We start from the raw sequence: 106,693 nt of genomic DNA, 5'->3' as shown, positions 1-106,693 counted from the left end.
TGTATTCCATATGGATAAGTAGGTCCCTGCATCCGTTACCTCAATGAACGTTTGTACACCGTCTTATGGATACAGTTTAGACAATTTCTCTATAGGCAATACCTATTAATAATTTATAAAAGTACCTATGTAATTTTTAGTACATCAGTGTTGTACCAAATCAGGTATAAAAATCGTTATAATATTACATGTGTGCATGTTTTAGTGCATTTTGTGATTTAGATAGTATAATTTATCGTCGATCTTGTGATTTAGATATATAATTAAAATAATAAATGGAATGAAGAAACATGTATAACTTGCATTATTTATATACAAGACAATGTAGTATCGAGGCCAACAAACAACTACACTGTTTTGTTTATCTTCTTCCCATACTAATGTAAACAAGTGTGTCGTAATTGTTGACAAAACAAAATCAGAAATTTCTGCAGAACTGAAAAATATCAACAGCCTACCTACTATTTTATAACCTATTACATGCAACTGTTGTGATTATAAATGTTATATTTAATAACGAGCTAAATAATAAAAGATTAGAAAGTATAAAACAATAATGGAATAAGGCCGCCCAAATTGTACTGTATTCATGTGTTATGTCTGATTGTTGAAATTTTAGTTCTGTGCAATAAAGTATATTTGATTTGATTTAAACCCCCTCCGGTTGATTGAGGGGAGGCCTGTGCCCAGCAGTGGGACGTATATAGGCAGTTTATGTTATGTTATGTATGATTTGATTTAATGGCAATTAACCTTATATTGATACCATTACCTGCAACATTTAATTAAAGTTAAAGAAAAAATAATTATTATAATAATACTATAAAACAAAATACCTACATCTATTTAATTTTACATAACAGGAAATTATTATTTTTATTAGTGCCTTGATGAACCTTGTGTGGACAAATCACACCAATTATGAAATAGAAACATTTCATTCATAAGGTGCGAAATTATTCATTGTAATAATGACTCAGATTGAGTTATATTATGATTCGTAATCATCAACATCACTATTATAATAAAATCAATATAACTTTTGATTTTGGAAACCTTCCTTTTAGCGCCATCTAGTAGCAAGTAGCTACATTTATTAATACTCCCCAAATTATTGTTTAACGTTGTCATAAATAATAGTATTAAAAAATATATATTTTCCGCAATATACTTATTTTAATATTAATAGACAACTATTGCACAAAACAAAATACATGCACTAAATCTTGTTGTTAATATTGTAATTCAAACAAAAGATCTATGCCATCTTTTATCTAGTAGTAGTACTACATATGGAAAAGTAACAAAATGAAATGTCATTGTTGTGATTATTTCAATACATTTCTACGTTATTGAAAAGATGAACACATATACAATCAAGCAATTTCCATTAGATAGAGTGAGATGGAAGAAAATTCATATTGCTGTTAGCACATTATTATACCAACGCACTGCATCTTATACAACGAATACAGTTTTATTTATTTATTACAATTTATTGTGTGTTATTGGCTTCCTACAGTATATTACATGTTAAACATTAAATTTTTTAGGAGTATAACAAACGTAGTGAGTTCGAAGTGTTTGTTTGGGAATAGAAAGCTAAATATACTGAAGAGAAGTGTTGGTAACTTGCAACGTAAATTATCAAATAATTTTCTTTTATCGCGGAGTGGAATTGATATATATCGGTTGTTGACAAGGCGGCGTATCAGTTGTCTATCTCCAGTAAATATGGCGACTGCTATAACGTGCTGGTCGATGGGCCCTGGTACTTATGAAGTACCATTAAGTTTGTTTGCAAAGAATCGTCAGCGCCTGGCCAGCCAGCTCAAAAGTGGCCAAATAGTGGTGCTACAAGGTGGAGAGGATATCAGTTTATACGATACCGATGTGCAATATGTGTTCAGACAGGTGAGCTTAACTTAAAAATGTATTCTTAATATTAAGCACCTACCTATTTGTTTTATATCGAAAATCTCTACAGTGCCACCTATATTTTCTTTGGGGAATTTGGCCTGGAAAGTCCCAGATGTGGCCTTTTTAACGCCCCTGCTAATTTTATAGATATGAGTCACAGCACATTTTACTATGACAACAATACATATTAGTAGTGCAATAAATACATAGTTTTACTATCTATTATATACATTGATGTATAATAAATAATATGTTACTATAATTGTCTTCCATGAGTTTATGATAACTAAAACTAGTTACTGAATGTGTATGTAATATAATTGCTGTCGCACACAGATGTTATTTTGCTCTGCCTGGTGTGTATAAGATGGATGAATACAGCGATTTTGAGTTGACCACGTTGTTTTATTAAATAATTAGGCACACACAATTTGCGTTATTACACAGTTCGGTGATCGTAGAAGAAGAAGGAAAAAGTATTGCTATTTTATGGCTTAAAAAAGTAAAAAATCTAAATTTGTTGGATGTTGCCAACAATTGCAAATGAATCAATTTTAAACACATAAGACAAGTGTATTCCCAATTTGGAGTAGCCCTAGTACCTACCCACGCTTCATCAATTCAGATTTTCCAATCAATTTATAAAATCTGTTCCTCTGTTGTTTCTTATCACAAAATACCGAAGAGAAAAGCAAAATTATTTAATTTTATAATTTTTCTTTTTAATAAAAGTAATTTTATACCTAACATTACTGATTATAGCAAACATTCGTTGTAAGGTTATTGAAGGATTTCCAAGTCTATGAGATGTCTTTAATAATCAAATAATCACTTTGCGTTGTGAAGTTATTTTTATACTACAGATAATAGAAACAAGGGAGACCACAAACACTAAGGCCGGGTTTCCACTGGCGCGGAGATGGGCGGAGAAAAGCGGAGATGTGCGGATTTGACCAATCACAGCGTTCGAGAGAGCGAAAAACGAAGACGCTTTGTCACTCTCTCCCTCACGGTAATTGGTCGAGTCCTGCACATCTCCGCGCCTCTCCGCATAGCTTCGCGTCAATGGAAACGCAGCCTAAGTGCATAAAACATGAGTTCACATTTCGCCTGTTAACTCACGTCGGCGTGTGAAGCCGCCGCACCAAGACATGTCTGGCTAGACCGCTACATCGACTCACCCGCCGTTCATTGCGTAGTAATACAGGCGCTAGCTGTGCTTGCGCGATATTAAAGAAGCAACGAATGACGTACAAAGTTTTATATACAATCATTGCCTCAATAAAACATTTCGTTTTGTGCATATTTCGGTCCCATCGGCATTTCTTTATAATAAGAACTCTGTAGTTCACCTATAGTTCACACTATATTGGAAATATTATAATGCCGTGTGCACGGAGACTAATACGGCACCGTGTTTGTTTTTAAAATAGGACAATTGGTGGATGGCAAGGCTGACATTTTAGACGAAAAATTTATATTAGTAGTTGTTAATGGCATTAACTACTTGGCCGGACAAACGGGAAGCATTGAGAGAAGACATCAGTGGGTGCCCAGTGGCGGCCTTAGGGCGGTGCGAGCGGTGCAACCGCACCGGGCGCCAAAATAGGGGGGGCAACAAAAACCAAAAAGACTGATCCACCCTGGCCAGCAGCCCCGTATCTAGAGGGGAGCAACTGGGTTTTGTATTTTGAGGGGCTGAGGGGTGCCACTTTCAGAGGTCTCGCACCACCTAAATATTTTGCTGGGGTAGACTGTGGACATTGGTAGACTGAGGACATCGGTAGACTGAGGACATTGGTAGACTGAGGACATTGGCAGACTGAGGACATTGGTAGACTGTGGACATTGGTAGACTGAGGACATTGGTAGACTGAGGACATTGGTAGACTGAGGACATTGGTAGACTGAGGACATTGGTAGACTGAGGACATTGGTAGACTGAGGACATTGGTAGACTGAGGACATTGGTAGACTGAGGACATTGGTAGACTGAGGACATTGGTAGACTGAGGATATTGGTAGACTGAGGACATTGGTAGACTGAGGACATTGGTAGACTGAAGACATTGGTAGACTGAGGACATTGCTAGACTGAGGACATTGGGAGACTGAGGTGCCCAGTTGGGCGCGAACCTCGGCTCAGGGCGTCGCCTGAGAGGATTATATTTGAAATATGGCAAAACAGACTGCAACTTAAGTAACACTTTAAAATTTGTATACATTTGCAAATAACAATATATTGACTTGATTATATCCCGCCAGGAATCCTACTTCACATGGGCGTGCGGCGTTCGCGAGCCCGGGTGCTACTTCGCCCTGGACGTGTCCACGGGTAAGGCCCATCTCTTCGTGCCCCTCCTGCCTGCGGAGTATGAGGTCTGGATGGGCAAGTTGCTCACCTTAGACGACTTCAAGAACATCTATGGCGTCGATGAAGTTCATTATGTTACTCAGGTAAGTTAAGGTTAATCTTGGCAAGTTCTTATTAATCACTCCTGAATCCCCAAAGGGGTAAGCAGAGGTGTATAGCCATGCGTAAGTCCCTTTAGTTTTAGTGCGAGCTTATTGCTATTAACCGGGCGCGAATCATAAACATGTTTTTTTTTTATTCAGAGTAGAAATTGTACAAAAAGTTCATCATCATCATCAGCCCATTAACGTCCCCACTGCTGGGGCACGGGCCTTCCCTATGGATGGATCGGGAGAACGGGCCTTAAACCATCACGCGGGCCCAGTGCGGATTGATGGTTAACTACTGCTAATGCAGCCGGGACCAACGGCTTCCAACGTGCCTTCCGAAGCACGGAGGAGCTCGAGATGAAAACTTTTTTTTGTGGTCACCCATCCTATGACTGGCCTTTGCGAAAGTTGCTTAACTTCAACAACCGCACACCGAGCGAGTTTACCGCTGCGCCACCGAGCTCCTCGTACAAAAAGTTACTTAAAGCTAAATATGTCGCCAAACTGCAGTGCAGTTTGTTGGCGACGTATGCACTCAATTGTGACATTACGCAATGCGTATGTCAAATAGCAATACTTATTGTTTTTTTTTTTTTGATGAATTGCTTTGATGTGGCCTTTTTAACCCCTCAATACTTTAAAAGTCCTCCACTCAATCTGCTCGATAGGATTCAAGGTCTTTTTACGAGCTCTGTGACAACCTGGGGTTCTATTGCATGGACCCCGAGTGCCCGGCTCCCTCAGAGCTGCACAGCAGGTGTACTGTCACTAACAAGGTCGTAACAACAATCTGTTTCTGTTTTCAGATCCGAGATGTACTGAAAAAGTTAAATCCAGAAAGTTTACTGACATTGGTAAGTAGAATTGAATCCCTCGCCTTCTTTTGATTCTTCTACTCGTATAAGTGTTAGAGCTGTTTAGAAACTTAATTAAATATACAGTGGCGGTCCTAGCAAAATATTTTGTTATATTTAGTTATGTACGCCGTAATTAACAAACACACACAACATAACACACAACAACACACATAACATAACACAACAAAATAACAACAACATAATCATACATTATACATTATCTTTTATTTGTTTATACATTGTTTTAAGTTTACGCGGTTATTATCATAATTAAAACACATAATAACGGGTTCTTACCGCGTTTATTTGGGGATATGAGACTCCCGATATTTCGACACTGTTGCAAGTCATCCCGTGATCATGGCACTTGCAACAGTGTCGAAATATCGGGAGTCTCATATCCCCATTTAAACGCGGTAAGAACCCGTTATTATGTGTTTTTATTTGTTTGATAACATTTATGAAACAAATAAAAGAGAAGGTGCAGGTCGTGTCGTATCGGGAGGTGAAGGTTTTGGCGGGAAGAAGAGAGGAATGGCGGTTACTCCACCGACAAGAGCTCAGCTCTTAAATAGAGAGAGAGAGAGACGCCGTAATTGTCATATATTAGTCACAATACCGTAACCTTCTAAATGTAAAAATGTTTTAATATATGTGATGTGGATATACTTTATAAATAAATAAATATTTAAGTGGTGCTAGACCTCAAAGTGGCACCCCTCAGCCCCTTAAAATAAAAAATGTTGTTTACGGGCACCAGGTGTGAGTAATATAAACCGATGAAGTTAGCTTGCAGCCAGGGTGTGAGAGAGAGGGAGAGAGAAAATGTTTATTCAACAAAACCAGTCTTGGTTGATATTGCCCCCCCCCCCCCCCCTTTTTTTTCGGCGCCTGGTAGGGTCGCCACTGATTAGATACATTACTGGCGGACCCCGCACTAGGAAACCATTTCGTTATTAGATCCTAAACATTCTTTAACAGACAAGAGTCGTAATTTCATTTCAGTTAATTGAATTTATTGAGTAATCTTGAGTTGGTTATATCGACCTCCTAGTGGTCCACTAGTTCATGTTTGTGGTGACGGCTGAGTGATCCCACCCGCGGTGGTTGGTCCCGCAAGCACACCCTGGACACTTCACACAAACCCCGTTGTACACGGACACTACATTGACGTTCTTGTACACGCGCATCTGTGTGTGTGACGTCTGACGCACTACGATTGAAGACTAAAGTAAGACCGAGGGGGGGGGACCTAGCTTTCTATGCCCGAACCACTGGTTCCTGCTCCTGGTACTCCGCAGGGGGCTGCTTACCCTCCTACGTAGAGAGCTGATCGTCTTCCGAATGCCCAGGCCAGTTTCACGCCTCAGTCCTAGCCTGCTCTTGACCTTTCCTTCTATCGAACTTACCATGCACTTCCTTCTTCAGAGCGGGCCCAATACTGACAGCGGTTTGACTGCCAAAGAAGCGGTCTTCGAAGGAATAGACGAGTAAGTATAAGATAATATAAATGGGCATTGACCTCCCCTTAATCAACCGGAGGGGGTATGGAACATACTCCACGCTGCTCCAGTGCGGGTTGGTGAACAACCAGTTATTATTACGAGCTCTTAAACAGTGATCTGCCGTTTCCGGGAATTTTCCTAAAGTGGGAATATTTCTTTGCTGTTAGCAAGGACACTAACTGCTTCTCTTTTTCAAATTGTTCTTTCTTGTACTCTGGTCTTATCTAAAGGTTAGGTAATAAAGCACTTTTTCATAAGTTTCGCGCCATTTTACTGCCGGGAACGTTCTCCAAGTGGAACTCACTGCTCGTAAATCGAGCTCGGCACCGATAGAAATTGGTGCGGGACGTAGTGTCCGTTCTGATACGTTGTATTATGCTTTAATCTATGGTCGTGTCTCATAATAATGGAGTCAAGGGCTTTGGATGGAGAAAAATACAAAATGCTACCTGAGTGCTGCACCGACAAGGGCGCGGCTCTTAAATAGGGTATTTGACTGGGTCAAACATAAATTATAAAATGTTAACCCAGAAATAGAAGCCATTTTTACTTTTCGACTTATTTTCGAATTTTATGAATTAAGTAACAATGAGTACGACGTTTGACCGCTTTTATTGATGACGTCCCAGGACAGTATTTCCATACAAAGTCGAAGGAAAACTTTCGTTTCGTAAAAAGTTTTTTTTACTTAAAACTAGGTTGTCAAGTAGTCTATTAAAAATAAATTTAAAAAACGACTAATTATTATTTATTTTTTTTCAGATTCAAAGTGGATAATGAGACGTTATTCCCCATCATAGCCGAATTGTAAGTAAATTAAATTAAATTTAAATGATTTAATATACAATTTAGGTCAAAAATCATCGTATCAACCTTAAGACTTCAATGCCATGTTTACCGAATTTTTCACACCATGCTCAAATGTTACGAACACAAAAGTTAGCGAAACGCAAGAAGAGAAAGTAGTGTGTCAGGATCGTAGTAAGGCGAACTACCGAATTTCCTGGTCTCTGCCTACAGTGACCATACAACTCTTCTTCTTATAACGTGTGGGATGTGAGTCGGAATACCAACGTCATCAACCCAGGGTTATTATTCTGCCGACAAACGACTTTGTACTTACATCAGTAAGTAGTAACCGGGACCAACGGCTTAACATGCCTTCCGAAGCACGGATCATCTTACTTTCGGACAATCAGGTGATCTAGCCTAGGGCTCACAAAGTCATTTTTGTGTTATGTCTCCACTAGGATTCGAACCGGGACCTCCGGATCGTGAACCCAACGCTCAACCACTGGGCCATGGAGGTCGTACATAGGTCGTAACTAGGACCAGATAAACTGTAATATTATATTATAAATTGTTTACCTATCGCTTAAATACCTACTTAGTGCACGCTAATCTGGCAAACGATAGGTCGTTCAAGATAGGATAGGTTGTGATAAACTATAAACTGATATCGAATTTACTACTTATCACTTCTTATTCTTACTTAATCTAAATCGTTCGAATATTATTACGAAATAATACGATGCGCGGCGCTGTAGGTATAATGGAGTTATTGTTTAACTTTCGATAGGATGCTGGTAAAATAAGACACAGCCTGAAGTATTAGGAAACGCGTGTATTCGCCGTAATTTTATTTTATTTTGTTTGGGGAGCTTACAGCTTAATTCACACAATATTACACTTAGTAGTAAGTAAAGGCCAATTACAAGCTACCACAAATAAAAGAAAAAGAGTTATACAACAAGACAAGAGAGCGGAGATATAGAAAAAATATAAGAAAAAAAAAATTGAAATTGAATGATGGCGCAATTTAGCAAAAATACACATTAAAACACTAACAATAATTAACAACTATTACCAATTACCTCTAATAAGCTGAGTCTTCAGCGAATTAATACTACTGCAAAACAAATCACATTGAGAGGCATTAACCTCGTTAAATTGTTTAAGGGAACGAGGTAAATAACTATTGCTTCTATATTTGGTGCGGCAACGAGGAACATGAAGCAAACGATTGTGACGTAATAGAATCGTAACGTAATAGAAAAAGTTATCTTGCAGTATTGCCATAGTTTAATATTTTTTTCCAAAATATTAGGGTTGCCAACAGTTATGTCTTTTTAAATCATAATTAATGATGATTTAGTATGTAAGAAGATGAAATAAGGTGATCTGTGCTTCGGAGCACACGATAGGACTAAAAGAGCAAATAAAAAATAAAACGCATTCAGCTGCTGACCCTCCCGGACTAATCGTAAAAACTGACAGAGCAGTTTGCCTACCTACTAACCTGCAAAGTACCCTAGGTTTTCTAATTTAAAAAACTTCGAAGTTCCATACAAACTTTCGTCCCTTTTTTAAACCCTTTAAGGGGTGACTTTCTAAAAATGCCTCTTTTTTTAACCCTTTAGGCGGACAAGATTTCAAGAACCAAAAAATGAAATCAAATATATACTTTATTGCACACAAACAAAAAATTTAGCAACAGTACAAATGGCCGCCCTTATTACTCTGAAGCAATCAGAATCGTTGATGGTAGGGCTGGCAGAGGAAGACCGAGAAGGACTTACTTTGACCAAATTGGAGATGTCCTTAGAAAAGGTTTAATACGATCTACTCTGAACCGGCGTGCGTGTATGAAGCGATTGATGAATGTGGAGGAAGCAAGAGAAGTGTGTCAGGATCGAAGCAAATGAAATTCTATAGTCTCTGCTTACCCCGGTGGGAAATAAGCGTGAGTTTATGTATGTATGCATGTAATCAGAATCATCAATATGAAATGTTGATGTTTGTTGTCACGTGTTTCCAGGCGAGTCATTAAGACACCAGAGGAGATTGGAGTTATGCGCTACGTATGCAAGGTGTCTTCAGACGCACACAAACAGGTAAATAGTTGCACGTCCTTCATCTACCTAGCATTATCCCATTTTTCACAGGGTCCACTTACTTAACCTGAAGATATGACAAGTCCGGTTTTTTACACAAGCGACTGCCTGTCAGACCTTCCAACCCGCGAAGGGAAAACCAGCCCAATACAGGTTAGGTCGCGTACCTCCGAAAATGCATTACTCGGGAATGTGGGTTTCCTCACGATGTTTTCCTTCACCGCTGAACGTGCGTTGAACGTCCTTATGAGTAATAAATACTATTCACTCTTTCGCACTGTCACTCAATAACTTTATTGGCATCGACGGCCCTTGGTGCACGCGTCGACTTGCTGGCAGTTCATATAAAAATACGTGCGCGATGTCGACAAATAAAAAGTTTTTTTTAGAAGAATTGCTTCAATGTGGCGTTTAAAATCCCTTGAGCTATGTATGAGCTACATTTCTTACCGTTACCTATTACCCTACGAAGGTCGCTAGGTTTTCAAGTCCAACGGTTGCCCACCAGGTGATGCTAGTGGCCCGCCCTGGCCTGATGGAGTACCAGTGCGAGTCCGTGTTCCTGGACCACTGCTACCGCGTGGGCGGGTGCCGGCACGTGTCGTACACCTGCATCTGCGGCTCGGGGCACAACGCCGCCACGCTGCACTACGGCCACGCAGCCGCGCCCAACTGCAAGATGATCCACGACGGGGACATGTGGTCAGTTGATAGATAAACATAAACAGCCTAATTAAAACACATAATAACGGGTTCTTACCGCGTTTAAATCAGGGATATGAGACTCCCAACCCGTTATTATGTATTTTAATTATGATAATAACCGCGTAAACTTAAAATAATGTATAAACAGCCTATACATGTTGTGATGTTAGTGACATCTTAAAAAATCATTAAAAATGTAAATAAATCTTTTACTAAAAGTTTTTGCCTTGCAAGTAAATTAAAAACTTTAGTCGTGGGTAATTTTTTTTTTTAAATGGCAACGCTGAGTGCGATGACGACAGCGCGGCTAACCTTGAAATGTTATCTGTCACATTTGAGCGTACCTGGTTTTGTTGTACCATGTTTTAAAAAACAATAAAGCTCCTCGGTGGTTCTGTGCAACTTAGTCAAATGAGATACTTTTTGTGACACGTTGAAAAGAATACATTTCTATTCTGAATTATCATTTTTATAATTTATCTTCCTATTTAATATATCTTTGGAATATGAATGAACCACATGAATTGACGGATTTTATTTGCAATTTTGTTTTTATAATATTGTAATTCTACTAAGATGTTTTTTATACACTATTATTTGCATGTTATAGTTTGTTTTAGCTAACAAAGTAGACCTAATATTAATCAAAAATAATGATACTTCCTACTTAGAGTGGTTTACTGGCTTGCTTGGCTCGTTAACACACGTTTACCTAGTAATAGCATATTCTCATTTTGTATGTATGTGTGTATGTTCTGTATGTTGTTAAAAGAGAGAAGAGAGGAAGGGGAAGACCGAGAAGACATGGAACAGATTAAAGGAAAGGTTAACGTCGTGTCTTATAGGGAAGTCAAGGAATTGGCCTTTGATAGACTGGAATGGAAAATGCTACACCGACAAGAGCGTGGCTCTTAAATTGATGATGATGATGTATGTATGTTTGTGTAATTGCAGCCTGTTCGACATGGGCGGCAACTACGCGGGCTACGCGGCGGACATCACCTGCACGTTTCCGGCTAACGGCAAGTTCACGCCGGACCAGAAACTAATATACGAAGCCGTGTTGGCTGCCAGAGATGCTGTTTTGAGGTAATTTCACACGCGAGTGAACAGGCACGCACGCACGATTCGCGCTCGCATGCATGCATTCACGCACGCACGCACGCATTCACGCGTACACACACGCTAGTAAATGAGCGAATAAGCCTGAAGTAAACACGTACGTGGATTTTCTAGTGTGTTGAACAAATTATTTCAACAAATCTTTTTAATTAACAAATTACTTATTGTTATATTCTCTTTTGCAATTTCGTTTTTATTTTTAATTTTATTTCTCTGATCTATATAATCGATCTCTTTAAAAAAATGTATCATTATGTTTCTATTTTTTTTTTTTATTTAATGTGCATACCTGAGTCTCCACCGGACTTCGTATTTTTAATCTTTATGAAAAAAAAAATGTTTTATCATAGGGCTACTGATACAGTAGCCCAGGTTACCGATACAGGGGAAACCCTAGTGTAGGGCCCGCTATTCACTTGTGTTAATTTAACTTTATTTGGTAAGTAAATAAATATTTTTTACTTTTTTTTTAATTTAAATTTTGTATGGAAAATATCAAAAGAAGCCTTTTCTACAAATGGACGCTATTTGACTATTAAGAATCTGGCCCTAAACGTGTACAAGTAATATTACTGAACCTATTTTGAAAACTCTTTCACCAGAAGAAAATTTCATTATTCATGTGTCCTGCAGTCCACGCGGAAAGCTAACTTGTAAAAATGTATTAGAAATATTTAACATGGCCAATTGCAATATTTGCAGAGAAGCCAAGCCGGGCGTCATGTGGCCAGACATGCACCTGCTGGCCAACCGCGTCATGTTGGCGCATCTCAAGCAGGGCGGGCTGCTCAAAGGAGAGGTCGACGATATGATCAAGGTAATTACATCCAATAAACGTAACTTGATAAAAATGACGTATCTTTTGTCACTTTCGTACTAAGCTGTATACTATTCGTGCGAAAGGGACGTATCTCTCGTCTCTTGGCTACTATATCTCTACCTTGCTGTCATTCTAATCATGTTACTTTTCCTAATTTCAGTTTGATTTTAACTAATGCCATCATTCACTTACAAATGTTTTGGATTTTGTTATCACTCACTACTAATTTCACCTTGTGAGACTATCACTGACTATCACTTTGGGAGACTATCACTGACTATCACTTTGTGACACTATCACTCACTATCACTTTGTGAGACTATCACTCACTATCACTTTGTGAGACTATCAATCACTATCACTTTGTGAGACTATCACTGACTATCACTTTGTGAGACTATCACTGACTATCACTTTGTGACACTATCACTCACTATCACTTTGTGAGACTATCACTGACTATCACTTTGTGACACTATCACTCACTATCACTTTGTGACACCATCACTGACTTTCACTTTGTGAGACTATCACTCACTATCACTTTGTAAGAGTATCACTCATTATTACTTTGTGAAACTATCACTCGAGACTCACTCAATATATCACTTTGTGAGACTGTTAGTCACTATCAGTGATGATGTGTCGCTGTGGCCTTAGGCGGGCGTGCACGGCGTGCTGCAGCCGCACGGGCTGGGCCACCTGCTGGGGCTGGACGTGCACGACGCGGGCGGCTACGGCGCCTGCGCGCCGCCGCGGCCCGCGCCGCCGCTGCACCGCCTGCGCACGGCGCGCGCGCTGCGCCCGGGGATGGCGCTCACCGTCGAGCCCGGATGCTACTTCATACCGCCGGTGAGGGTACACTTTTACACATTCGTAGTTAATTATTCATAAATTACCAATAATTGGGTATGTAAGATATTTTTGACGGTATTTTTAAATATTTTTAAATTAAACGTTATGCTATTATAAAAAACTAATTTTAATATTTTTGCTTTTGATGCAGTTTACTTTTTTTACAATTTTTTAAATAATATCTTCTAAAGTAGCCTGAATGACGTTTATACCTTTGCCTTTGCTTACTTTGTATTAAAATTTTAATATTTACACTTTGTTAGGGTAATATGCCCAAACTGCGGGCGATCCTTACGAGTACTCTGCCGTAATAAGATAGATATAAATAAATGACAATTTGTTAATTTTATTTCCTTTAATTAAGTTTCTGTAGATTTTGCTTCTAAAAAACATGATAGGTGTTAATGATCCTCATTATTATTGAAATTATTTAATTAACTAATTTAAGACTTGTATTTTATAACTTTACAATATGTGTACTGTTGGTATACCTATCTAAATAAATAAATAAATAAATTAAGCTTGTTAACCACACATGCATGCGTGAGCGTAGCACATGCGCAGGCGTGAGTGCGTGCACATGCGTGAGCGTGCGTGTGGTATTGTTTTTAAAATAACTAATAATAAATTACTTATTTCCCAGTTGCTATCAGCCGCACAGAACAACCCCGAGCAGTCGGTATTTTTCAACTGGGACATGATGCAGCGCTTCCGCGGGTTCGGCGGCGTCAGGATCGAAGACGACGTGCTAGTCACCGAAACCGGCATGGAGAACCTTACCTTCGTTCCCAGGACGTGAGTTTCCCATACTAATCTTCTTCGTTGTTCACTGTTGAGGATCGGGACCACAAGTTATGGTTTTCCACGCAGTACGGCTATAAGCTACATGGACCGCTGCGCTCTCTGCATGCTGCCGCCCAGTCTTCTTCAAGGTGTCAGACCACCACACACTAATATCCACACTAATATTATAATCCTGTCAAGTAGTGAATGCCATATGCGGTAAATCTACACTAAATCACGTCAAATGGGGCTACTTGACACCATAGTCCAATGAGATACTTTTTACGAAACGTCAAAACGGAAGTTTTCTTGGGGAGTTTGTATGGAAATACTGTCCTGTGACGTCATTAATAAAATGGTGGGGGGAGGTGAGGTAAACCTAGCTCAGACGCTGGTGCGGAGCGGAGAGTTGCCGGTCTATATGTAGTATTATTCCTTACTCTATGCCATAAGGTTTATTATATCCATCTTAAGACGTCATATCAACAGTGGCTGCAAATTGTCTTTGATATACAGTGATATCGTAACAAATATTGAGGGGGATGATTCAGACCTGAGATTCTGAGTTGATATCTAGTGGAATTTCCTGTCGGAAAATTCATGAAAATTTTACTGATTTTTTTAAAATTATTTTCAGTTCCATACTTTTACGACGGAAAAATCCAACCTTTTTCTACTTTTTCTTTCTTCGGCATATCAACTCAGAATCATGGTCTGAATCATCCCTCAAAGTTTTCGTTACGACGTCACTAACACCCTGTATTGGATTACGGGCATACGTATGTATGTATGTTTAATTAGTTGAGTTTATAATTAAAAAGAAGACAAAAACAACAATTACTGAAATATGTTTATTGTATCCATTGAAGATACTTTTGTTTTTACAGTGTGAAGGAGATAGAAGAACACATGGCGAATGGTGCTAATTACAAAAAATAATAAGCAACATTAATTTATTTTTAATTGCGACCAGCATTGTAAAGTATATTGATATTTTTAACTTCATTTATAAGACAGAACCTTGTATTTTTTATTAATGTTATTTTGTTTGTTATCTTATACATATTTGAGCAAAATATCCTAGTTATTTGTAGAAGCCTTAATGTAGACTTTATATTTTTAAGGCTTCTTCAGTAAACAAAAAAAAAACAATATATACACATGTAAATATGTTGTTGATTTACTGATTTTATTATAAATATAAAATCATTTATAACAAAACTTTGTTTTTAATTTCAAAAACTTAAAACGAAATCAGTCAACAATAAACAGAACAGCAATATACATAATACAACTAAGAAAATAATTCGGTGTTTGATGGCATATCACAAGAAATTTCAAATATACAGGGTGTTAGTGACATCGTAACGAATACTGAGGGGGATGATTCCGCTCATGATTCTGAGTTAATATCAAGTGGAATTTTCGAAGTTTTCGTTACGATGTCACTAACACCTGTATTGTTTTTTATTATAATAAGCTCAGCGCGATTAATTATACTATAAGTTTAAAGTGCCAATGCACATAGTCGAAAGTGAAACGTTACTTTGGAGCAAATATTTTATCTGTACAAATTTTTGACAAATGTGCGTGATTTTTTCATCCAAAAAAGCAATATTGCAATTTGATATTTGCCCATGTAAAAGTAAGTGCGCAATATTACTTTCTTAGATGAATTGCTTCGAAGTGGCGTTTTTTGATGATGACATTTAAAGACACCATAGTTGACGAACAATACAGAACGCCACCAAATAAACATTTACATATATCGTAGATAATTTCGTACAGTAGGCGGAATTGGGAGTGTATTAATGGCACGCAGATATTCTTTTGTAGTTTTCCTCGGGCCTGTGTTCCGGAGAGCCTTCCGGACTACACATCTGGCCAAATGTTTCAACGGTAGCACGGAATATTTAATTTTGTCGGCTGTGATGCCTGCTTTAATGTAGCTGGCATCTATTAATAGTAGGATGTGATGTTGTATCTGAAAACGTTAAACATAGTGGTTATAAAAGGTAATGATTCTGTAGTGGAGTGGGAGGGAATTGACAATTGAATGCATTCAGCTGCTAGTCTACGCAGCAACGGCAACTCTCCGCTCCCCACCAGCAGCTGAGCCAGGTTTACGTCGCCCCCTCGGTCTTATTTTAGTCTTCAATCGTACGGGCGGCAAACGTCACACACTGATGTGCGTTTACAATGTGTAGTGTCTGCGTAAAACCGAGGTTTTTTGTATGAAGTGTCCGGGGTGTGCCATAGAGTAACAAGGGCATCCAGCGATTTGACACACACAAGACATTCATCGCAAGATGAACTAGAGGTTTCTGTTACACCAACACAGCAGTTTCACTAACACAGTTGGCTTGATCATTATAGACGGCGATATAGCTCAGCACCTATCACGTTGGTCCAACAGAAAGCTTGGTGAGGTGTGAGCGGTTTGATATAATGTGTTTAAAACAGAGGGATTCTGTTGGACTATAATATGGGCGAGACAAGTGGACCCTGTCGAAAATAAAGAGACGTAACAAAAGTCGCAGATGTGACGAAAACAATAAGGAGACTCAAATGGCGTTAGACAGGACACATTATGAGGTCTAGAATAAAAAAGTGGACTAAAGACATCACAGAATGGTACCACAGAGATGGTAAAAGGCGAAAAGGGAGACCAAACAAAAGGTGGGAAGACGATCTACCACAAGGTAGGAGAAGGTCAACAGGCGACAGACAGGTGTGGCGCAATAAGGAGGAGGCCTGTCTTAGGACGGCCCACAAATAAATAAACATATAGATAAATAAGTAATAAAGTAAAACTATGTAATAAAGGCCACGAAAAAGATGGCGCGACAAGTTGGACCGCTTTTCGAAACGGTGGCACGAACAAGCTGGGGACAGGGAGGAGTGGAAGAAGGGAAGACAGGCCTTTGCCCTGCAGTTGGACATTGCGGGCTATTAATAATAAAAAATGTAATAATGTCGGTGATTAAAGGCTATTTTTATTTTATATAATTGGCGATGCAATACGTTGATCTACTGTCACCGATTTATCAATATTATTACTCATTCATTCTTCGTACTTACTTGTGGGGATATCCTGCATAGAACACCATGTTCATATGCAAAATGAAGCAAATACACCGGTTCTAGGTACAAACTGTACGGTAACATGACTAAAGTGGTTACAGGGTTGGATGTGAGCGATGCGAGAAACGCGTCCGGAATGCATCTCTCCTGTTCACATATCTCTGACGTGCAATGGTCAACGTTGCAGTCAAATTCGCAGAGTATTTCAAAGACCTGGAAAATTATGTTATGTAAATTAAAAGATATGGTAGCAAATGCCTGACCGAAAAAGAACTATGTACCTACTACTATAATAATAAAGCCTCTATTCAGATGGCTTAGTTTTTAGTAATGAAATGTTTGTATTTTACTACCTTTCTGTGTGTGCGTGCGTGTGTGTGTGCGTGCGTGTGTGTGTGCGTGCGTGTGTGTGTGCGTGCGTGTGTGTGTGCGTGGGTTTGTGCGTGTGTGTGTGTGCGTCTGTGTGGGAGCGTGCGTTTATGCGTGCGCGTGTTTCAACCTTTTACATTCTGTCCTATTACCTTCCTACTTGACCTAAGAAGCTATAAAAAAATATCTTAAATATTATACAGGGTGTTAGTGACGTCGTAAACTTTGAGGAACAATTCACACCATGATTCTGAGTTGACATCAAGTGGAATTTTCTGTCGCAAAAGTATGGAACTGAAAATAATTAAAAAACACTTCATCTAACTCAGAATCATGGTCTACTCTAATCACACCCTCTGTATTTATTACGACGTCATAATCAATACTGAGGGGGATGATTCGGTTTATTATAGAGTTAATATCAAGTGGATTTAAAAAAAAATCACCCTGTATATTATTATCAAATATTGAAAAGTCATCACATAGAAATCTACCATTTTTCTTCTTTGTTTTGAAATATATTTAAGAATTTAAAATAATAGTAGAAGTTCATCACAAATCATAATTAGTCAGTACAAAACAGACTCAAACATAAAAAAAAAATTGTGCCTGCCAAAACCTTTGCAATTACTTACTTCAACAAAACATGCATTATGGGCACAATAATGCATGTAAACAAGTGGTGGACATTCATTTACGTCCAACGCATCTACGGCCACGCCTCGCATCAGGAATAAATAGAATATATCCCTGAACTTCTCTCTACGGTTCTTATAAATGTATTCACATATGTTCAAGTATGAATTCAGAGGAGCATTTGTTAGGTAAGCAGGCTTAAAAGGTCCAACCTCTTCCAAAGTTATGTGAAATACCTCATGGAAGTCAAAGAACTCTGGTCCTATGTCATGCTTCAATAACGCTTCCAAAATATCAAGTTTAAAGTAATGTGGTTTACATGCAAACAGAATGATTTCTCTACTCATTTTATCTATATCTGTTACTTCAAGTAATATATTGAATATTGATTCGTAGCCCATACATAAGGCCATATTCATGGCTAGTTCACCAAACACATTCTTTATATGTGGATCTGCACCATTTTTTAGTAAAAACCGTACTACATCGTCATTGTACCCTTGGACAGCTAATATCAATGGAGTATCTCCGTTCGTCGACTGCTGATTAATATCTGTTACGAAAGGATACAGCACCTTTATAGTATCGTAACAGCCTTTGTAACAAGCTAAATGGAATGGTATGTAATGAGGTTCATTTTTGATGTCTGGATCTCCTCCGGCGTGTAATAGAACATCAACGGCTTCATGTTTCATTTGCAATGTGGCATCATGCATTGGAGTGTCACCGTCGAAGTCTTGTACATTCACAATAGCGCCGTGGTCGATCAATAATTGTATTAAATCTACTCTTCCTTGAGAGCTAGCTATGTGCAGTGGGGTCACACTCTCAGTGCTGCCATAGTTGGCTATGTCTTCAGCGCTTTCTAGCAAAGCTTTGATAGTTTTCAAGGAGGCGGTCTCTCTACAGGCTAGGTAGAGCGCGGTGTGACCCTCGTGAGTCTCTGCTAACGGACGACAGTCTGGGTGCTGCAAAATAAGCATCAGAGATTCATAGCTGTCGCTCGCCGCCGCTTCGTGCAAGCACGTCCATCCCCTATTGTCTATACAACTCGGATTCAGCTTCCTAAGCAACCTCTCCACTGTTGCGAAATCATTTCTCCTCGCTGCGAAATTCAATGCATTCGAAGTAACAGGGTTTAACGAACTGAAATCCATATCTGAAAGGCTTGAATTGACTATACAAGGGACATTTTCGTATTAAGTCACTGTAAGAGGGCAAAATTAAGTAATGAGTAATATATGTAATAATAAATATACTTTTACGAGATTGATATGATAGTGTCGCAATCGCAATATTCGCAATTTACTTACATTGTGATGACAGTAAATGTCAAACTCAGCTGCTTCATTTTCTTTCGCCCATTTTAGGGTTAGGCTAAGATCGTAATGAACATGCTGCCTATCAAAATCAGCTGTGTGAAACTTGATGATAAAGTTATAACGATATCTGTTAAAATTTTGCGATTATAGATCATAACAGGAATGTAAGGTGTGTGTGTGTGGGTACCACTAGGGTTACCACGTTCGACCGATGTTCTCACGTATTTAGAGGTATAAAGCGAGGGTATTTCAAAATAGTTGAACAAGCTTTTATTGTGAATAAAACTGTCAACAACAAGAGTGTTCAACGATCTTACGTATTATTTTACTTCGAAAGTCTAAACAAAAGAGGTTTTATATTCACTAGTACACTAAAAACCTCTGAAACCAGATAAAATGTCATCAAAAGAAGAAAAAGAAACTGACAATGTCGTTGACAACCTTGATACGTCTGTGGACACTGAGGATATTTTTGTGAACTCCGTTGAAGCTGTGAGGAGATGTTCTAGACAGAACGCGTTTGATACATCCTGGGAGCAGAGTTATTATGCCTCGTTCCCTAAAACAAAAGAGGACACGACACCTCCTTTTGCGAGTGCGATGGTAATGGACGTCAGCCCTGGGAGGGTCAGCAGCTCCACACAAACGGATGACAGCTCCATGCTTAAGAACGCCGAGCCGACAATAGACGTGAGCCTGTCGTTTAGCAAAGACTTCAACTTGCAAGAATCCACGTCGAATGAGAATTCGGAACACTCTTTAGGTAATAAACGTTATAGACGCGCATCTACTGATGACAACAGGGAAGTTCGACCCTGGAAGAAGACGAAAAGTGAGTCGTGTACGTCGAGCTCGTCAGACGTGAACAACAAGCTGTCTGTAGGCCCGTCCACCTCCGGGCACCTGTCCAGCACGTCGGATACGTCCTTTAAGTCCATTAGCAGCAACCGCTCGTACAAAGTGCGCAAGAGACGGCTCAAATCTGACTCTAATCTGTTCAGAGACGCACTCCAAAGGTCGAGGAAGAATATCAACTTAACACACAATTACTCTGAAAATAACACACCATCAGGTAAAACATTTTATTTACACAAAAAAAACTACAAACACAGGGTCGCTCTCAGGAGATACTAATTTCGTGTAATATTTATTTAAAGTGAAAGTAGTGTGTCAGGCGGGATCATAGTAAGTGGAATTCCATGGCCTCTGTCTACCCCAATAGGGAATAGGCGTGAACTTGTGTATTATAGGTATATGTTCATAATATTTTTTAGTTTGGTTAAGACTTTGTATTGTTAATATTAAATTCGTCAGACTTTTCTATACCCGGGACAGCACGCACGGTATGACCCAAATTTTTAAACGTAGATTTTTGTTACAATCTAAACTTGTTTTTTACTCACCCATGACTGTGTCCCACCCCCCACTGCCACTGTTGGGAAAATAGGCTAGCTTCCAACTAGTCAAAACAGTTACTTTTTTCTAAACGTCAAAACGGAAAATTACTGTAGAATTTGTATGAAAAAGCACACTGTGACATCATAGAAAAACGTGATAAAATGTCGGACTTCTTATTACTTTTTTCTTGATTAAAATTCATAAATAAGTTTAATATAAAAAAGTAGTCGTTACATGAGCCATATCAGGGGCCTTTGGCGGCTCAATAGTAACCCTGACGCCAGGCTTGATGAGGCTGGTATTCCACCTCACAACCCACACGATAAGAAGAAGAAGATATAAAAAACAAAATGATTTTGTTAGTTTTAGATCTGTCTTTATTTAGAAATCAGAATTTCATAATTTATATCTTGATCTTAGTACACGACCCATTGCGCCTTGCTACGCCTCGGCGGCAACCGCGCAAATACAAACTTTTCAAATTAATAAAAACTAACAGTAAAAGTATTTTGCATTTGACAAAATGCGTTTGTCAATAGTAACTGACAGAATTCCGGTTGCTATTAACAAGTTTTTACTTTATATTTATAACAATTTTAAGTTATTTTATGATTAAATTCCTTTAGTTTTAATACTGATTAAAACTCACGTAAACACAATCAAAAATACTTTAATATGGGATTATTAGTCTTCAAGATGTTTTACTGCTCATTTCCATCGATTTAGTTAAGTATTTATTAGTGGATAAAATAATAACAATGAGAATAGGTACCTATTTTACTTTCATAACCTTGTTATAATCGATCTTAGCAAGGTGAAAGGTCATCTCAATACGTCAAGATACATTCGTTATTGTGCGTAAAATATTGATAAGTTTTTATTTACTTAAATTTATTTGTAAAACATCCCGGCTCTGTCACCGTCTAATATAGGAGTGACATCATCACGATACCAAAGCTTCGCCATTCAAGTTTGTAATCAAACTGTAACGGTTAAAGCCTTTGACTGTACACAATGTATACAGAGAATTAGAAATGAAATTATTTAAAAATAAATTGGTGCTCGATACTTTTTTTTTAAAACTAACTTTTTAATTTTAAATGATGAGTGCATCGAACGCGAACAGTTTAAATCCTTTAAATGTAGAAAATACAGTGAAATTAGAAGTGGAAATAGAATGTGGGCTGGATACGGCGATGCTGAGTGAACTAGAGTGGTTCGTGTTGTCAGGTGGGACGCCGCGTAAAGAGAGGAGCCACCGGCGGGCCACCAGGACCCCGTCGTGGCGGCTCGTGGACCTCTGCACATGGATCGGACGAAAGGTACCTGATGCATACTGTTACAATTGCAAGCTTTAAGTAGTACCTATTGCATTATCGACTCGGGGTGGCCTCCGTGATCCCATTAAGCTCACGATCCGGAGCTCCGGGGTTCAAATCCCGGTGGGGAAATATGACAAAACACTTTGTAGTCCCTAGTTTGGTTACAAAATTGCAGGCTGATCACCCGACCGTCGGAAAATATGATAATCCGTGCTTTGGAAGGCACGTTAAGCCGATGGTCCTGGTTACTACTTACTGATGTAAGTAGGTACGTAGTCGTTACATGAGCCATGTCAGGTTGTCAGGGTTGCTGAGATAATCCACTTCACATCTCATACGATGTAAGAAGATCAATCCGGCCATGTCGTAAGATGTGGCAGGCAGGATTATGTCCTTCTAAACATGATCCTCATCCTCTCCCACTTCAGGTAGTTGGCCGAAATTGAACACGTAAAATAAATAGGGGCGCGTATTTGGTCGTGTTGTCAATGGCCGTAATGCAGTACCTTGAATTGGCCACCTCACATTTGATTTGCTTGAAATTTCCAGAGTTACCAATCCATCACTGGCCTCTATTCAGACCTTCTCCGGGAGCCCGGGGCTCGGAAGCAGTTCGACAGTCCTCTGGTGGGTGAGCTCAAAGAAATGAAGAAGTTTCTAGAAGAAGTGGACAAGAAACAGCAGCGGCTCGAACGGGAGAATCAGACGCTCAAAGAAGATATGTCCATGATGAAAGAGAAGATTGGCGAACTTGAAGGGAAGATAAGGTAGGGTTTCTGTGAGGGTGGTTTGCTATAGTATTGAGAAGTACTTGAATAGTGGGGTGGACAGAGCCACAAGTAATCAGAAGACATCTGGTAGCCATTTTTGATACGAAGTCCTGAAGTGGAAAGGGAGCTATTACGGGGTGGGTCAGGTGATGCTTTTTAAAAAACAATTTTATTACGCTAAAAGGATTTATTAAAAGAAAATGTATTAAAATTATACAGGACGTAGTAACTATCCGAATTCCAAACCCGAACTAACGATTTCCCATTGAAATGAAACTTGATGGTTCCGGAGTCCTATTGCATTGACGTCAATGCAATAGGAATTGAGTATGCAGTTTTTATTTTATATGATTACCCTGTAATTTAATATATAACAACCCCCCGAATAAGATCGAACATCACCCTTAAAATGATGTGAGATTAAAATCAGATCGAACTTGGATTTCGGTTACATTATATTAAAAATTATTATATTAATAATAAGTTCTTATCGACGAAAATAATAAGTATGAATTTGAAGTTAAGGTGAGTGGTTTTGAGATGCAAGGATTATATTCCTTTTGACTGTGACTGGTGTCCTTATCTCATCTTCCGTGTCTGAGAAAGATTCCTGCACATTCGACATCACTACGGTCTGTGCTACTGGTTTGTTAGAACTCTTTTTATTGTGACATTGGTTAAATATCTGGACTAAGCATGTGGAAGGATTATTTCGACACAGACGTTTTCTACATCTATAAAGTAAATATAACAAAAATATTATTCCTAGGACATAGCTTAACGATATATAATGAATGCCATACTTTTGCATATGAGTTGGACTTTCGATACTATTTAATTCCTTTTCCAGGTAATCTAAATGCACACTAGCATGTAACAGTGTTCATAATATTCATCATCGTGTTGGCATTCCTTTCATACAAACAGTGCAGGAAGAGATTTTACAAAAAGGTACTACGTCACGTGGACAACCGGAGGGCGCAGGAAACCGCCCCAGCACCAACAATGAAGAAATGTTGCAGCAACCATGGCCATCAAACCGTATGAAGAAATTAACCTAAAAAGTGAACAGTAACATAGAAAATCCAGGAACAATTTTATAAAAAATGTTTTAGAAATAAGAATTACGTATTTTAAAGTGTTTTATACCTATCGATTGTTAGTTAAGTTGAATTTCGTATTATGATTTTTCTTTCTCAAAAGGGGGAACTAATGTGGGCTCATGTCAATGAACTTTATTGAGATCACAATCAATGTTAATATATTTACAATAAATTACTTCAGTCTTTCCTGTTCACTCATCGCAATCAGTTGTTTTATTCCAAACTCCACAGCTAGCAATTATCGATACACTTCACACATACATTCGTAGTTACTTATACTTAGTAGGTATACTTACCTATAAATCTAAGTTATCAATATTTGTAAGCTTATTATAAGGTAATTTTGACAATGTTTTGTTCAGTTTAGTCCTTTCACAACAATCATCGAGTATTATGTTAAAGTCAGAAATTGAGTTTGTTACATTGGAAATGTAGTTTTCGGTAATAGGATCAAATTGTAAAGTTTTGTAAAAAGCTTTACAGTTTTTGGCAATTTTAAAATACCAATAGAAAACAAAATTTCATCATAACTGATAGGGTTGTTCTTACAAGTGATATGGCATTTGCCTGGTTCGGATTGGGCAAAGAGCCACCTATTATTACTTATCTTATGAAAAATATCTACATGTCCATGTAACAATTTAACTTCACAAGAATCGGGTAAATTTTGTACTACTTCGGTGATTAAGGTTGTTTCACACGTAGGATTCGCAATTGTCGAATATACGTTCGTTAACACGCACACGTAACACTTGCCACTGATCACTTTACACTTCTCAATATCTTTTATCGGTGAATAAAACATATGATCAGCTGTAATTGCTACATAAGAACTTGTAGGTGCAATAAGTACAAAAGTATCTGGTTTTGAAACGTCGTAAGGAACGGGTAAAGGGATTATATTAAATAGATTATAGGTTTGAGGTAAGACGAGCGGTATCTTGATTAACATAATTATTCTATTAAGGTGATAATAACAAACGAGTTTAGAAATGTCTAATAGCTGATGAATGTTTTGCAGAGTTAGTGATACTGCCAATTCATGGTTTTTAGGAAGAGCATTCCTATGCTTATCTAACTCGTTATACAATTGATAAGGGCTAAGCACAGTAGGATGTAATATATTTAGCTTTGCAAAAAGGATAGCATTATTTACATCATCTATATCGAAAGATAATGTTAAAATTATAGCTTCTAAAGAATTGAATAAAGAACTTAATTGAGATTTTATTTCTAGCTTATCGTTAGAGTTACTAATCTTATTTAACATATTATTCACGGTGTCCATATTCTTAAGTAGGTTTTGTTCGTTTTCATTGACCTTAGACATAGAATTATTAAAATTTGAAATAGTTGACTTAATTACATGTATATTGTCTTTCATTAGGTAAGACAACTGTTTTTCGTCTGTCTGTACCTGTTCAATTGCGTCAGTGAATTTAATCGCATCTTCATTGTCTAAAGTGCCGAAAAAGGTTTTCAGGATGGAGCCCCCAAAATCAATGAGACCTCGTTTTTGACGTCGGGGTTGTTCATCGACAAGTAAGTATGATATAGAAGAAAATTTATTGACATTAGTTATATGTTGATTATGTAAAGCAGACAGAGAGTTAGTACAGTCTGTTTTTAGCTTTGACGATGAAAACGAATTGCAAAATAAATTTACTCTTTCGAATAAGAACTCCGCTTTATCTAAATTAGGTTTAATATGACTTATATCTAAATACGTAACGACATTCCATTCGCCGTTAGTGAATTTGACATCTAGAAGTTTGTCGAAGAAAAGTCCAGGACTATCTCGGATTTGTGAAACGAATTCACAAATAACCGGTGGTGCGGCCCTGGAATAGATAGAGACGCGCGTTATGTTACGGTGATAACGTTTGATCAGCTGCGAGTTTTATTTCGTCATAGTGATGACGTACATGTTTTCTATTTATAAGTAATGTAACGGTGTGGTGTCCATTTAGCTTAATGATTTGAAAAGGACCTTTCCACACCGGTGATAAGGCTTTATTTTGTTTGTGATGGCATTTAACGTATACCATATCGCCAATTTTATAAGTTGTAGGTTTAGTACGTGAATCATAATAGTTTTTTGAGCGTTCTTTTGAAGATATAATGTTTTGTTTAGCTTTTTGTCGGCTGTAACATAAGCGATAATTAAGGGCTCTGACGTAGTCGGTGTATGTATTATTATCCAGAGAGTCAATACTACTCGGGATATAAGGTTTAAAACCCAGCAAAAGTTCCATAGGCGAGAATCCTGTGGTGCTATGGACGTTTGTGTTATACGCAATCATAGCGGTAGGTAAATACAGATTCCACGTATGCTGGTTTTCTCCAATGTAAGATCTTAAATACTCTTTAAGAGTCGAGTGGCTCCTCTCTAGAGCACCACATGTTTGAGGGTGATAAGGAGATGCATATATATGCTTTATACCGAACAACTTTTCTAATTGCTTAAATACATCAGAGCAAAAGTTAGTTCCCTGATCTGTGACTATCATTTTGGGAATACCTATGTGAGATATATACCGAACGAATAATCTGGCCGTTTCCTCGGCCGAACATGTTTGCAATGGATAAGCCTGTGAATATTTAGTCAGGTCGTCTTGCAGTGTAAGAATAAATTTGAACTTATGTTCGTGAGTTTCAGGGAGAGGACCGACTAAATCTAGGAAGACCTTTTCGTTAGGCCTTGTGGCAGTCGATGTTATTATCATCGGCGCACGATTCACTTGGCGCAAAGGCTTATTTATTTGACACGAGCGACAATTTTTTACATAATCATCAATATCTTGGCGCATGTTTTTCCACCAGTATTGAGATTTGATTCGATCAAACATGCGAGATACGCCGGGGTGTCCGGCTGAGACAGAATCGTGATTTTCTTTTAAAATGTTTTTGACTTCACTAGGAGTAGGATATAGTATTGAATTTCGATAGATATTTACTTTGATTCCGGTATCATGGAATAGGAAAGATAGAATGTTGTAAATTTTAGTGTAAACTATTTTGTTAAAAGGATCGGAAAAATCTGAGATTGCGAATTCCTTTTCCTCCAAATACCAGTATTTGATCATATCTCTGTATTCGCGTAAGACATTGAATATATCCTTATAAGACATTTCGTCATAGTGATTGAGACGAATAAATAGATGAGTAAAGACATGCTTATCATTACTTGTGGAATAATAAGTGTTAAGTTCACGATCGATGTCTCGGATATTTGGTTCGCTTGTGGAGGAATTGATGATTTCTGTACAGTATGGGACAGATTCATCTAAGTCAATTGACGTTGGATAAGCTATCAGTTTACACTTAGCTTTAAGTAGAGATTGATTGTGTTCTTCAATGATTGTATTATAAGATACGTCTGGCTGACGGTTTATTTGTAAGAATTGTTCATAAGTTTCGGAAATAGAAGGACTCGGGTCATCGGACACGCGAGGTGATGAATTAGTAGAATTAGAATTAGAAGGATTACAAGTTGAATCGGGATCTCCAAAATCATTTAGAGTGTTGACAGGGCAACGAGATAAAGCGTCTGCATTACAATTAAGTTTCCCTTGTTTATAAATGATTTCGTAGTCGTACTCCTCCAATTTTAGGCGCCACCTTATTAATCTAGAACCAGGGTCCTTGACATTAAAAAGCCATACAAGTGGCCTATGATCGGTGACGATTTTAAATTTTCGACCATATAAGTAAGGTCGGAAAGTCTTCACGCCGAAAAGGATAGCTAGAAGCTCCCTTTCTATTGTGGAGTAATTACCTTCGGCCTTGTTGAGTGTTCGAGACGCATAGGCAATGGGTTTATCCTTACCTGTGTTGCCTTGCGATAACACGGCTCCGACAGCGTAGTTGGAAGCGTCGGTGGTGAGAATAAATGGTTCGTTAAAATTCGGATATTGGAGGAGGGGCGCAGATGTTAGTTTATTTTTTAAAATATCGAAAGATTGTTTTTGGTCGTATGACCATTTAAATTCTGCGTCCTTTTTAAGAAGGGAAGTTAAGGGTTTGGTGATTTTGGAGAAGTTCTCGATAAATCGTCGGTAATAACCAACGAGGCCAAGAAAGGATTTAATGTCTTTGGCATTCCTTGGAATAGGGAAGTCTGTGACTGCCTTGATTTTATCGGGATTAGGTGACACACCTTTATCCGTGATTATATGGCCTAGATAAGCGACCTCGCGACGTAAGAATTCGCATTTATCTGGCTGTAGTTTTAGATTAAATTGACGAAGTCGGTCGAACACGAGTTTTAGTTTTTGAATGTGTGAATCGAGATCATGAGAATAGATTATGCAGTCATCGAGATAAATATAACAATGTAAACCCTGGAGCCCTGTTAGAACAGTGTTCATCAATCTTTGAAATGTTGAAGGGGCATTTTTCAGCCCGAAGGGCATACGGGTGAATTCATAATGTCCTGAAGTGCCATTTGTGATGACGGTGAAGCCGGTTTTCTCAGCGTCTTCCTTTTTAAGTTTTATTTGATGGAAGCCGCTGACGAGATCAAGTGTCGTAAAATACTTGGAGTGACCTAATTGATCGAGGATGTCCGTTATTAACGGAAGTGGATAGATCTCGGTAACGGTTGCGTCATTAAGCTTACGATAGTCAATGACTATCCTCCACTTTTGTTTCCCTGACGCGTCCTTCTTTTTAGGGACTACCCAAACTGGAGCACTCCAAGGTGACATTGAAGGACGAATGATATTTTGTTCTAACATTGTTTTGATTTGGCCTTCAACTTCATCCTTATGGCATTCGGGAAAACGATAGGATTTTACATGGACAGGAGCAGAGTCCTTTGTATTGATTGAATGTTCCAGTGCACTAGTGAAAGATAATGGTTCTCCCTCCAGATGAAAGATATCTGTGTACTGAGAACAACATTCAAGTAGACATTTGGATTCCTCGTTATTAAGATGATTTGCTCGTATAAGATCGAGGACTTGTTGATTCCTATCGGAATGTAAAACGTGGACATTGTAAATGTCTTTAAAATCATCTTGAGATGATATTTGTGTTGAAGACTGCTTATCATATGGAGTGAGATTCACGCGGTAATCTCGAATGATGATCTCTGATTCAGTAGTATTTAGAACAGATAAGTTAACTCGACCATTGGGTTTGAGAAGAACGATACAATTTGCAATATATACGCCGTCCGAAATAAAATGGTCAAGGACTAAACTTTCTTTAAGATTTTCGTACTCCTTTAGATCATTAGAAATTGAGCATTCGATTATGGCTTCTGATCGCGGAGGAATGGCATATGTGGGCCGATTGAAGCGGATTGGTAGAGAATGACCTCGCATATACAAACAGTTGCGAGAATATCTAATATCGACATCTAAAGTTTTAAGAAAGTCGTTGCCTAATATGCCATCGTAATTTAATTGAACATTGTCACTAATAGCATGAAACTTGAAATCGAAAGTTATAGTGGAAGGATTTTCGGATGACGTAATGCAATTGAAATTGATTTGGAATGACCCTAAGGTTTCACAATATGAGTCATCATCGCTAAGTCCCTTTAATTTAATTTTTTCGTTGGATAGTGAAGGTTTATTCGTAAAGTTTGCTAGTTTAGCTATGCTGACGGTTGAACCGGTGTCGATTAAGAAACATAAAGGATGTTCCGCATAATTTGTTTTTAATAATATATGCGGTAATGAAATTTTATGTGAAATTGTGTTTACTTTATATATAGTATTGTTTTCCGACGAAGTAGAGATAGAACTTACAGGACCTTCACTATTTTGAGGGTTTTCAGGATTTAGCAATGGATGACTATTTTGACTCAACGAAACAGTGTCTCTCGTAATATGAGAGGGTTGAGATTTAAGGGATGCAATATTTTTATTGCGACTCAACGAAACAGTGTCTCTCGTAATATGAGAGGGTTGAGATTTAAGGGATGCAACATTTTTATTGCGACTCAACGAAACAGTGTCTCTCGTAATATGAGAGGGTTGAGATTTAAGGGATGCAATATTTTTATTGCGACTCAACGAAACAGTGTCTCTCGTAATATGAGAGGGTTGAGATTTAAGGGATGCAACATTTTTATTGCGACTCAACGAAACAGTGTCTCTCGTAATATGAGAGGGTTGAGATTTAAGGGATGCAATATTTTTATTGCGACTCAACGATACAGAGTCTCTCGTATGAGAGGGTTGAGGTTTAAGGGATGCAATATTTTTATTGCGACTCAACGATACAGAGTCTCTCGTATGAGAGGGTTGAGGTTTAAGGGGTGCAATATTTTTATTGCGACTCAACGATACAGAGTCTCTCGTATGAGAGGGTTGAGATAGAGATTTTGAATTAGATTGGCTCTTGGATACAGTGACTCTCTTTGGAGAGTTTTGAGCACAGGCATTAGCATAACTTAAGGAAGCAGTGACACGAGAGGATTTAGAATTTACTTTTGTGTCTAAACGAGCAGAATTACGTCGACACGTGTCCGTAATTCTGTTTACTAGTTTAAATTATCGTTATCACATAGTTCGCACGGGCCATCCGAGTTGTTATACGACTCCGGCTCCGATTGCGCTTCGTCCGCAACATGATTTATAGGAGCCGTGGGATTGTTGTTTTGATAATTAGAATTTCGTTTGGAATTATTATGTTTTCGTTTAAAACATTCCGAAATATCATGGCCCGGTTTTTTACAATATCTACAATTTTTTTGTGATATCGGATTTTGTTGCGATGATATAGAATTTTGAAAGTTGCGTTTTGGTTTGGAGATACCTTCCGAATGAGAATGAGCTTGCTTGTTACGATTAACCTTGTACACGAGGTTTTCAAGCTTCTCTTCTTCGAGAGCTATGTTAATGGCATCGTTCAATGACCTCGGTTCCCGGCATCGAACGATTGTGCTCAATCGTGGTGATAATCCTAAATTGAACGTAAACAAGGCAAGGTCTTCGGTCATAGCGAGTCGACCGACGAGCTCCTTTTTTAGGGAAGCTGAATTGTGTATCTCCGATTGCAAGGATGTTAAGCAGCTTTCGATACGCAAAGCGAATTGTGCAACAGTTTCGTTAAATTGTTGTTTACATGATTGAAGATCTAACAACAGATGATTATAATGCTTCCTTTCTCCAAAGTTTTGATTTAAGAATAACTTTAATTCGTCAAATGTTTCAAACACTTTGTTAGAACATGCTACCTGTGCTTTGCCTTCTAATTTAGCTATAATATATTTTAATAATATTATTTTCTGGCAAGGTGAAGCCAGATCAAGAGCATTTTGACAATTTGTCAGAAATGCGGTTAGGGTTTCTCGATCACCCTTATATGGATTAATGAAATTACAGAGAACCTGAAGAGGACAAGGTTCAGATATGAAAATTTCAGGAACCTTCTTCGAAGCTGAAGGAGTTGATGGAGGTTTGCTTTCCGCCATTATAAGAGGTAAGTAAGTACGTAAGTATGTAAATAGGATTTAGGTAAGTATTAGGGTTAGATTATTATTTTAGATTTTGGATTATTAAGACAGGTAATATAATAGGAGATATTTAGGAATATTTAGGAGATATTTAAGACAGGTAATATAATAGGAGATATTTAGGAAACGACTAAGTGATACAAAATTTAGAATGTTAAGATTAATTAAAAGAGAGTGGCGAAGCAATTACAGTGAATCAAATATTTTACTCACATTAACACCAGCGCGAACACCACGTTGTAAATCTTCATTTCCAGCGAAATCAGGATACGTGCAGGAAAGCGGCAGCGAGGTGACGGCGGCGGCAGCGCAGCGGCAGGAAAAATATATGACGGCGATCGACTGGCAGGCTTACTCTGACAGTTTTGTTGTTGACCCCAGGATGCAGTCTCGGTGGTCCACCAGCAGGCTTCTCGAAGTAAGGCTTACTGTCGTGGTTAGACCTCCAGATAGACGGCGAGTATCGGCGAGCTGATGCGGGGAAGGTAGACTGTCGCCGTTTAACCGTACTTATTAATTCGACGGTGAGTTAGAAGATTTTGAGGAGTTTGACGAAGTGACGAAAATAACTTGAGAACTTGGAAGTCACTCCGGAGTCGGGTTGGCGATGACGAGCGGACAGGAATAGCGTATTAGTTTATAAGTTTGTAATTTCACAGACGCATCACCAATGTTCCACACAATTTTATGAGATTCGTTTACGCGAACGCGTTATGGAATACCAGGAATCGACGAAGAAACGGCAAAAATTCACTGGTATCCCACTTCTGACACCACTATTACGGGGTGGGTCAGGTGATGCTTTTTAAAAAACAATTTTATTACGCTAAAAGGATTTATTAAAAGAAAATGTATTAAAATTATACAGGACGTAGTAACTATCCGAATTCCAAACCCGAACTAACGATTTCCCATTGAAATGAAACTTGATGGTTCCGGAGTCCTATTGCATTGACGTCAATGCAATAGGAATTGAGTATGCAGTTTTTATTTTATATGATTACCCTGTAATTTAATATATAACAGAGCAGAACGCTGCGTTTTGATTGGCTCTCTCAAGGTCCGAAAGATGTCGAACGTTCGCGATTGGCCCGTTGTCCGGCAGCTATTGTCATTTGTTTTGAGAAACGTACTTCTGGTATCAATTAAATTATTGAGAAGAATTAGATTCTTCTTCATCATTTTTAACGGGATTTTCTTTCTAGATTGGTAGTTTCTAATTTGTCATTGACTCAGTCGTCTACCCTTACAGGAAGCAGGAAAGCCAGCTGAGCCTCCCTCGTTCGCCCCCGAGTGCGCCTCCGCCTCCGCCGCCGCCGCCACCCCCTCCCCCGCCGCCGCCACCGCCCCCATCCCGCTTGCCCGTGCGCTCGCATACTATCCCCAGGTAGGATTAACTTTATTTTTGAGGAGAAAGTAGTGTTTTTGTGTACTATTTTGTTTTGCTATAATAGCAACCCTATCCCCAGATGTGGCTCCGCTCCCCCAAGGATCGTTGGCCCCCGCCTCACCATCACCCCACAAGACATTGCCAATGTTAAGCTTAGGAAAGCGAAGGTAAGAATAGTTTCCAATCTAGTCTAATAAGTTAGTTTCTTTTTTATTTTATTTATTCAAATGAAAAACTTAAACGGTAGATTTACAAATCATCCAAACTTATGAAGTGACTTATTAAGTTTTATTAAACGTTAATTAAAATACGAAATTAAAACACGCAATGTCATAGCGTACGGTTTCATGGAAATTCAGAAACGCAACAAACGAGTTGTTGATTAAAATTCGTATAAAACAGAAGTTTTTTATATTTTACTAAAGTGGGACATGCGCGGATCAGAGATAAAATTATAAAATGGTAACCTAGTAATACAATCCAGTACTTAGTGATAAAAAAACATTTATGTATTATTAAATATCTCTAATAATTTAACTACGAATTTTAATTAAAAGTACGACGTTCGTCCGGTATATTTTTGATGTTTCGTAAAATGTATCTCATTTGACAAGGTCATTACCTAGCCTACTCTTGTTTCCAGGACAACCCTCACCGCTCGAAGCCTCTACACGCAGAGCAGCAGCCGCTGGTCACGCAGCAGATGCTGCAGACGACGCGAGCCAAGCTTGGCAGAGCGCGCCCCGTCGCCGCCTCCACGCCTAAACAACAGCTCTCCGAACTCGAGAAGTATGCACCTACTTACTAACTCCTTTCTATGCATACTAAACAACCAGCGATAGTCCAATGGGTCAGCGTTGGGCTCAAAATCTTGAGGTCCCGTAGACGTTTCATAAGTCAGGCCTTTGGCGGCTCAATAACCCTGATACCAGGGTTGATAAGGTCGGTCCACCTCACAGGTCACAACCCACACACGTCAGAAGTTACAAGCCACACCTCACAAGTCACAACCCACACCTCACAAGTGACAAGCCACACTTCATAAGTCACACCTTGCAAGTCACAAGCCACACCTCACAAGTCACAAGCCACACTTCACAAGTCACAACCCACACCTCACAAGTCACAAACCACATGACAGAAGAAAGGCAGCAAGGGTAACAAAGGGAGGATCAGCGGCGCGATAAATACCGCGGATTTCGACTTCGACCAATAACCGCAACGAATGCTACCGTGTAAGTCGGCTGCAGAGGCTTATGAACTTATAAATGTATATTTAGCCTAAGAAATTTTGTAATGCACTGTACCTATTTTTTTGTGGAAAATAAACGTTATTATTATTATTAAGTATCTAGATAAAGATCGCACCGGTGGTACGACTACTTATTGATAAAGCTCATGTGAAGCTTACGTTATGTAAAAAGCTTATTATAAGATTAATGATAATCTAAATGATAAAAATGCCTGATATTAAATGTGTTTCTCTAGTTATCAAATAACTTGTAATATATGCCTACATTGATTTAAACGTTGTTGCTGTGTTGCAGTTTCTTGGCATTTCTTCTCTTCAGCCATAACACCTTGCCAAATGACATAGATTGAAAAATGTTTAATTGAATTTCAATAAGTTTATCTATGATAATTACGTTGACTTTTGATTCTGCGGTAGGTAAACGTCCAGACTACAGTAAAATATAATATTCAAATCCTTATATTAATCGTTATTTACAGATGTCTACTACAAGAATCGTCAGTAATATCCCTTTACCGACGTCGAGTGGCGAGGAACACTTTCCGAAGCGCGGAAGAGCTACGAGTGAAGCCCTACCCCACATCCCGGGGGCCCCGTTCACCAAGGTCCCCGCGGTCAAACTCACTGCCTAGGAGAACGCCAATATCACCGTTAAAATTACCAAATGGTACCTCAAAAACGTAACCAATGTACGTAAACATGCGAAGGTGTCAGATAAATTACCTACGTACTTATTTTATTTAGATTATGCGAAGTGGTTTTAAATATCGAACGGATTATAGAAATTCATTTCGATGTTAGCCTCAGGTGCCTGGCGAGCTAATGTTACGGCCCTGCCCTGGATGGATACGGCCCTACGGTATGCCCGAGTTTAAAAAAAAATATTTTGCTTTAATACGATTAGATTTCAAAGTTAATTTCTTTAGTAAGAAAATAATAAATGCACAAAATAGAAATAATGTGCCAGTATAAAACTTGAGTTTCCTGTTGAATTTAATTTTATCCCATCGTTAATTACTACGAACTTATCTTATTTTTTGAAAACTTTATTTACCTATTAATGATGTTAGCGTTGTTGGCTAATAATAACGTTATATTACGGTGGTTTTAGCAACTGGAACTGTGAATTTTTGACGATTTTATTGTATTAATTAGTGATAATTCAATGTGAAATGATTATATTATTAAAATGTGATTTAAATAAATATGAATGATTATCTTATATTTATTTGTAATTCTAGATTAATTTCCCAGGTTCTTGACAGCATGTAAAAGTAGAACATAACGTAAGCTGAATGTAGGTGCATCTTTGCCTCAGAGTTGAATACGAAAATGTTATGTCAATGTCAAAATCAGCTGTTTCGGTTGGTCGGGCAGTACCTACGTGGAACGTGGAAGTTTTTCTAAAATCGATACAAAACAAACAAATATACAACGATTCATTGAGCTTTTCAGTACAAAATATAGAATTATAGTGTTCAGATTTCTTTGCAGCTGGTTCAAACATGCGTATGTCCTACAAAAAGAAGGTTTTCTACATCGGCTTATTTATTATTATATTGATAATATTCATGCATCCGGATATGCAAGGAGTGCGGTCATACGAGTTTATAGCAAAGGAAAAAATTATAAGCAGCCTTCACGAAGAGTTGGCGACCAATTTTACTAGTTCGGCTATTTCTAATTGTGAATATTACGCAAACGTATACGATGAGACAGTTCTTTCGCCGACCTTAGTGGACGGAGATCTGGTGGAGAGCCACAAGATTAAAGAAGGAGGGGAATACGCTCCCGTGGAGTGCAAACCTAAGTACAGTACGGCTATTATTGTGCCATACAGGTAAGTTTTTTTGTTTATAGTATATTTCCCAAACTTTTTCACTTAATTCCCCAGAACAAAGTACAATGTTGCAATGTGTGTAATATTAAGAGTATACTCCTGTTTGTATTACTAATTACCCAAGCATAGAAAACAATATATATTTTGACCTATAATAGCTTGTAACAATACAATTGTACTGTCTAATTGATTAAAATTGATCATTTTAATTAAATCAAATATGTATACTTTATTGCACACAACATACAAAACAAAATCTACCTACTTAAAATGAATAGGCATTTGCTAGGTAACCGTGATTCACCCTAGACCACATTGTCACTTACCATCAGAAATTATGGTCAAACACGAGCCTATATTATTTTAATAAAATATTTTATTTTGCAGGGATAGAGCAGAACAATTAAGAGGTTTTCTTGTCTACATGCACACGTTTCTGCATTACCAGCGTATTCACTACCGTATCTATGTGGTTGAGCAAATTGATACGAAACCGTTCAACCGGGCTAAACTCCTAAATATTGGGGCTAAGGCAGCAATAAAAGCCGGATTCCCATGTCTTATTCTACATGACGTAGACTTGTTGCCGTTAAGACCGGCAAACTTATATATGTGCACAAAACAACCGAGACATATGTCGTCAAGTATTAATAAATTTAGGTGAATAATCTTGCAATCACTATAGTTAAAGCTAGCCCAGAAAAATAAAAAACCTTTACTACTAAAAATGGTTCAAGTAACCAATGCTTTTAAAAAAAGAAAGTTAAATTTTTCTTAGCTATATCGGAAAGGTTTTTGTATTTCTGTGCAGGCTTTTTATTTTAACTGCATTTTTCTTATTATTTATGTTTTAATAGATTGTTAACACAGTACCGTTTAGAATACCATTTTCCTAACACAATTTTGTTTTATTTTTTGTAGATAAAGAAAAAATTTTGCATGAAATTATATAGTGCTGGCAGTTTTGTTTATCTGCACATGTTTCGTTACTAAGTTACGTGATTATGATGAGGAAGTCTAGAGCATCAAAGGTGGGTCATTTTATTATTTAGTAGTTAGTTTTAGAGTAGAAAATTTTAGTTTCATGACTAATAATGGTGCTGATACCAATACACGCCATTAATTTTATCTTCCGCCGAAAAAAAGACATGCATAAAATTTATGGAACACACGTCAATTTTAGGCAGAAAAAGCCATCTCAAAATTTTAAATTGCCCAATAACTTGACAGAATTAAATCAACTTTAGTTAACTTAAAATACAATTAGGTGGTGTGTCTCCGTGTCTGCAGGAATAGGAGCCATTATCATCTTTGTGAAGAAGTAACTTAGAAAAATATAGTTCCCATTATAATGTTCACTTTTCTCACATAATATGAAGGTATTTCTCATCTTAATCTGCACAATATATTTACAGATTCGTCTTACCGTACGTGAACTTATTTGGAGGCGTAGTGGCGATACTATCAAAGCAATTTCAAACTATAAATGGTATGAGCAATGAGTACTTTGGGTGGGGAGGAGAGGATGATGACCTGTTCATGAGGTTGGAGGACCACGACCTCAAGCTGTGTAGGTTTGACCCGGAGATCAGCAAGTACCACATGTCTATTCACAGCTCGCAACAGAAAGGGTGTGTATTCTTCAGTATCAAAGTACTATCGTAAGAACCAATATTTCTTATAGTAATTTTTTTATACTTGTATTATTTGAATTCTTTTATATAAAAAGAATTTAAAAATTGCTGAATGAATGAATGAAAACTAACATTAACTTTCATAATTCAAAGATTCGCAACTCTATGGCATGTCAATGGCAACACTGACCTTAGGGCACAATAATATGATAATTATTATTGTTATTTACAATAAGAAAAGTATGGAAATATATATCATAGGCCTCATGCTTTCAAGGATCAATGAGCCAATAGATTTATAAATAAATTGTCTTTATTTTTATTTTTTTGCATTTTCTTTTTGCAAAAAAAATAATGTTTGGAATAATTTGCACAATCAATCAATCTTTGAAACTATCAAAGGCACATGAACAATAAGTAATTAAAATATTTATATATATAATATTTAATTTAAAAAAAACAGAACAGTCTGTAGAAAGTTGTCATCTTAAGTTAGATAAGGTCAGATTATAAGCTTCATATAGACAGGTCAATAATAGCGATTCCTTTTTTTTCAGTGAAGAGATCAAAAAGCTCCTCAGCAGTGCAAAAGAAAGGATGTCCACAGACGGACTAAATTCACTAAAATATGCAGAAGTTGCCACAGTTATGCACCCCCTATTCACACATATCATGGTCGACTTGGAACAAAAATGATAAATTAAGTCGTATAATGGCCCCGATTCCCGCATAAACCTAATTTTATTTTAAATTATACCTGTCATTTTCTTATCCGCCGAAAAGGAAAGGGACGGATGATTGACAACTGTTAATTTTAAAACAAATGCACCACCCGGGCGAATAAAATATGCTCTCGCTTATATGCAACCCGTTTCACGTGTGCTGTCAACTTAATTCTGTCGGGTTATTGGCCATTATAAATTTTGGAAGGATCTTTTAAATTTTTGCCTAAAATTTACGTGTGTTCCATAATTTTTATGCCTGTCGATTACCCGTTCCTTTCTTTTTCAGCGAATAAGAAAATGACAGGTATAACTTAAAATTAGATGGTGTGTACAGGAATCAGCACCAATAGTTAATCACTAAATATAACGCACTTTTCTGCCTGTTCGCGAATAGTCACAGCAATAATCGAACGTAATTATCGACGAACCAGTCAATAGGGCCGATTCCTGCAGACTGCATAGCAGACACCTAATACATCCACCTCCTTTCCATTTCGGCGGATAAGAAAATGACAGATATACCTTAAAATAAAATTGGGACGTGTCCTCCTATCTCTTTCTTTTTCCTCTTCAGTTTGGTCACCTGTTAATTATGAATTTCTGGAGTTACAGAGTTGACAAGGGTCGTTCAATGAAGCGTTTCCTCAGATTCCAGTTTTTATTGTAATAAAATACAATGATACAATTTCAAAATTAACGTATGCAATTTAGAATATGTAAGTAAGATGTAGTGTTCTTTGGAAATCCAAAAAAAGGTTTTGTAGGTGTCTATTTATTTTATACGGTTGTCTACAGCGCCATCTACCAGTTTATATAGTAACTATGTTACCTTCTGACATAATCGACTTTAGGTGGCGCTGCTAGTCCTTGTTCGTTGTGCGTAATGTATGCATTAATTGCCATTGAAAAGTAACACAATTTGTCTTCTAACAACTTTGATACTGGTAGCAGCACATTGTATGGACACTACGTACCATACCTTCACTCTTTTAACAGTCAAATAATACTACAAACCGCCAAAAGATGGCACTTATTTCTATACCTAGAAAAATAGAGCGCCTCCGTTGGCGAAAACTGATACTAAATCTCTAATTATAAGAAAAGGAAAACGTACGACTAACTTGAGAACCACTGTACTAGTGTAGTAAAAATAATTAAATTGTATTTCTATGGTTTTTTTACACATACAAAATTAATTTATAACATTATCAATTATCATTATCATAGTAATTTAGCAGAGAATCATCATTTCCAGCGTTATCCCATTTTCACGAGGTCTAGATTTGATATGTCTAGTTTTTAATTTAGTGAAGAATATTGCTTATTTTTTTAAATAGCTGTTAAATTAATTGTATTAGTCTGCTCAAATTAAGTATTTTTAAGATTATTAATTTGTTTTATGTTTACCGAATTATCAATAACCAAACAGGGAATTTAATTGTGATGTTTGCTTTAATGCGTTAAATAGAAAAATAAGCATTATAGTGAGTGACACCCTTTTGGACCGTCCCCTCAGGGCGACCAGAGGCACCCTGCCCTGTCGTTTTCGCCAGTAGTTATTTCCGCCGCGCATATCCTTTATTTTATAATTATGTCACGTCAGTGTGTGTAAACTCTTAGATAACATTTGCTCTACTTTATGGTTTGTTTCACCAGAACCTTAACAATTATCTTTTGTCTATGCGCTGTGCGCGGCCATATATTTTGTCTGTGCTCTATCTCTCTCTCTGTGGTATTGTTTTTATATATCGGATGCGTGTGCGCGAATTTTATTAATTAATAAATAGTGTCTCACAGATTGGACTTTAACTACTGAACCCAAATAGACTAAAGCATATAATTTTGTTTTATTCTAAACTGGCAGCCCTGAGAGATGTCCTACCCGAGTGCAGCGCCATCTACCGGGTCCAATTGTGAATCTAAAGCGATACCTTCCAGAGACATACTCAAATTCACACACAATTTCATAAAAAAATCTATGAAATCTTTTGAATTCGTTAGTTACATTGCGGAATTTTCATATTTGCATGAATGCATAATAAATCCATAAACTCATTTTTGTGCAAGTTTCCATGTAACCTACCTACTATATTATCTTAAGAATCAACAAAAACAATTTGAATTAAATGTCTTAATTTAATTGAGTAGTACATCGATAATTACATTTTGTATACAACACAACAAAAAAATATCACACCAATTATAAAATAGCACCTTAACCGAAAAAAAAAAACAATTTGTACCTTCATTCCCAATACGTTGAATCACAAAATTAATAACATTTTTTTATATAATAGTTTGCTCTAGGTCTGATAGAGATTGTATTTAGATCCATTTTTTTATTGTTCATGACAAGAATTTTAGAGCTGTCGAAATTATTTTAATTTCATGAAATTTTAAAAACAAAATGAAGGCCGTCGTTAAAAATAAAAAGAAACTTTACATCATCGTAAGCCATGTAGTCATAACATCACCCTGTTACATTTTTATTAATTACAAATCTAAGAGAGCGACTTATTTACAAAACATATAATAATATACAATCAGTATAGTAACTAGGGAATTTACATTAAAACTATCTGAGGTTTTGGGGCCTATGAACACCGACTAGCAAGATGCATCGTTTAATTATTTAATTGCAGATATTTCGCAGTACGAAAAATATTTTAGTTAAAAGCGACCTGACCAGTGCCCTGAAGATATGAATATTACTATTTATACAGAATAAAGCTACAATTTATTTAATGAATTTGAAAATTGATTACTATTCTAGTCGGGATTTTCCTACTTAATTACAACTTAATTGTAAATAGAATCGAATGCGTAAATTACCTCTTTAAATGTATATACAAGCAGTACGGTAACTATGGAATATGAAGTTTCGTCCTCCATCCTTCACATTATAGATTATACCCTTGTTACAGGGTAGACGTATCATCATTATAATAACTAAAAAAATCTTATTCGCACACACATTTGAGTGCACAAGTTATTTATTATTTTATTATTCCCGGCACGAATCCCGGAAACCACGTGACATAAATTCAAAGTGAAAGTTCACGTTTATTTAGCGGGAACAGCTAAATAGATTAATAACTAGTAGATAGGTGCTGTGCTGTAAATTTAAACAATTTTTCGGGGCGCGATGAGTTATTTACTGTGCTATAAAACTATTCAACTATTACGTGTATTTGTATGTTACCATACCAACTGCAGGTTTACATACCTACCTACATTGTTACAAAGGTACAAAGTATAATATGAAGTTCATCAACCTACCTACAGCGAATTTGTTATTTACATGCGTCACTGTTTTAATTTACCTACATTGTGTCAATGTCTTATCCAATACATAACATAACATAAACTGCCTATATACGTCCCACTGCCGGGCACAGGCCTCCCCTCAATCAACCGGAGGGGGTATGGAGCATACTCCAATCCAATGTCACATTAAAATGTTTGTTCTTGTTTCTTATTAATGAGTTTTGAATTGAAATATAATAATATAATTCTGGTGAGTTTTTCGCCCAAAACAGGTACCCATTTAGCTACTTATAGTAATATAGGTAGGAAATACTATGTCAATTTTTTTTCCATCTTTTACTATCAACAATAATTATAATTATTAATTATATACAGGGAGTTAGTGACGACCTAACGAATACTGAGGGGGATGGTTCAGATCATGATTCTGAGTTGATATCAAGTGGAATTTCCTGTTAGAAAATTCATGAAAATGTTATTTTTTTTTTAATTATTTTCAGTTTACTTTTTCCACGGAAAATTCTCAATCATGGTCTGAATCATCCCTCAAAATTTTCGTTTGAGTCAAAAGACGAAATTGCTGACATTTGCGAAGGGTTATTTTTCTTGTGGGTAGTTTAAAATTTTATGAGAACATTCTTTAGATGTCAAAAATAAATCTTATTTCAACTGCCAGTATCTTCAACAAACTAAAGACACCTCTGTACACAATCAGCCTAGATTCTACACACCTCTAAGGCCTTAGTACCAGCATGCTGACCAGTCCGAGTACGAAGGAGAACACAAGTTTGAGGTTGGAGCCGATGTGCAGCCAGTCCGGCCACTGTGACGAGGTGACCGGTTCTGGCTGCGTGGGCAACAGTAAAGCTGCTATACAGCATATACTCACTGCCACTGCGACTACGTTCACCGGCTGCTGCTCTCTGGAATAAAAAATAACAAACAGTTAAAAATAACCGTAAGGAGTTTCTTACGCTTCCACTTCTTTTCCTCATTTCATTATAATACAAACTAAATAAAAATTTCAAAAATTTGGATATAAGTATAAAAGCATGCCTAATTGTTTTCATCTTTAATCATTTTTTTTTTTTTTTTAAGTTCTTCTGTCAATTAGTGTAAGGTACAATTACGAACATTGTTATGGAAGAACGGAGTCACCTAATACAAGCATATATGTGCTTAAAAGGTGGCTCCAAACCCAGTATACACTATGTACCAAAATATACTGCAATAAACTTTTTTTTTTTTTCCTCAGCCATAACACGTTCCGAAATGGCGGTAGATTAGTTACAGTAAAAAAAGAGCTAAAATACTAAAATATAATTTCTACTATGAATAAACAGTTATCGAAAGTCAAAATTCTATTCTGCTACATTGATTCTTAAGTGTAGTTTTTTCACTAACACAGTGGGCTCGATGTTTATAGACGGTGATACGGCTCACCACCGTAGGCGTGGATACTTAGTTCATCTTGCGATGGATGTACCTGTCATTGTCCCTATAATAATATGTATTCAAATTCAAAAATATCTTTATTTAGTAGGTAACATAGTTACACTTTGAATCGTCAATTTTACATAACGAACGTCTCATCCGCCTAAAACTACTGCAGCTTCTCACAACCTGTATAGCTGGGGAAAAGAAGCTGCAAGAAAAACCTCGGCACAGGGCCCTAGACGTTCTTTAAACATACATACATAAACTCACGCCCGTAATCCCAAATGGGGTGGGCAGAGCCACAAGTAATCAAAGACAACTTGCAGCCACTGTTGATACGAAGTCCTAAGATGGATAAACATGAACATGATGGATGGACGTTCTTTAAAAAAATAAAAATAAACATAAAATATTGGTATACAATTGAGTAATTTAGCTGCCTAATATCAGTTCTCAGACAGTTAATCCCAGTATATAGGCGTGAGCTTATGCTATTCTTATGTTGATACATTGAACATAACTTTTTATACTTGATTATAACAAAGAGAGAATGAAATGATTGTGCTAATGTGAATGAACTAAAACAATGTCTTGTTGAAACAGGCAGTGTTTGTAGTGATGGATAATACCACCGCGAAGGAGTGACGAAAGGTATGGATTAACATGATAAATGCGTCATTATTTCATAACACGAAGCATATTATGTTTTGCTTAAATAGATATCGACTATTATTGTCTGTCGCCACAAGATTTAATCAAGTAACCATTTAGGATGGTCCAACTCAGCTGGCCTGAAACATTCGAGGCAGCTGATTAGACCCTTTTCTAAGAAATTCTCATCAGAAATCCTTACTCTCACTAGGGGGCAGGTTAGGATTTTAATAAGAGCCCTCACGGGGCATTGCAGGCTCAATAAGCACCTACACAGAATGGAGCTGACCGAGTCTCCTTTATTTAGATTCTGCTTAGGGGAAGATGAGACGCCACTACATCTGCTGTGCAGCTGTGAGGCTCTCATACATAGTAGAAGCCGTACACTTGGGGGCCACATAATGGACCCCCAGGTAGTCATGGAACTTTCTCCCAAAAAGATGTTGGATCTCTTCGAACGGATCGGTCTAGAGGAGGATTTTTAAATGTAGGGATTTAGGTCACAAAAGATCTGTCAGGGTCGCAGTGATCTTTCGGGCTGTTTTTAGTCCGACCCTCATTACACACACAACACAACACACACAATTTTCAAATAATAATAACCATTTAGGATGGGACAATGGTTCCATGCCTTGCAAGCCTGATAGTACGGAGATTCAAAAATATTGCTGAATGTCCTTGATGATAGATTGCATTAAAAAGAGTAAAAAAAAAATATTGTCTGGAAACGGCTGCTTTTTTGGATTTTAGTAAGTTTTTTGGCACGCTATACTGTGAGCAAACCAAATGCCAAAAGAACGCACCGTGCTCCAGATGTGGTACAACCCTAATTAACCGCAAATAACTAAATCGTAACAGCCTCCGTGGTCTAGTGGTTAGAGCGTTAGGCTCACGATCTGGAGGTCCGGGTTCGATTCCCGATGGGGACATTGTCGAAATCACTTTGTGAGACTGTCCTTTGTTTGGTAAGGAACTTTTCAGGCTTGAATCACCTGATTGTCCGAAAAAGTAAGATGATTCCGTGCTTCAGAGGGCACGTTAAGCCATTGGTCTCGGCTATTAGTCGTAAACACCTCCACCAACCCGCAGTGGAACAGCGTGGTGGAGTATGCTCCATACCCCCTCCGGTTGATTGAGGGTAGGCTTGTGCCCAGCAGTGGGACGTATATAGGCAGCTTATGTTATAAATAAATCGTAAGACAGGCTGTAACTACCAATCGTACACGCAAGTAACCAGATCGTACGTATACGGGACCCTATAGCCTCCACTTTCTGTGATTGCTGGTTCCCACCTGTGATATGGTGTGTGGGTACAAGTGACCCTGTGGTCCTTATGTTCTTCCACAGCCCTGATGGGTGTAGATCTGGTGGACAACGGGTGGAAACTGTCACTCAAACTCTCCAGGTTAGCACTTATTGGCTCGCCTTCCAGCAGTTTTGTTGGTACGTCTCTCTTACCCAGAGCCTGGAATAAATGGTAGATTATAATAAATAAATAAATAGTTAATAGAACAAGAAGTTAGTGAGTATTATTATTATCGAAACCTATTTATCTGTTTTAGTAAATTACGTAATTTTTGTAGCTATCTTTATTGCTAAATGAACAGTAAAAATAATAAAAAACTAGGAATCAAACTCCTGATCGAAACCTGTTTTGGTAGCCTATGTGTGTCGCCAATAAAAACATACAAGGCAAAAGTACTGGTTTTTTCTAAGCATGAAATACTACACTAGATCCCAAAAAAAGATTTGATTTTTAAATAAACTTATGGTTTTTTCTTATGTGCCCTACAAATGCATGTTGAACTAAACACAATAATTATACACACGCACGGTGGGCTGGAAAAGATTTAAAGACTTCACTTTTTCATTGCTTTTACTTGTTAACACAGATTAATCAAAAGGATTTAGGCGCATTAGGGCTAATTCTCATTATGGCAACCGACTCGCAAATGGACTACTTCTCATTATGGCAACTTCTCATTTTGGCTACTTCTCATTAGTAATAAAATTTTGACATAAGTCATCCTACCTGCTGGGTATTTCTATCATACATGGTGATCCGGAACTTCTCTGTAGAGTTGCAGTGTGCCGCAGACGGCTGTGTATACCGTACAACAATGTCTATGCAACTCTGAGCTGCTATTACTCCCTCTGGGTCTATTACAGTAAACTTGTTCGGTGATGTGCATAGTACTGAAAATTAATTTTCCAAAAATATTTTTATAACATTTAATTATGTATAATTTACAGTAAAATGTTACATAGAATTTACAATAGTCTCTCTTCTTATATCGCCTACTTGATCCCACTGCTGGTCAAAGGTCAATGGAGGGAGGGGAGACCCCCTACACAACACAGTACAACAATATATTAAAAAAAAAATATAATAGTAATATAATATTTAAGCTTTGTTGCTGATAATGTTTGTTCTTTGACAAAGCTTGTGTGGATTTCATTGGCTGTTTATAATTGCATTTTTGACAAAGACCTGTGGTGGACACATAGCTTTTTTTTTTTAATATGTCTTAATTTTATAATGAAATTATAATCTAATTTCAAAATAATAACAAAACAATGAGATAAAAGAAATAAAATAACTATTGAGGATGGACAAGGAGGGAATAGTTATTTTGTAGAGACATTATTAATTTAAGACATTATTGTAGGTTAAATTAATATTTAACTATGAAAGGAAATGTACAATTAATAAAATTGATCTAGTGGTCCCTGGTTAAAGTTTGGGAACCACTGGTATAATTAAAAAAAAAAATACCATGCTCTCTTAAAAACTTCAATAATCAGCCATGGTAGACAGAGCAGTACATATTTGAGTAGTACTGAAATTATACATTGTGATTTTAAAAGTATGAAGATTGCTAAAAATACCATAACATTAAAAACATCATTTTAAATACCATGTGCCTTCATTTTCACGTATTTTATAGCGATTTCTTTACAATAATGACATATAAGCCGCGCCATTAAAGAAACGAATCGAAAATGGCGTCACTCATCGTTCTCTCTCACTCGCACGCTATTGCTGTCTTTACTCACACACGGGCGTACCGTATACAAAAAAAAAATGAATCAGTCTGGTCTGGTTTTGCTCTTCCGCTGCTACGACGCTCACGACGCTGTTTGTTTCCAAATTCCTAACCCAACTTTTTAAGTGCCGTGTTGATACGTGGTCATTATGACGACTTCTGGAAAACGAGGCAAGGTTCTTCGAAGTGATGCACGTGATATTGTTTATAACGTCATCAAATACTTCCAAGAAGAAAAAAATTTGGAACGGTATCATCCGTTTCAATACGCAAACGCTCGCGCCGCCATGGCCACGGGTTTATCTGTTAGCACTATTGTGAAAATAAAAAAAGAAGGTATGTAATATATTTTTCGTATTTAACAAGGGTATGTCATTAGTAACCCGCGGCATGATTTTGTACACAAGTATAGACATTAAATAGTTTTTGTGAAGAAATCTATAATTTACGAGAAATAATAAAATAACCTCAATATTACACGATTGATGTTATTTTTTTTTTTAAATTCGTCCAGTTAGTGTGGAGCAGGCTAAGATCATACCTAATTCATAAAATAAGACCATGTTGCCTAGATTGAAACGAAAGAAGTCCCGCGGCATATTGTGGAACTAAATTTGACTTTTCTTATTTCTTTGCAATAGAGTTCTTTTTCGTGTCTCAAGATGGCCGCCTTTGACGTGCAACGACCTCATCCACGGGACTTCTTTTGTGGCGCGGAGTTCTAGTTTATCGCTAGTTCTTTGTTTTTCTTTTTAAGTTATTTTCGCCCAGCTGTTAGCATGCAAAAGCTCATAGCCCATATAGGCTATCTTCTGTAAAAAACAACTAATGGGAAATATTTTCATTCCATTTTTGAACTAAATTTTTCTTTTGGAAACGAAAATTAAGTTTTAATCTTATAATAAGATTTATAAGTATGTATAATACAAATTGTTTCTTTTATAAAAATAAGGAATAAAATATGCTTATAAATAGGTACTTCTTAGATATTCTCGATATGTTACGGCTAATATCCGATGATAACTGCAATGTTCAATGTTTTTATTAATGCTGAGAATTATTTTTGTTTTTTAAGGTCAACTTGCTGAGGAGAAGAAGACAAGAATTCGGACACCCAGCAAAGGGAGACGTGGTCTACATAATACTAGAGTCCCCATTGACAATTTTGATATCTGTGCCATCGGAAATATTGTTAATTCTATTTACGATGTGCGTAAAGAAGTACCCACGTTAAATAAAATATTGGCATCCGCAAAAAAAGACTTAAATTTCAAAGGATCTAAAACAACTTTGAGGCGGATTTTAAAAAATAAACTTGGCTATCGGTTCAAAAAATGCCGTCAAAACAGATCGATTCTTATAGAAAAAGACAATATTAAAGCTTGGCGAGCCCGCTATTTGCGACGCATTAGAGAAAATGATGCATTAGGACCCGATAAAAAACCTGTGATATATATGGATGAAACATGGATTCACGCCCACTATACAGTAAGCAAATGCTGGCAAAGTTCGAGGGATAAGGGTATTCGAAAAAATGACAGCCCTGGCCAAAGATGGGTAATAGTTCACGCAGGAAGTGAAAATGGTTTCGTGAGTGGTGCTGGCCTGGTTTTTAAAGCGAAATGTAAAACAGGTGACTACCACGACGAAATGGATGGCCAAAATTTTCTAAAATATTTGAATGAAAAATTAATTCCAAATCTGCCTCCATCATGTATTCTAGTACTAGACAATGCTTCGTATCATTCGATGCAATTGGACAAAGCACCAACAACGGCTACTCGAAAAGATGATGTAAAAAAATTTATGAAGGAACATAATATAACCTACAGAGAGGAATGGACAAAAGCAGAGCTCCTAACAGAGTTAAAGAAACAAATGCCAGAGAAAAAGTATGTAGTGGATGAATTATTAAAATCACACGGACACGAAGTCCTAAGATTGCCCCCATATAACTGTGATTTGAACCCGATTGAGCATATCTGGAATTTGTTAAAACAAAGGGTTGCTGACAAAAATGTGGAACAGCATGAAAACAAAATTGAACAACTAACAAAAGATGCCATCTCATCAATAACAGCTGAAGACTGGAAAAAACAAATCAACCATATTAAAAGAGTAGAAGAAATGTACTGGACACGTGACGTTACGAATGAAACGGAAATAGATGATTTCATTATACGAGTGGGTATGGATAGCAGCGACGATTCATCAAGTGAAACTGATACTTCGGCGGAAGAAAGGGACAGTGAGATGTCTGGGATTGAAGAGATTGATTACGATGACCCCGGTGAAGGGACATCAACGTCTACTAAAACCGGTGAAAAGCCATCAACGTCTCAAAATTAATTTGTCTATTTTGATAAATAAATAATAATGTTTCGCTCAAAGCATTGTTTTATATTTACACCTATGTATTCTACATACTTATGTATCTCTTAACAAGCTTGAAACTAATGGGTTTTCGATCCCGGAATATTAATCTTGCTTAAAAAATATTTTTAATAAAATTGAAAAATATCTATTTTTTCGAAATTTCCCGGGAACTAAACCCTAGTATTGCTGACCCTACCATCTGTCTTTGCAAGTACTTAGACGCCATTTTCGATTCGTTTCTTTATTGGCGCGGCTTATACAATCAATCATTTAGGTCATTCATTATGTTACTTAAGGAAACTGATAGATGAATAATAGATTAAAATTCGACCACCAGCTGTTTCCATTTTTAGACAACAAACATGGTATTAACTTTCATAATACTTCTATTGAAATTTAACTGAACTTCTAGTAATCTATTATGGCATTAAGGAATTTAGAAAAAAATACCACGAGCTAAACGAGCACAGAACAAAAAATAACACGGTTCATACCTTTAAAATTCACAGGGAAATCGTAAGGATTGTACACAGTCAGGAGCTGTTTGTGGGTGTGTCTTGCGTTTAAGTAGAACTCAAGGGACACAGGGAACACAAAAACTGGAAAATTCTTCATCTTCACTTTGATTTTAGCAATATTCCACGAGCACAAAGCAAAGAAAACAACAACAGAGTTCAAAACACGCAAAAACTGACACTTGCTTGAAGGAATGACGGACACGGATGTCAGTGATTATTAGAGGTGTGACGTGATCAGGAAGTGAGTTATCGATATCGACAATATGTGGTCTAAGTTCTAAAAACACTCAAACATATTTAACTCCATATTAAGAAAAACTAATTCAAAATATACACAATGAGGATGGACTGTGCAAGTGTATTTTTATTTGAATGAGGGACTTTCTAATCGGCGTTCCCCAAAAACACGATAGATGGCGTTCTTGAGTTTTTTCTTCGTTTAACACATACATACATAAACTCACGCCTATTTCCCACCGGGGTAAGCAGAGACTATAGAATTCCATTTGCATTTGCATTTCTTCGTTTAAAATTCATGGATAACAAACATTATGCATCTTTTATCTGGAAGGCCCTCATTAAGTCGAAAGTAACTCACTGAGATGTTAAGAGAAACGAATAATTTTAGACATAATAACAAATTGTACTGGGAAAGATATCTTTGTTTATTATTATAGTGTAGAATGGTACAATTCAGGCTTGTGATTTCTCGTAGTCGCCAGAGCCACAAGTCATCCTGCAGCCACTATTATAATTACTGATATTTGTTCTGAGATTTTATGCATAATGTGACTATCGATTATCTAATTATGTCGATATTTTTTATTTTAGTAGGAACACTAGTGTGCCTGACAGTACCGTTCCTTTTTATGCAGCAGATGAGCTAGACTAAAATGTAGAAAATAAATACGTATTTATTTATGAATGACATAAAACTTGAAAGAAAAGCAGAAGTGGAAGGTTGAAGACGAATCTCTCTATTAAATAGGACACAGACACATGAAAGCCCAAACGCGGTTAGTTATTATGATACTGGCCCCGATTCCTGCAGACACCGCCTAATTTTATTTTAAGTTATATCCGTCATTTTCATATCCGTCGAAAAGGAAAGGGACGGATGATTCACAGCTCTTAATTTTAGGAAGAATGAGCAAATTAATGTGTCGGGTTATTGACTGACGTAAAATTTTTAGACGGTTGGTTTAGATTTGTGCTTAAAATTGACGTGTGTTCCATAAATTTTATGCTTGTCGATTACCCGTCCCTTTCCTTTTCGGCGGATAAGAAAATGACAGATATAACTTAAAATAAAATTAGATGGTATTTACAGGAATTAGCACCACTATTTTTATCGTAACATGATTAAAGTGACGTATCTCTTGTCTCTTTGACGCTAGGCGAAGTACTATAATCTCTAGCAGGCTATAATTATGATCATGTTACGTTAAAAGGTGTAAAAGGTATAAAAAATAAATCAAAAACTTGCATCGTTGACTGTTTTTTATTTGTAAGTAAATACAAAAAATAAATATGCCTTTATAGTAGGCAAATATATACCTATAAGACTTGACTTTCATACCACCAAGCTGATTAGAAAAAGATTTTCGCCAAAAAAATACACAAATAAATTAGGAATTTTAACATATTATTCTTTAGTTTCGTCTTTTTGTCACAAGGGAAGCTAAAATTTTGTTTTAGTACATTCCCTGTAACATATAGGTACACATAACATATTATATTAAGCATACCAGATGATAGACACACAAAGCCTATTATTAAAAACCTATTATGATAAAAACATAAATTAACTTACGCCTAAAGCTACCCTTGCCAAGTCTTTTGATTTACGGCATTTCTTTTCAAATTATATTTGAATTATTTAATCTAGACAAGAACTTTGATTGGATACTCAACTTAATTTTTAATTTAGTTTGGTAGTTCTAGAACTAGCTCTATCTCTCTTGCACTCGTCGTAAGTGTAGGACGGCACTATTGTTAGTGCTGTCAAACTAAATTAAAATTTAATTTAATTTCGGTGTGTATTCGGACGCACACAAACCTAATTTTAGTTTGACAGTTCTTAAATTATTGCCATCCTTCACTTACAATATGGGCAAGAAAGAGAAAGAGCTAGTTTTAGTCCTGCCAAATGAAATTTAAGTTGGTGGCTGCACAAATCGGCACCATGATCGATCGTCTAATAATAATTTAATGCATCACGAAAGTAAGAAACACCATTTTCCTTTTAATACAATTTACAAGCTCGAGTAACCAATTTTATTATTATTTATTATAAATTATACAACACGAATATAAGAATTTCACATTCTAATTTTATTATTAGATTTCTTAGGTTTTTTTAACATTAAAATCTAACGTTAATCATTATTTGCGTAATAGTTCGGAACGTATTCTATAAATGAGAAACTTTGCAATCGGCGTTCCCCAAAAACACGATAGATGGCGTTGTTAACTTTTTTCTTCGTAAACTTCTAATTTCATGGATAACACAGACATATGCATCTTTTATCTTTTTGGGTATAAATGACGACTCTTTTAATTACACCAAGTTACAATTGCATTATATTTTTGAATCGTTATGTACCCCAGCAATGAGAAAATAGGTAATTATGACGTTAAAAGTGAACAACGCCATCTAGCGTATCGTTTTTGGGAAACGTGGATTGGAAAGTCCTTCATTGGGATAGTCGTGAGCTTATGTCAAATATCGCGTGGCGGGCGACATGAGGGTACACAGTGTACATTTATTGGTAAACATGTAACGTCGATGGCAGTTTATTGGTACGGGTACAGCATGGCGACGGCGGGGTCCTCCGTCTCGAAGGTGATGAGGACATCCTTGAACTTGTCCAGCAGTTGCATCAACTGGGATCTTGATACGTTCTCCATAAACATTATCTCCTCTAAGTGCTGCTCACCCCGTAAGTAACCTGAGGAGAAAGATATTATGAAACGTAAATGGCCTATATATTCCAACCAACCGGATGGCGTATGGAGCATATTCCATTGTTGGATTTTTTGTCCCATTTTAATGTATTATGTATCACCAAAAATCATTTTTATTGGATCTATGTTTACTGTGTGTGCGTTTGTGTACGAATGAGTGAGGGGAGTGCATGCGTGGAGGGTTTGTGCGTGTGCGTAAGGGTGGGTGTGTGTGTGTGCGTGCGAGCGTGCGTGTGTGTGTGTGTGTGTGTGTCAGGGTAAGTGAGTCAAATCAAATCATATCAAAGTAAGTGTGTAAAGGTGATGGTGTGCGAGGGTGAGTGCTTGTGTGAGGGTGAGTGCTTGTGTGAGGGTGAGTGCTTGTGCGAGGGTGAGTGTGTGAAAATATAGAAGAGACGTAGAGCAATGCGTGTACCTTTCTTGTGCAGCTGCGCCAGCAGCAGCAGGTCGTCGTGGTCGGCGGCGGCGGGCAGCGCGGCGAGCGCGGCGCGGTCCTCGGCCGTGAAGCAGTCCAGCGCGCCCGCGCCCGCGCCCGCCGCCGCCGCCGCCGCCTCGCAGCTGGCCGCCGCCGGCACGCTCCACACCGTGGGCGGCTGGAAGCTGCACGCACGCACACTTCAATACATTACATACATACAATATACCAATTGGGAGAGGTGCGTACATCCATCGCAAGATGAACTAAGTACCCACACACACCTTTTTTGTTAGACTAATGTAATAATAGGTGGTGTCATGTCACATCGTCGCGGTATATATATATGTTACTTTTTGTTTATTATTTTGACGTATCAGGTCATCCTCCCACCTTTTGTTCGCCTTTCGCCATCTCTAGGGTACCAACTGCACCCCAAATATACTAAGTTTTATTTTATTTTTTCAAAAATTTACTACTATATGGAGCTCTGAAAGTGCTTCATGCGTTGCATCTTCGTGCGTTGAACCCCAGCACACCCTGTACAAAAATCGCATTCTTACCGTGTGCCCCCTAACACGTAGATTCGAGCGAGACACAGACCGCGCGCTCTTCTCCTTAATCTTTACCGGCTCATGGCCATTTGACTAAAGCAAGACCCAAAAAGAGTGAGGACGACGCCTCATAGTAAAGTGCGAGACAGAGATATTTTTTGTGTGCCTCTGAGCATAATAAGCTTTAGTTTCACTTACCTCATTTCACTTTGCAGTCTTAAATTCAATGAGACACCATTCCTCTTCTCATTCCCATTGACCATGCCATTGCTATTCCTCAAATGAGGTGCAACCTCATCACTTTCAAACTTATCTTCATCACCACTGGAGTTCAATCCGTTATCACCACCTTTCAAGGACAAGTCTGACAACCGTGACGGTAATGTTTTAACCTTTTCACTTTCCTTATCAACCTCACTGTGTTCTGTACCCGTTATACCGTTGACACTCTCTCCATTACTGATATGAGTAGTGCCATTGATGTTATTTGAAATACCACTATCTACACTGTTACCGTGCAACTTTTTCTGTCCGTTGTCACTTTTAAAATCACAACCGTTATCACTGTTCACTTTGACGATTCCATCGACGACATCCATTCCGTCGTCGAAGGAATGGTGTGCGGAATCGACGTCATATTTGTCGTAGTTTTTCTCTGCTTCTATGACTATAGGTTTTGTATGGCTGAAGTCCTTTTTGCTTATGGTGTTCTCCGGATAGTCCTCGTCGGAGTCCGGAAACATTTTGGTGTCGTTGACCGGCTCCGGCACGTGGTTGAGCGACGAGAAGGATATGCTGCACGACTGGTTGTAGATGTCATGCTTCTCGCAGAAGTACTCTTTACCGTCTGGAAATAGAGAAAAAATAGTAACGACGGTTGAGTCTCTGCATAAATATATAGTTGAAGTTTCTTTTAAATTATTCAAATATTTACTGATTGTATTTTTTAGTTATGTATCGTGTGCGTGAGTGTGAACGTGTGCGTGTGTGCAAACATGTGCGTGAGTGCAAACGTGTGCATGAGTGCGTGCGTGTGCATGCGTACGAACGTGTGTGTGAGTGCGTGCGTGAGCGTGAGTACGTGTGTGTGCATGAGTGTTTGAGTGTGCGTGCGCGTGGGTGTGATAGAAGTGAGCGCGTCACCGTCGAGGCGGCCCCAGTGCGAGTTGAACTGCACGTAGGTGTGCAGCTGCAGCAGCAGCCGGCGCCGCAGCAGCCAGGCCACGGCGCGCGCCAGGCGCGGCCCGCGCCCGCCGCCGCCGCCGCGGGACACGTACCACAGCGGCGCCGGCAGGGAGAACTCGCCCAGCATCTGTGACACATACCGGTACTCGTGACATAACATACCACCACGCATCGGAGGTGGAATAGCATACATTACATATACATGTAAAATAAACGGGATAACGCAAGGGAGATAACTATTTCTATGTCCTTAATAATCTTGATTGCCTTTTGTATGTTTTTTATGACATTTCTTTATATAATACTATATCTGCAATCAGTTTCGTTTTTTACTATGAGCTGAGATTTGTTACGTATGAAATAAGATACAATAAATAATGTTGTTGTGACCTGCAGCAGGCACATCCCAGGGAACTCCTTGGCGAAGTCGGCGACGAGCGGCGAGTGCACGTGCACACTCGCGCCCGGCGCCACCACGTACACGTTGCCCTCGCACAGCGGGTAGATCACCGTGGCCTTCGCCCAGTACACCAGGTGCCCGGTCAGCTGGAACACCTGTACATATACGACAATTAATGAAAAAGACATAAGAAAAAAAAAATCTGACTTCCTAATACTTCCTATAAGCAAATAGACTCACATTCGCTAAGAAGTTTTTCTAAAAAATATATTTATATATTTTATTATATATTTTTTTATAAATACGCATACATTAAGTAGTACGTATACATTAAGTAGTACTTATACGTTAAGTAGTACGTATACATTAAGTAGTACGTATACATTAAGTAATACGTATACATTAAGTAGTACTTATACGTTAAGTAGTACGTATACGTTAAGTAGTACGTATACATTAAGTAGTACTTATACATTAAGTAATAGTACTTATACATTAAGTAGTACGTATACATTAAGTAGTACGTATTATACAAGTCTCTATATAGAACCAGAAAAGTACTTTAACTCCGTTTCTCGTTTCAACAAAAATAATCAAACATTTTTTTATATGATCACAATGTTTATTTGCCCCAAGATGTTTCTGATTTTAATTGATAATAAAAAACTACCCTTACAAAAGAAAAAATATCAAAATCAGACCTGTCCCTGGCAAACAAGAAGTTAGTTAGGAAGTTCCGGCTTTATTGTATGTACTAACTGGAGGGTTAAAAATGTCACATCGAAACAATTCATGTAAAAAAGCAATATTGCTATTTGACATTTGTATGCATTGCGCACTTATTTATACATGCGCACTTACGTAATCGTTACACGAGTCATGTCAGGGGCCTTTGGAGACTCAATAATAATCCTGACTTCTCTCATCTCCATTCTTGTGGCATGTCATCAAATAAATACTCACTTACAAATATATAACATTCATACATCAGTTCACGCCTATCTCCCGTTGGGGTAGGCAGAGAAATAAATAAATAAAAAATCAAAGACTTCATGCATGCTCGAGGTCAAGAGTGCTACCTGTGTGAGCGTGAGGTCAGCCTCGATGGCCAGGGTCTGCAGGCTCTTGAGAGGGCTGTACAGCTTGATGAGCCGCAGCAGGGCCGCGCTGCCGTCCAGCGGGATGGACGCCAGCAGCGAGTTAGGGTTCACCTGCGACAACCAACACTCATATCATAAATGCTAAAGTAACTCTATTACCTTTTCACGCTTAAACCGCTGTACCGATTTAGATAAAATTTGGTGTAGAGTTAATTTGAAAACTAGGGACGATCATAGGATAGTTTTTATCCCGGGAATCCCGCTATGGGGGTGAAGAGGATATAGAAAAAACTGGTTAAAGGGAAAGAAGTTTTATAGCTGAAGTTTTTAAGTTTATAAATAGGTTTTTCTTTTCTTTTTTTACATAGATAAGTATTTTTGTAATTATTTGTCAGTACCTTATGTTATTATTATTGTATGTCACAACATGACTAAATGTGCTGAGCGCTATAAGCATCGCTTCCATCTATATACCTACCACATTTATGACAATAAATTTTCATTTCATTTCAAGATTTGACGTTTAGTAAAAAGTAACTGATTTGACTAGTTGGAAACTAACCTATTCCCAAATAATAAATAAAAAAATAAGGGGACGCGCGGACTGTGTCTCGCACACATTTACACATCAGGCGGTACACAGTAAGAGTAAGATTTTTAATGAAGTGTCTGAGGTGTGACTTAGGTAAGGGGACCTTGTGAAACCCGTATACTGGTAGGTCATTGTAGCGGACCCAACTAGTTGGCCACCTAGTTCCGCTCACATGCAACAGATGGCGCCACATTCAATAATGCAGTCTTCAAGCGGTCGTGAAACGCGATATCGAAGTTTACACAGCAAAACGCATACAACTTCCAACACAACACTGTAGGATCGTCGATCCCTAGTCACACTACCAACTTGTGGCTAGCGGGGTACTATGCTCAGTTCGGTACCCCGAAAACATCCTTTGGCGGCAGCACACCCTCGCCGCCAAATCATGAAACGTTATTTCACTAACCATTAGCAAAATTCCATGGTAAGGCCTGAGTTTCTGCAGACACTTGTCTATCGTCTCTGGCTCTATGATGGCACCGCGGTTGTGGATCTGATGTGCCTTGTGGGGTAGGCAGAACGACAGGAGAACCCACTTGTTTATACGGACTTGGACTATGCCTGAAACAGAAAAAAAAAACAGTTAAACACAGATGTTTTGTCATTGTGTCTTATATCCGTCTCGTGATTATAAAAAAAATAAATGTTGGGTAATGTACATCCTACACAGAGCAAATTGGGAATATCCTTAGAAAAGGTTCAGTACAATCTACTCTGAACCTGCGTGCTTGTATGGAACAATTGATGAATGTGGAGGAAGCATGAGAAGTGTGGAATTCAGCCTTGTCTCTGCTTACCCCGGTGACAACAGGCGTAAGTTTATATGTAAATATATATAAAACATTTTTGTCATGATGTACCAACCAGTGCTACTAAGCTCCTCGAAGACCTTCTTCATAGCGCGCGCGAGGGTGCTCCGCTGCAGTATGAGGTGGAAGGCTGACTTGGGCGCGTCGTCGGCCGGGCAGGTGGTGGAGCTCACGGACAGCCGCAGGTTGTCATCATCATCATCGTTATCGCCCGAGTTCACCTCGCTGTCCATCGACGACACCTCGTCGTGGGCGGCCAACTGCATAAGTTTTTTAACATGGCTGATCTTCCGATTGTCCGAAGGTAAGATGATCCGTGCTTCAGAAGGGACGTCAAGCCGTTGGTCCCGGTTACTACTTACAGATAAGTACGTAGTCGTTACACGAGTTATGTCAGAGGCCTTTGGTGGCTCTACAGTAACCCGAATACAAGGGTTGGGTTGGTAATCCACTTCAAAACCCACATGATAGAAGGAGAGACTGATTACGATTGAAAGAATTGCGTAAGATATGAGGAAATATAAATAATAACATTATGTTGGTATTTAGTTATAAACACGTCCGACCCGCACGGCCGGCGAGCTAATACTGAACAGATCAACAGACGGCGCTGCCCCCACCACTTACTACGCAAACACTCATTGGTCAACACGATTCTATACGCTTACGCTACAATAGCGATAATTATTCCGAGTTATTTGTGGAGACGTATTCTTCACATGTAATCTACTAACATAACATCTATACTATATACCGTTAATTAACGATAATAAAATTTACTTAACAATGACTCTGGGCTAAGGCTCTTACTGAATGGTGGCCAAGGGATGGTATGCGATATCGAGGCAGACCACCAGCCCGGTGCCGGTCGGGTGACATTGTGAGGTATGCGGGAAAGCAATGGGGACTTGCACAGGACCGGAAAGGATGGCGTGAAAGAGAGGAGGCCTATACCCAGCAGTGGGTCGATACAGGCTGACTCTGGGACTTTGCAAAAGACTCATATGAGAGACCGGTATTTGTAGACTAAAAACAAAGTGACCCAGGATGTCTTTAAAGGAATGTCCATTAGAACAAAAGAGCCGGAAGAAGTTGGACTGTTTAGGTGAACGTGCACGTTCACGCGCCGCAGGAGCCGCACGCGCCAATGCGATCGCATTTTATAAATCTTTGTATGAAATCGTATGCAACGCCGAGCACCTCTACGCGCCGTATGACCCGCATTTTGGCGCAAAACGTGATGACGTCGGCGTCTAATTAGTACTTGTCGTATTGTATCACCTGAATATGAATTTAAACATCATTAACAAATACTCACCATAATTTTCATCTCCTCAGTGAGATAGGAACATCTTTTCTCTTCATGCCTCAACGCCTTCCCCAGTCTTTTGCTCAGATCATAGTAACATTTTACTGAAAAATTATTAAAATAGAAAATTAATATAGTATTGTAATAGTGTCAATTATCTCAGACCAAACAAAATTTTATTTTAGTATATTAGTCTAAAAAAAGTATGGTCCTTCACTTGCGATAAGTACAAGAAAGAGATGTAGCTAGTTAGAAATGTCAAATTAAACAAAAATTAAGATGGGAGTTGCCATATTCATTGATAAACTAAACAAAGATTTTGCAAGTATTGCCCACTTATTGAACTAGACATACTTTCTTGCATATTCAGGAATTATTTCGTTTAGGAAATATAGGTAATAATTTGACACCAACTGTATATAAAAGAAAACTAAATATTTAAATGAAGGAAAAAATTATAAATAAATATATTATATGTGTGTGTGTACCTATAGAGTGACTAGCAGACGCCTGCAATGCAAACACAATATTAATCAGGATCATAGCAGTGTTGTCGTCTTTGTTGGTGCGGTACGGCAGCAGTGTGGGGTGTCCGACAAACCGTACATCATTCACTTTCAATTCAAACTTCTGGTTGCAAAGCTCTGCCTTGACAGCAAACAGGGTCGACAGCATTTCATCTGTGAAACCACTCAATTGACCTGTAAAATAAAGAGGAATTATTTATTTATTTATTTATTTTCGGAAAACCAACAGCTACTTTAAACAATATATACATATAAAAATACATACGATGCAGGGGAGCCAATTATAGGTTTCCACAAATAGATTATATTGGATATATACATTAGAGATGGGTCAAATAGTGATTTAACAAAATATTGGATATTTCAATTACATTTTTTTTTTCAGAAAACCAATAGTTACTTTAATCATTGTAGAAGTAAGTGTATAGGATACAAAAGAACTAATTACAGATTTCCACTAATAGACCAAAACCTATTTATAATTATCTTAAGTGCAATTCACTAATAACAGATGGTGATACAATTCACTACCTATCACATTGTTCTGAAAGCTTGGTGAAGGGTTGGGTAACTACTCAGTTTATCTCAACTTATTCTTCCTCCTACCTTCGATGAACCCAAAAACCAAAGAACAGGCACAATACAAATGAGTCATTGTAACATAGCTTAAAATACTAACAAAAGACTTGATATTGTTTCAAGTAAACAAAATTACTCCATTAGTCAAGTCAACATAATTATTATTGTTCTAGAGTTGAACCACTAACAATAAACATTCATTATCACTGTTATCTATTCTCATTGCGTATTATGTTCTCTCGCAGCAGGAGGCAGGAAAAACAAACACTGGGGTAAGGACCTTTCCTACCCAGTTACGACCTTTTGAGGAAGTTTATATTTTTCGAATGGGTTTTAAACCGCTCACCTTTGCATATGTTCGATGTCTGCGATTGTGGATTCTGCAATAAATCCTCCGTTTGACTCGAGTTAATGGCGTAAGGGTTCTGGCGCCCACACTTCTTCTGCTTACTTTCATCCTTATTTTCTGTCGTATAAGGGTACCTAAACAATAACCTGTCCCCTTTGCTGTCCGATTTCACGAAAAATATGTTCAAAGGATTCACTTCCATGATTGAAAGATAGGTACAACCAGTAAATAACTCAGAATCAGTTACTGTATCATCCACTATGTAAGAGGCAAAGAATACCCGTAACTAACACATGAAACAATATACATATTTTTAAGGATTATTAAGATAGAAGTGAACACAATTTAGCAGCAAAAAGTGATCAATAGAGCCTTAGCTTTCAAAATTACACAAAAAAGTACACCAAAATACGACTGCAGATCATGTTGCACAAATGAATGAAGACAATGAAATTGACAGTTGACAGATAACTGAACTTGAACTGAACGATAGACGAACGAACGGATTGACTTGAGACCATTCTGCAGTTCTGCACGGTTACAGCCATCCATGTCACGTCGCGGCCAATTACGGTTCCTGAATAGACCGCTTTAACCTGTTTGCTTATCAGTATTGCCACTTTTTATCGATTAACTAAGGACTTATCTAACGACATTCATAAATATGCTTCAACACGTCAGTGTCATTTGTCATACGAAAATCGCGAAAAATCCATTTTTCAATTAAATATCAGTAAAAAATATAAAAATGGGTAGCAAAATTGAAACGAATTGCAAAGTGGATCCAGTAAAAGTTCCTTTGGAAACCGACCAAGGTATTATTGAGAGTGAAGAGAGAAAATGGGGGATACCGCTTAAAGACGTGTATAAGTATGGACTTGCGTTTTATAAAGGTAATTTTTTGAAAATAATGTTTTCTGCGCTCGGTGTTTCGATAAATGTTGTTCATAAATTATCCCTCTCTATGTTACTTTAATAGTTGGACAAGTTGTGTTGATGCTTTCTTGGTAGTTAAGTCTTATGTTCTGCTAATGCACTCGCGGGGATGGTCGATGTTTCGCTTGTTTTCCATACATGTTTAGAAATGCAATATCTTACAGTATTCCCATTATTGTGCACATTTGTAAATTTCAATGAATCAGGGATCATGTAATCTGTATTGCTTGTGTGCTGAAAATAAAAAAAAAAACACATTAATCAGGGCACTAAAACCCGACAGTACGAAAGCAGGGTTGCTATCAAATTTATATAATACGAGAACATGAAACCATTTATAAAGTTATATCGAAAAGAAGAAACATAAATGATTTATTTCTGTTTAGGACACCACAATACAAACAACAAAAATACACAAACAATTATTCAACAATATACAAACACTTAACATTAATGCGTATGTGAGCCCCCACTACTATGCTATGCCACTGCAATAAAGGCCCCGCTGCTATGGGAGCAATAAATAAGTACTGTTATGAACATTATGTTCAATGTTCATTCTTCAATGTTCTGTTACATATGATTCAATTATTTTCAAAATTGGGATATTTTTGGAAAGGTAATATACAAACAGTGTTCTTAATTACTCCGACTATTTACATTTATAATGGTTGTAAGAATGTATAGGTATATATTTTGTATTGTATACATAAGGTAGGTACTTAAGTATTAACAACTGTAACAATTTTGGTTGAATTCTCACTTTGACTTAAGATTTACACTTTGATTAAGTGAATTTGTAATTCTTTTGAGAAATAAATCTTTAACCTGACTTCCGATAACTTTTTTTTTATACTGGATTTGACTTTGATTTATCTTTGATTGAGCGGTACACAGCCTTAGGCATAGTTGTGAAGTAAAATAAAATAATTGTTAAGAAAGGGATAGCGACAAAATGATTATTTCTGAAGTAAGGTAGAAAATCTAGAAAAAGGTACAAAATGGGTCATATCTCCTAAACCGTAAATAATTGCTGAACATACATGGGGGTGTTTCTGGTAGCTAATGAGCCCCTCTATCTAATTTTTCATTTTGAACCTGAACTTCTGGGCCACCCTGTATATGTATATACTCTTCCTCTATCAGTTTATATATTTGAATTTTAAAATTGGACACTTTTAGTCAGTCAGATTTGAATCTTTGGTTACTTATTTCCGTATTTACTTATTTCCTAATTTCCTTACATAATTATATAAGGAAATAATTATGTCCTTATTTCCTTTTGTTCTTATTTACTTATTTATTTACTTCTAGATAAGGAGGGTAAAGCCCTGCACCTCAGCTATGAAGATAGGCTGAAACTGGTAGCGTACACGCAGCAGACAGCACACGGGCCTCTGGACCCACACTCGGCGTCTCCGCTCGGGGTGCTCGACGTGATCGGGCGGGACAGACGGGCGGCCTGGCAAGCTCTCGGACAAATGACACAGATACAAGCTATGGCTGGATTTGTTCATACTCTCGACAGGTAACATTAAATACACCTGTATTAAATAGGGCCCTCGCCTATGGCGACTTTTTGCAGCGATGCTGTGGCGCGTTTGTATCGATACAGTCGCGATGCGATCGCTAGCAGCGGTGTGCCCTCCCTGTAATAAACACGATTCGCTATAAATAAACAAACTCGGTTCTCCCTCACGCGCCACTCATTCTTCTCGGTATCGTCAACACGGTCGCGTGTTTGCATCGGTACAATCGCGATGCTATAGCGCGTTGTAATACGACTAAAGACTGTACACAAGTCGGCCGAGACAAACAAAACCGGTCCAGGTGGGGTTTCACAGATGAGACGGGCCTTCAGTGTGGAGCAGCTCCGCAGACCATATCCCACCGAATCGCATGTCCATTGTGCCCTGAAACCTGCATGCGGGAGGACTTAATGAGAGCTCCCGCCCTTGCTATTCCCGTGGCAGCATTTTGGGCTGATAAATATAAGAAAATTATATCGTCACCTTATAGTGAAGACCAGTAAGTACTTTTTCGAAAAATCACATTCTGATGTGATTTACATTCGGTATAAATTGAGACCACTTTTTACTTGGAACGAAAGTAGCGTGTTATTGCGAGGTTTTGTTCAAAAAGGTGCTTAACTGGTCTTCAATGTAACTCGACGAATATTTGTATTTCAACAGGTCTAGGTAAAACAAATATCCACTCATATCACTAATAAATAACTAATAACGAAATATTATCGCTTTGCAGGTTGTGTCCTCTGTTTAAGCCATACTTGGAAGCAATTCAAAAGGATTTAGAAAACAAAAAACAGCAAGAGTAAGTTTGCCAAACACTTTTGTTCCGATAAACATGTACCGCGCTTTCATACACGATCTGTGTGTCTCTCTCTCATACTCACACTTTGTCTCTCTGTTTCATACTCACACTCTGTGTCTATCTCCCTCTCTCTCTCACACACACACACACGCACGCACGCACGCACGCACACACGCACGCACGCACGCACACACGCACGCACGCACGCACGCACGCACGCACACACCCACGCACACCGCCAAATTTATTCTTTTATTGCGCTGGTGTCGTTGCAGGGTGAGGAAGGAACAAGAGGAACGTTCCCGCGCGGAGCTGCAGGAGCGAGTGTTGCTGGAGAAGCAGAAGCAGATGAACAACAAGCACTCCGAGGAGGCACAAGTGTTAGTATAGTACTTAATTAATCTCCTTCAATTCAGTGAGGGACTTTCGAGGCCAAATTTCCCAAAAAAATTGATGGAGATTTAACATGATAATTAATTACCTATTTTCCCATTGCTAGTATAGAATTATGTAGCTACCTATATTGCTTCTCTTTATTTCGATCAGAATAATAACGGGTGGAAGACGTAATTGTGCCTGGGTGTAATAAAAACTTAAAAAGGGTCTTCATTTAAACTCAAAAACAAAGATGAAAGAAGCATATGTCTGTTATCCATGAAATTAGAAGGTTAAACGAAGAAAAAACTGTACATAGAGCCATCTATATCGATTTTTAGTAACATAATTCTATTTAATACATACATACATACATAAACTCACGCCCGTAATCCCTAATGGGGTGGGCAGAGCCACAAGTAATCAAAGACAACTTGCAGCCACTGTTGATACGAAGTCCAAAGATGGATATGATGAACCTTATGGTGATAATAATCACTGATTATATTTCAATATATATTATATAACATTTTACAATAGCTGCAATGCGCGGTAAGAACTAATTCTTACCGCGCATTGCAGCTATTTTTATTTATATTATATTATATATAGCTACAAACCCACTGACTGACTGACTGACTGACATAGTTGTTCTCCCAGAAGGAGCGTCGGGGGGTCAAAATGATGTATGGGGGGTATGATCGGGACCTCCCGGTGAGTATGGGAAAACTTCCAGATCTTGGAAAACTGCTCCGCATCAGGGACACACCCTACAGTCTGGCGAAACTATCACACCTGGGACGATTCTTTTTTCGCAAAACCTATTTAATTCCTGGTCAAATTCAATTGTGGGTCAAAAAAAATCAAAATGGCGGAAAAACAAGATGGCCGCCATACTAAATTTTGTTTTTCCAGAAAATGTCTCGGGAGCAAAAACAATGTATGGTAGCGTAATCGAAAGGTCATTTTGAGTATGTAAATACTTCTTGATCTTCAGGAACTGCTCCGCATCAGGGAGGCACCCTACGGCCTGGCGAAACTATCACATCTGGATCAATTTTTTTTTCGCAGGATGTATTTAAATCTTGGTCAAATCTATTCGCCGACGAAAAAAAGTCAAAATGGCGGAAAAACAAGATGGCCGCCATACAAAATTTTGGTTTTTCCCGAAAATGCCTCGGGGTTAAAAATGATGTATGAGGAATGTGATCGAAACGTCATGTTGAGTACGAGTATACTTCAAGGTTTTCGAAAACTGCTCCGCATCAGGGAGACACCCTACGGCCTGGCGAAACTATCGCACCTAGAACATTTTTGTTTTCACGATACCTATTTAAATCTTTGTCAAATTTTATCGCCGGTCAAAAAAAAACAAAATGGCCGAAAATCAAGATGGCCGCCATACAAATTTTTCGTTTTTCCTGAAAATGCGTCAGGGATAAAAAATATGTATAAAGGTTTTGATCGGAACGTCATGTAGAGTACGAGTATACTTCAAGGTTTTCGAAAACTGCTCCGCATCAGGCAGACACCCTACGGCCTGGCGAAACTATCGCACCTAGAACATTTCTGTTTTCACGAAACCTATTTAAATCTTGGTCAAATTTTATCGCCGGTGAAAAAAAAAACAAAATGGCCGAAAACAAGATGGCCGCCATATAAATTTTTGTTTTTTCAGAAAATGTCTCGGGTGTAAAAAATATGTATAGGGGTGTGATCGGAACGTCATCTCGGAAAACTGCTCCGCATCAGGGAGACACCCTTCGGCCTGGCAAAACTATAGCAGCTAGAACTTTTTGATTTCACGAGACCTATTTTAGTCTTGGTCAAATTCTATCGCGGTAAAAAAATGGCGGGAAAACAAGACACGCGAGCAGCTTGCTGCGAGCGAACCACGCGACATCTAGTTATACTATATATAGCTACAAACCCATGTACCTATTGACTGACTGACTCACTGACATAATTGTTCTCCCAGAAGGAGCGTCGGGGGGTAAAAATGATGTATGGGGGGTGTGATCGGGACCTCCCGGTGAGTATGGGAAAACTTCCAGATCTTGGAAAACTGCTCCGCATCAGGGAGAGACCCTACGGCCTGGCGCAACTATTATAGCTGGATCAATTTTTTTTTCGCAAAACCTATTTAAATCTTGGTCAAATTCTATTGCGGGTGAAAAAAAATCAAAATGGCGGAAAAACAAGATGGCTGCCATACAAAAAATTGTTTTTCCAGAAAATGTCTCGGAAGTAAAAATGATGTATGGGAATGTAATCGGAGTGTCTTGTCGAGTACGGAAAATGTTCTCAATCTTCGAAAACTGCTCCGCATCAGGGAGACACCCTATGGCCTGGCTAAACTATCAAACATAGAACATTTTTTTTTCCACTAAACCTACTTAATTCCTGGTCAAATTCAATCGCTGGTGATAAAAAATCAAAATGGCGGAAAAACAAGATGGCCGCCATACAAATTTTTCAATATTCCTGAAAATGCCTCGGGGGTAAAAATGATGTATAGGAGGTGTGATCAAAACCTCAAGTTGAGTATGGAAATACTTCTCGATCTTTGAAAACTGCTCCGCATCAGGGAGACACCTTACGGCCTGGCGAAACTATCGCACCTGGAACTTTTTGGTTTTCACGAAACCTATTTAATTCTTGGTCAAATTTTATCCCTGGTGAAAAAAAAACAAAATGGCCGAAAAACAAGATGGCCGCCATACAAATTTTTGCTTTTCCAGAAAATGTCTCGGGGAAAATAACTGTGTATAGGGTTGTAATCGGAATGTCTTGTAAAGTATGGAAATATTTCTCGATCTTTGAAAGCTGCTCCGCATCAGGGTGGCACCCTACGGCTTGGCGAAACTATCGCATCTGGACCTTTTTTGTTTTCACAATACCTATTTAAATCTTGGTCAAATTTTATCGCCGGTGAAAAAAAAACAAAATGGCGGAAAAACAAGATGGCCGCCATATAAATTTTTGTTTTTCCAGAAAATGTCTCGGGTGTAAAAATGATGTATAGGGGAGTGATCGGAACATCATCTTGGAAAACTGCTCCGCATCAGGGAGACACCCTACGGCCTGGCAAAACTATCGCACCTGGAACATTTTTGATTTCACGAAACCTATTTAAATCTTGGTCAAATTTTATCGCCGGTGAAAAAAAAAACAAAATGGCCGAAAAACAAGACAGCCGCCATATAAATTTTTGTTTTTCCAGAAAATGTCTCGGGTGTAAAAATGATGTATAGGGGTGTGATCGGAACGTCATCTTGGAAAACTGCTCCGCATCAGGGAGACACCCTACGGCCTGGCAAAACTATAGCACCTAGAACTTTTTAGATTTCACGAGACATATTCGAGTCTTGGTCAAATTCAATCGTCGGCAAAAAACAAGATGGCCGCCATACAAAGTTTCGAACTAATACAGGACACGCGAGCAGCTTGCTGCGAGCGAACCACGCGACATCTAGTATATTATATAAAGCTACAAGCCCACTGACTGACTGACTGACTCACTGACTCACTGACAGGGTTGTTCTCCCAGAAGGAGTGTCGGGGGGTCAAAATGATGTATGGGGGGTGTGATTGGGACCTCCCTGTGAGTATGGGAAAACTTCCAGATCTTGGAAAACTGCTCCGCATCAGGGAGACGCCCTACAGTCTGGCGAAACTATCACACCTGGATCGATTCTTTTTTCACGAAACCTATTTAATTCTTGGTCAAATTCAATCACCGTTGAAAAAAAATCAAAATGGCGGAAAAACAAGATGGCCGCCATACAAAATTTCTTTTTTCTAGAAAATGTCTCGGAGGTAAAAATGATGTATGGGAGGTGTGATCGAAACGTCAAGCTGAGTATGGAGACACTTCTCTATCTTCAAATCTGCTCCGCATCAGGGAGACACCCTACGGCCTGGCCAAACTATCGCACCTAGAACATCATTTTTTCCACCAAGCCTTTTAAAATCTTGGTCAAATTTTATCGCCTGTGAAAAAAAAAACAAAATGGCGGAAATTCAAGATGGCCGCCATACAAATTTTTCGTTTTTCCTGAAAATGCCTCGGGGGTAAAAATTATGTATAGGAATGTGATCGGATCGTCATGTTGAGAATTTAAATACTGCTCAACCTTCAAAAACTGCTCCTCATCAGGGAGACACCCCACGGCCTGGCAAAACTATCGCACCTAAAACGATTCTTTTTTCACAAAACCTATTTAATTCTTGGTCAGATTTTACCGAAGTTGAAAAAAAAATCAAAATGGCGGAAAAACAAGATGGCCGCCATACAAAATTTTGTTTTTCCATAAAAATGTCTTAGAGGTAATAACAATGTATGGGGATGTAATCGGAATGTCATGTTGGGTATAGAAATACTTCTCGATCTTTGAAATCTGCTCCGCATCAGGGAGACACCCTACGGCCTGGCGCAACTATCGCACCTGGAACGATTCTTTTTCCGCAAAACCTATTTTAATCTTGGTCAAATTTTATTGTGGGTGAAAAAAAAACAAAATGGCGGAAAAACAAAATGGCCGCCATATAAATTTTTGTTTTTCCAGAAAATGTCTCGGGTGTAAAAATGATGTATAGGGGTGTGATCGGAACGTCATCTTGGAAAACTGCTCCGCATCAGAGTGACACCCTACGGCCTGGCAAAACTATAGCACCTAGAACTTTTTTGATTTCACGAAAACAAGATGGCCGCCATACAAAGCTTCGAACTAATACCGGACACGCGAGCAGCTTGCTGCGAGCGAACCACGCGACATCTAGTCTTTATAATACAGATCTAAATCTGTATTTAATTTATTTATTTATTTATAGGCCGGTCGATTCTTTTCTATCTAATATTAGGGATGCTTTGTTACAGGCAAAGAATAAAAGAAGCGTTGAACGCGCAGACGTACGAACAGTTCCTTGCGTACGCGCAGCAGCAGTTTCCGGGCAACTTCGACCAGCAGGCCGTGCTCATACGCCAGCTGCAGGACCAACACTACCAACAGGTACTTGACAAAGGTCTAAGCTCGTAGGGTAGTTGTCAATAATGAAAATAATTCATCATCCCCCTAGCATTATCCCGTTTTTCACAGGGTCTGCTTAGCTAACCTGAAGATTTGACAGGTCTGTGTTTTACAAAAGCGACTGCCTGTCTGACCTTCCAATTCAATAAAATTTTTGAAGTATGGCTTCTGTCATCTTTGACAATTTCCTCACGACAATAATAAAAATATTTTTTTGGCCATCTATAATTTTTTGGGGAATGTATCCGGGAAAGCCCCTTATTGAGCGGTCATATTTTAGTATTTACAATAGGCTGGTTTCCAACTAGTCAAATCAGTTACTTTTTACTAAACGTCAAAACACGAAATTACCATGGGATTTGTATATAAAAGTAACCTGCGACGTCAAAGAAAAACGTGACAAAACGTCGCACTTATTATTACATTTTTCTTTCTTAAAATTCTCATAAATAAGTTAAATTGAAAAATAAAACGTTTTTGTCTCCTTTAGATCTGCCTTTATTTAATTAGAATTTCATAATGTATCTTTGACCTAGGAACCTCACCAATAAAGAGTTCTCGTACAATCTAAGAATGCTGCAACTTGCTAATCCTCTGTACAGTCTGAATGAATTTTTTGACCTTTGCGAAACATCAAAATAATAATTTCGTTTTTATGCAATACATGATTTATTATGTATTTATTCCTATGACATATTATTGTAATTGTTATGTTGGTTAACTATATGTGCGTGTCTTACGGCTCGCGTACACCGAATCCGCCATCGGCCGAAGTACGCTCGGGCGTCATCGGCCGATCTCGGCCGATCAAATCAAACGTAAGTAAAAGAAAGAGCGCGCAAACACTGCTACTACCGACTTCGTCCGATAACGCCCGAAAACGGACGATCAACTGACGAGTCCGAACATGTTTGAATTTTTTGTCAGTTTTACCCGCTTCTTTCTGCGATCGAGTAGTGTTTTGGTGTTATGGTTACACCGGCAACGGCCGTTATCGTCTGCAGTGTATTCAGTTGATCGTCCGAGACAGTCGTCCGAACAGCTCCGACCCGAAAACGGCCGACGGATCGGTTTTGGTGTACGCGAACCGTTACTCTATAAGTGTTATAGTAATTATTGTTAATTTAAGAATAATTACTGTGTGAGCGTGTGTCTCTTATGGGATAATTACTGTGTGATAAATGTAATGTGGACTAAATAATTGAATACTGTACCTATTGTTACCTTAATTATATTAATTTGCATCTGATGTATATTATTGGTTATTTGCAATTAAATGAATTGAATTGAATACAATTTATTTTTTATCTCTTACAGTACATTCAGCAGTTGGCCATAGACCAGAGGTTGGCCAATTGCACCATTACAGACTCTGAGGACGCAGACCCTGTCATAGAAGAAACCGTGAAGGATTGTAACTTGAACGACACTGTGGCTACCGTGGACAACAAGTAAGTTGTCATCATGATACATCTAGCACAGGTGTAGTTCGATGCATGGTATAAGTAGACTATAGTTTATGTTATGTATTTATTTTCTAGATCAATGCAAACGTCAGACAAGGGCGACGCTGGTGATTTTACTGAAGAGTCGAGAGAAGATGATTCAGAGGGAGATGGCGATGGTAAGTCAATACAAGTTAGAGTGGGACCAATGATGTTTGCGAATATATGCCGTCGATATTAGCGAATGTAAAAACTGTACTGTAGTGTCTAGGGGGTTGAACCTGAAATTAAGGTTATTGATAAGTTCGTATTCACAAAATATTCGCACGTTTTTGCAAATGCGAAGGTCAAGTAATATGGGAATGCGAATATTCCTTACATCAATAGCACGCATTCAGCGATTCTGGAAATTAACCTGAACATAGAAACATACTTAAGACAGACTTTCTTTGATAATTGCTTTGAAGGAATGAGTTGGAATTAGAATTGTATTTGGGCATGTTCGCAGACGTGTTCCCGCCGGTGGAGGAGGCGCGCATGTGGACGTCAGCGTCGGTGGAGGAGTTCAAGGCGTCGGCGGGCGCGGGCGGCGGGCGGCTCACGGTGGGCCACGGGGAGACGCTCACCGTGCGCGTGCCCACGCACCCGAGGGCGCGCTGCCTGTGCTGGGAGTTCAGCACCGACCACTACGACATCGGTGAGGTCGCCTAAAAGCATAGCAATGGTGCTAATTCCTGTAAATACCATCTAATTTTATTTTAAGTTATATCTGTCCTTTTCTTATCCGCCGAAAAGGAAAGGGACGGGTAATCGACAAGCATAAAATTTATGGAACACACGTCAATTTTAAGCACAAATCTAAACCAACCGTCTAAAAATTTTACGTCAGTCAATAACCCGACACATTAATTTACTCATTCTTCCTAAAATTAAGAGCTGTGAATCATCCGTCCCTTTCCTTTTCGACGGATACGAAAATGACGGATATAACCTAAAATAAAATTAGGCGGTGTCTGCAGGAATCGGGGCCAATATCTATTTAAAAATGTTTAAAAATGCAACTTAGAAGACTAGCAGGCTAGCAGAATATTGAAGTCTTCATAAAAAAAAATACCTAAACAACACCAAATGTAGGTAGACAGTCGAAGTATTTGCTTACCAAACTGAACGCAAAAATTGTGTAAGTGCTGCATATGTTCTGTATATGCAAATATATAATAGCCTTATTTAGTCATTGGATTCTAAGGAAATAAATTACACTCAACTCAACTAGTTGCAAACCAAATATGGTTTTGGAGTCTGAATTAACAGATATTATGTTAATTCAAACTCCAAAACTAAATACTTATATCTAACGTTTGGTTCTAGGACAAAATAAAAATGTATACATACATTAATATTATTATCGTTTTTTAGGAGTCTTATTTTACCCAAAATGTAACAAAAGTAACGTTCTGGCAACACTGCAAAAAAAAAAACAACGATTGCGCCTGACGGAATCATGAGAGCAAATGTTTTGAAATTTAATGATACTAATGCTTCAGGCGTTTATATTAATAATTTATTAGTTTTAAAATTTCAAAGTTTGTTAATTTTTCTCTGAAATCTTATTACGAACATTTCCACGTATAAATTATTTTTTCATGTACAAAATTATCCGAATTATCGAAAAAGTAAATTTTGGCAATTTCTTGAGACGCCTTTTTTACAAACGTTATTTATATCTTTTATATTTATTCATATAAAATTCCGCCAAAATGGTCCTCTAGATAAATAAATGAATAATCTTATACAAGTTATTTCAAGGTTTTAAATGCATTCAGGGCGGAGTACTACCGGTTCTACCGATTCACGTATTTAGAATACGTGTATTTTGACAGTTTCTCTTGATATATCACCTTAACACTTTAACTGTCCATGCATTACATGTAATGCACTGAAGACCTAGCTCGGTGCGTCCGTGCATGACATATAATACACTATTAATCACCAAGAATAGTGTTGTTCCCGAGAAGCTTGAAAAATCAAACAAATCAATGTTATATTTTATTCAACCTGCTAAATAAAAGTAAAAGTAATACGTTTTATCTTTTAATGAAACAAAAATTAAAAAGGTTTTCTCTTACCAAATTTCAAGTAAAATAAATCTTTTTTTTTAACATTTTTAGTATGCAAATATTATTTGCATAACGATGATATGTAGTGACCACCTCCACATTCAATACAATATATTAAATTGAGTGACACAAACAAAATTAATGTTGCATCGTGGAACTATGTCACCTAAATCGTTCTTGGCATCATATATTTTTTTACAATCCTCACATTCGCCTGAAAACATAACTCCCTCGTCATTTAAGTACACCATTGTGTGAGATAGAAGCTTAAAAAATAGTTGTGTCCATATAATTCCTCATAAGCAACGAATTATATATGATACATATACGAATTATAATTCGTTGCTCATAAGTATATCCATGAAGCAGTCCGCGAATATAAATACGAGATCAACGGTTTAACCATATTTGTTACTTATAAAAGGGGACTATATTTTCTATCACCAAAATTTATATTTGTCATCAAGATGTATCACCTAATAAATAGATCTATCGCCACGAAATATTTTCGTTCTCAGATAAACAAAAATTGTTCCCAGGTATGAATTATCAAATTAATGTTAATATATGTGTAAAATAAGAGATCGATAACCAATAAAATTATATTGCATTACATGAATATAAACTTCGTTCTTATAATAACAGTTTTGTTACTTAAATAATAACTCTGTGCTCAGAATGGTAGATCTGTCACCAAATAAATCGATTATCGATCCCTGACTGCGACTCCTTTTTATTTGATATTTTGTCACCAATACAGTAGTAACATTTTATTTCGTTCAGATATTAAATTAATAGTATTCGTTACCAATTTAATACATCAATTTATAATTTTAATGAAAAAATGATCAAAGGGGCAGAGACAAATTGGCGCGCTTTAAAAATTGACCAATCCGGCCTCAACGATGGGTAGTAGGTAACTAGGTTCGATCACACGATGCGCGACGCGGGCGGCGTGCCATAAGCCAGCTATTTTAAACCAGCGCTGATTGTTCAGTGGTAATTATTTTAAACAATAAATATTGATTATATTGACTTTAATTGTTTTATTTACTACTCTGCTAAATATAATTTATACTACCAGTGGAAATTTAGAACCTTGGGAGTCTAGTTAAGTAGCAGAATCTTTTGGTTGAAACGATGATGACAACCCTAATTTTTTATTTGAACTTAATGCAATTTTCTAGTAACATAATATGATTTATTGGTAATCTCTTTAAATTAGTTTGTTTAAATACTTATTAGGACACACCTATTATAATACATACAAAAACATTTATTTGGTACTAGACCTTATATCTCAGGATTTTAGGTGATTTATTGTGGAACTGATTTTGCATTGTTTGGTGACTACATTTTGGTGACAGATCTACTATTTTGAGGACAAACCCTATTATTTAAGAAACACAAAACTAATTAAATTGGTGATAGCTTAAATGATACCCCTTATAAAATTGATCATGTTTCGACGTATTTGGACAACACTATTGGTCGACGATTGAAGTTCATACGTCCGTGCATTGCATATAATGCACTATTGGACGTATGGCAATTGTATAGACAATTGCCGTGGGACAGTCAAAGTGTTAATATTGTGGTGCAGGTTTCGGGTTGTACTTCGAGTGGAGCAAGTCCCCGACCACAGAAGTGACGATCCACGTGTCCGACAGTGACGAAGACGACGACGTGGACGATGACGGCTACGGTGACGAAGGTAGACAATTATTTATTCAAATTCCAACGGCATTTGCAATTTCTTTTTTTTGAAAATTTCCGACTCGTTTGGGACTTGACCCCGCAACTCTTGTCAAGCCGGAACGAGCGTGTTAACCACTACACCACCGGGTTCTCTTCCGGCCATGCGAAATTCTTTCTATGTATCAACATTAAGCCGAAGCTGGCCCATCTATTTAGAACATTGAATACTAATATTAATGTAGGAAAGTGGGAATACTATGGAAGGATAATGAATGGGGAATTTGATTGTTTATGGTATGAAAGGAGGATGGGACGTAAGGCAGTTTTTTAAAAAGTAAGAGAGGGGAGTCTTTGGTGCGATGTCGGTAGAGGATTTTATTTTAATGTAAGGTGTGTAAAATTTAAGGAGTAAACATTTAAAATATCCCGTGTTATTTCTACATTCCACATTAATTAGACCAATAAGTCTACAGTTACATACCAACTTATCGTAATTTCTTCGGCAATAACAGCAATTTTTTTTTCTAATTCCTTTATTATTATTAGGTATTTATAGTTGTCTGTTAGAATAATACTACGTATGGTAGAAAGGACACGTCCCGCACCAATGCGAGGTCCCTCACCTCACCCCCGGATTTTGTTACCGCGAGAGTCACCAAGTTCCTAAATGAAGCTTATATTTTATGGTGATTAATAAAAAGTTAAAATATTTCACTTTATCCTTGTCTTGGGCGTACTGGCGTAAGTTGTGCTGCATCGATGTGTTATAGTGTTATGTCTGATTGTTAAAATTAAGTTCTGTGCAAAGTATATTTGATTCACAACCACTTTAGATTTATCCGCTGACGTAGTGGCGGACCGAAAGCTTTTGTAAATAAAAACACTAACGGCCTCTGTGGTCCAGTGTTTGAGCGTTGGACTCACTAACCGGAGGCCCCGAGTTCGTATTTCAGTGGGGACATAACCACAAAAATTACTTTGTGGTTCCTAGTTTGGTTAGGACATTACAGGCTGATCACCTGATTGTTCGAAAGTAAGATGATCCGTGCTTCATAAGGCACGTTAAGCCGTTCGTCCCGGGTACTACTTACTGATGTAAGTAAGTAGTCGTTACATGAGCCATGTCAGGGGCCTTTGGCGGCTCAATAGTAACCCTGACACCAGGGTTGATGACGTTGGTACTCCACCTCACAACTCATACGATAGAAGAAGAACCAAATATTATAAACGTGTTGAATACAAGGCAAGTTCGGTGAACCGTAGGTACTTTAGTTCACATGTAGTCGTCAGCCGGGTTTGCATGACAACTGCGCCGCGCGCGGCGCGAATTGAACGCTTCGACCAATAAACGATACGAATGCTATCTACGTAGATGGACGTCAAACGGTTATTGGTCGAAAGACTGGATTATAATACGCGCCGTGCGCGGTTACCGTGCAGAGCCTACCGGTTGTGTAATGTATGTACCGTTGTGCCCCAGAGGGCGCCGCCCCGGGCGCGGAGCCCCGCGCCCCCGGCGACCCCGAGCTGGGCGCGGGGCGGCGCGCGCTGGCCGCCGCCAAGCCGCCCGTGTCGCAGGTCGTGCCCGTGTACCGCCGGGACTGCCACACAGAGGTAACCTGCCGCCGTCAACCAGCAATACCCGCAGTTAGTCACATCGTAACGAAAACTTTGAGAGATGATTCAGCTCATGCTTCTGAGTTGATATCAAGTGGAATTTCGCGTCGCAAAAGTATGGAACGGATAATAATATACAAAAAAAAAAAACAATATTTTCATGAAATTTCCGAAAGGAAATTTCACGTGATATCAACTCAGAATCGTGGTCTGAATCATCCCCCTCAATATTCGTTACGGTGTAACTAACACCCATACGTACTTGTACGGACGACATCGTAACGAATACTGAGGGGGATGATTCAGCTCATTATTCAGAGTTAATACAAATCGAATTCTCCATCGCGAAGTTATAAAATTAAAAATAATTTGAAACACAAAAAGACATGAATTCTGAGATGGAAAATTCCACTTGATATTAACTCAGAATAAATGAGCTGAATCACCTCCTCAGTATTCGTTACGATGCCACTAACATCCTGTATATTAGAAAGGACATCGTCACAATTCCAACCCCTTTCCCGAAAGCAAATATTCGATAAATAATAACATGCTCACTCTGTTGTCTAGTGGTTAGAGCGTCGGACTCACAATCTGAACGTTCGGGTTCGATTCCCGATGGTGACATTGTCGAAATCACTTTGTGAGACTGACCTTTGTTTGGCTACGCCTGCAGGTTAGACTTATCTGATTGTCGGGAAAAGTAAGATGATTCCGTGCTTCGGAAGGTACGTTAAACCGTTGGTCCCGGGCTACTAGTCCAAACACCTTCACCAACTCGCAGTAGACCAGAGTGGTGTATGCTCCGTACCCCCTCCGGGTCTTTGAGGGGATGCCTGTGTCGCAGAGTGGAAACTCTGCACATACTGTGACCTCTCCTTTTTACCGTCAATCATTTTAAATTTCGAAATTCTCATTCAATCCCACAATTCCTTTTATTCTGCTCTGACTCATTACATCCTCGACCTTGATAAGACTAACATCTATATTGTTTAACTGTGGCCGTGTCCATTGCATCTTATTTTCTTTGTATGTCTTTATATTTTCTTATGAAATTGTGGGCACTCATTGTCTTCACTTATTACTTTTTTTTTAAGATACAAATGCTGTATTATGACTGTGTGTTGTCCAAAAAAAAAAAAAATTGTATTCTATATATTATCGTTCAACTGTGACTAAGTTCCTGTTTGTGAAGTGCCATAAACTGTTTACTGTTCGACTCCTGCCTTACTACTACTACTTCCTTCTCCTGTAGTACTTATTCTGTCAGCACGTCGGGATTCCGGGCCCAGCTGTGCCCAGCAGTGAGACGTATGTAGGCTATTTATGTTATAAAATAATAATTATTAATAATAATTTCAGGTGTACGCCGGGTCACACACATACCCCGGGGAAGGAGTGTACCTGCTCAAGTTCGACAACACATACAGCCTGTGGCGGTCTAAAACGTTATACTACAAGGTTTACTACACACAGTAATAGATATACTATTAAATGTACCATTTGTAATGTAAAATACATGACAAATATATCGTTGAGGATAGTTTACATTACAATTCTGGTGAATATAGACAACGGCGTGGACTCGTTTAGACGCAAACTGGGTTTAAAGCTTAACCGTTCTAAATCTAAACCAGTGGCACGTTATGGAGTAGTTCTTCGAACACCGGAAGTCAATATTGCCGTAAACGAAAAAATGGCGGCGGAAAGCAATTGGCAATTTGGGCGGCAGGCAAGAAGGAAACAACTGCCTATTTTTACTAAAAAAAGTAGCATGGAAGAAACTATGAAACCAAAAAATTTCGAACATCGACAAATGACGCAAAAATATCGTAGAATCTTTGGTCATAAATCCAATTTTGTCTTTTTTTTATGTCGCCTACTTACGTAAGTTCTGACTGCATTTATGACCAAAGATTCTAGGATATTTTTGCGTCATTTGCCGGTGTTCGATATTCTACCCTAGATGGCCGTTTTGACACTTTACAATAGTGACGTAATAAGTCGACTTTTTTTATCGAAAATATATAATGAAATACTTGCATTTATAAGTTTTTGGATAAAGAATTAGTATTATTAAAAAGTAGTTTTATGACCGACTGTACGTCACTACTGTCAATAAAGTGCAGCTATTTGGTTTTTGACGTAGTTATTAATGAATACGAAATTTGAAGAGCAGGGCAAACGTCAAAACGGCCAGTGTGTCACCGGTTTAGCTCTATTTCTTTCTTACGCTCATCATAAGTGAAGGACAGCACCATTTTCTGAGCTATCAGACTTACGACATAATTAAATTATGTAGATAAGCATATAAGAGCGCATCTTAGGCGCTCCTAGATTGGAAATTTGTCGCCATGGCCCAAGCTGGAAGGATATTATTATTATATATTTACCAGTATTAAAGAATAGTAAATTATCCGCAACGGTTCGTAATGAGAGGTTTCCAATTACACATTACAAATATACCTTTTGAATAGATAGCGTTACTAGTGGTATCGCCAAAGAGTATAATGGTGCTAATTTCAGCAGACACCTAATTTTACTTAGTTATATCTGTCATTTTCTTATCCACCGAAAAGAAAAGGGACGGATCGAAAGGCTAAACAAACAAAATTTTCAAAATGGTCTCTTCAAAATTGTACAATTGCGTATAACCCAAACTATATTGAATTGAGCACGCTATAAGCGGGTGTAAACCAGCGAGATGCCTATTTGATTCATCCGGGTTATTGTTAACGTTTAAAAAAATAACCGCTGTCAATCATCCGTCTGGTATACCTAAAAATAAAATTAAATGGTGTGTGCTGGAATCGGCATGTCAAATTGGAAACCCCGCGAGATGACGAGCGATTTCATTCGAAAATCGAAAGCAGTGATTATTTTAATTTCTCTTTAAGTTAATTTATTTAAATAAATATTTTAAAGATAAAATTATATAAAAGCTACAGTATACACACAGTTTCTCTTCGTCGTTCCCTTACTGCTGAGAATCGCGACCACAGGTTATGGATTTCCACTCAGTACGGCTATATGCTGCGTGGACCACACACAGTTACACACAGTTTACACTTGCATAAATATTTTTTACAATTAGATAGCAACATACATAACATAAACAGCCTATATAGGTACGATCCACCGCCGGGTGTGAACTGGAGGGGGTATGGTACCAAAACTTTATGTACATATAGTTTATTCTTAATACAATAGCAAAACATCGTTTTAATGGCGGCATATCAATTATACAATATTTTTTTTTCCTTTTGCCCATTTGAGGGTCAGGCTAAGATCATAAGACCATGCTGCCTTGTCTTCAGTACAATTATACAATAAGCTTCATAAGTCCAATTAGAGTCTCGCAAAGTGATAGATTGACAGGTTGAACTTAAGTCCTTCTGATTACGAGTCGTTTCTATGATAGACCAAAAACACCAAAAGTATGAATTTTATAACTTTTGAATAAGGAGATGCTACAGCAAACATATTTCCATTTACTTCATTCCACTTGGCAATGGTGAGCGCACTTGCACAGGCACCTTAAAAATATTTTAAGTTGCACCTAACTTTTTCTATAAACAAAACAGTTATTTTTTACATTACAAAACAAATCTTATAGTTAAAATAACAATTTTACAAATAATTATAATATAAAAAAACAGCACAATAAAAATAATAATAATAATAATGATAAAGGAAAAATATATAAAATCTATTCAAACAACCCTCCTCTCAGAGACCTCTCCCCTGTACAAAAGTGCCCATAATGCTTTCTTATCTTTGTAAAATACATAGTTTATCTTGCTAGATTTTGTACAGAACAATCAAATTGAACATCTTTTTTAAAACCTAAGATATTTGCCACATATTTTTAATTTGCGGTAAGTAATCTCTTTTAAAAAAAAGGGTTCCTTATATTTTTTCTTCATTTAAAAAACATTCACAAATCACATGAAGGTTTTATTAACTAGATTATCATTCCAAATTATTTTTTCATATCAACAAACGGAAACTTAGGATTGTTCGAAAATTGATTTTTTGATACCTACTACGGTTTTTATTTTCTCAACCTGGCGGATGTGGTTGTAAGATTAAGCGCTCTTTGCCATAACCTAAAAAAAGCAATTTGGATGATAGGCGGAAAATTTCGAGCAAACTGAAAAGGACAACTCGGCGCTGACTGCTGAGGATGGGAGTCAAAAGTGTCCGTTTCTATGTTAAAAAAATGATTATAACTTGCGATTGGAATAAACTATGGTTAAGTGTGACAATACACGTCGGAGTCTGCGCATCCCATAACGTATCCGGCGAGTTTATGTATGTATGTCAAATAGAGACACAACAGGCAGATATATTGCCTAGGCTGCTATTTCACTTCATTTTTTTTTAACGTGGAACATACTTGTACTTAATTAGACAAGAACCTGTATAATATAATTATGACATTGAAACAGTGAGCTTGGGAACTTTTTACAAAAATGATAAATATCATAATAAATTATAATTATTGTATACAAGCAAGAAATTAAGAGATCAATTGATTGATGCTACTCCCCTCCAGTGCGTGAGGTGTAGACATACTTTCAAATATTCACTCAAATATTACCTATTTTATTTATATCATAAAATTTTATTAGTTGTTATCTTAAGTCTGTATTATCAAGAGCATTTATGTGTAGTTGTTAGTTAAAATTGCATGTTTATAGTTGTGTATATTTATTTGTCATATGACTAGGGTTCGATGGACAAATTGATCTTTAGAACGAGTGGACAGCGGTGGTCAGTTAAAATAAAAACCCTTCATTTGTACATAACTTCGGTTTTTAATTTTTGAAGGTCATTTGTCTGTCGAATTATTAATAAATTAATCTTATCTGTGTACCTCTTAGCTGTTTTATGTGTAAAATAGGTGTATTTTTATTATTACTCAAAACAATAAATCACAAATTATTTTTCACGCTGTTAGTCTTCATTCCGTAGGTAGTTAAACTGTTACTTTTATTAAGATGACCAATTTTATCCTGATTATATTTTTATCTGTGTTATTTTGATTAGAATAAGTGTTCATAGAGGAATTCTGCAAGCTACACGATATAATGAATAAAATATCTATGTATATCTCACTGTCTATTATTTATTCCCGGTCGGTCGACTTATTTTGTTACAATTTTTTTAGGTAAAATGTTTCCGACATTTGAGTAACGTGATAGATAAATAAATTGCACGATAAAGAAAAATGATTTCGCGTATGTGTCACAAAATTTCAATAAGATTCTATGATTTCACCATACATATCCGTTCAGTTACAAAAGTATCTTAAAACTCTAGATGTCAAAGCTGAAAAAATTGTTCAACAAGTTTACTGGAGAAAAAAGTAAAAATATAACCTCACTTATTTTCCTTGTTAATTTTATCGATTGGGAATTGCAGCAAATAAGAAATAATATCGATGGATCTTCTAAGAAGATTTCTGAACAGGAATAGAGGACTGTAATAATTACTATTTTATAATGTTTATAACTGTGAAACATTTTGTCATAGCGGAAGAGTTGTTGTGATTTACCCCCTAAGTTTTTGTTTGTTTTGTGATGGCGAGTCAAAAAGATAACTCGGATGGTGAAGACATTCCTAGTGATTTCTTTGATGATTTTAATAAAGATGAGTTTATAGAGGGTCTTAGTGTGATAGATAGTTGGGACGATGAGGGAGGCAAGCAGCGGAGCTCGCGGATTAACGCGGAGGCGGTGGAGAGTGTGAAGGATCTCCGAGAGCTGATCCGCGATGGGCGAGACGAGGAGCGCCACAAACAGCCGCCACGCGACTACCATCGCACGGACCGGAAGAAGAACCTCGACGACTTCATCAAGCCGGGCAGCCGCCGCGACCCCAACAAGACCAACGAGGCGATCAAGCGCGACAAGAAGGAAAAAGTGAAGGAGTACCTCGCCAAACACTTGGAGTCCAGCGACGACCTGCGCCCGCCCGGCACCGAGCTCGATGACTACTACGACGAACACAAACTAGAGAAAAAACACCCTTTAGAAGAATACAATTCAAGTCACACTTCGCGGCTACGGGAATCACCGGCTAAGCAGAGGCGGCGCAGCCCCCGCCGGAGTCCGCGCCGTAGTCCCCGCCGGAGCCCGCGTCGCAGCCCGCGGCGGAGCCCCCGGCGTAGCCCGCACCGAAGTCCACGCCACAATCACTGGCAACCACATTTGCCATACATGCAACATAACCGTTACAGCCCTACACGAAGAGACAGACTTCCGCTTCGCCCATTCTTAAATCAGCGCCGTAGTCGCAGCCCGCGAAGATACAGCCCAAAACGCAGCCCCCTTAGGCGACGCTCAAGGTCACCATATCAACGCAAGCGTTATGCTAGGCAATCACATTCCAGGTCACCGGGCCCCTCAGATAGCTTTTTGTATCCAAATGAGCCACAACTAGTACAGGGATATGCTCCTGATATGTATGTGCCACCACAGCAATATCCTGGACCTCCTATGAATGAGTATCCAGGGGGACCATCGGGATATCCTTACCAGTCAGACCCTAATTATGCTGTTGGTTATAATGTAGGTTATAACTATGGGAGCCAGCCACTAGCCCCTGGGGTAATTCCACCAGTGTCAGTGCCGTTGCCAGTGCCGCAGCCCGTGCCAGCTCCAGTCATGAATGTAGCGCCTGGACCCGTGATAACTCCAAGTCCAGCACCTGGGATTGCTAATGTTCCTCCAGCAATGGTTCCAGCACCACAAATATCTCCATCTGTAAAACCACAACCAGCTCCAGCAAAAAGGGATGTCACTACTCCTTATGATGCTTTGGCCCAAGTAAATATATTTTCATTATGTTCTTTTATGTGTCCCATTGGTCTGTTTCATATTGTGCTCCACTTAATTTTTCAGTTAGTGGCAGATGGAAAGCTGTCCAAAGAAGATTACTTGAAGTTAGCTCCAAATAAGAGTGAGTTTCTGTTATCATTTGTTTGCACTATTATTTTTGTTAAGGCAGTATAACAACATTTATCAATATTTTTTTAATTTCCTAATTTTATAACAAGAAATGAGTGTATAGTACTTTTATTTGTTATGTACTTTATTTGCAGGCATGTCAGCCAGAATATTTGGTATGTTGGTGTGTTAGTATAAGATACACTTCTATATTGTTCCCAATAAGTTATTTTTTTTACAAGGTGTTGTACATTGTTGCAGGTGTAAAAACATCAACATCTTCAGCAGAAACCAAAGTTAGAGTTGATGGTGGGTAATTGAGGGCTTCATTTATAAAACGTTACACACACTCACACACTACAGCATAGAATATAGTTACTCCTATTATCATAGTGGAATCGTGCGGAAAGATTATCAAATATATACCTGCGAACTACAGAAATAACTCTAAAATAGGTACTTTGTTCGTAAATTCGTGAACTGAGGTTCAGTTTGATTATTTTTTACCTACCTATAATATTGCTTCACTTTCTTATATTTGTTTAAGTGCTTACAACAAACTGGTCGCGTTATTATTACAATAATTACACAATTAAATAATATTATTAATTTTTAGTGTAAATCACACGCTCTTTGAACAGCATTGATTGTTATTAAGTTATTGTTTAAATTATTTATTTACCTTCTTACATAAACTTAATGACGTAACACATTTTTTCATGATTGCAGTGTTAAGTCGCTGTTACTCAGCTCTAACGAGTTTGGGACCCCTGCGTATGCCTAGCAGATTGGTGTTGAGCAGTTCTGCTTGCGGGCCGGAGTTGAAGGCTTTGGGTCCAAAGTATATATCTCCGTTGAAGAGGCAGGCGGCGATCGAGTTCCACTTCACGACGCCGAGCGTCTCCGCGGCGGTGGTGCACAACAGGCAGCTCGTCGACGCCATCATCAAGACCGTCGGCCTGGAGACGGTGGTCGCGCGGCCCAGGAGGAAGCTTCCCAAGAACACGAAGGACGCCGCAGTCCAGACGACCAAGCCGTACTGCGATGTGTGCGAGGTCCGCGACGCGACCCGGTACTACGACACGGCCACTTCCATAGACCCTGAACACTTCACGTCGACGGTTCACACGCAGGTTGTGGAGCAGGAGCTGTTGAGCTCCAAGTCGGTGTTCAACCCGAGCGGCAGCATCGCCGACGGCGCGCCCATCTCCATCGCGCACCTCACGCCGGCGCAGCTCGTGTCGCAGCTGGCGGCGCGCGCCAAGACCCTGAAGCAGGCCGAGCCCTCCCCGCCGCCCAGCCAGTTCGCGCGGCGCCCCGGCGGCAACTACGACTACGACGGGAGAGGCGGGTCGCACTACCAAAATACTTATAATAACTACAACCGCTATTAGACTGGTGAAATCGAATGTCATTTGTTAACCATTCTATATGATAAGTTTATTTAATATTTTAACTTTGTGTGAAATGTTCGTATTGTAAGTTATCATAAGCTGCGTGTTCATGACGGGCAGCTTCGTGGAATTACGCTGCGCCATGAGGCATCGTGTCGACGCGAGGCAGCCGCCGCTCTCCTACCCGTTAGAGGTCGCTTCAGAAGGGTGAGCAACGTCGGAACGCTAGAATCTTATGTAAACCTCAATATTGTTTGGTTTCGATTTATGTAATACATTATACTTTACAGAATATGGTTTAATTTTATAAATGTCTGGGTAAATCCATATACCAAGATTTCAAGTTGGTGGACTGCAATAGTCTACTTACTGTCTATGCTTAATTGTTCGTTTATTAAAGGGCGCAAGTTCCAGTTTGAAATATTTTCATAATCATGTCATCTATCGATATAGCTTCCTGGTCCTGGCAACAAAATGTGTTCAACCAACAAAGAGCGCATCGCCTTCCGTTGCGGTTAATGGAATTCAAGAAGATATTTCATCGCGGAGACGGGAACTACCGATATATAAGTGACAACCGATAATTTTCGGGCGTCCTATTCTAGCACGGTACGGTATGATAGCTGTCACAACTGTCAAAATAAACCATTTTATGGTCTCTTTCGCACTAGGCTGTATTCTTATCTTTCTTTCCTGTAGTCATACGCACCATGCTAGATAGGGGGTGGATCTTCGAACACCGGTGGTCAATATCACCGTAAACGCAAAAATATGGTAGAATATTTTGTCTTTTTGGAAATATCCAGTTAGAACTTATGTATGTTGAAGTTCTTCAGGTCTTCCGGAAGACTCGGTATTCGAAGAACCACTCGAACGCAAAATAATTACGTGCCTACTTTAATTAAAGAAGTATTGTTGCGGAAGTAAAAAAATACAAAATATCTCTCACATTTTAACTATGTCGTGTATTAGGTATCTAACGTTGATATATGTTAATATTTGGTATCAAAAATGTATATTTCATATTTTTAAAGTTATAACTCATTTCAATATTGATTTTACATAGAAGAGATACGTGAGCGTCAAGCTAGCGGCCTCAAAAAAAAAAATGGGCACGAAAAAATAATTTGACCATACCAAAAAATAGTACTCTTATTGAAAAAAATAGTACCTGTTGTAAAAAAATTAGTACCATCACGGTTCTGGATTTATAGCCATGTTTTATTGCACTTGCTAGCTTGACGGTGAGCGAAATTTGGCGAGAGTTAACGACAAGGTCTTTCGCTTTGATTTAAACGCCAAAAAATAGTACCGAAATAGTACTCACCCCCTGCAAAATACCGAAAGTAGTACTTCAACGGTTCCAAAGTTATAAAGGCAGTTCTTTGATCCCGCTAGCTTGACGTTTTGAAAATACCTATTATCTGGGGAATGCTTGCATACTTCAGTTTGTAACTAATGTCAATAAACTCGTATGAAATAGTACTCCCTACCATCATAATTTGGACCTGATTCTCTTTGTAGAAATATGTCAAAAAGTCATTATAACCTATGTCATACATTTATCAAGACAAGTACAGTCGCGAACAAAATTATTACACATGGTCAAGAATGTTGTCAGATTTTAGTATTTTTCCCCATTTTTGGGTAAAAATTGGTGAAGTGCCAGGGTTGTCAGATGAAAGTAATATCATTGTTGAAACTCTTTGAGTTATTATACAAATACTGCAAATTGTTTATTAACAAACACTTCGATCCGTAACAAATTCAACATGAAGGTATAAATTATAAAATAAAACAGCAGATTAAAAATGTATTATGATGTATTAAAATCACAGATTGTTTTCGATAAGAACTAGACCCATGCAGCCATTTTCTATTAAAATTAGTGCATATGGGTATTATGGGTGTATACAATAGGATTTTTTTGTAATAGCAGCACTCTGAAGTGCAAAGAAATGATAGGGTAGACCTCCAAAATGGCAATACTTACGAATAAATTGTGAGGTTATGTAATTGTCTACGTGACTGTATCAACAACAAATGTATGGCATAGGTTATGATGATTTTTTAACATTTCTACAAAGAGAATCGGATCAAAATTATGATGGTAGGGAGTACTATTTCATACGAGTTTATTGACATTAGTTACATACTGAAGTATGCAAGCATTCCCCAGATAATAGGTATTTTCAAAACGTCAAGCTAGCGGGATCAAAGAACTGCCTTTATAACTTTGGAACCGTTGAAGTACTACTTTCGGTATTTTGCAGGGGGTGAGTACTATTTCGGTACTATTTTTTGGCGTTTAAATCAAAGCGAAAGACCTTGTCGTTAACTCTCGCCAAATTTCGCTCACCGTCAAGCTAGCAAGTGCAATAAAACATGGCTATAAATCCAGAACCGTGATGGTACTAATTTTTTTACAACAGGTACTATTTTTTTCAATAAGAGTACTATTTTTTGGTATGGTCAAATTATTTTTTCGTGCCCATTTTTTTTTTGAGGCCGCTAGCTTGACGCACACAAGAGATACATAGTCTGTAATGCAGTTAATTAAATAAAATGTTTAAATTATGGTTTATATTTTATGACGTACTTTGCGATATGCAGGTGGAGTACAGGGTGGTAACAGTGTGTATATGAATTGTATAATATAACAATTGATTGGAAAGTATATGAAACAAAATTATGTGGTTATAACTTTTATATCTCACTATTTTTAAGTTTCGCCACTAAATTGGCCTGATTTGGCTCAAATTGTGTTTATATAGCGAGAATTCAAAAAAAAAATTACGGAGTGCTCGTGTTATTCAATATCCGAATAAATTCGACTATTTTAAGTCAAAAACAGTCACCACTATTTTATTAAACTATCCTAAGAAGTCGTCAAGCCACTTTTCCAAGTCCTCGGGGCGTTCTATGACTGGTTTATTTTCTGTAGGTGGGTTTTCTCCGGGGTCTGTGCCTGAAAATGCCCAAAATAACGCTCATTAGCAAACACAAAAACAACATAAGTTCACGACTATATCCAATTGGGGTAGTAGTAGTAGTAGGTACATCAATCGCAAGGTGAACTAAGTACGCACACCTCACCGAGTTTTCTGTTAAATTAAAAAGGTAATTCTCTCGGTGGGCGAGGCGACGATTTGTGAGCGTCAAGCTAGCGGCCTCAAAAAAAAAATGGGCACGAAAAAATAATTTGACCATACCAAAAAATAGTACTCTTATTGAAAAAAATAGTACCTGTTGTAAAAAAATTAGTACCATCACGGTTCTGGATTTATAGCCATGTTTTATTGCACTTGCTAGCTTGACGGTGAGCGAAATTTGGCGAGAGTTAACGACAAGGTCTTTCGCTTTGATTTAAACGCCAAAAAATATTACCGAAATAGTACTCACCCCCTGCAAAATACCGAAAGTAGTACTTCAACGGTTCCAAAGTTATAAAGGCAGTTCTTTGATCCCGCTAGCTTGACGTTTTGAAAATACCTATTATCTGGGGAATGCTTGCATACTTCAGTTTGTAACTAATGTCAATAAACTCGTATGAAATAGTACTCCCTACCATCATAATTTGGACCTGATTCTCTTTGTAGAAATATGTCAAAAAGTCATTATAACCTATGTCATACATTTATCAAGACAAGTACAGTCGCGAACAAAATTATTACACATGGTCAAGAATGTTGTCAGATTTTAGTATTTTTCCCCATTTTTGGGTAAAAATTGGTGAAGTGCCAGGGTTGTCAGATGAAAGTAATATCATTGTTGAAACTCTTTGAGTTATTATACAAATACTGCAAATTGTTTATTAACAAACACTTCGATCCGTAACAAATTCAACATGAAGGTATAAATTATAAAATAAAACAGCAGATTAAAAATGTATTATGATGTATTAAAATCACTGATTGTTTTCGATAAGAACTAGACCCATGCAGCCATTTTCTATTAAAATTAGTGCATATGGGTATTATGGGTGTATACAATAGGATTTTTTTGTAATAGCAGCACTCTGAAGTGCAAAGAAATGATAGGGTAGACCTCCAAAATGGCAATACTTACGAATAAATTGTGAGGTTATGTAATTGTCTACGTGACTGTATCAACAACAAATGTATGGCATAGGTTATGATGATTTTTTAACATTTCTACAAAGAGAATCGGATCAAAATTATGATGGTAGGGAGTACTATTTCATACGAGTTTATTGACATTAGTTACATACTGAAGTATGCAAGCATTCCCCAGATAATAGGTATTTTCAAAACGTCAAGCTAGCGGGATCAAAGAACTGCCTTTATAACTTTGGAACCGTTGAAGTACTACTTTCGGTATTTTGCAGGGGGTGAGTACTATTTCGGTACTATTTTTTGGCGTTTAAATCAAAGCGAAAGACCTTGTCGTTAACTCTCGCCAAATTTCGCTCACCGTCAAGCTAGCAAGTGCAATAAAACATGGCTATAAATCCAGAACCGTGATGGTACTAATTTTTTTACAACAGGTACTATTTTTTTCAATAAGAGTACTATTTTTTGGTATGGTCAAATTATTTTTTCGTGCCCATTTTTTTTTTGAGGCCGCTAGCTTGACGCACACGACGATTTCGCCATTTTATTTTATTTTATTCGGGTAACATACAGCCTCTTTTACAAAGTATTTATATGTGTAAACAAAAGCCAATTACAAAGCTACCACAGGTGATATATTTTATACCTATGCCCGATTTTATACCTATGGCCAGAATGGATTGGCATTATAGGTAACTCTTGTTGAGAGTTAAGTCCTTCATTGAATCCTGCAGGGCTAATTTGCGCAATGTGTTATCACAATGCAATTATCGATCGATTCAATCAATTTTATCGCAATCGATAGGATTGTTTTTTTTTTCCCTAACGTGGCACGAGATTTTGTTCGTATTTTGACAGAACGATATGACTTATTTGGGTTCACATATTAGCACCAATCGACAAAACGACAATTATATCGTCAGAATCGATAAAATGACTGTGACAAAATTCAATCACGTTGTGCATGTTAACCCTACTGCTGATCATGATGTAAGTAAAATTAAATGCTTACCTTTAGAAGATTCAGCTTTTAGTGAAGTAATCTCCACTTTCTTAGTTTCCTGCACATTTGGTTTCACTGTGGCTTTACTACTGCCTAGAAGTAATTCATCAATATCATCTATTTCTTCATTCTTGACCTTCACTGTTCCTGATTCTTCCAATTTGGCCTCATCTTTGCAAATAGTTTCTTTTTCTGATTTTTTTCTTAATTTTGCTACTACTTGGTGTTGTAAGTTTGGATTTTCTATTTTTGTTTCAATGTTCTTTGACCCTAGGTTTATGTCTTCAATTAGATCAGATATATCACGAGCATTTGTCGTTTCTAAATTTCCATAGTCTGATTCTGATAAAGTTGTTTTCTTTTTACTGGTTTCAGTTTCAACATTTTCTTCGCTAACACTATATTTCTGTCTTAATATATTTTCTGATGCTTCCAAGTCTGGAGTAGTGTATGATTTGTCATTGTAATATTTCTTTTTATATTTTATAGCTCTGTTGTTCATTGTTAATATATCAGATTTGGTGAATACAGATAGGTCTATGTTGTTTCTTTCGTAAAATGGTACAGTGTTAATGGCTGTAGCTAGGGTTTCCATGTCTATTTCAAAGTATTTGTCGTACAGAGAAGGTCCTCCGTCCATGTCCCAGTTTTTTTCATGTTTGAATTGGAAGTGACCGCCGACTGAGAGAGGAGCTTGTACGAGTTTCTGAAAAAAGAAATATAAATACAATAACTCTTAATTGCATAAAAGGAGTACAATAGGCGGCCTTATTGCTAGAAAGCAATTTATACCAGGCAACCTTAAGGTGAAAGAAACAAAAATTATTAATTATTGAAAGTAATGACCTTTGCCTTTTAATCACTGACATACTATAAACAAATAGATTCAAGAAAAGCGTTCTCACTGTGTTGTAAGTAAATACGTTTATATTAAGTTACAATAGAACTAGATGTCGCGTGGTTCGCTCACTGCAAGCAGCTCGCGTGTCCTGTATTAGTTGGAAACTTTGTATGGCGGCCATCTGGTTTTTCCGCCATTTTGTTTTTTTTTTACCGGCAATTGGATTCGACCCAGATTTTAATAGGTCTCAAGAAAACCAAAACGTTCCAGGTGTGATATGTTTGCCAGGCCGTAGGGTGCCCCCTGATGCGGAGCAGTTATCAAAGATGACGTTCCAATCACACCCCTATACATCATTTTTACCTCTTGAGACATTTTCTGGAAAAACATAACTTTGTATGGCGGCCATCTTGTTTTTCCGCCATTTTGTTTTTTTTTTTCACCTGCGATAAAATTTGACTAAGATTTTAATAGGTATGGTGGAAAAAAAAAATGTTCCAGGTTCCATAGTTTTGCCAGGCCTTAGGGTGTCTCCATGATGCGGAGCAGTTTACGAAAACCTGGAAGTATACCCGTACTCTACATGACGTTCCGATCAAAACCCTCATACATAATTTTTATCCCTGAGGCATTTTCAGGAAAAACTAAAAATTTGTATGGCGGCCATCTTACTTTTCCGCCATTTTGATTTTTTTCTCACCGGCGATAAAATTTGACCAAGATTTAAATACATTGTGCAGTTTTCAAAGATTGAGAACAATGTCTATACTTGACATGAAGTTCTTATCATCATCATTTTTACCCCTGAGGCATTTTTTGAAAAAACATTTTTTTTGTATGGCGGCCATATTGTTATTCCGCCATTTAGATTTTTTCACCGGCGATTGAATTTAAGAAGGTATTGTAAAAAAAAAATGATCTAGGTATAATAGTTGCGCCAGACTGTAGGGTCTCTCCCTGATGCGGGGCAGTTTAACAATACTAGTTGTACAGTGACGTCATTGTACCCATTGCAACTAAATTCGATCTTCGCAAGCCATCGATTCGTGACAAGATGCGCCGTGGCGATTTTTACAGAGATTAGTAGTCTATTTGTTTATATATAAAGTCAATGCTTTTAACATTGTCTTTACCTCATAATCTGCACCTAAGTTTTCCTGTTCCACCATCTCTTCGTAACTTTCAATTGGCATTTCATATTTAGTCCAGTTGCTTTGTATTTCTTTCTTCTTGTATTTGGAGTTTGCTTCCTCGGTGATCTTGAGGATGTCATCAGTCTCCCTTTTCAAGTTTTTGTAGAACTCTGGTCCGGGCTCTTCATACACCGGCTTTGATGGTGTTGCAACTGAAGGAAGAATTTTAATAGTATTTAACTCCTTGACAGATAGATATCCCACAACTTTATGATCATTTATATGAACGTCCTGTATGCTTTGTATGTTATTGTTTTGTGAAAATTTTATTATGTTAATGTCTAGTTTTTGTTTATAATATCCTTTTATAATAAACAATTTCTATTCTATCCTATTTTATTCTATTATCAATAATTTTGACTTCTTTCTTTCTTTCAAAAATACATCAAGGTTTTATCATTCATTATCATTAATTTAAGTAACAGAAAAAACATTAAAAAAAAAACAAAAAAATAACTATAAATGCATGTGTGTGTTAAGATCCACACCTTTTTCTTCATTCTTGTCTATCAAAGGCCAATTCTTTGACTCCCTTATAAGACGCGTCAAGAAAAGATTAAGGATTTTATGAGGGAATGACAATATAATAAATAAATGAGGTAAGGAAACATTTTGTACCTTTACTTTCAGTTTTTTTCTCAATTCTTTTTTCTGCTTTTTCAGTAGCATATTGCCGTGACTGTCGCGGTTTACGTTGCTCCTTAGCGTCATGTTTACCTTTATGTCTGAAATAATAGGAAGCTGTTAATATTGAGTGTAAGTACCTATCTACTTATATTTAATTATTGTAGTAGTAAGTGTAGTCGCTAGATGTACGTACCTAAGTAATAAATATAAGGTATTTATTGTAATTCTCTTACTAAATAACAAAGCATCCCTGAAGGGGAAGGCTTAGGTGTATAGTATATATGAGACACCCAGTAGTGGTTTGCTGTTATTTATTAATTTAAGATCGAGGCTTAATTTTATTTAGCGGTTATTGTATGAAAAGAAACATATACTAATATCACTTTGTTGTATTTGTACATAAATAAAAAATGTATGCAAAACGATCTGCTACGCTAGGTACTATTAGGTTAGGAGGGGGCTGTACTCGATGTAGTTATATTAAATTATGAATAAAATTGATCAAAAGTAACTTACGCTGTTTTCTTTGAGTCCTCTGGCATATTTGTAGATATAATTTAAGCGATTGTTTTCGTAAATTTTAATACAGCCCAGTGATAGGGATGTTCGATCCGATCCGATACTTATGTGGATCGATACAATGTAATACGATCCACTCGATTTTTGTATCGATACAATGTCATTCGATCCGTAGGCGGATCGATACAGAAGCACGGTGGATCGGATAGAAAAATCGTATTAGGTTGTACTTGTACCAGTAGGTACAGCTTGTCTGGAAAATAATTGTTTAAAACTTAAAGGCAGGGTTGCCGATGACTATTGAGTGAATTTTCCACAAATCCAAGACAAATTCCCCAATTTTGGGAGAAAATATCTTTTATCTTCTTTTTACTCACTTGTTTACTACAAAAAGTTGTTGGTCGCGTCAAAAAAATAGAAGTCAATTTCTTTCCAGCATTTTATATATAACATAATACTAACACTAATAAAAAGAGATTCTTATTTCACTAATGTAAACATTTATTTCTCTGGCGGTAGATTTTGATAGATGAGATGTATTACTATATTTAAAAGTACTGTTAATTTCGGCATTTGTTACCGAGATTTTATTTTTATGTAAGTAGTACTTTTTAGTCGCTTGGACAACCAACAACTTATTTTGTTTATATACCAATTGTTTTTGTTTTTGTCCAATTGTAATTTTACCTAAAAATCCAATGTTTGGTCGTTGTTTGTGAAAACGGATACTGGAGGAAAGTGCAAATTATGTCATATCGAGGTGAAAACTAAAGGAAACACCACCAATTTGGCAAAGCACATAAAAAGGCATCATAAAAACACGGAATTTGTGTCAGAAAGTCAGCAAAAACACAACATCTTTTATTTTTCTAAATATTTGATTCGATACTGGATCGATCCAAAAAATCGTATCGAGTCAATAGGATCGATACTAGGATCGATACAGTACATTACGATCCATTGCGATCCGGAATATCGATACAACGCTACCGGATCGAACATCCCTACCCAGTGATTTACCAACAAGACTTCAACCAGCTGATTTTGACGTTATTTATTTCTTTATCTCATTTTTTTTTGAAAGAGTTCGGCTCTGGCTTAGTAGTATTTTAAGCTTTTCTTTTTTTATAAGAATTATGGCCTGGAATCAAGTCCTTTGCGCCAAGTCTTCGTTATTTTATATTTTAGTTGTATGTATTATGAAACTTGCCAATGCTATTTTATCAAAATCTCCTGATTCCCTTCACTCAAAATTATTTTAAGAAACTAAACAAGTCTACCATAGAGAAACCCGCGAAAGGGTTTCTTTTATTCAAACAGCTCTTTTTGCTATAATTAATAAATAAACTGTCTATGTCCTACTGCTGGGCACAGGTTTCTCCCCACATTCAACCGGATGGAGGGGCACAGGGGATACTCCATCACTCTGCTCCACTGCAGTAACCAAAACAAACGGCTTAAAGTGCCTTGTAAAGCACGGAGTCATCTTACTTTTTCTGACAATCAGATGATTTGGCTTGCCTTGTCCTCTCTAGACAAAGGGCAGTATCACAAACTGATTTTGACAATGTCCCCATCGAAAATCTCTATCAAGACAGTCAACAAAGCGAGTCGAGAGATTTTCCTTCTGAGCTTCGGAACCATAAAATGCACGTCGTGTGTTTTATTGCATCCGTAACAATTATTAGGTACCTATGTAGTTAGTGACTGTTTTATGATCAACGTGTTTAGAACTCCAATAATGAGAATATCAATTTTATGTGAACACGGGTAATTTTATATTTTAGTGTCGGGTAGCGAAATTAATATGTAATAAAGTTCACGCCTATTTGTTCTGGGGTAAGCAGAGACTATGAATTCCATTTGCTTCGATTCTGACACACTTTTCGTGCTTCCTCCACTTACTTTATATCTAATATACATACATACATAAACTCACGCCCGTAATCCCTAATGGGGTGGGCAGATATATCTAATATACCTAAGTAAATTTAAACATATAAACAAGTCGATCAGTCGAAGTAAGTCTAATTATAACGATTTCGATAAATCCACTACCTACCTTAGCGCTTTAGGTATGATTGCGCATGAGTTGGCGGCGGTACGGTGGGCCGTGGCGCTGCTGATGTTGATGCTACTGCTACGAGGCCAGCATCCGCCGCAGCCAGCCTCCTCTGACCTTCATCGCATCTTGTATGGTATGATATTATGTTATTGGGCTCTGTTCTCCACATTTTAACTCGTATGTCAATAATCATGTATTTAATCATTGTCATTGTTAACCAAACTAGGTGTATTTACCATCGCTCAATGGCTCAAATTAGCTTCAAAACGTTTTTTCGATTCTGCTCCGCACCACGCAAATCCCCTGGTAGTTGCGCCTTCCTATTACATTCCTAAGTACGTATACATCTCGATCAGGGACGGTACTGAAAAGTATCGGCGTCCGATGGACGTAATATACGATCCCGACGACCCGATTACTCTAGCCATAGAGGCGGTCAATCAGCGACACCAAACACTTCAGAACCCCGATACCGACCCCGCCGGCGTGGTCGACGATTTCCCTCAATCAGCGCTTACCCACTAGGGACCCACTAGGGTCGATTAATTCTTTCAAATATTTTTCCTCTCAGACGATGCCCTGAGCCGAGGTTCGCGCCCAACTGTGCACCCTCAGGCCTGTTGTCTTAAACGTTGTACCGGGTGAGAGCCTTCAGCGCTCCCCATTAGTCCGGCTAAGTAGTTAATGCCATCTGCGGCAAATCTACAATAAGTCACGTCAAAAAAACAATAACCCAACTAGGTCCTTCCAGAAGCCTCCTTGAAGTATGGGTCATCCTAGCTAGCGACCTCGCTGTTCTTATGTAGATTTATATCTGTTGTTTTGCTACTCCCATGTATTCCAACATTACGACAGAGGAAGTTTATTCCCATAAATATACCATCGTCAGATATTAGAGATTAAATCGGCATGTACTTACATCTATCACAACTTTCACAACCACGTCCACAGTAGCTACTTATCATGAATCGTGATATAGGTATCGGGGACAAGAATATGGCTATCGAGCCGAAAAAAAAACATACATTCATTTACATTAACTTGTGATTGATACTGGTTTCCTTACAGCCAGCCAGAACATGGACACGAAGTCTACCCCCATACCGCGCGTCATCCTCACCAAGGTACGTTGGTTTTGACGTGACTGATTGCAGATTCGTCCGCAATTGGCGTGACGTCGTAAAGAGTGTGTGGTGTATTCCATGCAGGAGCTATACGTGCCCGGGCACCGGGTGGCGCACCCGGAGCTGTGTCCGCAGCTGGGCGCGGGGCTGGCGCTGCTGGTGCTGGTGACGTCAGCGCCGCAGAACAGCGGCGCGCGCTCCGCCATACGCTACACGTGGGGCAGCTTCGCACGCCGGTCAGACATCGTCCTGGCTTTTGTTATAGGACAATCACAGAGAAAATATCACAGTAAATAGCATTATTATCTATAGGTACTAAGTCAACTTCTCTGCAGGAGTTGCCACCAATTCAACATATGCCCGTGTTAGGACTTCACTAATGTCTTGTGGTGAGTTGTAACTGGTGTGTCTGGTGGGAATGTGATGGGGTATGTTGCAGAGCGGCTAGCGCGTGAGGACGCGTTGTACGGAGACATGATTCAGGGCAACTGTGTGGACTCTTACTCCAACCTGACGCTGAAGGTGCTGTCGATGCTGGAGTGGGCCGACACGTACTGCCCGCGCGCGCCGCGGGTGCTCAAGACCGATGACGACGTGTTCCCCAACTTGCCGCGCCTGCTGCGCTTCCTCGCTGCGCCCCAGCGCGCCAACGCCACGCACACTGTGTGGGGGCAGGTCGGTACACATTGCACTATTAACACGCTTAATGCCACAGGACCAACTCTCGGGGATATTCCCTCAGACATGAACTTGTTTCTACGCTAGGGCGTTGACGCTGATGCATCGGGCCGCCGGGTGGATTGGCTAGTATACCTAATAACCTCTTAACCCTTTCACCGCCAAAGTCTGATATATCAGACATTTGAGTTTCGTGCCCTCGCCGCCAAAGTCTGATATAGCAGACAAATATTTTTCACCATTTTAACTGTATTTTTTCTTATCGTTATAATACCTAAGGACACATGCTTTAGTTTTTCAGACAGTTTATAGTTTCGTTATTTGAAAAATATCAATTTCACAATGTATTACAATATTATTTAAATAATAAATCATTAAAAACAAACCATGATTATAAGCTATTTCCGACGATTTTACACACAAGTGCGATGTGACTAGGTAATTATTTGACTAGATGGGTAGGTACTATGATATACCTAATTAGATCACTCACACGCGTACGCGCGTGTAAAAACGCAGGTTGAGTCGATTGTATGGAGTGTCCGCTCTGTGTCGTTTTTTGCATATGGCATTCATCACTTGGCCGGACAAATGGGCAGCGCTGAAGGTTCTCACCCGGTACAACGTTTCAGACAACAAGCCTGAGGGTGCCCAGTTGGGCGCGAACCTCGGCTCAGGGCGTCGTCTGAGAGGAAAAATATTTGAAAGAATTATTCGACCGTGGTAGGTCGATAACGATAAGCGCTGATTGAGGGAAAACGTCAACCACGCCGGTGGGGTCGGTATCGGGGTCCTGAAGTGTTTGGTGTCGCGAGCTGATTGGCTGCCTCTATGGCTAGAGTTCCTCTGTGTCGGTTAGAAGCAGACAACTATCTAATCTGAACGGTATTTTTTTGGTGCAACGAAGTAAGTAGGTATATTTGAATTGGATGTTTTCAGAAGACACAAATGGGTTCGAAAACTCGCCGTAATGTGAAACGGAAGTCGTTTCTCACCAAGGTGCAGTACCCATCGGCCTTGTTGCCCATGTTCTTCAGTGGCACCGGGTACGTGATGACGGCGGACTGCGTGCGGCCGATGCTGCGGGCCGCGGGCGACAGGCCCTACATCAGGCTGGAGGATGTGTTCTTCACCGGCGTGCTTGCTAGCGCACTCGGGTTCAACCGGCCGCGAACAAAGGAATTCACAGGAACTAATCTGAGATTTCAAGTGAATATTTTGCGTATTAAAACTTTTTGTCAAACAAAATATAAAGGGTGTTAGGGACATCGTAACGAAAACTTTGAGGAATGAGTCAGACCATGATTCTGAGTCGATATCAAGTGGATTTTTCCGTCGCAAAAATCATGTATTTTTTTAGTTTTTTAAAATTATTTTCAATTCTATACTTTTGCGATGGAAAATTCCACTTGATATTAACTCAGAATAATCAGCTGAATCATCCCCCTCAGTATTCGTTACGATGTCACTTACACCCCGTACAAGTACATACGGTAGCCATACAAGTAGGTATGGGTGTTAGTGACACCGTAACGAATATTGAGGGGGATGATTCAGATCATGATTCTGAGTTGATATCAAGTGGAATTTCCTGTCCAAAAATTCATGATTTTTTTTTGTGTTTTTTTAAATTAATTATTTTCCTATCCATACTTTTGCGACGGAAAATTCCACTTGATATCAACTCAGAATCATGGTCTGAATCATCCATCAAAGTTTTCGTTACGATGTCACTAACACCCTGTATAAGTAAACCGACTTCAAAACAAAGTTAAAAATAGGTGCTTAACTACTTACTTAGTTGTAAATATTCAGTACCTATAAATTAGTTAATAGCTTTTTTTGACGTGACTTATTGTAGATTTGCTGAATTTCTTCTCCTCAGCCACAACATCTGGCGAAATGTAAATTCATAAATGATAATTTGACCTTCATCAAGTTTATCCATGATTATGTATTTATGTAATACGTAAACTCACTCCATTTCCCCCCGGAGTAAGGAAATACTACCTATGGAATTCCATTTTTTCCATTCCTAAAAGGACGTACGTTGACCGAATTAGAGATGTCCTTAGAAAAGTCTTAGTACGATTTCTCTGAACCGGTGTGCGTGTATGAAGCGATTGATGAATGTGGAGGAAGCAAGAGAAGTGTGTCTATGATAAGTAATGCCGATTCCTGAAAATTCTGATTCCTAATGCTGTCCGGTGGCGGAATACTGGGCTGATATGCCATCTAATCCAATCAATGAGAAGAAGAAAAAAGAACACTAATAACCGGTTCTTACCACGTTTAAATCAGGGATATGAGACTCCCGATATTTCGACACTGTTGCAAGTGCCATGATCACTGGATGGCTGATGAGATTGGAGTGGAGTTGGTAGATCCATAATTTTCTATGGGCAGACATATCTGTCTACCCTCTTTCTTTGCCGCTTGTTTATGTATTTGATGTCGGAATGTTAGGAACCATCTGAACTCGCACCAAACTCACTACGACAAACCGCACTAACTGTGTCATCTGTTATAATTATGATAATAACCGCGTAAACCTAAAACAATGTAAGAAAAAAGAATATTGTTTTTTGTTTTGTTTTAGGATGCCGTTACGCACACCTTGTGTATGGCTCTGCGCAACATTATCGTTCGCAACGTGACGCCTCGCCGGCAGTACGAGCTGTGGCGCGCGCTGCACAACGCAACCGGCTGCTTCACGGGAACATAGCGCGCTGGCATTCCCTTTGTGGCTAGTAAACCTAGCTCAGCCGCTGATGAGGAGTGGAGAGTTGTCGTTCTATACGTAGTATTATTCCTTATTCTATGTCGACGTTGTGTGGTCTTATCACAGCAAAGACATTGTTTATGTCGTGGGCCGATCATAAAACTGCTGAGAAATAAAAATAAATTTAAAATAAAAGATAAAGTTATTTAAATAACAAAAATAATAATTGTAAAATAAAGTTATTCAATAATTTATTAAAATATTTATTCAATTAAAATTAATAAACATGTTTTTATAATTTACTTAAATTTTTCTCTACAGAATTATTTTATTTAAATTATTATTAAAAATACAATGTAAAAATAATTATTCTTAATTAAGTTATTTTTTATTTTATTGAAATTAATCGCCCGTATTATGGCTTCCTATGTGATTCTTATAAAACTTATAAAAAGTGTATTTGTTACTTTAAGAGTTTTATTGCTAGTTATTTATAAGTTTTTGCCTTGTCATAATATAAGATGTGTAGGTAAAAAAAGGGCAAGAGAGCAACTATAAAGGCGTATTAAGATAATTTGTCTTATAAATTGTGCCCAAAGGCACGGCTTGAATTAGGTATTAATATAAGTACTTACATAATTTATTTAATTAATAGTGACATCGTAACGAAAACTTTAAAGGATGATTTAGACCATGAATCTGTGTTGATATCAAGTAGAATTTTCCATAGCAAAAGTATGGAGCTGAAAATAATTTAATAAACCACTAAAAGTATCATGAATTTTCCGACAGGAACATCCACTTGATATCAACTCAGAATCATGGTCTGAATCATCCCTCAAAGTTTTCGTTACGATGTCACTGTCGCCTGTGTAATAAAACAACTAATCTCGTCGACCAAAAAGCGTGTATAGAAAGCGATCACAGTGACAAATTTGTCTCCTTCTAAACATAATGTCGCTGGCATGCAACTCTGTAGTTTATGGTGTCAATTTTGCACGAGTTAGGTTTATGATGGATGGTCTGAATCACTAACAGCCTGTATACAAAGTATTAGCATCACAAGGCCGCCATACAGCGGGAATCGTGAATCGTTAGCGACAAAGGGAACTCCACCGGTCTCCTACCACTGCTATAGGTAAGTACCCAAATGCTACGTGCACTTGTCGGCTGCGGCGTGCAGCTGGCGCCACAGCTCGTACTGCTGGTGGGGCCACACCTTGTGCAAGATAAAGTTGCGCTGCACCACGCACGGCGGCTTACCGGATGACTGAAACAACAAAATAACATTCTATTTTCCTATTTTTCACTATTTTTTATTTTTGTTTTTTTTTTCTATTTTTTTTATTTTATTTTCTTCATCTTATCGATTCGATTGCATATCAGATTTTACTGGGCCAGTATTCCACTACCGCACCGGCCAGAAATCACCAGCTCCTTGTGCGTACAGGGAGTCTAAAAACATAATTGTATTTTGACATTTGCGCATACGTATAAAAGCAATTCGTTTAATCTTACATTCCATTCAACTACAATTGTAACAACACACACATAACTAGAAACAAATTTTTAAAATAAGAATAACAAGCTACAAATAAAAAAGTCCTCCAGCTCACCACATCGAGGCAAAGTCCCCAGAATACTGGCCACGTTGCCTCTCTGCACCGCCAAACTGACTCTTTGGGCAAAATAACTGCCAGCTCTAGGGTCGGAAGTTGCCTCGATGAGGCGAGCTGAAATCGTCTTTAAAAATTGACGTGCATCTGGACCCCCACGTGTCTACAGCAAAAGGCAAGAAAAAATCCAAAAAAATGTAGGTGCGCTATGTCAACAAATGTCAAATAGCAATATTGCTTTTGAGATGATTTGCTTCAATGTGGGCTTATTAAGCCCCCTGATGTCACCGACGGGCGCACGGTCATTGGGCAAGACGACAAGATATAATAGGAACTATGGAGTTAACTAAAACGCTTTTTGTATCGCTAGTTACAGTACAGCGCACAGTGGTTTTAAAATCATATTTTTTAACATACATACATAAACTCACGCCCGTAATCCCTAATGGGGTGGGCAGAGCCACAAGTAATCAAAGACAACTTGCAGCCACTGTTGATACGAAGTCCAAAGATGGATATGATGAACCTTATGGTGATAAGGGATCAGCCTATCGCCCATAACATTAGTTGTTAGAGGACACAATCCCTCTGTCGGTTTTTACGACATGCCCGGGAAGAGAAGCAGCTGAACGTGTTCTATGTTTTTTATATGCTCCCAGAACAGCATAGAAGCAAACATATTCAGTCATATTTTTTAACGTGTTTATATATACCTGCGAGGCCCCTGTGAATTCCTTTGTTCGCGGCCGGTTGAACCCGAGTGCGCTAGCAAGCACGCCGGTGATGAACACATCCTCCAGCCTGATGTAGGGCCTGTCGCCCGCGGCCCGCAGCATCGGCCGCACGCAGTCCGCCGTCATCACGTACCCGGTGCCACTGAAGAACATGGGCAACAAGGCCGATGGGTACTGCACCTTGGTGAGAAACCACTTGTCTCTTTTATTGCGGCGAGGGTTTTGGTATATTATTGCATTATACTGAAAAAAAAAAAAACTGTTTATAAAATTGTGACTTATAAGTCTGAGGTTCCGTAAATTAGATGTTTCCAAATCTATAATATTTCCGCGCAGCTCCCGTCGCGGAGTCGTCGACGTTTGTCGAATAAAACGTTGTCTATGTTAAACTCGGTACGGCAATGCAGGACGGAAGGGGCGCGTCACAGGGACTGTAACCTGGAACCTGACAGAGGGCAGCAGTAGATAACTGTCAGTTCTATTCAGAGGCGGAAGACAGGAGTCCTAGTATGGCTTTGTAAAAGACTACTCTAGGCGCCATCCCACTTGCATCAGACAGAGTACTGCGGGGCGGAAAGCTAGAGGGAAACCACTGCCCTATTTTTCCCTAAAAAAGTAGCATTAATGCTACACCGACAAGAGCGTCGCTCTTAAATTAATGATGATGATGATGTTAAACTACTCAGCTGACTTTTGTCTGAGGGAATATCCACGAGAGTTGGTCCTGTGGCATTAAGCGTGTTAATAGTGCAGATGTGTTCCGACCTGCCCCCACACAGTGTGCGTGGCGTTGGCGCGCTGGGGCGCAGCGAGGAAGCGCAGCAGGCGCGGCAAGTTGGGGAACACGTCGTCGTCGGTCTTGAGCAGCCGCGGCGCGCGCGGGCAGTACGTGTCGGCCCACTCCAGCATCGACAGCACCTTCAGCGTCAGGTTGGAGTACGAGTCCACACAGTTGCCCTGGATCATGTCTCCGTACAACGCGTCCTCGCGCGCTAGCCGCTCTGCAACATATCCCACCACATTCCCACCAGACACACCAGTTACAACTCACCACAAGACATTATTGAAGTCCTAACACGGGCATAATTAACCGTATGGTGAATTGGTGGCAAACTCCTACAGAGAAGTGGAATTGGTGCCTATAGATAATAATGCTATTTACTGTGGTATGGCCACAACTCGTACACTTCATACAAACAATTTCGTTTTACACAGACACTACACATTGACATTATCATACACACGCATCTATTCTATTTTCTTTGTTTGTGGCTGCATCGTTCAGAATACACACGCATCTGTGTGTGTGACGTCTGACACCATACCGTTCAAGTCTAAACTATGTTCGACGATGTAATGTATCAAAGGACTAGTAGTCAACCCTAAAACTATTTTGTTTATGGTAGTTTTTTGTATCTATATAATCTTTGGATCGAGGAGTTTTGTAAGGACGACGAACTGTTTTCTTGGCTTATCATAAATGGTATTATAATTATTGCTAAAAGTAAAAATAAATAATTACAAAGATATAAAACGGAGTATTTATTAGACGACTGGTGGGGAGCGGAGAGTTGCCGTTCTATACGTAGTATTATTCCTTATTCTATGGTATGCTGACAACTCCTGTAGAGAAGTGGAATTGGTACCTATAGATAATAATGCGATTTACTGTGATATTTTCTCGGTGATTGTCCGATAACAAAAGCCAGGACGATGTCTGACCGGCGTGCGAAGCTGCCCCACGTGTGGCGCACGGCGTAGCGCGCGCTGCTGTTCTCTGGCGCTGACGTCACCAGCACCAGCAGCGCCAGCCCCGCGCCCAGCTGCGGACACAGTTCCGGGTGCGCCACCCGGTGCCCGGGCACGTATAGCTCCTGCATGGAATACACCACACACTCTTTACGACGTCACGCCAAATTGCGGACGAATCTGCAATCAGTCACGTCACAACCAACGTACCTTGGTGAGGATGACGCGCGGTGGGGGGGTAGACTCCGTGTTCATGCTCTCGTTGGCTGTAAGGAAACCAAATCTTGGAAGACGCGGGAGTTGCAGTAAAGCGGGCACAAATCTTTACACAGAGAGGTTACTTGCGAGAAAGACCCATACTTGAAGGAGGCTTCTGGAAGTAGCTACCTAGCTCAATTAATTCATCATCCCCACTGCTGGGGCACGGGCCTTCCCTATGGATGGATAGGGAGAGATCGGGCCTTAAACCATCACGCGGGCCCAGTGCGGATTGATGGTTATTAACGACTGCTAATGCAGCCGGGACCAACGGAAGGGGCTGCTTATAACGTGCCTTCCGACGCACGGAGGAGCTCGAGATGAAAACTTTTGTTTTTTATGGTCACCCATCCTATGACCTGCCTTTGCGAAAGTTGCTTAACTTCAACAATCGCAAACCGAGCGCGTTTACCGCTGCGCCACCGAGTTCCTCCAATTAATTAATCAATTCAAATTCATGCTTAGCCATCTACGAGATAAAACGTAGAGAACAGAGCCCAATAACGTAACATACATGATGTGTACATGATACTGTGATGATGCCCAGAGGAGGCTTGCTGCGTCTGTGGGCCTCGTAGCAGTACCAGCAGCATCAGCAACGCCGCGACCCACCCCGCCGCTGCCCTCGGCCGCACGCACCTTGCGCCGTACATCGCGCCGCTGTATCATCATGCCACACTATAAGTAGGTACTACATAAACATGCCCGTCCATCTGTCCATACATAACCAGGTATGCTCAATTCTACGACAAGCCGCCATTGCTAGCCCATTGATGACGTAAGTGTTGCCATTCAATTGGTATCTCCAACATTCTAAGGACGCGAATTTTATTGTTGAAAATTAAGTGAATTACTGACTAAATGTATTTAATTACTAATATTTGTCACGTATACAAAAATCATTAAAACTGTCATCATCATCAATTTAAGAGCCACGCTCTTGTCGGTGTAGCATTTCACCATACTACTTTTTTAGGGAAAAATAGGGCAGTGGTTTCCCTCTATTAAAACTGTACGTAAGTAAATAAATCTTTTATTAAAAGAACAAAATTAATTGCTTTGCAAAGTAAATTAAAAACATTGGACGTGGGTAATTTATTTTTTACGAAATGGCAACGCAGGGTCGGATGACGTCAGCTGGGCTAACTTTGAAAATGCTAGCTGTTAGTTTTGAGCATACCTGTTATACCATGTACATAACTATATTTTTTGGGTTTATTCGGGTATCACGCTACAACTACTATATTATATGAGAAGCTATTCGTCAAGGAAGAGCTCAGATTTACGCTGACGGAGTTCCGGGGAGTCCGTGATAGCCCCCCACATGAAAGCAATTCGAAAGAAAAACAACATTGCTATTTGACATTATGTTTGCATTGCGCAAACATATGAGATAGAGATTGCTACTTAGCAATAAGGCCGCCTATTGTACTCGTTCTATTTCTCTTTTGTTTTGTATTTTGTAAAGAGAACGCGGGACTAACATCTCAGTGTCACTGGTTTGAATTCCAGCTTGGGCTCTAAATAACTGATTCCACTTGACGAGTTTGAATTCATGTTTGGACCATAGATAATTGATATCACGTGGTTTCCAGGGTTTGTGCCCGGTTAATGGCAATAGGCTCACCCTATTTTACATGGGACTTCAACATAGCTGCCAGACTATGCACCTCTGCCTACCTCTTCGGGGATACAGGCGTGATGCTGTGAGTTGCGGGGAACAGCTAGTAAAATGTTCAAAATTATTTACTTACACAAATGTTTATACACTACACACATAGCAAAGGGTTTGGAATTTTCTTCTTCTTTTTGGGTTTTTTTTATACCCGTTTAAGTAGTTTTTATCTTTTGTGTAACGTTTGTGATTAGTTTTCAAATTACTTAATTATAAATTAATATAATTTGTGAACATTTTTAATATTTTACTAAGTTGAAATATTGTATCCTACAATTTACAATCACACCAAGTTTGACGCTTATAATTTATGTATTATTACAGAGGTAATACAAGATGTTGTTTTTATTTTATTTTATAATTTAGAATAGCACTAAGTTTGGCGCTAATAGGTATTATCGTTTTTCGACAAATTAAGAAAAAAACGACATTGAAAAATCATTTTCATGTATAGGGACCCCCCAATATATTAAACGTTTTGAGATTTTTATTATTTATTTTATTAGATTTTAATTTCAACTTGGATTTGGGTTAACTTGATGCCTTAGAGACAGACGGACAGACGGACGGACAACAAAGTGATCCTATAAGGCTTCCGTTTTTCCTTTAGAAGTTCGGAACCTTAAAAAGGGAAAGTTGATGTTTGGACGAATACAATTTTGAATAAAAACTACTTTTATAGAGGTTGCTGAGCACAGGCCTAAACCAAGGATTGTCGAATTTGTTTTCGAATTCATGTTTGGATCATAAATGATTATCACGTGAAGGAAAACATCGTGAGGAATCCTACATTCCGAGAAATGCATTTTCGGAGGTATGTGACCTAATCTGTATTGGGCTGGTTTTCCCTTCGCGGGTTGGAAGGTCTGTTAGGCAGTTGTTTCTGTAAAAACTGGACATGATAAAATATTCAGGATAGGTAAGCGGACCCTGTGGGAAACGGGATAATGCTAGGGATGATAGAGGTACTTGCTATTTACCTGGTAAACACCGCCGTCGTATGAGAGACTGTATATAAATATTAGTCATTATTACAAGTATGAAGAATTTTTTTATGGGTTACGTGTTATGAACTCCAAGTAATAGGATTTGACAATTAGCGATAACATATCATACATATTTATGTGATTACATTTCATTTTATTGTAATTTTATAGCCGTTCCGAAGACTGAGGCCTACAGGGCTTCACTATCGTAAATGAAGCTAATTGTAAAGCTATACAGGGTGTTAGTGAGGCCGTACCGAATACTGAGGGGGATGCTTTAGCTCATGATACTGAGTTAATATTAAGTGGAATTTTCCGTCGCAATTTTTTTTTATGTGTGTTTTTTTCTAATGTGAGGGATGATTCAGAACATGGTTCAGAGTTGTTGTGATTGAGCTCATGAGTCTGAGTTAATATCAGGTGGATTTTTTGTTTTCACAGGCCTGAGGGTGCGCGGTTGGGCGCGAACCTCGGCTCAGGGCGTCGTCTGAGACGAAAATATAGTTGAAGGAATTAATCGACCTTAGTGGGTCGATAGCGATAAGCGCTGATTGATGGAGATCAAACGGAAAAAAACTAAAAAAAATATCATGAATTTTGCAACGGAAA

The 106,693-nt window shown here is 38.4% G+C and overlaps 12 protein-coding genes across 17 annotated transcripts; 7 read left to right on the top strand and 5 right to left on the bottom strand.

The window, feature by feature from the left end:
* Positions 1 to 1,441: 1,441 nt before the first annotated feature.
* LOC126373119 (xaa-Pro dipeptidase) lies at positions 1,442 to 15,145 on the top strand. The gene is made up of 12 exons (XM_050019128.1): positions 1,442 to 1,914; positions 4,186 to 4,377; positions 5,190 to 5,237; positions 6,669 to 6,730; positions 7,508 to 7,552; positions 9,564 to 9,639; positions 10,148 to 10,341; positions 11,299 to 11,433; positions 12,169 to 12,283; positions 12,947 to 13,138; positions 13,785 to 13,936; positions 14,812 to 15,145. The coding sequence occupies exons 1-12, from the start codon at positions 1,531 to 1,533 to the stop codon at positions 14,861 to 14,863; spliced, it is 1,647 nt and encodes a 548-aa protein (XP_049875085.1). The 5' UTR covers positions 1,442 to 1,530; the 3' UTR covers positions 14,864 to 15,145.
* Positions 14,762 to 19,347, bottom strand: LOC126373125 (ankyrin repeat and SOCS box protein 3-like). Its single transcript, XM_050019143.1, has 3 exons — positions 18,013 to 19,347; positions 17,006 to 17,221; positions 14,762 to 15,908 (listed from the first exon to the last, which is right to left on the bottom strand). The coding sequence occupies exons 1-3, from the start codon at positions 19,168 to 19,170 to the stop codon at positions 15,684 to 15,686; spliced, it is 1,599 nt and encodes a 532-aa protein (XP_049875100.1). The 5' UTR covers positions 19,171 to 19,347; the 3' UTR covers positions 14,762 to 15,683.
* Positions 19,348 to 19,580: 233 nt separating this feature from the next.
* LOC126373132 (bromodomain-containing protein 4-like) lies at positions 19,581 to 35,263 on the top strand. Its single transcript, XM_050019154.1, has 7 exons — positions 19,581 to 20,407; positions 21,964 to 22,055; positions 22,605 to 22,822; positions 32,652 to 32,786; positions 32,869 to 32,956; positions 33,433 to 33,578; positions 34,521 to 35,263. The coding sequence occupies exons 1-7, from the start codon at positions 19,732 to 19,734 to the stop codon at positions 34,723 to 34,725; spliced, it is 1,560 nt and encodes a 519-aa protein (XP_049875111.1). The 5' UTR covers positions 19,581 to 19,731; the 3' UTR covers positions 34,726 to 35,263.
* A 148-nt stretch (positions 35,264 to 35,411) lies between these two features.
* On the top strand, positions 35,412 to 38,434 carry LOC126373177 (beta-1,4-galactosyltransferase 1-like). The gene is made up of 4 exons (XM_050019219.1): positions 35,412 to 35,881; positions 36,269 to 36,541; positions 37,297 to 37,512; positions 38,073 to 38,434. The coding sequence occupies exons 1-4, from the start codon at positions 35,547 to 35,549 to the stop codon at positions 38,209 to 38,211; spliced, it is 963 nt and encodes a 320-aa protein (XP_049875176.1). The 5' UTR covers positions 35,412 to 35,546; the 3' UTR covers positions 38,212 to 38,434.
* Positions 38,435 to 41,825: 3,391 nt separating this feature from the next.
* On the bottom strand, positions 41,826 to 49,727 carry LOC126373201 (motile sperm domain-containing protein 1-like). The gene is made up of 4 exons (XM_050019253.1): positions 49,513 to 49,727; positions 45,628 to 45,791; positions 44,888 to 45,060; positions 41,826 to 42,430 (listed from the first exon to the last, which is right to left on the bottom strand). Exons 1-4 carry the CDS (start codon positions 49,631 to 49,633, stop codon positions 42,241 to 42,243), a joined length of 648 nt encoding a protein of 215 aa, XP_049875210.1. The 5' UTR covers positions 49,634 to 49,727; the 3' UTR covers positions 41,826 to 42,240.
* On the top strand, positions 46,570 to 49,032 carry LOC126373140 (uncharacterized). Its single transcript, XM_050019165.1, has 2 exons — positions 46,570 to 46,978; positions 47,718 to 49,032. Exons 1-2 carry the CDS (start codon positions 46,792 to 46,794, stop codon positions 48,989 to 48,991), a joined length of 1,461 nt encoding a protein of 486 aa, XP_049875122.1. The 5' UTR covers positions 46,570 to 46,791; the 3' UTR covers positions 48,992 to 49,032.
* A 1,291-nt stretch (positions 49,728 to 51,018) lies between the features above and the next one.
* LOC126373091 (GATOR complex protein NPRL3) lies at positions 51,019 to 60,775 on the bottom strand. The gene is made up of 11 exons (XM_050019088.1): positions 60,323 to 60,775; positions 59,359 to 59,571; positions 58,880 to 58,974; positions 57,617 to 57,821; positions 57,159 to 57,313; positions 56,137 to 56,268; positions 55,048 to 55,212; positions 54,616 to 54,784; positions 53,671 to 54,319; positions 52,919 to 53,103; positions 51,019 to 52,487 (listed from the first exon to the last, which is right to left on the bottom strand). The coding sequence occupies exons 1-11, from the start codon at positions 60,525 to 60,527 to the stop codon at positions 52,333 to 52,335; spliced, it is 2,328 nt and encodes a 775-aa protein (XP_049875045.1). The 5' UTR covers positions 60,528 to 60,775; the 3' UTR covers positions 51,019 to 52,332.
* A 265-nt stretch (positions 60,776 to 61,040) lies between these two features.
* On the top strand, positions 61,041 to 77,633 carry LOC126373142 (Golgi resident protein GCP60). Its single transcript, XM_050019166.1, has 11 exons — positions 61,041 to 61,218; positions 62,576 to 62,789; positions 63,524 to 63,592; positions 63,868 to 63,972; positions 68,847 to 68,979; positions 70,315 to 70,448; positions 70,539 to 70,621; positions 70,951 to 71,139; positions 74,163 to 74,273; positions 75,738 to 75,871; positions 77,237 to 77,633. Exons 1-11 carry the CDS (start codon positions 61,074 to 61,076, stop codon positions 77,351 to 77,353), a joined length of 1,434 nt encoding a protein of 477 aa, XP_049875123.1. The 5' UTR covers positions 61,041 to 61,073; the 3' UTR covers positions 77,354 to 77,633.
* A 3,589-nt stretch (positions 77,634 to 81,222) lies between these two features.
* Positions 81,223 to 87,078, top strand: LOC126373101 (serine/arginine repetitive matrix protein 1-like). 2 transcript variants are annotated; one of them, XM_050019101.1, is made up of 5 exons: positions 81,223 to 82,707; positions 82,783 to 82,840; positions 82,983 to 83,003; positions 83,089 to 83,136; positions 83,557 to 87,078. In XM_050019101.1, exons 1-5 carry the CDS (start codon positions 81,460 to 81,462, stop codon positions 84,219 to 84,221), a joined length of 2,040 nt encoding a protein of 679 aa, XP_049875058.1. In that variant the 5' UTR covers positions 81,223 to 81,459; the 3' UTR covers positions 84,222 to 87,078. The 2 variants fall into 2 exon arrangements, with proteins under 2 accessions (XP_049875058.1, XP_049875059.1); XM_050019102.1 differs by lacking the exon at positions 82,983 to 83,003.
* Positions 86,790 to 93,541, bottom strand: LOC126373160 (uncharacterized). 2 transcript variants are annotated; one of them, XM_050019190.1, is made up of 6 exons: positions 93,494 to 93,541; positions 92,475 to 92,556; positions 91,950 to 92,056; positions 91,272 to 91,483; positions 89,307 to 90,003; positions 86,790 to 87,189 (listed from the first exon to the last, which is right to left on the bottom strand). In XM_050019190.1, exons 2-6 carry the CDS (start codon positions 92,498 to 92,500, stop codon positions 87,095 to 87,097), a joined length of 1,137 nt encoding a protein of 378 aa, XP_049875147.1. In that variant the 5' UTR covers positions 92,501 to 92,556; positions 93,494 to 93,541; the 3' UTR covers positions 86,790 to 87,094. The 2 variants fall into 2 exon arrangements, with proteins under 2 accessions (XP_049875147.1, XP_049875148.1); XM_050019191.1 differs by lacking the exon at positions 93,494 to 93,541 and having other exon boundaries at positions 91,956 to 92,056.
* A 2,246-nt stretch (positions 93,542 to 95,787) lies between these two features.
* On the top strand, positions 95,788 to 99,087 carry LOC126373202 (beta-1,3-galactosyltransferase 5-like). Of its 3 annotated transcripts, XM_050019255.1 has the most exons (4): positions 95,791 to 95,902; positions 96,106 to 96,341; positions 97,284 to 97,553; positions 98,944 to 99,087. In XM_050019255.1, the coding sequence occupies exons 2-4, from the start codon at positions 96,141 to 96,143 to the stop codon at positions 99,067 to 99,069; spliced, it is 597 nt and encodes a 198-aa protein (XP_049875212.1). In that variant the 5' UTR covers positions 95,791 to 95,902; positions 96,106 to 96,140; the 3' UTR covers positions 99,070 to 99,087. The 3 variants fall into 3 exon arrangements, with proteins under 3 accessions (XP_049875213.1, XP_049875211.1, XP_049875212.1); XM_050019256.1 differs by having other exon boundaries at positions 95,788 to 96,341; positions 97,350 to 97,553; XM_050019254.1 differs by having other exon boundaries at positions 95,788 to 96,341.
* A 367-nt stretch (positions 99,088 to 99,454) lies between these two features.
* LOC126373171 (beta-1,3-galactosyltransferase 4-like) lies at positions 99,455 to 104,619 on the bottom strand. 2 transcript variants are annotated; one of them, XM_050019206.1, is made up of 6 exons: positions 103,938 to 104,619; positions 103,376 to 103,431; positions 103,086 to 103,290; positions 102,182 to 102,417; positions 101,396 to 101,659; positions 99,455 to 100,336 (listed from the first exon to the last, which is right to left on the bottom strand). In XM_050019206.1, exons 1-6 carry the CDS (start codon positions 104,074 to 104,076, stop codon positions 100,220 to 100,222), a joined length of 1,017 nt encoding a protein of 338 aa, XP_049875163.1. In that variant the 5' UTR covers positions 104,077 to 104,619; the 3' UTR covers positions 99,455 to 100,219. The 2 variants fall into 2 exon arrangements, with proteins under 2 accessions (XP_049875163.1, XP_049875164.1); XM_050019207.1 differs by having other exon boundaries at positions 101,396 to 101,590.
* Positions 104,620 to 106,693: the final 2,074 nt, after the last annotated feature.

The sequence above is a fragment of the Pectinophora gossypiella genome, chromosome 15 (assembly GCF_024362695.1).
Source record: "Pectinophora gossypiella chromosome 15, ilPecGoss1.1, whole genome shotgun sequence".
Taxonomy (NCBI): Eukaryota; Metazoa; Arthropoda; class Insecta; order Lepidoptera; family Gelechiidae; genus Pectinophora; species Pectinophora gossypiella.
The sequence above is the reverse complement of the archived record's forward strand: the minus strand, read 5'-3'. Positions and strand labels throughout refer to the sequence as shown.

What these genes read in the sequence shown, in the direction of transcription:
- LOC126373119 (XM_050019128.1), top strand. Translation starts at nt 1,531, where the DNA reads ATGTTAAACATTAAATTTTTTAGGAGTATAACAAACGTAGTGAGTTCG. An exon ending in GTCTTCGAAGGAATAGACGA is followed by an intron (nt 6,731 to 7,507) that starts GTAAGTATAAGA and finishes ATTTTTTTTCAG; the next exon opens with ATTCAAAGTGGATAATGAGA. An exon ending in GATGCTACTTCATACCGCCG is followed by an intron (nt 13,139 to 13,784) that starts GTGAGGGTACAC and finishes CTTATTTCCCAG; the next exon opens with TTGCTATCAGCCGCACAGAA.
- LOC126373125 (XM_050019143.1), bottom strand. Translation starts at nt 19,170, where the DNA reads ATGGATTTCAGTTCGTTAAACCCTGTTACTTCGAATGCATTGAATTTC. An exon ending in ATAATGCATGTTTTGTTGAA is followed by an intron (nt 17,222 to 18,012) that starts GTAAGTAATTGC and finishes ATAATTTTCCAG; the next exon opens with GTCTTTGAAATACTCTGCGA. An exon ending in TATGCAGGATATCCCCACAA is followed by an intron (nt 15,909 to 17,005) that starts GTAAGTACGAAG and finishes TAACGTTTTCAG; the next exon opens with ATACAACATCACATCCTACT.
- LOC126373132 (XM_050019154.1), top strand. Translation starts at nt 19,732, where the DNA reads ATGTCATCAAAAGAAGAAAAAGAAACTGACAATGTCGTTGACAACCTT. An exon ending in TGAAAATAACACACCATCAG is followed by an intron (nt 20,408 to 21,963) that starts GTAAAACATTTT and finishes TCGTGTTGTCAG; the next exon opens with GTGGGACGCCGCGTAAAGAG. An exon ending in TTAAGCTTAGGAAAGCGAAG is followed by an intron (nt 32,957 to 33,432) that starts GTAAGAATAGTT and finishes TCTTGTTTCCAG; the next exon opens with GACAACCCTCACCGCTCGAA.
- LOC126373177 (XM_050019219.1), top strand. Translation starts at nt 35,547, where the DNA reads ATGCGTATGTCCTACAAAAAGAAGGTTTTCTACATCGGCTTATTTATT. An exon ending in TCAAGTATTAATAAATTTAG is followed by an intron (nt 36,542 to 37,296) that starts GTGAATAATCTT and finishes ATATATTTACAG; the next exon opens with ATTCGTCTTACCGTACGTGA. An exon ending in CACAGCTCGCAACAGAAAGG is followed by an intron (nt 37,513 to 38,072) that starts GTGTGTATTCTT and finishes CTTTTTTTTCAG; the next exon opens with TGAAGAGATCAAAAAGCTCC.
- LOC126373140 (XM_050019165.1), top strand. Translation starts at nt 46,792, where the DNA reads ATGACGACTTCTGGAAAACGAGGCAAGGTTCTTCGAAGTGATGCACGT. An exon ending in TGTGAAAATAAAAAAAGAAG is followed by an intron (nt 46,979 to 47,717) that starts GTATGTAATATA and finishes TTGTTTTTTAAG; the next exon opens with GTCAACTTGCTGAGGAGAAG.
- LOC126373201 (XM_050019253.1), bottom strand. Translation starts at nt 49,633, where the DNA reads ATGAAGAATTTTCCAGTTTTTGTGTTCCCTGTGTCCCTTGAGTTCTAC. An exon ending in TTTCCCTGTGAATTTTAAAG is followed by an intron (nt 45,792 to 49,512) that starts GTATGAACCGTG and finishes ATTAATTTTCAG; the next exon opens with TACTATGCACATCACCGAAC. An exon ending in ACCCACACACCATATCACAG is followed by an intron (nt 42,431 to 44,887) that starts GTGGGAACCAGC and finishes TTTTTATTCCAG; the next exon opens with AGAGCAGCAGCCGGTGAACG.
- LOC126373091 (XM_050019088.1), bottom strand. Translation starts at nt 60,527, where the DNA reads ATGGAAGTGAATCCTTTGAACATATTTTTCGTGAAATCGGACAGCAAA. An exon ending in CTGAGGAGATGAAAATTATG is followed by an intron (nt 57,822 to 58,879) that starts GTGAGTATTTGT and finishes AAACTTATGCAG; the next exon opens with TTGGCCGCCCACGACGAGGT. An exon ending in CTGGGATGTGCCTGCTGCAG is followed by an intron (nt 54,785 to 55,047) that starts GTCACAACAACA and finishes TATGTGTCACAG; the next exon opens with ATGCTGGGCGAGTTCTCCCT.
- LOC126373142 (XM_050019166.1), top strand. Translation starts at nt 61,074, where the DNA reads ATGGGTAGCAAAATTGAAACGAATTGCAAAGTGGATCCAGTAAAAGTT. An exon ending in TTTGTTCATACTCTCGACAG is followed by an intron (nt 62,790 to 63,523) that starts GTAACATTAAAT and finishes ATCGCTTTGCAG; the next exon opens with GTTGTGTCCTCTGTTTAAGC. An exon ending in GCCGGGACTGCCACACAGAG is followed by an intron (nt 75,872 to 77,236) that starts GTAACCTGCCGC and finishes TAATAATTTCAG; the next exon opens with GTGTACGCCGGGTCACACAC.
- LOC126373101 (XM_050019101.1), top strand. Translation starts at nt 81,460, where the DNA reads ATGGCGAGTCAAAAAGATAACTCGGATGGTGAAGACATTCCTAGTGAT. An exon ending in CATGTCAGCCAGAATATTTG is followed by an intron (nt 83,004 to 83,088) that starts GTATGTTGGTGT and finishes ACATTGTTGCAG; the next exon opens with GTGTAAAAACATCAACATCT. An exon ending in AACCAAAGTTAGAGTTGATG is followed by an intron (nt 83,137 to 83,556) that starts GTGGGTAATTGA and finishes TCATGATTGCAG; the next exon opens with TGTTAAGTCGCTGTTACTCA.
- LOC126373160 (XM_050019190.1), bottom strand. Translation starts at nt 92,500, where the DNA reads ATGCCAGAGGACTCAAAGAAAACAGC. An exon ending in GAGGACTCAAAGAAAACAGC is followed by an intron (nt 92,057 to 92,474) that starts GTAAGTTACTTT and finishes CTATTATTTCAG; the next exon opens with ACATAAAGGTAAACATGACG. An exon ending in AAAAGCTGAATCTTCTAAAG is followed by an intron (nt 87,190 to 89,306) that starts GTAAGCATTTAA and finishes GGGCATTTTCAG; the next exon opens with GCACAGACCCCGGAGAAAAC.
- LOC126373202 (XM_050019254.1), top strand. Translation starts at nt 96,090, where the DNA reads ATGGGGTATGTTGCAGAGCGGCTAGCGCGTGAGGACGCGTTGTACGGA. An exon ending in CGCACACTGTGTGGGGGCAG is followed by an intron (nt 96,342 to 97,283) that starts GTCGGTACACAT and finishes GGATGTTTTCAG; the next exon opens with AAGACACAAATGGGTTCGAA. An exon ending in GAACTAATCTGAGATTTCAA is followed by an intron (nt 97,554 to 98,943) that starts GTGAATATTTTG and finishes GTTTTGTTTTAG; the next exon opens with GATGCCGTTACGCACACCTT.
- LOC126373171 (XM_050019206.1), bottom strand. Translation starts at nt 104,076, where the DNA reads ATGTACGGCGCAAGGTGCGTGCGGCCGAGGGCAGCGGCGGGGTGGGTC. An exon ending in CAGTATCATGTACACATCAT is followed by an intron (nt 103,432 to 103,937) that starts GTATGTTACGTT and finishes GTTTCCTTACAG; the next exon opens with CCAACGAGAGCATGAACACG. An exon ending in CGCACACTGTGTGGGGGCAG is followed by an intron (nt 101,660 to 102,181) that starts GTCGGAACACAT and finishes TTTTTTTTTCAG; the next exon opens with TATAATGCAATAATATACCA.